The sequence below is a fragment of the Moschus berezovskii genome, chromosome 6 (genome assembly GCF_049115385.1).
Source record: "Moschus berezovskii isolate FMDL1 chromosome 6, NW_MosBer_1.0, whole genome shotgun sequence".
NCBI lineage: Eukaryota > Metazoa > Chordata > Mammalia > Artiodactyla > Moschidae > Moschus > Moschus berezovskii.
Genome location: NC_142465.1, coordinates 118374217 through 118497786, shown reverse-complemented (window position 1 = coordinate 118497786; position 123570 = coordinate 118374217). Strand labels below are relative to the sequence as shown.

Here is a 123570-nt window from a genome sequence, read left to right as displayed (position 1 = left end):
ACCCAATCCCAGTACCAGATGGACCCACAGATTTGATGTAGCCGAGCGTGAGGAGTCACTGATGCGACTTCAGATTCCAACTGGTGACCAACCTTTTAAACGCCGTCACGTGTTGAGTTTCGGTGAGTTATCACAGAATATTCAGCCAAGTCATCCGAAAAGACTATTAAAGTACCCACCTCTAAGGACTTCCCTGGTGGTCCAGAGGCTAAGAATCTGCTTTCCAGTGCAGGGGATGGGGGTTCAATCCCGGTAGGGGAACTAAGAATCCACATGCTTGAGGAGCAATTAAGCCCGTGCACCACAATGAAGATATTTTAAAAAATACTCTCCTCTTTTCCAAATACCTATCTATATGAGGTTAGAGTTCCTTATATACTTAAACCACTTCAAGTGCAAGAGATTGATGCAGGAGTAGATATGAGAATCCATGTGTTTTTGAAGATACCTAATAAAGAGATTTGCAAAACTGCAAAACAATGTCACTCTTTCCACTCTATTTTTTGGAAATAGTTTTTTTCCCCCATAAAATGTTATGCACATTAGCAAGCAATGGGTTTGTTATTTTTAAATGAATTATATTTTTCAAAATTTTGTTTTAACTTCTAGTTCAGTAAGTATTCATATCCATCTACATAAACAAAAGCTCTTTGGAGGGTCCTCCATAATTTTTGGCAGGGCTAAGGAGTCCAAAGTCCAAAAAATCTGAGAAACGCTGTTGTGCACAATCATCTGAAGAGATCAGTAAACAGATAAAAGAGGCAATATTTAGTTATTGTCCCTGAGATTAAATGTTGGTACTGTAAACAAGCTTTTAAAAATGGTCTAATAATTGGTTGTGTCATGGAGATCATCGACTATGTAAATATTTCATGAAGCGGTACTGATGGCTTGGGAGAGAATTTCTGGGTAAGCATCATCTGGTTCAGAAAATGCTGCGTCTAGCTGGGGACAGGGCTGGGGTTTGAGTCCAGCCTGAATCACAAAGTACCCACTGCTTTCTCCTTGTATCTAGCGTTCAAACACAGGCAAAGCGATCGACAGTGTTATGTGTCAGCTGTGAGTTAAACGGGGGCATAAAGCCTCAGAAAACCCACAGGCAGCATCCTTGGGACCCGGGAAACCAGCACCTGAAGGGACCAAACCCAACTTCTGTCCTTTGACAGAAGAGGGCCGCAGCCAGAGGGAAGGAGGGGGTGGCTCTGGTGAAGAGCCCAAAGGACCGGAAGCATCATACCGTGGGCCCATGGTTATCCACCTTCCGTGCCTCCTCCCCAGACACGCGCAGGTGCTCCTGCTTCTGACGGGCCCTCGGCAGGAACTGTATAGATGCTGCAACAGCCACACAGGGCCCGCGGGCACCCAGGGGTGCAGGTGCGTGCTGAAGGAGAACCACTCCCAGCTCCAGCCCTCTGCTGCCTATAGTCATGAAGACTTCTTGTCGTCAGACCCACTTCTTTAGAGAAGCTAGAAATGGAAATCTTGGGTACAGCCACCTGATTTTTAATTTATTTTTTGGCTGCGCCGGGTCTTCGTTGCGGCATGTGGGATCTTGAGTTGTGACATGTGAGCTCTTAATTGCACCACGTGGGATCTAGTTCCACAACCAGGGATCAAACCCAGGCCCCACCCCCCGAACTGGGAGCACTGCACCACCTTAGGAAGCCCCCAACCACCTGATTTCAAACATTTCGTTTTCTTTCAAACGCAGCTCTCTGCTTTCTGTTCTAGACTAAGGCATACGCTCCTCTCTGGTGATCTTTAACCTAATGCTGAAGCCGAAGCTCCAATCCTTTGGCCACCTGATGTGGAGAATGGACTCACTGGAAAAGACCCTGATGCTGGGAAAGATTGAAGGTGGGAGGAGAAGGGGATGACAGAGGATGAGATGGATGGCATCACCAACTCAATGGACATGAGTTTGAGTAAACTCTGGGAGTTGGTGATGGACACGGAGGCCTGGCGTGCTGCCGTCCATGGGGTCGCAAAGAGTAGGACAGGACTGAGCGACGGAACTGAACTAACCACACAGTGCATTTGAGCACACCTAACATTCAGAAAACAAAGATCATGGCATCTGGTCCCATCACTTCATGGGAAATAGATGGGGAAACAGTAGAAACAGTGTCAGACTTTATTTTTTGGGCTCCAAAATCACTGCGGATGCTGATTGCAGCCATGAAATTAAAAGACGCTTACTCCTTAGAAGGAAAGTTATGACCAACCTAGATAGTATATTAAAAAGCAGAGACATTACTTTGCCAACAAAGGTCCGTCTAGTCAAGGCTATGGTTTTTCCAGTGGTCATGTATGGATGTGAGAGTTGGACTGTGAAGAAAGCTGATCGCCGAAGAATTGATGCTTTTGAATTGTGGTGCTGGAGAAGACTCTTGAGAGTCCCTTGGACTGCAAGGAGATCCAACCAGTCCATTCTAAAGGAGATCAATCCTGGGTGTTTATTGGAAAGACTGATGCTAAAGCTGAAACTCCAATACTTTGGCCACCTCATGCAACAAGTTGACTCACTGGAAAAGATGCTGATGCTGGGAAAGGTTGGGGGCGGGAGGAGATGGGGACAACAGAGAATGAGATGGCTGGATGACATCACCGACTCGATGGACGTGAGTTTGAGTGAACTCCGGGAGTTGGTGATCGACAGGGAGGCCTGGCGTGCTGTGATTCATGGGGTCGCAAAGAGTTGGACACGACTGGGCTACTGAACTGAACTGAATTATCCTAAAGGTAGGTTTATCTGGTCTTAAAGAAGCAAATTCACAAGGAATATAGAAAGATGGTAACGATAACCCTGTATGCGAGATAGCAAAAGAGACACAGATGTATAGAACAGTCTTTTGGACTCTGTGGGAGAGGGCAAAGGTGGAATAACTTGGGAGAATGGCATTGAAACATGTATATTATCATATGTGAAACAAATTGCCAGTCCAGGTTCAATGCATGACACAGGATGCTCGGGGCTGGTGCACTGGGATGACCCTGAGGGATGGGATGGGAAGGGTGGTGGGAGGGGGATTCAGGATGGGGAACACATGTACACCCGGGGCGGATTCATGTCAATGTATGGCAAAACCAATACACTATTGTAAAGTAATTAGCCTCCAATGAAAATAAATAAATTTATACTAAAAAAAAAGAAGCAAATTCACAAACTAAAGAGAATTCTTAGCTTCAGGAGCTGTGGGGGTATGAGGAAGATGTCAAAAGTGCAGGGTCTATGCCAGAATCAAGGGGAAGAATTAAGGGGAATTAAGAATTAAGGGGAAGTGTGGCCTGATCTTTGTCAGCAGGGCCTGCTTGACTGTCCTTTGCTTCAGTGACCGAGACCCTTGGTAGCACAGCCTCTTTCCTCCTTGGATAGTAAAAGCCTTGCAGACAACAGACAGGGGGTCAGGGGTCGGGGGAGGGGGGACACGGGTGGCGGTGGCTCAGCTCTGGGAGCATGTGGCTGATGAAATTTGTAAAAGGTCAGAGTGCAAGGGCAGAGACCACCACAAGGTCATGGTAACGGGCGACACGATGCATCAGGGACGGTTTTCTTCTGTAGGCATTGAGACAACTATCTTTGAAGCTAGCCTCGGTCACATGCACAAGGTGACTGGCCCATCATGTTTGCAGGAAGGGAGATGTCAGCGTTCCCCTTCAGAATGAAGACACGAAGGCTTCGTGTCTTGGCCCATTCTTTTGCAGTGACATGAAGCCTGATTGAACAAATATTGAACTCTAGTCTAATCCCAAATGCTCAGGTATTTAGAGAAAAATGAAGTCAAATTAAGATGCAAAGGGAATTCCCTGGTGGTCCAGTGGGTAGAACTCGGTGCCTTCACTGCCGAGCAGCGGGCACAGGTTCGATCCCTGGTCTGGGAACTAAGATCTCACAAGGCGGGAGGCGCAGCCAGAGACTTGTGGAGGTAGGGTGGTGCTCTTCACACTCCTTTTTATGACATCTTTCGCTCTAAACAGCAGCTATGAAGCTCAATCCACAGTGAACTGGCCTGGGCTCTGGTCTTCCATGGACAGCACTTTGTGAAGGGCTCCTGACTTCCTGCTCCGATCTGCCCACTGAACCCCACCGAGAAGGGACAGAATTCTGATCTTACCCCGTGTCTCCACTTCCACTCCACCCTGTGAAGAAGCAGCCGGAGAATTGTGTTTGCCACTGAAACCCAGCTCCTGACCTGGCAGGTGGCCAACCTGCTGCGCTTTCATTAAGGAGCTGGGCTGGCGACCCGAGGTGACCCGGCCCTGCGTGATTAAAGATGCACTGTTTCAAAAGTGATTTCTTTTTGGATTCTCCACCAGAGTAGGAGATGAATTCACAGAAGTCATGGAGTCTGAGAGTCTGGGTTACCTGGATTTTTACTGTTCCTAATTTGTAGCCCGAACACAACAGAGCTGTGCTGTGGGTTTCTCATTTTGCCAAATGTATCAATGTGAAACTGGAAACAATAAAGCAACTCAGGGGAAAAAGTATATTCTCCCAGGTTCCCAGCTATTAAGAGAGGTAAAATTTTCTCCTTATGTATCCTCTGCAAAATCTCCATCGTTCACCTGAGGCGGGGATATGCCTCGGAGGCCTGAGTGCAGGTGGGTCCCTGGACTTGGGCGCCCTTGGTGGGGATATAAACCAGGCAACGGGAGGACGAAGCTGAAGGGTACTGAACCCCAGCCGAGGGGTGGGGGTGGGGAGGGATATCCAATAGGAAAGCTCTCTGGCTAAGGCCCTTTGGGGCATCCCCTGCACCCCTGGACATTTTTACAGGGCACCGTTTTTAGAAGAATTCAGAGGAGGTTTAAATTGTTAAAACCTTCTTCTCATGTGGCTAATTAAGTCTACCCTAAAATATTACTTTGAGAGACAGATGTGTTAGGCACCTAGGTGTGTTAGGCAGGATAGAGGTTCCCCAAAAATGCCCATGTTGTAACTCCTGGAACCTGTGGGTATCTGACTCAGTGTGGCTGGGGCATTATTAGATTGTGGTAGAACTAAGGCTGCTGACCACCTGATGGTAACATCAGACCAGACTGGAGTGTCCGGGTGGGCCCAGGGGTCACAGGGGCCCAGAGACAAGGCAAAGAGTCAGAGGGAGACGGAAGATCGAGCTGCGGGCTTTGAAGACACAGGAAGGGGCCATCAGCCAGGGATTGCGGGCGCCTTGGGAAGCTGGGAAAGGTCAGGAAACCGACCCTCCCCTGGAACCTCCAGCAGGCACAAGGCCCTGCGGATGCCCTGGTTCCAGGCCAGCAAGACCCATTTTGGACTCCTGGCGTATGGACTGCAAGGGGACAGCTCTGTGTCACGCTGAGCCTCTAGGTCTGCGGTGCTTTGTTAGGGCAGGACGGAAGTCGATTCACACGTCTTTATTAACGAGGTGGCTGCGCCCCCCTCCCTCCTTGCCTCCCTGACGTCAGGCTGCTTCATCCTTGCCGGGCGCTCATACTGGCTGAGATGACCCCGCGCCTGCAGCCCCGCACAGGCCCTTCTCAGCCAGCATCGAGTCAGAGCACGCACGCCCCCCAGCGGCAGGCTCTGCAGATCGCTTCATGGAGAATGCCCATCGCGGTCACGAGAATTTGAGGCGGGGGCTCACAGCAGCTTTGAGAAACAGCCCAGATGGACTATTTCAGACAATCCACCAAGAAATATAATAGTAATGATAATAATGAGAGTTGTTAGTCACCAAGTCCTGTCTGACTCTGAGACCCTATGGACTGTAGCCCACCAGGCTCCTCCGTCCATGGAATTCTCCAGGCAAGAATACTGGAGTGGGTTGCATTTCCTCCTCCAGGGGATCTTCCTGACCCAGGGGTCGAACCGGCATCTCCTGCACTGGAGGCAGATTCTTTACCATGGAGCCAGCCACCAGGGAAGCCCAGTGATGAGGATAATAATAACGCTTTCTAATGCTATTTTACAGTTTGCAAGTAGGCATCCCATTGCTGATTTCACCTAATCTGTGGGACCCGAGCACTGAGATCCGAAGAGTCTGGGATGAAAGGGGAATCGGGAGACGTCTGACACGCCCTCCCACCCGGGCGGCACGCATGAAGGAACGCACACAAGGTCACCTGACCTGGCCTTCAGGAAAAGCAGCATATGCAGCTTCGGAAAGGAAATCCCATCCGTGATGCAGCCGAGTATTTGTATTTGAAAATTTATTGACATGGTTTCCCACAAGGACTGCAGTCGAAGGATCCATGAAACATGTTTGTCTGGAGAGAGAGAGTGTGGCCCCGAGAACCTCAGTGCTGCCCGCGCCCTGGAGCCGCTGCTGGGGGGGCCGGAGGACGCTCCGCATCCGCTACAGGAACCTGATCCCAGCTCCGAACTGGACTCCGTCACAGATCCTAGAAAACAAAGCACTTTCTCTTAAGGCAGGAAGTCAGCGCTCGGGTCTGCCCTGCTCGCCCCGCCACTGTCGGCTCCAAGACGCGCATGTCTCAGACACAAGGCCCGGTGCCCCTGCCTCTCAGGAGGCCCGGGCCCTCCTGCCCACCCGGCCTCGCCCGCTGGCCCTGGCCACTCCCTCCTCAGCTCGTTTTTAAGGACCAGCCTTTGGAGGAAGGATGAGGGAACGAAACTGGAGACACAAACCCCCCCTCCCTGTTTCCTCCTCTACTCCTGTGTCCCCAGTCCTGACCTGAGTGGAGCCAACAGGAGGATCTAGAAGAGAAATAGTCACCAACAATAAAACTGGTGGCAGCAGTGGAGGTGGGTCGGGGGGGAAGCTTTATTTCTAAGGCTACCAGGATGACCCAGGGAGGTCAGGGAGGGAGCCGGGAGGAGGGCAGAACCCAGAAGAGTTCCAGGGGCCTGTGGCAACAGCAGAACCCACAGCCCCGCAGGGTTTGCCCTGACCACCGCTTTGCAGCCTGCTCCTCTAGCAGCAAAGGAAGGACACAGGAGGTCACGTGGGTTGCAGCATCAGCCACCCGCTGAAACTTTCACAGGTTCCCTTCTGTGCGCTGTTGATCACCAGCTGACAGGCCGCTGGGCCCAAGTTCAGATGGGCAAGGGGGCCGAGCAGCAAGGAGGCGGCTGCGGTCACGGCAGGGTCCTGGGAGCCAAGCTCCACACCCAGACGCACACGTGACCAAGGGCCCGGCCGTGCCCATGATGGCCTGGCCCCTGCCCCGGCCGCACGCAGCACACAGGCTGAGAATCACCAGCTGAGGTGTGTTCCCAGGACCCTCCCAGCAATGGCGGTGCCCACCAGGCCAAGAACCGCCCCCCCGCACGGAGGGTGGTCTCCCGCACTGCCCACCTGCTGGCCGGGCTCAGGGGCAGGACCAAGGCTGTAGGAGGACAGAGGGTCTGAACACCTGGGGGCCACAACCGCAGGAAGCAGAAGCTTCCAGCGGAAGCAGAGTTCCAAATCCTAACCGGCAGCTGACGAGGATGTGTTTGTGCAACAGAGCGTGTTTTTGCAAGTTCTGAAATTTCCAGAAAAAACAGACAAGAACACCCCCCTCATTCAGAGGAGAGCTGACATTTCACTGTCACAACACCTGTGTCCTCCCTCCTCCCTGCCCTTAGAACTTGAGACGCAGGAAAGATGACAGAAAGTGGTTTTCAGCCTGACTGTGAGCAGGGGACAAAACAACCTGATCAGTTAAGAGACGCGAGACAGAGATTCACTGCTGTTGCCACTGACTGCCTGCAGGGTCAGGGGTGCTCACCGACCGACGGTGCCAGCAGAGGTCACCTGACCAGAAGGGACGGCCACAGTCCAGCCGCCACGCGACCCTGAGTGCACCTCACTGCTGTCCTTAAAGGCAAAGTCCACAATCAGGACTGTGACTGTGTTTGCACAGCCTGATCCCACCGAGATCCAAACAACGTGTCTTTACCTTTTATACTTTCGGGTCCATAAAAGGGGGTCCAGTGCCTACATTCGCTATTTAGGAAAATGTCTGAAAATAGGTTACAGGATAAAAATAAGTCACGTCCTAGGTTTATACGGTTCAGAAACAGGCAAGCATTCCAATAAAGGCTCGTTTACTTGCACTATAAACAGATTAAACAACTTTACAAGCCCACGTTTATGTTCAGAGACCGTATAAACGTGTCACAGGAAAGATACCCGCTACACATACCCAGAACGGTGTCGCCGATGCCAGGAGCGTGCAGATGGCCTCACCAAACGCCCGCCATCCTGTTCTGTGTCCCCTGTAACTTGTAAGCTTGTAACTCAGGAGGCACCTCAGAAAAGTCCCCCGTGTCTTCAGTCGCCCCCTCCCGCTGGCACGGTCTCCGGCCCTGCAGGGCCCCCCAGCATCAGGCTCCCATCCTCCCCCTGCAGGGCCCGCGCCTGAATCTGGCACAGGCAACTCAGAGGGAGGCAGGCTGATGAGGGCCAGAACTCAGAGACCCTGGTGTGTGCCCAAGGGGGAGAGGCCAGAGGAGACGGGAGGGGATGAGAGTGCCTGGAACTCAGGCCCCGCCCGGCATCAAGGGCCGCCCCATGCCTCGCTTCTGCCCCTGCTGAAGGGGTGCAAACTGGCGCCCACAGGCATCTCCTGTATCCACCCCTTGGCTCCAGCTGTCTTTCCAGAAGTTCCGGGTCAGGCATCGCGTCCTCCAGGAGGCCCTCTCACACTCTCAGCAGCCGTCGTAACCCTTTTCCTGTCCTCCTCCGTCACTGACCACACACTGCCCGCCCCAGGCAGAGCCGCCCTAGTTCTGAGCAGGTCTCCAGGGACCACCGTCGGCAGGACACAGAGCGGTTGCATCAGAGCTCAGAGACGGTGCCCTACGCCCCCTCTGGTACAAAATGCACCAAACATTTCACAACGGTTTCCATTTCTATAAAGATCTGAGATCCTAATTACAGAGTGACTGCATTAACTCGGGGGTGTGGGGGGCAGTTTCTATGGATGATCTGCACACACACAATTCCCCATCCTGCAAGCTGCTGATTTTAGAAATGAAGATCAAACAACTTCCAGTTCTGATGATAAGACTTCAGACGGAGCCACACGCTCACTGGAGACAGCCCCCTGCACAGGGATGCCGTGCACGACAGCAGGCGCTGCAACCACCGCGGCCCCAAAACGGGCCCACCACGGCCCAGGGGCGGCGCGTTCTGGCGTCCTGGTCTTTAGACATCCCATGCATGGCCTGCTCCCTCCTTCCGGAATGCACATCTGATATTAATATCTGAACTACATTTTTCAAATTTAACCTGAAGAGAGTGAGCAGAGGGGAGAGGGGAACACACTTGCTCCTTGCAGAGTCTGCGAGGAGAGTGGACCCAGCCGGGCTCCCCCAGAGCCTCGGATTCTGGGAGCACAGCGACACCCAGTGGCCTCTGAGGACAATGCACCCACACTTCCAGTCTGAAGGTCCCGAGGCCTCCCCAGAGCCAGCAGGGCGGGCCCAGGTCACACAGCCAGGAGACAGGCAGGGGCTGGCCCTGTAACCCATCCCCAGCGCAGCAAGCCCAGGGGCCGCGGCCACTCCTCTGCGGCTGAGAGTCACGGTGAAACAGACCGTACAGCTACAGCGAAAACCCTACCCACGTGTCCAGGCTGCCCTGTAATAATAAACATTTATAACCTATTTACTAGTATGATCGGGACTAATATTAAACATGGTTAATCTCCACCAAACAATCATCATGGAAACAGCCTGGGTGCTCTCTGAGACAGAGAAGTTGGTAGCGAATTAAAGTGTGAACGAGGAGATGAGCAAGAGACAGAGAAGGTTCTCATCTTCGCACGCCTTTTGCCCGCGGTGTGGGGGGCGGCACAGCCTCGCCGCAGGCGTCTTTGAGCAGGTGGTGGGGTGCTGGGCTCCTCTGCTGGTGTCGGGGACAGAGGGAACGGCGCGCACTCTGGTCTCAGAGGGCTGGGGCTCCCTGGCACCCGACGGACACACACACACCATCGTCCCGCCCACCCAGGTACATTACGGCTTGGGAAGTGCCAGCTCAGATGGTTCTCTGTGACTCCATCCAGGGCGGGTGCAGGGTCAGCACCGCACCTCGGCCGCCCCCTGCAAGGATTCAGTGAGCACCTGGGTATTCCGCCAGGGAGCCCCGGGTCCACACACCTGTGCCAGGCGGGCAGCTAAGATGCCACCGAGCGCACAAGCCCGGCTTTGGGCACAGTGCCCGATCCCCCACGCTGCACTCTCCCTGAAATCAGGACACGTCACCCATCTCTATGACCTGTCTCCATCACAGTGAGCAGCCCCGGGCACACTGCAGACGGGGAGGGAGCGGGGGGACCCGGCGTGCTTCCCAAGGGAGCAGCTGGCCGGGGCGAGCGCACCAGTCACAGCAGCAACATGAGGAGCAACCAGCCCTGCTGACAACACACCGGGCACGGCTCTCCAGGCGCGGGGTGCTCCCTCACCCAGTCCCCAAACCGGCAGAGCGGTCACTGCCACCAGCGCCCATCCTCTGGATGTGATAACAGAGACCCGGAAAGGTTACGCCACTCACCCCGGGCCACACAGCAACCGAGCTGCGCTCCGAGCCTGGGCTGCTGGGCTCCAGAGCACACCCAGCCTGAGCATCCAGACCCTCCTCGGCTCTGCTCCGTGCCAGGAACAGGCAAGGCGTGGAAGGGCATTGACCATGGTCAGAGCCGCAGACCCAAGAGGGCGTGGGGAGGAAGGGCTCCAACATCATGGGCAGCCTGGCCCGAGTCAGCCTTCCAGCGAGACAAGCAGGGCAGACTGCGCTGGGCCAACGGCCACAGGGGACTCGGGTGATGGATGTCGACCCGCAGCTGAGAGCACAGCCCTGTGAAACGGTCCCTGACACGGCTCAGCGTGCTGAGCGAAAAGACAAAAGGGAGCAGAGGCGGCACAGGACCCCCTCCACCATCGCAGACCACAGCTCGGCGCTGGACGCCTGGGCAACGATGATTCAGCATCACAGCGGATCGCAGACAGAACGCCGAGGAGAAAAAATGCACAGCCATCCAGACTCCTGAAGTGTGTGCGTGTGAAGATACTCAGAGGTTAACAGAAACACGTGGCCTCCCCACCCGCACAAGCTGAAGCCTGAACCCTAAGCCCACATGACGGGATCTGGGGAGGTGACCCAGTCACCACAGACGAGGGAGCTTAGCCAAGACGGGGTCCTGGGTGGGCTTAGGGTCCTTGTGAGAAGAGACACCAGAGAGCTCGCTCTGTCCCCAGGTAAGGATGCAGTGAGAAGGTGCCATCTGCCAACCAGGAAAGGGGCCCTGCGCCACAAACCGAGCCTGCCAGCACCTTGATCCCAGCCTTCCCAGCCCCCAGACAGCGAGGAATCCAGGTCTGCTCTCAGCCCCGAGTCTGCGGTATCACAAACTAGCATGACAATACCTCTGGGATCTTGAACTTTCTAAAATGCACACCAAACACTTTGAGAAACGGAATCAATTTCTTCTTCAGCACAAATCAATGACAGCTGGAGAAAGGTCATATAGATGGTTCCCCTGATGCCCAGAGAAGGCTCTGGACTACGCGTCTTCTGCAGCCGGAGCAGAGCTGTGTCCACCCCAGCCTTTCGGGCTCCCAACCTGCAAAGGCCCCACGGCAACAGTTCATCCCTCTCAGCACAGACCAGCAGTGCCGGCCACCACCTCCAGCCAGGCCTCCAGGGGGGATCCCGCTACTCGGCAAAAAGTGAAAATAGCGTGAGGTGGGGGGACGAGGACACCCCACGGCCTGTCCTCCAAACCAGATGGAGACAAAAACCCTGCGGAGAAAAATCCCTGTATTTTCACTCCTTTGCCAACTACTCAACTTCTCCTGAAGTCCTGAATCTTAAAGGCTGCTGGTGAAGTGACTGCTGCTGCTGAGCTGCTAAGTCACGTCTGACTCTGTGGCCCCGTGGACTGTACATGCCAGGCCTCCCTGTCCTTCACCATCTTCTGGAGTTTGCTCAAACTCCTGTCCATGCAATCACTGATGCCAGTGATGAAGCAGGTTCAAAACAAAGGGCGGTGACGGGAGAGCACCACGTCCTCTCGAGAGGACCCCCCGCACCTACCTGTCCCCGCGCTGCACGCCCATGGGGACGCAGTAGTTGAGCTCCAGCCGCGCAATGTTGCCCAGCCTGAGGACGATGCCTGCCCCATAGGACCAGCGGATGCACTCGGCCAGCTTCCGGATGTGGGCTCTGGGGCCCTCCCCTGAAAAGAGAGGGGAGGGGGCGTGACCAGCCGCACGTGGCCCCCACGCTCTGTCTGCGGACAGCCCCAGCTCTCTCTCTCTCCCCGTGTGGGTCTGGTCATCGTGAGAGCCAGGTCCGACTCTTCGAGGAGAATATACGGGAGTGACACGGGGCCCAAACTCCAGGCAGGGCTGGGGACCGCACCGCCTCGCCGCCCAGGAGGACGCAGGCCTCTCAAGTCTCCGGGCCTGGCGCGTTTGCTCCCTTTGCCCAGGAGAGCATTTCCCCCAACCCGAGCACCCAGGGAGCGTCACTCCAAGTCATGGTTTCCAGATGCCTCCCACGCCCCTGCTGCTGGATACGTCTGTTTCCCCTCGCCCAGCCCTGAGCTCTGAGAGGAAGAGACTGGCTCGGTAGCCTTAACAACGGCACAGGGTTACTGCTCGAGAAATGTTTGCTAAATAAATACTTGGTTTTTTTTTTTGGCAAGAGAGCACCAGATGACTTTTCACGCGTGTTTCAGTCATTTGACCAATCGCTTTGCTCTGGGCGTCGTATCAGATGATGTAGGCATCCAAGGCGAGCACGCGCTGCATGCTCAGTTGTGTCCAGCTCTTCGTGACCCTATGGACTGTAGCCCATGAGGCTCCTCAGTCTACGGAATTTTCCCAGCAAGAATATTGGAATGGGTTACCATTTTCTCCTCCAGGGCATAGTTGGTACATTTAAAGATGACATAATCTAAACCAGGGGCTTCCCACGTGGCTTAGGGGTAAAGAACCCACCTGCCAATACAGGAGACACAAGGGACAAGGGTTCGATCCCTGGGTCGGGAAGATCCCCTGGAGAGGGAAGTGGCAACCCATGCCAGTATTCATGCCTGGACAGAGGAGCCTGGCAGGCTACAGTCCAAAGAGTCAGACACGACTGAGCGACTGAGCACAGCAGTCTAAAGGAGACAGATACCGACTCGTGTCCTGTGCGTTTAAACATAAGGTCAGGTGTGCCGACGGGCCGCTAGAGTCCAAGTCTTACCGTAGTTGAGGTTGCAGAGGTTCCCTGCGTTGAGGAAGAAGTGTGTCCTGAAGAGCTCGCCAAAGCCGCCCTGGCCAGGCCGGAAGGGTAACGGGGTGTACAGGTGCAGCCCGCCGGCCCAGTAGGCTTCCCCGCCCAGGTAGTCACCTAGGCAAGGAAGGAGCACAGATCAAAAAGAGGTCACAGGTTCAAGACCACCCCGATGGCCCACCACAAACAAGAGCGAGGGGTTTGCTGTGATCAGGACACACTCTGCCCGGGCCCAGGAGCAGCTGCTCTCCTAACTGCTGAGGCTGTCAGCCTCCTTTTAAACGATGTTTCTTTTTCTCTTGGTTTCTTTTATAATTTGCTTTAACTGAAAAAAAAAGCTAATACATCATTTAAGAAAGAATGAAACCAGTAATTGATCGTATCTGTGAAATGCTTAGAATAAAACAAGCGAACTAATAGAAATCGGTTTCTCCACAACTGCAGATGACTAGATCATTGTTGATTGGCAAATGAAATGCATTATTCTGCAGAAATTTCAAGACTGCACTACAGACAGACAAAACGGAGAAAAGGTCTCCGCAGTTTCTAGAAATGGTCAGACTCGCTATTAACCCAAAGGAACAGAGGGCCTGCTCCCCGCTGCACAAGGAGGCTGTCCCAGCTCAATGTCTTCACAGAAGAGGCTTGTTCTCAAAAGTTCATGACCACTTGGGGTTTTTCTTTGTTTGTTTACATAATGCATAATATTACAAATAACTTCTACAAACGTCCCTACTATTTCAACTACAAATAGCCACAACAGTAAAATAACAAGAAAACCCTCTGAATTGTTTATACTTTGTTACTGAATACTATTTGTAAAGTGCCTCAGGCTCCTTTAATACAAAAGGACCCGACCATGACAAAGAAAACTACAGGTTGTCTCCAAGATTAACCTCAAGGGATGAACTGCTTATTCACCCCTGTCAGCACTGAAGTTCTAGAGGAAACAACAGACTGAGAGCAGGAGGTCAACCGGGTCCGCTTTTCATTTCCCAGCAAGTGTTCCTCTCCTTCCTTAAATAACCTCTTTTATTCTCATCATGGGAGTACAAAAAAGGAAATTCTCCTTTAATTTCTACCATTAAGAGAAAACCAGCTAACATCCTGGTGTCCTTCCTTTCAGTGAATTACAATGAAACATTAAATAAAAGAATAAAATGTAAGTATATATATATATACATATCTTTCAGTCCCGATTTTGTTTTCATTTACTGTACTATAAGCACTTCCCTCTAATACTTCTCATTCTTTGAAAATGTGGTTCTGATGCCTGAATAACCACATATATGGACCATAATGCAATGACCTGTGGTTCAGTCGCTAAGTCATGTCTGAGTCTTTGACCCCATGGTCTGTAGCCCACCAGGCTCCTTTGTCCATGAGATTTCCCAAGCAAGAATACTAGAGTGGATTGCCATTTCCTGATCCAGGGTATCTTGTGGGCCACAGATAGAACCTGCCTGGTCTCCTGCAGGTGGTCTCCTGCGTTGGAGGCTGATTCTTTACCAAATGAGAAACCAGGGAAGCCCGATGTAACGATCTACCCCTTGCCTACTGTTCTGTTGGTGCTGAACTTCCTGAGAGTGGATGCTAACCTGTGATGGGCTTTTCTGCACACACATGCTTTTAAACCGTCTTGAAGTATAATATACACACAAAAAGCACACACATCCTCAGTGTACAATGCAGTGAATTTCCAGGCCCAGAACACACGATACAGTGACATCCAGACCAAGAGACAGACACACGCAGCGCCCTGGGGAGGCCCTGTGCTCCCTCCTAATTACCACCCACGCCAAGGGCAGCCATCGCCTGTGGCCTGACAGCACAGGTCTCTTGGCCCGGCCACCACACTGCGCACAGATAGAATCACAGAGCGTGCGCCTGCAGGGGCTGACTTTTTTTTGGGGGGAGGCGTATGTTTCTTAAGTTTGTTCAGGCCACCCCACCAGTGGCTCTAACTTGCTCATCCTCGTTGCTATATGATAAACCACAGTGTAAAGACACACTATTTCGTTGCCTACCCTATGGCTGATGGGTCTCCAGTTTTCAGTGCTATTATCCATGTGTGTTAGTCCCTCAGTCATGTCCGATTCTTTGCGACCCCTACAGACTGTAGCCGGCCTGGATCCTCTGTCCATGGGATTTTCCAGGCAAGAATACTGGAGTGGTTTGCCATTCCTTTCTAGTTCTTGTATGTTTTAGGCTCTTGATAAATATTGTCAAACTGCTTTCATGAAAAGTTATGATGATTTACACCCTTGCTCACAGAATCTTACTAATGGCCTTTTAATAGGTAATTGAATAAAACATCACTGTGTTTTAATATTCAGGCAAATGGAAGACTCCAAAATTTTTATCTAGTCACTAAATAATACTTACTACAGTGAAAAAAGAAACTGTTACTTTTCCAAAAGAAAAGGACAGACTAATAAAAGCATCCTAAAAGCAGATGAAAACAAATAAATTATATTTTGTACAAAAATTTATGCCATGGATGATCATTATTTTTAATAATATAAAATAGGAAAAACGAAGATGTTTAAAAAAAGTTAAGAAAATCTGGATAGACTATTTTATAATGTAACAACGTGTCCTATCTAAATGATGTTTTTCATAACACGTGGCAATTCTCTAATTAAATGTCAAGGACTGGAGAGAGTCCCAGAAGCAGGAATGCTCACACTCTGCTAGACACACTATGATTGAGACAAGCTTTCTTGAGCACAATATAAACCCTTGAGGAAACTCAAAATCCATTGATCTAGCAATTCCAACCTAGAACTTTATATGATAGAGTAAAGCTTACAGATAAGCACAAAGATTTGAGTTAGGTTATTCACTGACACATAGTTATTTAAAAGAAAACAGTCTAAATGTCTAACACTTGGGATTTGGATTAGAAATGTCACAGTATGGCAAGAACGTGAAATATGCAGCCATTAAAAATGATAAGGCTTTTATCTTTCTGCGTCATTGCTGGTGGGAATGCAAAATGGTATCACTATTTTGGTGGACAGTCTGGCATTTTCTTTCAAAGCTAAACATAATTTTACCATACAATCCAGCAATTACACTCCTTGGTCTTTACCCAAATGAGCTGAAAAATCTTACGTCCAGATTAAAAAAAATTGCACACAGATATGTCTATCAGCTTTACTTGTAATTGTGAAAAATTGGATGTCCTGCAAGTAAGATGTCCTTCAACAGGTGAATGAATAAAACGCCCTGTGGAACAGCCATACGGTGGGGGGAGTATCATCTGGTGATAAAAAGATTTGCGCAATCAAGCTATGAAAACACACAGGGGACTGAACCACTATATTGGACACCTGAAACTAATAATACTATAAATCAACTATACTCCAAGATACACACACACACGTAAGCAAAAATTTAATAAATACAATGACCAAAAGAAGAAACAAAAGACAAAGAGGAACCTGTAACGCGTACTGCTTCATCACAAAAGCCAGTCTGCAAAGCACACGTACTATACGACTCCAACTGCATGACATTCGGGAAAAGGCAAAACCATGGAGGTAGTGAAGGCCAATGGCCTTCGGGAACGGAGGAGGAGGCAGGGAGGGAGTAACGGTGAGTGGCCATCGGGAACTGACGGGGAGGCAGGGAGGGAGGAACGGACAGGGGGAGCGAGGTGAACCTTCGGGGGGAACCAGGCTGCAAGGCACCCCAACAGCAGATACACGCTGCCATCCGTCAAAACCCGGACCCATCACAGCACAGACAGGGGATGCCCACGGAACCATGGAGCTTAGTTGGTAGTGACATGTCAGTACCTGGAGGAGGAAGTGGCAACCCGCTCCGGTATTCCTGCCTGGAGAGTCCCACGGACAGAGGAGCTGGTGGGCTACAGTCCATGGGGTCGCACAGAGAGGGACAAAACCGAGCGATTCAGCAGCCGCAGCAGCATATCACGGCTGGCTCATCAGCTGTGACAACCGTCCAAACTAACACAGGATGCCAGTGATAGAGGGTCCTACGGGCACGTACGGTGAGCTCTGCACCTGGTGCCCAATTTTTCTGTTAAACCTAAACTACTCTCAGAAATAAAGTCCATTACACCCGGTATAGAGGCGACATTTTATGAATCACTACGCTACACAACTGAAATTTATGTAATATTGGAAACTGTATCTCAGCAGACAAATAAGCTTAACGTAAACGTGTGAAAAATTTGGAAAGTGCAGAAACACACTTTAAAAAACTTACTAAAATATCATTCATCAGTCCCATCACCCAGATAAAACCATAACTAATGTTTAGCTGTATTTTTTCTAAGTCTTTTTATAAAAATGCATGTTTATTGTTTACTTTTACTATGTGCATTTTTTTAAAAAAAATTTTTAATAAAATACACTGCTTTAAAAAATTGTAATTTGTCAATGAGATAAAATAAGCAGCCATAAAAAAATGATACTTATTCCTATAAACATCTTTTCATATACTGTTATTGAGGGCGTGGTGGGAGAAATAGGTGAGAACACAAGTATGTAAACAAAAGAAAACGTGTGTGTGGACATGTGTGTTTAAACCACATGACGCTCACAGCCTGAGGCAACGGGATCACAGGTCACGCTTGTGTCTCTTCTGCTTAGCTAGACTTTCTCATTTTTTATCATTTCCTCAACAAATAAACACCTTTCCAAACCTGCTGGGTGATGGATGCTAGGCGTCAGTTCCGCTGGTGAAACACCAGTATCTATCGTTTTGGTAATTTAAACAAATACATGGTTCAGAAATCAGATGTAAATGTAGCTTCAATTTTTTTCAACGTGGTATACTTTGGGGAAGGACAGACCTTCGCTCTGTGGCCCGACGCTGTGCATGCTGAAGCCCCGCACGCTTGTGGGTCCGCCGAGGTAGAACCTGGAAGAAGGGCGAGCTGTCAGAGGAAGTCACCGGCACACACCGCAAGGGCAGAGGGCGCACACCCGCTTCTGGCTGGCCCACGCCCCGCGCGTCTCAGGACGAGGGAGATGCACGCGAGGATGCAGAACGCCATCAAAGTCCAAGCTTTGGGGGCGGGGAGACACTTCATTGTATTACAAACTGTTGGAGTATGAAAGAAAGCAGTTCATACGGGTTATCATTTAGTCACTCAGTCCTGTCCGACTTTTTGCAACCCCGATGGACTGTAGCCTGCCAGGCTCCTCTGTCTATGGGATTTCCCAGGCAAGAGTACTGGAGCAGGCTGCCATTTCTTTCTCAAGTGGGTCATCCCGATCCAGGGATCGAACCTGCATCTCCTGCATTGGCAGGCAGATTCTTTACCACAGAGCTACCAGGGAAGCCCCGTGTATGTTATAGAAACACAGACAAACATTTAAGAATGTCATAAACCAATCCTGTCATTGACAAGCAGGGTTAACATTTGGGATTACAGTGAATCCTTGAACAACCCATGGGCTTCCCTAGTGGCTCTGACAGTAAAGAATCTGCCTGCAATGCAGGAGACCCAGGTTCAGTCCCTGGGTCAGTAAGATCCCCCTGGAGAAGGAAATTTCAACCCACTCCAGTATTCTTGCCTGTGAAATCCCATGGACAGGGGAGGCTGGTAGGCTACAGTCCATGGGGTTGCAAAGAGTCAGACACCACTAAGCGACTTTCACCTGAACAACTCAGAGGTTAATCCAAATATAACCTGTAGTCAGTCCTTGGCGCCTGAGCTTCCGCCACAGCCACAGACTGAACCAGCTCTTGGCCGTGGAGTGCCGCAGTGTTTGCTGCTGAAGAATACCCACCTGTAGGTGGACCCCGTGATCAAACTCAACGTTAGTTCAGGGTCAAAGGTACTTCCTGTTAGTCTATTTTTTGTGAATGTGTATTTGTGTGGGAGTACATACATACAAATTTATGTACACATCTGTATTGAATTGGTGACACACTATATTTTGCATACATTTTTGCATCCTTCTTGTTTTTTAAAAATTAGCATAAAGCTATACAGGGTATTTTGAAATTAGCTTAAACATAAAAACTAAATTAAAATGTGAAATAACTGCTCTCCTAAATAAACTTCTTTGGTAAGAAACCAACCAGAAAGATCCAAAGGAAGCCACTTGCAAACCACCCATTCATTTATTATTATTTCAGTTCAGTTGCTCAGTCGTGTCTGACTCTTTACTCACCTATCAGCAATGCTTGATGGTTTATCACCCATGGGTACCAACATTCCACCCCAGAGAGATGCTGAAAAAACCTATTGAAATAGAAACAAACAACCGTTTTCTTCCAGCATTTCTTTCCTTCCAATGAGTATCAGCAGACAGAAAATGCACTGAGGTCTGGTCGCGGCCTGCATGTCCAGTACAGAGCTCTGGGTTAGGGCATGAAGTCTGTAGGAGGGGAACACCTGGTTCGGGCAAAGGAAGAACCACAGCTTGAAGCGTTCTGAGGATATCTGTGTAACTCGCAACTTCAAATTTCAAGACATGCGAGATATAAGCAAAAAAAAGAAGCCCAAACCCTCAGCAGGGCCTGGCTCCAACACCGGGCATTCCCCTGCCTTTCGAGAAGCCAAGCCCAGTGGGCCAAGCCACAGCTGGATGGGGGAGGGGGACCAGGCCCCAACCAGGCCTCTGTGCCTTGGCCTCATGTCCTGAGGGCACCCGGCATCTCAGGACAGGGAGGGAGCAGGTATGGTGCTGCTACAAGTAAGAAATGCAGGGCTTTGCTGGTGGCTCCCTGGTAACAAGTCTGCTTGCCGATGCTAGAGACACAGGTTTGATCCCCGATCTGGGAAGACCCCAGGTGCCGCAGAGCAACTAAGCCTGTGCACCCCAACTACTGAGTCTGTGCTCTAGGGCCCAGGAGCCGCAGTGATGGGAGCCCTAGAGCCTGTGTTCAGCAAAGAGAAGCCGCTGCAATGAGAAACTCTTGCACCCCGACCAGAGAAAAGCCTGCAGAGCAACGAAGACACAGCATGGCCAAAAATAATCAGATAAACAAACGAACGAAAAAAAGAAATGCAGAGACACACACGTCCAACCCAGCCCTCGGGGACGGCGCCTTCGTCTGACAGGTCAGGGTCCGGGCGGTGAATGGTCCCGCGGGGATCCTACCTTCACACCATGTCATCCCCGCCCAGAACTGGCCCGGCGATGCCTGAGACCACAGTGGGCCCTCTGGGCTCCTGACCCCGGCCGTCATCACGCGCCCCCACATCTCCCGAGCGCCCCACACAGGCTTCTGCCCTACTTGTCCTCTTGGATGTGCAAAGTCCACGTCCTTCAAAGCTGCCCAGAGGGCTCTTTTTTAGAAGCTTCTGTAGGAAGAATCACAGATGAAAACTGGGGCAGAGTGGGCAGAGAGGGCCAAGCGCACGTTCTATTCTGAGAAATCCGTCTTTGCCCAACAACGGGACAGATTGCTGCAGAACAGGGCGAGGGGCTGGAGCCTGGCGCGCAGTGAGGCGGCCGCCCCTCGGACAAGGCGCTCCCGGCAGACTGTCCTCCCCGCCCCCGCCCCCCGACGGTCACGACCTAAGTGGGTGGGGGGGCGACAAGGAGCACTGACTCCCTCCCCCGACACAGGCCCACTGTGCTGCGTGTCCCACTGAGCTCAGTGACCACAGGAGCCCCGGGTGCCCCCACACCTAGGCCTCTCCACCCACTCCCGCCAGCACCAGGCACCTCAATTCTTCAACGCCAGCAGGACGACAAGCCCACCCCCTGGTTCCCTCCTGTCCTCACTCCCTGCTCACCCCACTGAAATCCCATGGCCCGTAAAAAAAAACAAGCTGCTTTATGCACCTCACATGGCTGTCCCTGGACGGGCTGGGGGGGGGGAAGACACCACTGAGGATGGAGGGGCTCATCAAAGACGACCCCCTCTGACCAACGACGGCAAGGTGGCACCCCCGTGGCCACCTCCTACCCCTTTAGTCTGCTGTCCTGTTCTTCACATCTCTTATCACCACCTGCCGGATTACACACACACCTTGCTGCTGTGGGACTCCCCCTTCACTAGCGTGTAAGAGCACGAACTGCTTTTTTACTGGGGTGTTCCTGGTGCCAGACAGTGCCTGGCAGCCAGCCAGTCTGAGAAGGGAGGGATGTATGAACGGATGGATGGACAGGTGGGAGGATAGATGGGCAAGCAGATGGATGGATGGGTGGAGAGGCGAGGGCTGGACGAAGGGAAAGGAGGCTGAGGAAGAAAGGGGACGTGGAAGGAGAAGGCCTGACGGAGCCAAGGAGGGCTGATGGTGTGCCATGGAGTGGGCACAGGAGGGGACTGGAGAGAGCTCGCTGAACTGATCAAGAAACCAGCCCTGGCAGCCTCCGGAGAAGCAGAGACAAAGGAAAGGCAGGGGCCGAATTCCAAGGGCACGGAGTCCAGCAGCGATCGGAAGCAGTGATAAACGGTGTCACAGTCAGACGCGTGTACTGTTTCATCAGAACCCGCGCCTCGCCCCCGGGGTCTAAGGCAGCAGTGGGGTATGAAGAGCTGTCCCCAGCCACCCGGGCACTAGGAAGAGTGGACGGCGGGCACACTGTGTCCCGGCCTGGGGCGCCACTGCCTCGGGCAGAGTCTGGTCACTTGCTCCTCAGCAGGAACCAAACCAAAGCGGGTTAAAAGCATTTACCCGCATTTAAAAGCAGGGATTCCTGGAGAAGCCCAGAGCCCCAGAGACCCAGCAAAGTGAGGTGGAGACGCAGAATTCCGAGGGACGCAACGTCAGGAGGCAGAGACAGCGGCACACTTGTCCTCCGGACACGCTTCTTGACAGCCCTAAGATGATGATGAATGGGGAAGGGGCTCTTCCGCGTGAAATGACTGACAGGTGAGTTTTAAAGGAGCTAATCATCGCTCCTCCCCAGAGCAGCCTCAATTCTGGCCACATTTAAGAGATGACGCGCTTGAGCTTCAAGCACGACTGTTCTCATTTCTTTTTCCGTGCTTTAGATATTCAGTAACTGGGATCTAGTCAGATTCCGAAACGCAGGTGACAAGCTGCTGGCGAGATACTCACCGTGTCAAGGACGAGCTGCTTATTCAACTGAAGCTCAAAATCCTCTTTTAAGAAGCTGACGTCCCCTCCGGTGTAGCCGGCCAGCTCCTGTTGGGGAGGACCCTCAGGTGGGATGCAGCCCGCAGTCTGACTGCAGGGTCACTGCACTCGTACTGCAGGCTGCCGGTCTGTACTTTTAGAAAGGCCACAGACCACTTCTGTGTCCCAGAGGCTGCTTCCTCGTCGTCCGGGACGGTGTCCGGGGCCTGACAGAGGCACCATCAGCACACACAGTACCCGAGAGAAGGTCACTCCTTATGTGTGCCGCGAAAACACTGGCAACATCGACGTTCACTACAGAGCTTGCTAAGGACGGTACGGTGGCTCAGCTGTAGAGAACCCGCCTGCCGATGCAGGAGATGCAGGTTCAATCCCTGGGTTGGGAAAACCCCTTGGAGTAGGAAATGGTAACCTATTCCAGTATTCTTGCCTAGGAAATTCCATGGACAGAGGAGTCTGGAGGGCTGCAGTCCATGGGGTCGCAAAGAGTCAGGCACGACTTAGCGACTGAACAGTAATGGAGGATGACATGACTTGTTTGGCCCAATCAGAAAAAGAGTATTAGCCCGCTTTTCACAATTTCGCACATTTTCATATGAAAATGAGAGAAGGAAATGGCAACCCACTCCAGTACTCTTGCCTAGAGAATCCCGTGGACAGAGGAGCCTGGTGGGCTGCTGTCCATAGGGTCACACAGAGTCGGACACGACTGAAGCGACTTAGCATGCATACATTCATTGGAGAAAGAAATGGTGACCCACTCCAGTGTTCTTGCCTGGAGAATCCCAGGGACAGAGGAGCCTGGTAGGCTGCATCTACGGGGTCACACAGAGTCGGACACGACTGACGTGACTTAGCAGCAGCAGATGAAGGCTGGATTCCCAGCTGCTCCTCTGACACTGAGGGCGGGCAGACAAGAGGGTTGGAGCCCCCTCCCCAGCTGGCTTCTCCCCGAGGTCACCAGCTGGGCCCTGCCACTGTCAGGGTTACAACCCCGGGCTCAGGTGCTCAGCAAGGACCACCAAGGAGACCAGTCCCACCAAGTCACGACTTGGCTCCTGGCCTGTGAAGTGACACATCAGAGGCCGGCACCTCATCCTGACTCGAACTCCGTGAACGCAGAGTCTGCGCTGCAGGGAGCAAATCCAGGGCTAGGAACCCTGAGACGGATGGATGCCCTCGCAAGCCATTCCAGAGTGACCTTTACAGCTAAAGGAAGCTGCAAGTATTAACAACATGACTGCCCCCAAGGGACACCCCAGTCCCCCAGGAGCCTGCAGAGGCCACACTTACCTCTGAGGGAACACTTACCTGGTTCACCTTCAGCAAAGCACCTTTTCTCGGCAAGATGGAGGAGTTCCGAGAGTCGATGACCATCGAGTGCTGGAAGGGGTAAGGACGGGGGTGTCTGGACTTCAATATGGACTGACACCAGACAGTCCCTGAGCACTGGCTGCTCACCAGGCACTGTGCCGAGCACCCCCTTAGGTGGCTTCACCTTCATGAGAACCTCCCTTCCGTGAGGACCCAACAGAGGCAGGGAGACAGGTCACGTCTGCTGGCTGGATGACTTCGACCCCGTCCCCAGCCCTGTTTTCTCTGGGAGCTTGATGCCCTGACGGATGTCAGATCAGCCCGCTTCCAGCTAAGACACCACGGTGGGCCCTTATTCCCTCCATTTCCATCACCTCCAATGTTACTTAGGAACAAAGGATGTGAGGCTGTGTCCAGATATTCACAGTGACCAGTCCTAGCCACCGTTCTAGCTGCCCCAACTGTCATGCCTCCCGGTCCCTCCTGATGTAGGTAAATGCCGTTCTCCCAAAGCATACAGCCTGGCTGCATCAGGGCAGGTACACGCCAATGGCAGAAGTGAAGCCCTTACCGAAAGAGACGACTTCAGCGAGTGCCCGCTCTCCTTCCGGACAGCGAAGGATGCGACCCTGGAGAGGCAGCCCAGTTCCCGCCAGACGCCCTCCCACTTGACTGTGTGGCTCGTCTTCCAGGTGGGAAACTGTGAGCGAACACGGAAACCGTCAGTCGTCGAGCTGTGCGGATGCAGAGTCCCGAGTCGTGGGAGGAGGCATCATTAGATCATTAACCAATTAGAAACTAAGACTCTCTGTGAAACAGTGGGATGGGAAGAGAAGAAGACACGGCAAGCTGGGGAAGGAGGGAATGGAGGCAGGTTGGGGAGGGGTGGGGGAGAAAGCCAGGGTTGTCATCAGAGGGAAAAACTGCTTGAGCAGCAGGGCTGTGCTCTGAGCCAGAAGACGGGGGTCGCTGATCTGACGCTGCAGGGAACTTTATAACCACCTGGTTTTTTTTCCATCCGAAAGATCACAGGACACACACCCCACCTGGTTTTCTGAAGCCAGGAAGGGTGACCCACGTAAGCCGCCTCAGCCCCCAGAGAAGAGCAGGGAGACGGGGTCACAAGTGTGTGATGAGTTTGAGGTACTGGGTTGGGGGGGCATGCCACAATAGCTTCCTGGGTCCCTCCCTGGAGACGCTCACCCAGCAGGGCACGCAGGGCCATGAAAGTGCAGGAGAAGCACAAGCGGCTGAAGACCGCATGCGGGGAACTGCTTTTACACAGCACATGCCTCAAGTCTTTCCTCATTAAACTAAAGCCTACACCCGGAGGGAGGAAGGGGACAAGCTAGAAAGGAAGGTGAAGAAGAGCAGGGTCCATCGGAAAACTGAAAAACAGTCAAACGACAGTAATCCCGTGCAATGCATCCCGCCGGAAGTGAACACGCTATAAACCAATGATGAAAGCGTCCAGTATCCTGATGTGACCTTAACTGGCTGTCAGGAGCGATCAATCTGAGCATGCACGAGGAAGGACAAACAGACGGTGTCCCAGGACGTCAGGGGCAGGAAAGAGATGTGACCGGGTCAGAGTATCTGCTACCGTGGAGGTTGGCCACCCTCTCTGGCCCTGGCAATGGGCACTTGGCGAGTGCGGAGGGGCCCACCCACCCAGGAGGCAGCTGGCAGGACAGGGAGCAGAGGGTGACCCCAGCGACGGGGCCCCCAGCTCCAAGCTTCAGCCCGCGTGTGGCTGCGCGCCAGGACCTGCCCCCTCGGCCAAGTCTGGGAATCAGTTGACAGGCGCTCAGGTTCCACTTAGGCACACAAAGGGAAGGACGTGAAAGCCACTCACGCTATACTCCGCTGACACGCCTCGGTCTGTCTCCCGGAGCGAGCTCCAAGGGAACTGTCCCGTGACTTTGTATAAGTTTACGGAGAAACTAGGAGACAAGCAGACAGAGCTTTAAATGCTGGGACGGCGATTATACCTGGTACACCACCTAAATCAACAGTCACAATTACGCTTCGGGGCTCATCTGCACAAGGAAATCTACGCATGTGGTGACGCGACAGAAGTGTCGGCTGATTCTGCAAAGTTTCTTTTCAGAAACTTCCACTACAGCTATCTTAACCCCTAAACCAGGCCACTGAACACAACGATCCGCTGGGCTTCCTACTTTCTTTCGAAGTTCCCGGGCTGTGGTTTGAAGAAGGACAGGCCATACGAAGTCTCTTTTGTTCCATAGGAAAACTGGAACGTCACCTTTTCTGCCCGGCCTAGAAGATTAGGGAGTTTGAGGCCAAGGACCTGGGGGGAAAAGAAAAACAGCAGAGGTTTTGTAAGTAAGTTCATCTGTGTCATTTCTTTTTAGAGTCCACTTACAAGAGGCATCGTATGATATTTCCCCTTCCCTGACTTATTTCACTCGGCATGACAATCTCTAGGTCCATCCATGTTGCTGCAAAAGGCATTATTTCACTCTTTTTAATGGCTGAGTAACATTCTATTATATATATGTATCTCTCACGGACTTAGAGAACGAACTTATGATTACTAGTAGGGAAGGAAGGGAGGAAGCATAGTGAGCGAGTTTGGGATGGACACGTACATACAGCTGTATTTAAAATGGATAACCAATAAGGACCTGCACAGGGAACTCTGCTCAATGTCTTGCGGTAGCCTGGATGGGAGGAGAGTTTGGGGGAGAGTGGATACATGTATACGTATGGCTGAGTCCCTTTGCTGTCCACCTGAAACTATCACAGCATTGTTTATCAGCTATACCCCAACGCAAACTAAAAAGTTTGAGGAAAAAAATGGAATCATACAAAAAAAAAAAAATAGCAGGGGTTTAGATGGGAGGAATGATAACGCTTAGGGAAGACTATATGAGCTGAGGGACGCTCACAGAAACAGAATAAAGATGTACACTGCTGCTGCTGCTAAGTCACTTCAGTCGTGTCCGACTCTGTGTGACCCCACAGATGGCAGCCCACCAGGCTCCCCGTCCCTGGGATTCTCCAGGCAAGAACACTGGACTGGGTTGCCATTGCCTTCTCCAATGCATGAAAGCAAAAAGTGAAAGTGAAGTCAGTCAGTCATGTCCGACTCTTAGCGACCCCATGGACTGCAGCCTACCAGGCTCCTCCATCCATGGGACACTAGGGTCCGCCTTTCAGCTGTAGTTGCTTTTCTTCTTTAAAACCTGCCTCTACTGAGGGCACATGCCTGATAAATTTTAGGGATAGGCTAAACCCGCTGACTGTGAAGCTCAGAGAAACTAACTCTGTGGGCTTGGAGTTCAGGAGAATTTGAACAAGAAACTATTAATGTGAACATGGGTTATCGACACCTCGTTCTCAAACAATCCATCTTCATAACAAAGTGTGTTATAATCAACTCTAGGAAGATTAATGAGAACCACAGGACAACTTACAAATAAAGACTAAAGGTCTTGGAAAAGTTTTGGAATTACCATCAGTTTTTAGAGCATAGTTCACAACTGGGGACTTCCCTGGTGACTGAGACTCCACACTTGCCATGCAGGGGGCCTGGTGAGGCAAGCAGATCCCACATGCTGCAACTAAAGATCCCTCACGCCACAGCCATGACCCAGAACAGGCAAATAAATAAATATTTTAAAAGAAATTAAAAGTTCACTATGGCAAGTCCCACCCTCAGGAAGGGAAAGCCGTGTCTTACCATACTGCCTTCATTGTTCCCGACCATGGTGTTGTAACTGCCCGTTAACCTCCTTAACTCAGTTACTTCAAAGGTAACGTCCAACCCATTGGGAAGTGCATCATCACCTAGGAAGTGAGAAAGATGAAACAATTAAGGCAGCTCGAGTGTGCAGCTTTATTTTCTGTCCCGCTGTGAGAAATGACAGAACGCAAACTGAAGCCTCCGCTGATTTTACAACCTCCTTTGGAACACACAGGCTCTGGTTTAAAGCCCAAGAACGTGCGTGAAGACCCCATCACATCCCGACACACGGGTCTGGTTTCTGCGGTGGAAGACAGCGAGGTCAGGCTTTGCTGAAAGGAGTGACAAGCAGCAGCAGCAGCAGCATCGCGTAAACACATGTCATCCGCGTTACTTGCTTACGCTACTTGTTCCCCCACAAGTGAGCTCCTTGGAAATGCCGGGGCGGCCTCAGTTCAATGGACGTTAAAACGTGGAATTCGAGTGAGAGGGACTGGAGTAACCCTGACGGAGAAGCAACAGCTCGACCCGGATGTAGGACGCGGATGGTGCTATCCTTCCCAAGCTGGCAGCATGGGACCTGAGTTTAGTGCAGCTGCCACTCACCCACTGAGGGTCCTGGGGGGCAGGACCCTGAGTGCCAGAAAGGCCAAGGTTGATCCTGCGACCCTGGCTGGACACCCACGGCCTCTGGGAGCTGTCAGACCCACGGACACCCAGGCAGGGACTCCCAAACTCTCAGATTCAGCTGGTCCAGGGTAAAGCCTTGGCACCACTTTTTTAATTAGCAGAATTTATTGTTCAGAGAAGCAGTTCTAGGTTTATAGAAAAACTGAGTAGAAAGTACAGGTATTTCCCATAAGCCCCCTCTACCCACACCCCCTCCCCCATCCACACGCTGCACTGTGGGCTGTGTTTGTTACAACTGATGAGCCAACAGAGAGATGCCCCTGTTAACTCAGCTGTGGCCTGTGCCAAGGTTCACTTTTGCACTGCACATTCTAGACCTCTGACAAATGGATGATGTCCACACTCTTTCTTAAAAGCTCCTGGGTAATTCTAAAGGCAGCCAGGTGGAGAACCACAGACAGAAGTGAACCAGCTGACCACATACACATCACATTCACAAAAGCCAGGAGAACGCTAAATCTAAATATCACCCACAGGATTCGCCACCAGCAAGCACTCCGGAGCATTGGCAAGGGCCACTGTCACACACCTGTCCCACTGGCGGCGAGAGACCAGGGAGCCTCTGTTAGTCACAGATCAACCTGTATCCCAGGTAATAGAAACATCTTTCGTTTACACAGCATTTTATACTTTTGCAAGCACGTTCATATACTGGTTCATTTTCATCTTCTCAAAATTATCTTTCACTCAATCCCCAAGAGTTCACTTCTTCTCTGATTCATTCCAAATGTGTATTTTTCGGGGGACATCGGAATGGAGTGAACCACCACACATGGAGTCCGTCACGATCTGTCTCCTGACCCTTCTCCTGCCTCGTCTTGCATCACTCATTCCCACGACTGCCTTCTGGCTCTGGAGACCTGGTGTCCAACCAGTGACCCTTTCTCTCTGGCCACTGGGCCTATTCTCTCTCCCCAGAACATTCCTCATCAGCCCTGCTCCCCAAACACACTCACACACATCTTTTAGGTCACAGCATCTGCGTCACCTCTTCCAGGAAGTCTTCTCGGATGCACTTTGCTTCTGCTGACCAACAGACTAAGTCTGCTCCTCCAGCGCCCCGCCCCCATACAGCACCACCTATCAGCTGAACTGTCCTCACTTCTCTGTCCCCAACCCTGTTCCACTTGACCAGAAGCTTCTTCGGAAAGACACCATGTCTCGTCTGCCACGGTCTCCTCCCACGGTAGGGACTCATTAACTAAAGAATAAACACCAAGGTAAGACAGCTGCCCAGTATCATACCAATCGAGAAAGTGAACAGATACTCAAAAGTGAAATCTGACTCCCGCTTGCCTCCTCTTCTTAACACACATTTAGGTGGAATCTACCAAGAGTTCATTTGGACACCCGCTGGGGTGGGCTATCCCGAAAAAGCCTGGCTCTCTCCTTTTCAGAACCCTGGTCCCATCGGGGCTCAGCAAGCAGCATCTTCAAAATCACTTGACCTCCCTCGGCCTGACATGAAGACCCAGTGAATTCCTTGAGGATGCACGTGCTCTCTGCCTGGACACGTAAATAGTGTCTGTGATCCTAAGGGACAGATGGAAAGGTGAATCAGAGAGAAGTTGGAACCAGGATGCGTACCCTGACACGTATCGATCAAAACATCCACTTGTCGAAATATTCCTAGACGCAGCAACTTTTCACGTGCTTCGTGAGATTTCCTCATAACCTGTAAAAGATAAAAACAGAGACATAAATGGTGGCTGGGAGACCAGGCTGGCCGCTTAGCATTCGTGAGAAGTTGATGATTCCCTGAGAAGAATATTAATCTTAAAAAAAAAAATACTCTATTTTTAAAAGTGGGAATGGCTCAACACTACTTAGAGATCACATAAAATGGGGACTGGAGCCAGCCGGACGTGGTCACGAAGAAGCTGCTGGCGACTCTGCCAGGTACCTAAGTGTGGCTCCGAGAGCAGACAGACAGAAGGAAGCCACAGAGGGGAGGGCGGTGCAAGCTGGGCAAGATGCAGGTGCGGAAACGAGAAAGGGCCTGAGGCGTCGGCGGGCGCGGGCGGCAGGGGAGAGCCCCCGCCACGGCCAAGGAGGGCCCTGAAGGGCAAGTGCGCCGAGCACCAGGGGTGTGCCGGCAGGGCCAACAGCCCCCACCAGCAGCTCCGCAGCAAAGCCGGACGGCTGCAAGGGACACGGGGGGCGGCGGCCCTGGGCAAGACGGTGGAACCCCGTCTGGGGTCAGGGTGGAAGCGAGAGCATGTCAGTTTGTGGGGGGCTTCTGGGAACGGAAGGGGTTCAGCCCCCTTCCTGGTTGGAGGCGAGCTCATCAGTGGGGGCGGGGTACCCGCTATGCGAGCAGAGCTCCACGGGGTCTTTGGAAGGGGATGGGAAGAAGGCCACGCAGAGGGGGATACTTGCCTCAATAAGGTTTTTAGCCTTAAAAACATCTCTAATTTCACACATGATGATGTCGTCCTTAGTCCTTCCAAGTCCATCAAAATGAACGTGTTGAACCACCACCTGAACATGATGAGGGGACACAAGATTGTTGAGAACAAAATGGGGCACAAGATCAGGCACCACGGCTAAGGACAGACACCTAAAATGAGTTTCAAAGACTGTTTTTTTTTTAATTTAATGATCCACGTTTCTTAATTCCATGCCTTTTCAAAACAACTGGTCCCTTGAACTGACTAGGTCTGTACTTCCTGTGAACGAGACTTACAAGGTCTCTACAGCCAGATGACCAAGGGCCAGGTCAGTCCTAAAGCCAGGCAGGGTGCAGAGATCCTCTGGACCTCCTTCCCCACATGGCCCCTGAGCACAGGCCTCCGGATGATGCCAACTGTGACCTGGTTTAATAACTGAGTATTCTGCCGGAGGTCTTTCAATATAGCATGATAAACGCCAGTTCAGAGCGTTGCCCTTGTCTATAAGTGCTTACTTCACTCACTCATTCAATAAAAATGCACAGATCACCCATGAACCAAGTATCATACTGAATACTGAGAATATATCAGCAAGCAAAACTTAAAAATTTCTGACTCTACGGAGGTTATATTCTAAAGGGGCGAGGAACAGGCAATGTACATAGTAGAGTAGATGGTAGTGAGTAACAGAGAAATCAAGCAGGCGTATCACGGAGTGTCAGGGCCTGCGTGACTTACAGGTGACCAGAACACTATACTACAATTGAAATCAAAGAACTAGTGAAAGGGAGGAAGGTGGGAGGGAGGCTCGAGAGGGAAGCGACATGTGTGCTCCTGTGGCTGATTCAGGCTGATGTATGGCAGGAACCAACACAGCAGGGTACGGCAATTATCCTCCAATTAAAACTAAGTAAATTTAAAACAGAAAAAAGAACTAATGAAAATGTGTTTACATTTCTATTTAATTTCAAAGGCAACAAAGTTTGGAAAAAGTTTCATTCAAAACCCAAAGACTTTTTTTCTGAGAGGAGAGAACAAAGTTTAAACTTTACCACCACTTGAGTTTCTCTTTGAAATACTTAAGGGCTTTTTTGTAACATAAATACAAAAATGTGTTTGTTTACCCTTCCCACTTAAAGAATCACCAAGGAAAAACTATTCCTCTAAAACCAGAAGCTATTTCTCTCAGTGTCCAGTCTTTCTAAAATGTAGCTGGCTGCAAACTCTTCTTTGATAAAGGTGTCAACGAGGTTTAATCCCTGTCTGTTTTTCCAGCGGCCTGTGGAAGCGAGTGCTTCTAACAACAATGGTATGGAGCCCTCGCCCTCCACGGGATACGCACATCCTTGTTCTCAAGAATTTCCTGCTTAGCTTCAGGTTCAACTTCAACAAATTCAGCTTCTTCTCCTAATGCTCCGAAATCAGGTCCACTGGCTGGAAGAGGCTCCAAACTCTGAAAGGGAGTGGGGGGAACCACAGATAAATGAACTCCCATTAAAAAGCCAGAAGCTTTTCGTTTTTGTCTTTAGATGGCGCTCCAGAAAACTCAGGCCCACAGCTCCTTCCGGTGCTGGTGGCGGCGGGGTGGGGAGCAGAGAGTGGAAGCAGCTGGCAACTTACGAGCCTCCGGCTGACAGTGACCCTGCGGTCCAGAGTATTGTTATCACAGAAAACAGAGGTGAAAATTAATCAACAAAAGGTCAGGCACAAACTACAATGACTGTTCCATGAACTTACTTCTGTACTCCTGAGATTCATGTGAAGACAAAAAAAAATAAAAATTGCTTTCCTGTTACAGAAAGCGTCCTAATTTTTTTTAACCAAACTATATACAATCTAGGATAGTTACATTAACAAACCAAATCACTAAAAGATACTTCTCCAGACTGTGATAGATTTGTTTCGGTTCAGAAAGCCTCACTCACACGCCAAGGGGAGCGCATATGCCAGAGAGCGGTCCTTCAGTCTCAAGTGACACTGCCTCAAAAGCGTTCAAGCATCTGCTGAGGAGGCATTCCACGGTAGTAATTATGGAAATATGATAACAGTATGCGAAACAAAAAACATATAATATTGTATATTTCTTACATACATAATCTGGAGAAGGAAATGGCAACCCAGTCCAGTACTCTACCTGGAAAATCCCATGGACAGAGGAGCCTGGTGGGCTAGAGTCCATGGGGTCGCAGAGAGTCCGACATGACTATGCGACTTTACTCACTTCACAAACATAATTGCTTCAGTCCACGGGGTCACATGGTAAAGCAGGAGCCAATACAATGCGGGAGACCCAGGTTCAATCCCTGGGTAGGGAAGATCTGGAGAAGGCAATGGCAACCCACTCCAGTATTCTTGCCTGGAAAATCCTATGGATGGATGAGCCGGTTGGGCTTCAGTCCACCGGGTGGCAGAGTTGCATACGACTGAGCAACTTCACTTCACTTCAAGGAGTCACAAAGAATCAGACACGACTGAGCAACTGAACAACAACGTGACTGCTTAACCACGGGGATTCCCAGACACTCGAGTGGCACCAGGTGACTGTCTGGGGAGAACTATGGTCCCAATAATCGGCTGCTTCCTTCCCCCACCAGCTCTCCATAGAGAAGCACTTCTGAAGTGCGCAGTCTGCCGCCTGCGGAGTGTGCAGCAAGTGGGACTCTGGACCGGTCTCACCTTTTCCCTGGAATGTCCAATGGCCTGTCAGCACACCCTTCATCATGGCCCTGGTCCTCTGGAAAGGTACTGACCTGACAGTACCATGGCCGCTTGCCCATCCTGGCCAGAAAGGACTGGTCCTTAAAAGCGCCCCCAGGGACAGAGTGCAGCTGGGCTCCTCAGCAGGGCGCGGAGGAGCTCCACTATGCAGCCCCCTTCTGCTACTCCAGACTCGACCCGACCACACGCAACGCTCGCACTCCTGTCTGGGCGCACCTGGTCCTCTCCGCCCAGGATGACTAGCCTCCTCCCCAGAGATGAGCTGATAGATCCACCCTCGGGGTCATCTCCTCTGCAAGCCGTCCCTGCTTCTGCAGCGAGAACCCGCCCCTTCTTCACAGGGATGCCCCTCGGCAGAAGTTTACCGTGGCAGGTACTCCTTTTTATCTTTACCTGCCTGGCTAGATCAGAAATACTCATTTATGGAATGGGTGAGTGAATGATTTTTTCTTTTGTTCTCACATTTAATAAATATCTGAGTCTACTGTCTGCTTAAGGGCAGGGAAGGCAGCCGTGAATAAGACAGACTCGGTCCTTTCCTCAGGGATTGACGTGGATTATTTACATGAGTGAAAAGGGAAGATGGCGTTGGGCAAAGAAATAGAATTTATTTCACATAATTATCCTTTCATTTTTGCTGTGTAAATATTTAAAACAGGGGATCATTACTGTATTTCTCAAGCATGCGAACAAATCAAAATAGTAACTTTTTAAACTTTTTTTAATGAGGACCATTTTTAAAGGCTTTATTGAGTCTGTTACAACATTGCTTCTGGTTTATGTTTGTTGGTTTTTTGGCTACAAGGCATGTGGGATCTTAGCTTTCTGACCAGGGATCAGACAAACATCCTACATTGGAAGGTGAAGTCTTAACCACTGGACTGTCAGGGAAGTTCCTAAAATAGTAACTTTTTAATGCAACCTTTCATGAACATGCTTCTGTATTTACGTTTACATAGTGCTAAAAAGTGTATTACAGATGAGCAAATCCTATATGCAGAGTATATACTATAGTTAGGAACATAAATGGGAGAAGGCAATGGCGAGCCACTCCAGTACTCTTGCCTAGAAAATCCCATGGATGGAGGAGCCTTGTTGGCTGCAGTCCGTGGGGTCGCTAGGGGTCGGACACGACTGAGCGACTTCACTTTCTCTTTTCACTTTCACACATTGGAGAAGGAAATGGCAACCCACTCCAGTGTTCTTGCCTGGAGAATCCCGGGGACGGGGGACCCTGGTGGGCTTCTGTCTATGGGGTCACACAGAGTCGGACACGACTGAAGTGACGCAGCAGCAGCAGCAGCAGCAGCAGGAACATAAATACATATTCATTGTTCTTAATCCGAATGCTTGACAAACAGATTTTGTCTGGACATAAAGTTCATGTGCCATTATGCTAAAAAAAATCCCCTTATGGTTCCTAAACTCTCGAAGCCTAGAACAGACTTCACCAAAGACTTGCCACATCCATTTGCAGTCTTAAATCCGAAATTTAGACTTTTAAGTTCACCAGATGGTGTCTTTACAGTCTCACCAACTGCACCAAAGCTTGATGTCCTAAATTAACTGCTTCACCAATAGAGATTCATTCATTCACCAAATATCCATTCACTATGTGACAAGCACTTGCAAGAGTCTCACCTTCACAGAATTTACACTGCAGTGTCTGGCTAAGCATTCAGTGAAATGAATTAAAATAAATATTTGGATCTAGCCTCTAACCCTTAAGCAGATGTCTACTGTGAGTCAACAAACTTTACCAAGTACCACATGCCAAGCACTGGGCAAGGCAGTGCTAACGGAAGAAATAGAACATGAAATAAATTTAATGAGTTATGAACACCGTCTTTAAAGTGATATACACTAGAATGAGACAGAAAATACCAGAAAAAATAATAGATATCAATGGTAAATACTGTTTCAGAAAACTTTGTTATTCCTTTTTTTTTAAATTTTTTGGTCTTGCCACAAAATGTGTGGGATCTTAGCTCCCCAACCAGGGATTGCACCTTTCCTGCACCGCCCCCCACCCCGCACCCCGCCCCACAGTGGAAACAGCATCCCAACCACTGGATGGCCAGGGGAAGTCCTGATTCAGAAAACTTTTGTTTCACATGTGCATGAGGATACTAGATAGCAAATATGGCAAGTTTTCTTACTGTGAGTTCTGACCAAAAAATTCAAACACTGGCTAGTGAAATTAAAGAACTGAAATTATTTTTTGTCAATATATTCAACAAAGGAGTGGCAGTTTCAGTGTCAAAGGAGCTCGATAAAAGCCAAGTCTTTTTGTTTCTCTACTCCGAGCACCTGGAACAGTGCCAGGCAGCACACAGCTGACCATCAGTAAACACGAGCTGAATAAACGAACAAATGCTTACTTTGCCAAGATGCTACAAGGGATCCAAGGCAATAAGATGTGGTTCCTATTGTCATCTAACTAAGAATCTAAAAAGTTAAGTGAAAAATGCAGAGCTAAAACAGGGCACAGAATAGAAATATCAATCGAGGAGGTCGGGAGCACATCCACAATGAGGAATGGAGGGGAGACAAGGTTTATGCAGAAAATGATTTGAACTGAGTTCCAAAAAACCATGGGCCTCCCTTGTGGCTCAGCTGGTAAAGGACCCACCTGCAATGTGGGAGACCTGGGTTCGATCCCTGGGTTGGGAAGATCCCCTGGAGAAGGGAAAGGCTACCCACTCCAGTATTGTGGCCTAGAGAATTCCATGGACTATACAGTCCATGGGGTCACAAAGAGTCAGAAACGAATGAGGAAGCTTCACTTCACTTCCAAAAGACTGGCCCGTTTTGTCAGCTATTGCAAGTGATGAAAGAGGAGAACTACGCCCAAGAGCAGGGTCCAAATAGCGTTTTGTCTGAAGGAACTATCTGGCAAAGAGAAGTAAAGTTCAATTCCAGACACCATGCTGGGACATTTGTGCTGAATTCTTTCAGGAAAACTCCTGAAAACTTCTGAGCAGTGCAACGGAAACAACCTACACAGGAGAAAAAGTTGTGCTGTGGGCTGGGACTCAGGAAATGCAGATGGTTCAGAATATTCAGTTTCAGAACATTCTGAGGCTTAAACAGTAAGGTCTTGGACAGATATTCCTTCTCTGGGCCTCAGTTAAGATTGCGATGAAGGAGAGCAGTTGGGCAGTCTAACTAGCGCACCGCGCACAAACAAGTGCATTTACATGCATTGTGTGTTTCAATTCTCCCAACAGCCCAACTGCCTCCACTCAGCTGGGTTCCCTCTTTGCATGTCCCTGGAGACAGGAGGACTCCTGAGCCTGGGTTGGAAGACTTCAGAAGATGCTTCCTACTCTAGGAAAGCCTAGCAAGACCCCAGCAGTGGCTAAGCCAGAGAGAGACTGGAAAAAGCAAAAAAGCAGAGACATTACTTTGCCAACAAAGGTCCATCTAGTCAAAGCTCTGGTTTTTCCAGTGGTCATGGATGGATGTTAGAGTTGGACTATAAAGAAAGCTGAGCCACGAAGAATTGATGTTTTTGAAGTGTGGTGTTGGAGAAGACTCTTGAGAGTCCCTTGGACTGCAAGGAGATCCAACCAGTCCATCCTAAAGGAAATCGGTCCTGAATATTCATTGGAAGGACAGATGCTGAAGCTGAAGCTCCAATACTTTGGCCACCTGATGCGAAGAGCCGACTCACTGGAAAAGACCCTGATGCTGGGAAAGAGTCAAGGCAGGAGGAGAAGCGGACGACAGAGGATGAGATGGTTGTATGGCATCACCGACTGGATCACATGGATTTGAACAAACTCCCGGAGTTGGTGATGGACAGGGAGGCCTGGCGTGCTGCAGTCCACGGGGTCGCAAGAGTCGGGGACACGACTAAGCCACAGAACTGAAGGAACTCAGACGCCACTGAGGGCAGAAAGAATTTATTCCTCCGCTGCAGGACATCGCGGAAAGCCCGGGACCCTTTCCCGGCCCCACTGCTAAGTGACCTTGGGCAAGTCAGGTCTCTCCTCTGGGTATCGACTTTCCTGCTCGGAAGCCGCCGCAGCGGGTGGAGGCATCTGTGCGGCCTCCTCCACCCGGCCAGCGGCGGCGCAGCGCTGGGGCTCCCCACCCCGCACCCGGCACCGTTCCCCGCTGGCCTTCGGGCCCCGCCGACCTCTTTCTACCCGGGCAGCCCTGGGCGCAGCCGCGAGCGCGTCTCCCCGCGGCGCCCGCCCCGAGGTCACGCAGCCGCGCGGGTCGCTGGGCCTCTTACCCGGGCGTGCACCGTCCCCATGGCTCCCTCTCTGGCCGCCGCCTCCCAGAGCTGCCCGGACCGGACGAAGGCTCGGCGGGTGAGGGCAGAGGGCGGGGCTCCGGTGACCGAGCTCTGGGTTGGGGCAACACCCACAAGGCCCTAGCCGCGGCGGACTGGGGGCGGCCATGATGTCCCGCCCTCGCCCCGCCCCTTGGCTCACGGAGCTTCCGCTCATTGGCTCCTAGGCGCCCATGACCCGGATGGACACGCGGACGCCCGGAAGCTCTGCCACCTGGAGACGGCCCCAGCGTCGCGCGTTCGTTAGCGCCTGAAGGACCTGGCGGCGCGTGGATGGCGGGTCTCCGTGGAGGTCTAGGGGAGTGGGCGCCCCGGAGTTGCCCTTGGGGGACAGTATACCAGCTGGTGAGCGCGCCGGGACGCACGTCTTTTCCTTAACCCTCGTGTTCAATTGTTCAGCTCAGCCGCTCAGGCGTGTCAGAGTCTTTGCGACCCCATGGACTGCAGCAGGCCAGGCTTCCCCGTCCATCGCCACCTCCTCGGAGTTTGCTCAAACTCGAGTCCGTGTCCTTGGCTTCGCGGTGCCGCGCTTGTCCCCGCACTCTGGCTGCGGCTGCGGCCTCCCCGCCCCTGCCTCTGGAGCCTCACAGATCCAGCTTGGCGCCCTGCTCCTCTCCCTCTGGCCACAGGGACCCTTCAGGTCACTGAAGCTCCCAGGTCTCAGGCTCCTCGTAGCCAGAATGAAGGTGACTTCTTTTCTGCTTAGCAGGGATGGGTTATGAGTCTCTTGCACGAGGGTATAAAAGCGCGGGCACAGGGCAGGGCGCTGAGTGAGCAGCGAGTCAGTGGCCCCTATTCTTTCAACCAGGGGTTGACGTGGGCACTATTCACATTGGAAATTGCCTGGTGTTACTGAGTCTAAGCTCGCTCCGATCCAGGCAGGATAGGCAGTGAATCTGGGAGAGGAGTAAATGAGGCCAGGAGTCTGACTTTAAGCTGGCTGACTGAGAAGAGGGCAGACGGATGTCTCAAAGTAACCCGTCTTGTAGGGGTCTGGATGCCAGGTTCTTTCATGGATCCGAGATGGGGGAGGGGTGAGGAGACAACGTAAAATAAAGGCCATTAATCTTGGAAATATCTTCTAGAATGACAAGTCTCAGGGAAATGCGTTAATTTCTTTCTTTCTGCCATCTCCAGGTGGACAGGGTTATGTACAAAGGCACTTTAGCTTAACAGGCAGAGTGGAAGAATTCTCTGAGGCAGGCCCCTATGTATGACTGTAATAACAAAAGCAACAGAAAGCAAGTGGAACAGTTTCAAGGTGGAGTCAGAACTGACTTCTCTCTGCCACATGGGGCTTCATTTTGGTGGTGAAAACAGCTTCCTGTCTCAAATGGCAGCATATAATAAGTAATAGCACATGGTGATAAATGCAGTGAGAGAAACGAGAGAGAACAAGAGAAGGATTTTCAGTATCATGTGGTCTCATGTTTCCACCCCTTCCCGGAGACCCTGACACCCTTCTGCATTTAAGTAGCAGTACCTTAATTCTCTTGCCTTCCCGGGGTAAATCTTAAGTCCATAGTCCCCTTCTTGCCTGGGAAGAGACAAGACATTAGCTCCTCCCAGGCACCCTTTCCCACACTGCGTTCCTTGCCAGTTGACCTAGTCATCGTTTCCTGACCTGGACTGGTGCCTGGAGTCGGGGCCCAGTCCTTCGCTCCATGAGCCCAAAGGCTGCACTGTGCCTGGCGTGGTGCAGGGACTCAGTTAATGTTTCCCAAATTACTGCTGTCCCTCCGTAGGCTACAGCAGACAGAAAGACACTGCTTATATTAAAAATGCACATTCCTGGGCCTCAGCCCTGATCTACTGAACCAACCTCCGGAAAGTGGAACCTGGAGATGTGATTTTTTTTAAAGTGGGCTACATAATTCTATTACCCATTATGTTTAAGAACCCCACAGTAAAAAATCTGCCTGCATTGTGGGTTCTGTCCCTGGATGGGGAAGATCCTTTGGAGAAGGAAATGACAACCCACTGCAGTATTCTTGCCTGGGAAATCCCATGGACAGAGGACACTGGTGGCCTACAGTCCATGGGCTTGTAAAAGAGTCGGACACGACTTAGTAATTAAACAACAACATTCTAAAAAGCTTTATGTCTGTTTCTGACTTTTTCACTCATTTCTAAAGTCTCTGAAGACTTGGGCTATTCACCTGCTTATAAGGAACTTGGCCAGAATTGAGTGGAAGAGGTGCTCAGCAAGGCGGAGGAGGAAGCAGAGGCAGTGGCAGTGACAGAACACCTGCAAGAGGTGCGGGGCCGTGACACAGGCAGGCACGGCAGCCTTCCATGGAAAGGGGAAGGGTGTGCAGGGCCAGGTCTGGCACGGAGACTTCTGGGTCTGGGTGTACATTTGAAAGACAGTGAGCTGATGGAAGCACAGGGCTATAAGTTAGCAGTTGACCCCTGGCAAGTCACACCCTCTTTAAGGGTTACTTTTCTCCACTCTAAAATAGAGGTGAGCTTGCTAAGGACCAAAAACAGAAGATTTTTGTTTTAATTGTTTTATATTTCACACTGGGAAGTCATGGGTCCTGGGCTTTTGTACTCTTAGGCCATTTTGGCAGAGAAGGCAATGGCAAGCCACTCCAGTACTCTTGCCTAGAAAATCCCATGGATGGAGAAGCCTGGTAGGCTGCAGTTCATGGGGTCACTCAGTCGCACACGACTGAGCGACCTCACTTTCGCTTTTCACTTTAATGCATTGGAGAAGGAAATGGCAACCCACTCCAGTGTTCTTGCCTGGAGAATCCCAGGGACGGGGGAGCCTGGTGGGCTTCCGTCTATGGGGTCGCACAGAGTCGGACACGACTGAAGCGACTTAGCAGCAGCAGCAGCATCAGGCCATTTTGGATCACCCCTTGGCAGATCACAACCTGATTACCTCCCCTTTAATGGTTACGAGAGCTGGCTTTATTAAGGACAGACCCGCTGGTTGGGTTTCAGCCATGATTCTGTCACTGCTAAGCTGTGTGGACTTAGGCAGGGCCTGTACCTCTCTGGGTCAGTTTCCCCTTTGGTGAAATGAGGGTGGTGATGGTATCCACCTCATAAGGTTAGTAAATAATGTAAAGGTTTGCCTGGCCTAGAGAGAAAGAGAGCAGGTGCACGCACACGCATATACAGACACACAGCCTGCAACCAGGCCTAGAGAGAGAGAGAGTATGTGTGCACACCCACACACACAGCCTGCAACCAGGCCTAGAGAGAGCATGTGTGTGCGCATGAGCTTACACACACACACAGCCTGCAGCCAAGCCTAGAGAGAGAGAGAGCATGTGTGCACACCCACACACACAGCCTGCAACCAGGCCTAGAGAGAGCATGTGTGTGCGCATGAGCTTACACACACACACAGCCTGCAGCCAAGCCTAGAGAGAGTATGTATGTGCGCGTGTGCATACACACACACACAGCCTGCAACCAGGCCTAGAAAGAGCAAGTGCACACGCGCGCGCACACACACAGTTAACCATCACAGTTAGGGGAGCTCATATAAAGGATGAAACAGACCCAGAAAGAGTAAGCAGTTTACCCTATAGCCAAGCTGGACCTGGAGTGACATGGCCCCGCCACTGGCTCTTAGCGATCTCTGAATGATGCCCACATGTCCCAGGGTCTGGAGACAGGGCAGTGAAGTAGATGATGACTCAGAAGCCTCCCAACCCTTAAAAGGGAGCGGGGAACATATATAACAGGCTGTGCTGGATTGTTTCCAAGCAAGACCCCCAAAGGCCCTTGGCTCAGTGCCCACAGGCCTGGCCCCTGGGGCCCTGGACACCTGCTCTGGCCACCAAAGTAAGGCTTTGAGGGTCTTACCAATCCCCAGCTCAGACACAAAAGATTGTGATGTGTGAAAACTTGGACACAGATTTCCAAAGATAATCTAGGAGAAGGAGCAACTTTTAAGCACCAGTCACACAAGTTGGACACTTATTTTAAAATTCATCCTCCTGTTGCCTGAACCTCAGTTTTCTCAAGTACAAAATGAAGATAGCAGTTCCTAAAGCATAATAGTGTAGTGAGGATTTAAGGAGAGAGAGCATGGGGCCTGGCTTACTGTGAACGCTGAATAAACTAGGCTTTCTTCCTGCATTTCCTTGTTACTCTCTTACAGAAGCCTCCCCTCAAAGATAAGCCATGACTGACCTGCAGATTGCAGCACAAGTCCTGAGCCAAAGATCTGAGAGCCTATTGTGTACAAGGGCCAGGGTGGCTGAGGACGTCGAACACAGAGTCACAGCTCTGCCCTCTCTGATGGTCACGCCCTGTGGAATGCAGGATCTTAGGTCCTGTCCCGGGATCGAGTCCTTGCCCCCTGCTATGCCCCCTGAAGCAGAAGCATAGAGTCCTAACCACTGGACTGCCAGGGAATTCCCCGTACATTAACATTTCAAAGGCTCTGAGACATCCTGTAGTGCATACACCTGTTTGGGTTTCTTTAACCCAGTATTTCCTGGGTTATTTATTCTGCCATAAGGACTTTGGGGTTTTTTGAGGTTTTCAGTGGCCCTGTTCACCAGAATTTCTGCTCTTCCTCTTTGGGGCAAAAGGTAGACTTGTGTTTTCATGCCCCCATGCATGTGACTTGCTTGGTCAACAAGTGGTGGGTGGAAGGGAGAGCTGACACCCTGGATGGAAACCTTTAAGCACCATGTTCCTCCCCCACCACCCATCCCGACCCTGGGTCCAGAGGCAGGGAAAGGCTCAGGCTGGGCCACCCGAGTCCGAAGGGCACGCACCCTGAAGAGTGAAACTTTCGGGAGCATAACCCCGTTTATCCTAACTGATAAAAGTCCCTAGTGCCATCTGCAAGGACATCAGCATTCTGGAAAATTTGGTTTACGAAGGGCTGACGTAAATGCAGGTTAGTGACCGCACTGGTTCCCTTGACAAAGTCAAACTCCGAGTCTCAGAGGCCATGAGGAAGGCACGCTGGGTCTTCACAGATCCCCGCAGAAGTGACCCCACTCTTAGTTTGGGGTGCCCTCGCCTCCATCCCGTCTCCCCGGCTCCTGCCACCAGGGGAGTGACAGTGCACGGCTGAGAGGAAAGGCCACAGGTGCCACGGGAAGCAGAGTGCCAGGCGGGATGCCCGGGGCAGGGGCGGGGTGGGGAAGGCAGCTTCTTCGGGTCGGGGTGGGAGGTGACTGGACCGATTCTGGGCCCCAGAATGGCCTGAGGCAGAGTTCAGGCCACCAGCCCCTGCCTGGAAGTTGTTGCCACAGCCCAGGGCAGGGGCGGGCTGCCAAGAGGGACTGGCTTCCAGGGGCCGGAGGTGGAAGTGGACGGGCAGGACAGGGATTAGCTGGGGGAGAGGCGGGGCGACTTGAGGCGTCGCCGGGTCCCGGCTCTGATGACGGAACTGAGGAGCTCTGCCCTGGGGGAGGCTGTGAGGGAGGCAACCAGGGCAGGTGGGGCGGTGTTAGGTGGGCCCTCCCCTGAACCAGAGACTGCGGAGTCCTTGGAGTGAGCGAGGCCTCCCCAGGGGTGGCTGGATGCTTTTTGCAGAGCAGCACATCCAGGCCCTGGGGAAGAAATTGGGGAGTCTGGGGTCCCAGAGGAAGGAGGGTCTGGGCCTCAGTGTCCAGGACAGAGCATGTGGAGGCCACCTGGCCTGGCCAGGCCCATCTGGGGCAGCGGGCCCGTGAACCCGCTTCGGGATGCGGGTGGGGGTGGCAGAGGAGTTTAAAGGAGCTCGGCCATGAGGCAAGGAAAGCAGCACAGCACAAAGGGTGCAGAGACAAGGGGAAGCAGTTGAACAATCAAGTTTATTATGAATTATTTCCTGATGAATGCAGAAATTTAATATAAAGTGTAATGACAGGGAACAGCATCATGGTAACCACCGTCAGTAACTGGGCAAACAGCCTTTCAGTCTCCACTCTACACAGACGTGTGCGCACACACACACACACACAGACGCGTGCACACACAGACGCACGCACACACAGACGCGCGCGCACACACACACTATTTCCTTAGCAAGACAGGGCTCATGCTTCTCAGCAGGTTCTGCTTGAAACAGACTGCACACCGCTGACTCCTGGTACTGGAGCATCCCAGCGTATCAAGGGATCATCGACATTTGACAAGGTGGGAGAAACTTGAGAACGTTTTACACGCTGATGAAAACCCGCAGTGCTGGAGAGGTGAGGGCCTGGGCGGTGGGGGGCGGGGGCGACCTGGGGTCAGCCAGTGAGGAGGAGAGGGGTCACATTAAGGCACCAGGGAGGCAGAACCCTGGATATTCCTAAGAAAAAGTAATACACTTCCTCGTCTTCGTGCACGTTTGAAAAAAATTAATAAAACACATGCTCATCGTAAGGAGGTGGAATAATCACACGAGGTAAGAAAATAAGTCCCATGTAACCCTGAAACCCACTCCAGTGTTCATGCCTGGAGAGTCCCAGGGACGGGGGAGCCTGGTGGGCTGCCGTCTGTGGGGTCGCACAGAGTCGGACACGGCTGACGCGACTTAGCAGCAGCAGCGCTGTCTCAACTCATCCGTGTCCTTACATTGACCGCAGAGCCAGTGCAGAGAATGCTACCCGAATGCAAGTATCTTGGTTATTGTAACACACTGCTAAGGTGTGGTTGGACGGGTTTCGACCCGTGCCATGGTTCTGTCTGAGAAGGCCGCTGGGACCCTGAGCACGGGCTGGGGGAAGGTGTGAGAGGGCGTCACCAGGAGTCCAGGTCAGCTCAGCAAGGGGACAGTGCTTTGTCCTGGGGCCCAGGTGGCCAGAGAGCCTACCACTCAGCCCTACCTCACTCAGGAAGTGCGGGCTGCCAGCACAGGAGCCCCCTCGGGGCACTTGCCTGCAGTGCGTGCCGACCCTGTGTTTTCACGGCAGCCCCTGCCTGCTGCGCTCGCGGTGCTGTGCTGTCTGGCCCTGCTAGTTCTTCGACTCCAGGACACCTACAAGAAGTGGGTGAGAGCTGTGACTCTTCATGCCCACAAGTAGGATTTGCGCTTATTGTCGCTTTCCTTTTTGGTATCTTCAAATGCTTCTATCCCCAGTCCCATCCACTACTGGGCGTTGTTTTTGCTTTGGTTCCGTCCCTTCACTCTTTCTCAAGTTATTTCTCCACTGATCTCCAGTAGCATACTGGGCACCTACCGACCTAGGGGGTTCATCTTTCAGTGTCCTATCTTTTTGCCTTTTTATACTGTTCATGGGGTTCTCAAGACAAGAATAGTGAAATAGTGAAATGGTTTGCCATTCCCTTCTGCAGTGGACCACATTCTGTCAGACCTCTCCACCATGACCCGTCCGTCTTGGGTGGCCCCACACGGCACGGCTTAGTTTCATTGAGTTAGACAAGGCTGTGGTCCGTGTGATCAGATTGGTTAGTTGTCTGTGATTGTGGTTTCAGTCTGTCTGCCCTCTGATGCCCTCTCTCAGTGCCTACCGAGTGTTATGTTTAATATAACTCCACCAAATATTTAGGATAGGTCAGAAAGATATACCAGAGCACAAGTAAGTTACCACCTCGTAATGCCCCCCCAAACCAGGGGTGTCCTTGGGAGGATGGCACCACCCCTCGCCCCATACTGACTGCTTCCTGTACAGTCCTTCCCCCCAACCCCCAAGACTGCACAAAGGGCAGCCCAGCCCCCTGCCGCAAGGTCCCCGATCCAAACACCGGCCATCCTAGGAACCTTCCCTGGGACAGCTGAGTGGGTGACGTCAGCCACAGACACCCCCACACCGGTCTCCCTTGTGCAGTTTCCCAGCCGAGCCAACGATACTTAGAGATTCATATCCTGGATATCCTTGAGCTCTGCACCCACCACACACACCAAGAGTAGCTTCCTAGCTTTTTGTAAGACAGATTGCCTTTGGTTTCAGGACACTACAAACTCAGCACAGAGGTCATTTTGCACACATCACAGGCATCAGATCTGGCCTCTGCGGGACAACCACAGAGCGGGAGTCTGGGTCCGTGGAGGAGCAGAGAGCCCGGTGGCGCCCACGGTGTTCTGGTTTGTGGAGGAAGGCCGTTGGCTGCTTGCTGGGATTTGGGATCTGAAACAAAGAATTCTGACTCAGCCCCGACCTGCCGCTCTGGTCTGCAGTGTCAGTGGGGATGCGGGAGGGGGCACCCTGTCACACAGTCTGGGGTCTGCAGGGTGGCCCAGCCCAAGTCTACTGCCTCCTCGGGTCCCCCATCTCTGTGCTGGGCATCACCATCCCAGGCCTCAAACCTGTGGCCCTCCCAGCCACCTGGACACCTCCCACTGGATATGCACAGGCCCGGAGGAGCCCATCGGTCACCCACACACACCAGCTCACCCGCCAGGGTAGCCCTCTGCAGCCACACCACCATCCCCCCCACTCCCTGCTCCTGCCTGCCGACCAGCCTGGAGCTCGGGCAGTGCCTCACAACTGCTATCTTCCTTCTGACCTGGAGCCTACGAACAGCGCTCAGTCCTCCAGTTTCGCTGGCTAGCAAGCCCTACCCCTCGCTGGGCCAGTTCTGCTGCCCTCTCTGGGGATCTGGCTTCCACAAGGCCACTACTGTCATTTTCCCAGCACAAGCCAGACCCCTCCATCCCTACTTTAAACCTTCCACGTCTGTTAACAGAAAAACAGCGGAGGGCTCATCCCCTGGGCACCTGCCACGTGTCAGGACTGAGCTGGGGGCTCTCCAAAGCCTTGCAGACACCTAATGAGGCGTGGAGGATCATCCCATGGAGAAGAGGGGAGGAAGCCGAGGTCTACGATTTTCAGGACAAAATCTCAGAATCGTTACTGGAACCAGGCCCTTCTTGCTCTTCGTTAGTTTTCAGAATTCAGGAAGTAGTAGCAGCAGTACCCGGGCCATGTTAGCAATGCAGATGGCTGGGCTCCAGCCAGAGACCGGGATTCAGGGAGTCTGAGGTCAGACGGGAATTTGCATTAACAGATGCACACACATTCACACACAGACACACACACACAGGCACGCACACACACACAGGCACGCACACACACACACAGGCACGCACACACGCACACACACAGGCACGCACACACGCACACACACAGGGACGCACACACGCACACACACAGGCACGCACACACACAGGCACACACACACACAGGCATGCACACACAGGCAGGCACACACACAGAGGCAGGCACACACGCACACACACAGGCACGCACACATACACAGAGGCAGGCACACACACACAGGCACGCACACACACACACAGGCACGCACACACACACGCACACACACACAGGCGCACACACACACACAGGCACACACACACACACAGGCACACACACACACAGGCACGCACACACACAGGCGCGCACACACACAGGCACACACACACACACAGGCACGCACACACACACACGCACACACACAGGCACACACGCACACACACAGGCACACACGCACACACACAGGCACGCACGCACACACACAGGCACACACACACACACACAGGCACACACATACACACACACACACAGGCACACAGGCACACACACAGGCACGCACACACACACACAGGCACACACATACACACACACACAGGCACACACGCACACACACAGGCACACACACAGAGGGGCCGTGCCCCTCATCCCTGCCTCGCCCCACCCCCTGTCAGCAGTGCCCAGAGCCACTCCCTTCAGGCAAACCAATGCTACCTGTCCATTGGCCCTGCCCCTGCTCCATCAGCCAGCTCTCTCCTCTTCTGCCATCAAATTGGGCTGAGTAGGGGACTTCCCTGGCTGGCCAGTGGCTAAGACTCCGTGATCCCAGTGCAGAGGGCCGGAGTTCGATCCCTGGTCAGGGAACTAGACCCCACATGCCACAACTCAAGATCCCACCTGCTGAAACTAGGACCTGGCCCAGCTAAATAAATAACTTAAAAAATATATTATGCTCCATGGACGCACCTCCCCAGGCTTCAGCACACCCTCTGCAGCCGAGTCTTGGTTACTAGCTTCCAGCAGGTGCACTGGGACCTCTGATGGGCTCAGCTGCCTCCCGGAAGGCAGGGCCTCTGGCACCAGGGGACACGGTCCATGACACCTCTCTGGGGCCTGATGACATTCCTAGGATGGCGCGTGAGGCCTGAGCAGATGAGAAGGTGCCTGGTGGACCCCCAGACCCACAACCAAATCACTTACCTGGAAGTGGGGAGCAGACGCACCATGGCTTGAGAACACACGTGGGAGGTGGCCCACCAGAGCCACTGGATGTCGTTGGGCATGTCTGGAAGCCACGTCACCAGTCTGCAGGAAGGAAACGCAGAGACGCACACCTTGTACATGGGTGAAGACAAGCCACAGCAAAAAGGACAAGTGGAAACCCCACCCGAAGGCAGACATCTGACGACAGTACCATCGTCCAGGTACTGCCATGGTCACTTCTAACCCCAAGTTGATAAATTCTGCAAGGCAAGCCCACCTAAAAGCCCTAAAGCAAAATGAGGCCACTTGGGTTCAGGAAAGCTCAAGGAACTTACATGGAAATAAAAGGCCTGGGTCTTCTAAGACCCTGCTCCTCTGGGGCAACATGGACCCTGACACACAGCATCTTCTGGTTGAAACACCACCCCCTGCACCCACATCGAAGGTGCTCGGCCACATGTGTGCCCGCAGAGGGAGCTGCCAAGGAGGCCTGACCTCTGCCTTCCAGGCTTCCAACACCCCAGACACAAAAAGGACCCCACGTCTCGGGCTTCGAGAAATGTCAGCCGAGGACTTCCCTGGTGGCTCAGTGGTAGAGCCTGCCTGCCAATGCAGGAGGCACGAGTTCGAGCCCTGCTCCAGGAAGATCCCACATGCCGAGGAGCAGCTAAGCCCGTGCACCGCAACTGCTGAGCCTGAGCTCCAGAGCCTGGGAGCGGCAACTCCTGAGGCCCACGTGCCCTAGAGCCTGTCGCTCTGCAACAAGGGAAGCCACTGCAATGAGAAGCCACGCACTGCAACCAGAGAGCAGCCCTCACTCACCGCGACTAGAGAAAAGCCCGTGCAGCAATGAAGACCCAGCACAGCCAGAGAGAAAGAAATATTTTTTAAAAGTGAAACTGTTAGTTGCTCAGTCATGTCCGACTCTTTGCAACCCCATGGACTGGAGCCTCTGTCCCTGGGATTCTCCAAGCAAGAATACTGGAGTGGGTTGCCATTCCCTTCTCCAGGGGATCTTCCCAACCCAGGAATCAAATCTGGGTCTCCTTCATTACAAAAAGAAAGAAAGAAAGAAAAACCTACTGTGTAGCACATGGAACTCTACTCAATGTTACGTGCCGGCCTGCTGGGGAGGGGGTATGGGGGAGAAGGGATACGTGTATATGTATGGCTAAGTTCCTTCACTGTTCACCCAAAACTATCACAACATTGTTAATCGACTCTACCCCCATAAAAATGTTTTTGGTGTTAAAAATATTAAAATTAAAAAAAAAAAAGAAATGTCAAGGGACTTCCCTGGTGGTCCAGTGGTAAAGAATCTGCCCTCCATTGCAGGGGACGAGGGTTCAATCCCTGGTCAGGGAACTAAGATCACACACGCCACAGGGCAACTAAGCCCGCTCGCCACAACTAGACAAGCCCGTGCGCTTCCTGGTCTGAAAACCAAGCACAACCACAGTAAATAAATAAAAGAAGCTATCAAACTATTTCTTTTTAAACGAAATGGAAGGAAAAAATATGCCAGAGCAGCCAGCCCTCCTCCCAGGGCGAGGCAGGTGACTGACTGGAGGGCTGGGGAGTGATCTGGGAGGTCCAGCAGAGCCAGAGAGCTGAGCCGGATTTTGAAGGACAACTGGGACTTCTAAGGGCTCCTCTAACAGCTCAGCTGGTAAAGAATCTGTCTGCAGTGCAGGAGACCCTGGTTCCATTCCTGGGTCGGGACGATCCTCTGGAGAAGGGATAGGCTACCCACTCCAGGATTCTTGGGCTTCCCCTGTGGCTCAGCTGGTAAAGAATCTGTCTGCAACGCAAGAGACCCTGGTTCTATTCCTGGGTCGGGACGATCCTCTGGAGAAGGGATAGGCTACCCACTCCAGGATTCTTGGGCTTCCCCTGTGGCTCAGCTGGTAAAGAATCCGCCTGCAACGCAGGAAACCCCGGCTCGACCCCTGGGTTGGGAAGATCCCCTGGAGAAGGGAAAGGCTCCTCACTCCAGTATTCTTGGCCTGGAGAATTCCATGGCCTGTATAGTCCATGGGGTCGCAAAGAGTCGGACACGACTGAGCGACCTTCACTTTCACTTTGGGACTTTTAAAAAGACTGAAAGACATGCTAAGTTGCTAAAAAGAAAGTAAGCACTAAAGAAAATCTGAAGAAAACGGAGGGAAAACAAATGCCCAGGAATCTAGCAGCCACACAGCGTAGGCCTCGGGATCCTTCCAACACACCAGGAATAAATCCCCCTCCCCACCAAAAACGTAGACCTACAAGAAGAGGCAAACCTGCAGGAGCAATGAGAGAGCAGCTGGGGTGGCCAGGGGCTCGCCAACCAGGCACCTTTCCAGGGTGTTCCACGCAGACTGTGAGCTCCACCCAGATGTGTAAGGAGCCAGGCTCTGGGCTGAGCACCCAGCGTGACTCCTCTCACTGAATCCTCACCCTACCCCCCAGCCCCAAGAGGAAGCCACAAAACCATGGAAAGCGCTCACCTCTGGACCATGGCGATGGCGGACTCCACGGGCAGCGTCCAGGGCAGCATCGCATAGGACATGATCTTAATTGGTAAGAAGTTGCAAATCTTGTTTATGTACCCATCTTGGTTTCTGAGTGCCTTCCGCAGCGCTGAAAAACACAAGTTGGAGGTCTGCTTCCCACCAGCGTAAAAACCAAGCCACCATCCCCAGCTGGTGCCTGGAATTTCTATAAGTCCTACCAATCCTACCAATTAGGGCAGCTAAGCAATCAGAAAGTGAAAAAGTGAAAGTGAAAGGTTTTCAGTCGTGTCCCACTCTTTGTGACCCCATGGACTGTAGCCTGCCGGGCTCCTCTGTCCATGGAATTCTCCAGGCCAGAATACTGGAGTGGGTAGCTGTTCCCTTCTCCAGGGAATCTTCCCAACCCAGGGATCGAACCCAGGTCTCCCACATTGCAGGTGGGTCCTTTACCATCTGAGTCACCAGGGAAGGAATCAGAAGCTATCACAAATGAGGTCAGATGTGGGATGTGCCTACACAGCCCTTGGATCGCCAACAGGACACAGGATCCCTTTTAAAGAGTCTCCTTTCAACTGACTCCCTGGAGAAGGGAATGGCAACCCCCTCCAGTATTCTCGCCTGGAGAATTTCATAGATAAAGGCATCTGCTGGGCTACAATCCATGGGGCAAAGAGTTGGACACAACTGAGCCGCTTTCACTACTACATCACTACTTCATTATTATTTTATTTATTAAATTTATTTGGCTGTGCTGAGTCTTAGCTGTGGTACGTGGTACCCAGTTCCTGGACCAGGCATTGAACCTGGACCCCCCGCTTTGAGAGCTGCATTGAGTCTTCCAGAATGGAAATCCCACTTCACTACTACTTTAAATTACTTGTGGAGGTGGACACAAACGTCTCAAATCTCCCCAGCCCAGGCTTCGTGAGCTTTTCTTTGCATCTGCAGTTGGGTTCCACTCTTCCACCTGGAACCCCCTCGCCTTCCACGTCCCCTTTGTGATGACCTCACAGTGCCTCAGATCACAACAGCCTGAGCAGCTGCTGGTTAGTGCAACTCCTAGGGCGTTGGTGCCTGAGGCAAGAAACAGCATCCCTTTCATCTGTGTTTTGTTCAGCTGCTCAGTTGTGTCTGAATCTTTGTGACCCCGTGGACTGCAGCACGCCAAGCTTCCCTATTATTCACCGTCTCCCAGAGCTTGCTCAAACTCATGTCCATCGAGTCAGTGACGCCATCCAGCCATCTCACCCTCTGTCGCCCCCTTTTCCTCCTGCCCTCTGTCTTTCCCAGCATCAGGGTCTTTTCCAGCAAGTCAGCTTTGAACTTTCCCCAAATGCCCGACTGGAAACTGGATGGTGCACGCATCTGTGTGTCAGATAGTTTGTGATGGCACGATAAAATACATCACCTTCAGTGACGGTTCAAGACTGTGGCTTGGGGAGGAGGAACAAGTTAGAAGGGGCTCCTCAGGAGAGAGAAGGCTTTGAGATGGGAGGACAGGCAGCAAGCAGCATCGTCAAAGAACAGGCCACCCCTCGGAGTCCCCCTCGAAATCCAACGTGTTTGGACTTTTAAGCAGAGAGCACAGCGGGTTAACTCAAAACTCAGCTGGAGGACTTCCCTGTTGGTCCAGTGGATAAGGATCCTCCTGCCAGTGCAGGGGACATGGGTTCTTTCCCTGGTCCAGGAGAATTCCATACGCTGTGGAGCAGCTAAACCTGTGCGCCACAGCTTCTGAGTCCTCACGATGCAACGAGAGAGCCCATGCACCTAGAGCCCGTGCTCCGCAGTAAGAGACGCCGCCGTGACGAGGAAGCCAGCGCCACAGCCAGGAGGAGCCCCTGCACACTCGGGGCAGCAACGAAGACCCCGTGCAGTCACTCAGTCGCGCCCGACTCTGCGACCCCATGAATCACAGCACGCCAGGCCTCCCTGTCCATCACCAACTCCCAGAGTTCACTCAAACTCATGTCCATCGAGTCAGTGATGCCATCCAGCCATCTCATTCTCGGTCGTCCCCTTCTCCTCCCACCCCCAATCCCTCCCAGCATCAGAGTCTTTTCCAGTCAGTCAACTCGTCGCATGAGGTGGCAAAAGTATTGGAGTTTCAGCTTCAGCATCAGTCCTTCCAATGAACACCCAGGATTGATCTCCTTTAGAATGGACTGTTTGGATCTCCTTGCAGTCCAAAGGACTCTCAAGAGTCTTCTCCAGCACCACAGTTCAAAAGCATCAATTCTTCTGCGCTTGACTTTCTTAATAGTCCAACTCTCACATCCATACATGACCACTGGAAAAACTATAGCTTTGACCAGATGGAACGAAGACCCAGGGCAACCAAAAATGAATTAAAAAAAAAATCCAGCTGCAATGTTATGTGCCAGCCTGGATGGTAGGAGGGTTTGAGGGAGAATGGATTATGGCTGAGTTCCTTCACTGTTGACTTAAAACTATCATAACATTGTTAATCAGTTCTACTCCAATATAAAATGTTTTTGGTGCTAAAAATAAATAAATAAAAACTCAGCTGGAGTTTGGCTTCCTCTGGCCATGACCGCATGGGAAGGGAGACAGAGCAAGGACTCAGGGGGATGGGAGGTCCATGCAGGGAGGTGGGGGTCCCAACCAACCTGCGCTGGTCCCTCTGCCCTGTTTCTTCCCTAGCAGCAGCTTGACCTTCTGCCAAAGCTCACAGGGAAGCTGCCCTTCCTCCTCTGAAAGGGTCACAGACCACCACCTCCTCTGCGCTCCCCCTCCCCACCCCCAGAGCCAGTACCCATGGTGAGCTTGGGCGACAGGGTTTCCAGGACACTCTCGTCCCAGGAGAGCACGCTGAGGCGCATGTGGTCCAGCAGCTCAACTCGCTCAGGCCCCACCTCCCAGGTGGCCACACCCGGAAAAGGCTCCAGGCTCCTGGGCTCCGACTCTGCCGGGGACGCGTTCAGGCACAGGTGGGGCCCGTCACGGATGCCTGCAAAGGGCGCGGAAACAAAACCCATCAGGTGATTTCAGGCAGCAGGGTCACTACTCACCCAGCCACCCTGCCCACCCAGTTAGAGGGAAGCTAACAGGCCTGTTATTAGTACACAGCGGGGATCCACCTGGGAATAATCCGCCTGGGATCCTCCCTGCTCCACCTTGAACAGGGACGGGCACTGCTAACGGGGAGAGCGCAGTGTGGGCCTTTGAAGCTGCATGGATGAGGCGGCAGCTGGCTCTGATACACACCAGCCATGTGGGCTCTAGAGCCACGTGTGGATTCATGAGGTTCAGAGGATGATTTATAACAACTGAACCACGGTGAAGTCCAGTGTTCCAGGCCCTGCAGCAGCCACGCAGCTGCTCCCAGATGAATGCTGAGGACACAGAAGCCCAGAGAGGTGAAGTGATTTGCCTAAAGTCACACAGCCGACACGCGGCAGAGCGAGATTCAAACCCAGTCTGACGTCAAAGATGGCACCCTTCCATCACACGACCTCAAAAAGAAGCAACAGGCTGGGGAGTCTGTGCTGGCCCTGCCCTGGGTGCCAGGGCTCAGGGGTCGATCCCAGTGGGTGATTCCTGCTCTCACGCTGGGTGGGGATGGTGGGATGGGTAGACTTGGATGCCCACACCTCCCCCGGCTGGCCTCTTGCTTCCAACCTCAGGTTAAAAGCCCAGGGGCTGTCCCTGCATGCCCCCCGCCTCACTCCCAAGCTACACCTCTCACTTCTACTCCCTTGCATCTTTCCGGCCTCTGACAGACACACAGCTCAGCCTCTGGGGACTTTTTCTCTCTTAGGAATGTGTCAGAGAATCTGTTTCCAGGCAACACTTTTCCCGCCCCCATGCATCCTCTGCTGAACCCCAAGGAAGCCAGGTTGACGGAGGCAGAACCTGGCTTAGATCCTTAAACCCAAACCCAGCACCCATGCTGCAAGCGCCCAGCCCCACACCAGGATTTAGGATTACTAAGAATTAGTCGGTATCATTTACTCCAAACTCCTTTTGCTAGAGGTGTGGAAACAGAGGCCCAGAGAGAGGAGTGGCTTGCCCAAAGTCACCTAGCAACTTGTATAGGGTCCCTCATTGTCCTTTATTCCCAGATGGCTCCCAAATTTCAATCCCAGTCCAGACCTGCTGTCTAGAACCTCGAACTCTGACACCACTATGCCTCCTGAGTACATGCATGCTAAGTCGCTTCAGTCATGTCCAACTCTGGGACCCCGTGGACTGTAGCCCACCAGGCTCCTCTGTCCATGGAGATTCTCCAGGCAAGAATACTGGAGTGGGTTGCCAGGCCCTCCTCCAAGGGGCCTTTCCGACCCAGGGAACAAACGTGCGTCTCCCGCAACTCTCGCGTTGGCAAGTGGGTTCTTTACCACGAGCGCCACCTGGGAAGGCCCAATGCCTCCTGCCCAACCACCCAAATCTGTCTCAGGGAACCACACATGGGGTTCTCGAGCTTTCCTGCAGGACCCGTGCCCTCCCAAGGGCCCAACCGTGAGCACCGCCCTCTGCTCCGGTCCCGGCCACAGAAGCCAAGGGCAGGACTTCATCCCCAAGTCCTCCTCCTCGGGAATCTCTGGTGGGTCATCTCCAAGTCCTGTCCCCTCGGGCCCCTTCCACCTCCCTTGCTGCTGTGACCCCGGCCGAGCCCATGGTGGCCGCCTTGACAGGGGATGTTGGCCTCACCCGCTCTGTACTGCAGCCAGGGGCCCTGGCAAAGCTCCCTCTGCCTGCCCTCACTCCCACGTCAGCAGCCCTCCATGGCTCCCTATGGCTATGCGATGCAAGCCCCTCTCCACCTCCACGAGGCCCAGCCTTGCCCCTCCATCCATCCACCTCCATTCCTGCCTCCATCCGTGCCTCTGTCCCCAAGCCCCACCACTCCAATGACACACACCTTCTTTCCACCTCAAACAGACTACCTGTCTGCAAAGGCCTCATGCTCACACCCACCCCCCCATGCCTAGAACATTCCTGTTCACCCGCAAAGCATCACTGGATTCACATCCTCCCAGGAGCACTGCTTTGCCCTGCCTTGCAGAACCCCACCCCCGTCCCCTAAACTGAACCCCAGCTGAATCTACAGCATCCTGTACCTTCCTGCCAGGGCACTGAGCACTCTGTCGCCCTTCTATTTATGTACCTGGCCCCCTCCCCAATCTCAAGACTACGCTCCAGGAAGGCAGAGGCCACATCTGTCTATCCACTGTGGAGTCCCAAGCACACAGCCAATTGCTTAGCACCCAGAAGGTATGCAGTAAGCACTTTCTGAGCAGATAAATACATGTGTGTCCCATGAACCACACCAGCTCCTCGGTCTGGGACAGAGACTAATTCAGAGGATCAGTGACTGTACCAACCGTTAGTATCGGGGAAAAATAGCTCGAAACATAACTAATACTTGGTTCCACACTAACATTTGAAGAACCCAAGTTCCCCAGCCCAGACCAGCCAGGACCTTTCCCCAGAACACAGCAGGGCCAGTAAGCGCGGCCCACACCTGGCTGGAGGCAGCTCTCCTGATGGCTTCACCTGGGACCCAGAAACCGTTTCTCTTCCTTCCTTATCAAACTAAAGGTCCACAATTGTTCAAGCAGTAATGAAAAAGAAAGACGCTGCCTTCAACCGGCAGACAGGGACACGGCAGAGGGAGAGGAACCCTGGGGCTGTGACCTCTGCAGGGTCAGCAGGGCTGATCCCAGCTCTGCTCCCTGGAGTGCGGGCCATGGCTGCCTCCATTTCCCCATCTGTAAAATGGGGGCAATGATTTTCCATCTCTCAGGGCCGAGCTAGATGGCGGGTGAATGTGCTGAGCGTTGAGTGATGGCGCCAGCACGGCTCCCCTGGTGACAAGACTGTGAACAGAAAGCTGGCTCAAAGGGCATGGCTGTCGCCCTCACCATACGCACCATTCTTCTCCAAGAACCTGAGCGCGTCTAAATATCCTTGAAGGCACAGCTCTCCAAGCACCTGTGAACAAACCACGTGAAGTTAACCGCAGGCGGAATCACTAAGTGCCATTCCTTTCAGCAGCACCTGAAGATGGCAGGCACAGAGCCAGGAATCCTCCGAGCTCCGAGTCGACCCCACGTGCGGACAGGGCTCTGCGCTCCCCAGAGAAGGCAGCCCTGCTTCCCGGCAGGACTCTGCTCGAACAACACCCGCTCCACGCGCAGCCCAGGCTGGCGCCCCAGCATGACGGGAACTGGTTCCTCTGGTCTCCTTTGGTCCCTGGATGACCTCCATCCTCACAAATACCGGGGCCTGATCTGCTTGTTGGGGGACACTGGGCTGCCTCCTCTGCACTCAAACCACACGGGCACCCGATGCTGTGGTCCAGCCTTCTCTCTACCCATGAGCACACGCTGTCACATATGCCGTATGGCATGGCCTTCTTTCTCCCCAAAGAGCTGTCACTGTGCAGATTCTACCAACTTTCTTACTGTATTAGGGTGTAAGGTCCACCACACTATGCTGCTGCTGCTGCTGCTAAGTCGCTTCAATCGTATCCGACTCTGTGCGACCCCATAAACGGCAGCCCACCAGGCTCCCCCATCCCTGGGATTCTCCAGGCAAGAACACTGGAGTGCCACCACACTATAGCAACAATCAAAAAAAAAAAAGATTAAATGGGGAATTTCCCGGTGGTCCAGCAGTTAAGACTCCACGCTTTCACTGCCAAGGACCCAAGTTCAATCCCTTAAGATCCTACAAGTCTCAAGGCACAGCTGGGGAAAAAAAAAATAGATTAAGCCACCAAATGCAGTGGCTTAATTCTTGACCATGGCTGCCAATAATCACTGGGGGACTTAACTGGTGGTCCGGTGGCTCAGGCTCTGCACTCCCAAGGCAGGGGGTTTCAACCTCTGGTCAGGGAACTAGATCTTGTGTGTCACAGTCAAGACCCAGTGTAGCCAAATTAATTAATTAATTTAAAAGGAGAATCATTGGGATAATTTAAAAAAAAACATAAACACCCTACTGCCCAGGCTGTGATATGGTATGATCAGTCATGTCCAGTTCTTTGCCAACCCCATGGACTGTAGCCTGCCAGGCTCCTCTGTCCATGGGATTTCCCAGGCAAGAATACTGGAGTGGGTTGCCATTTACTTCTACAGGGGATCTTACCAACCCAGGGACCAAACCCGAGTCTCTTGCATCTCCTGCATGGGCAGATGGATTCAGGCTGTGGATACTTAAGCCATAGCCTCTGGAAGTGGCAGCTCAGTGGTGACCCCCACCTGTTTCAATGGCCCCAGGGGATTCTGGTGACCAGCGGGAGGCAGCACTGAGCTGGGTTCCTTTTCAAGGATGGGGTTTGTTGCTATTGGTCGGTTAGTGTGGAGAATAGCTGCTGCTCTGCTCACTCAGTCGTGTCTGATTATTTGTGACCTTTTGGACTGTAGCCCGCCAGGCTCCTCTGTCCGTGGGATTTTTCAGGGAAGAATACTGGAGTGGCTTGCCATTTCCTTCCCCCAACTCAGGGGATCTTCCCAACTCAGGGATTGAACCCACATCTCCCGCGTCTCCTGCATTGCAGGCAGATGCTTTACCCAGTGAACCATCAGGGAAACCTGAACAGCTGCTGGGTCCCCTGGCAAAGAGGGATGCAAAGGGGAGAACAGCACCCCCAGAACTCAGAGCCCCCCTCACCTTGACATCCGGAGGGAACAGCGACTGGAACATCAGGTAGAGATTCTCTGTGCAGAAGTGCAGGTTGAGCTTGGTGAAGCCTTCGTGAAGAATGAACGTGGACTTGACTTTGGGGCTGATGTCACTCTCCCCATAGAAGGGGGACACAGTGATGGTCGTTTTGGTATCAACAAAGGGTATGTTATCAGTTATTCCTCCATCCACATATCGCTTTTAAGGGAGAAGAAAAAAACAAAGGACACACTGTCAGAAGCTCTGGGCTGGAGTTTTCTGTGTTTCAGATTAGGGACAGAGACTTCTCAGGGCCGCAGGCAGACCTAGTGAGAGAACGGGGAGTTTGGAACAACTCTTGCAGCAAATCCCTAGTGAGCATTTCTGTGCCAGGCTGGGCTGCAGGCTGGCACTCAGGACTGCCACATGCTGTTGTGTAGTGTGTGCACTGCACCGAACAGTGCCAGGGCAAGAGGCACACGGAGGCCGGCGTCTGGCCCCCGTTGCTGGGCCCAGTCATGAGCACCCCCAGGCGAGTCCATGTGATTTGCATCCACTAGGGGCGCTGTGTGCACTCAGGACAGAGTGTGACGTAGATCGGCCCGAAGGGAGACAGATGGTCATGGGTTCGATTCCAGATGCCCCCTGCTGCTTGAGCAATCTTGGATGAGACACACACCTGGGCAATGAGAACCAGCACTGGGGACTTAAATGACACGGTGAACTCGGGACTTAAGCTCTTAGAAAATGGCATCTTATCCCACAGGTAAGGTGCATTTGGGGTAAGTACTGTGACAATCATTTTCCTATATTCCATGGTAAGCACTCACTCACTCTATTGTGTCCAACTCTTTACGACCCTACGGACGATAGCCTGCCTGGCTCCTCTGCCCATGGGATTATCCAGGCAAGAATATCTGGAATGGGGGGTGCCATTTCCTACTCCAGGGGATCTTCCCGACCCAGGAATCAAACCCAAACTCTTGTGTCTCCTGCATTGGCAGGTGGGTTCTTTGTCACTGAGCCACCTGGGAAGTCCTCCTATTAATATATTCATAGCCTCAATAAAGAATTACAGAGAGAAAAATATATATATATATATTCATAGCCTCGAACAGCCCGAGTGCCCACAGCCAGGCTGAGGCAGGCAGGTTTTGCTACAGTTGGGATCGAGTCTGGACCTATGAAACCAGCATCTTGAACGATTCCCAAAGCTAAAACCATCACAGCCCAGCTGTCGGGGTCCATGGGGGTGGGGGGGCTTCAAATATCACAACTGGGAGGCTTTCCCCAGCCAATCCTTCCAAAGGGAGAAATGTCAGGGCACACTTTAGCCTAAAACGAGTCCTAGAGAGAATCAGGCATATTCAAGCATGCCTTAGGTATCAGGAGAGTCCTCCCTGGAGGCCAAACGTGATTAGGCGCGCACACACAGCCCTGGTTTCTATATTGTTCTGTTTGCCAGCATCAAAACCCTCACTGGCAGAGAGGGACTCGGAACCCAACGTCAGGAAACGAGTTAACATTGAGAAGGGAGGAAGCAAGTGACTGTTGTTTCAATTATTTTTTATTTTTTTTAATTCATGTTTATTGGAGTCTAGGTGCTTCACAACGTCGTCTTAGTTTCTGCTGTACAACAAAGTTAGTCTGTTATACACACACATCCCCGCTTTTGCCCCTCAAGGCCTATTCTAAAGTCCAATGACTCCCCTCTCGTGTGGAATTTTTCCTCCAGCCTGAACTTTCCTAGAGGAATGTTCCGAGTTTGCTCAGTGGAGTCTCAAGAACTCTCTGTCCTGATTTTCAGCAGGTTTCGTCTGACTGTGCTGAGGGTGTGACTGTGCGTGCACCGCAGCGGGAGCAGCCAAGGGGAAGTGCAAAGATGACAGTAACATCAACGACAAAACAACCCACACTCACCCAACACTTAGGAGTGCCAGGCTCTGTGCTGGGCACTTCGCTGCATTATTGCTGGTGATTGCCACGACAGCGCTACACCTGCTTGCTGTTATTGACTCCTAGTTTGCAATTCAATCTAAGAGTTAAGAAATGTGTCCAGGGACTTCCCTGGAGTCTCGGTGGCTAAGATCCCACACTCCCAATACAGCAGGGCTGGGATCAATAGCTGGTCAGGGAACTAGACACGGGACATCACAGCTAAGAGTTTGCATGATACAACCGCAGAGCCACAGTACCGCAGCTAAGACCCGGCACAGCCAAGTCAGTTAATAAATGTTGGAAAGAAAGAAAGGAACGTGTCAATGTGGCCCAGCTAACATGGGCTAAAGCAGACACTCGATTCTAGGTTTGTCTGCCAGGCAGGGGCTGTGAGAACCGCAGGTGACCACTTCATGGCTCCAGGCCTCAGTTTTCTCATCTGTAAATAGGGCCAGCTGTGTGTCTGTCCTGCAGAAGCTCCAGGGCATGAGCGAGGCTATTCATAACCTGCCTTTGCAAGTTGCTTTGCAATGTGAGGCCCATACTGCTGTTAAAGTGTGAACCGAAAGGGCTTCTGAAATGCCTTCCTGCTGAGACATGGGGATGTCTCGTCTCCTCTCCCACAGCTGTGACAACCTAAACGGTCTCCAGACGCCACCAGGTGTCCCCGGACAGGGGGACATAATTACCTGACAACCACTGCCCCAGAAGGAGGTGGCCAGGTGGTCCAGCATCCAGCCCAGAGTCTGCAGGACCAACACCTCAACTCCTGCTCCTCCTTCTGAGCCAGTGCTCAGGAATAGCCATGTGTGCCTACCCAGGTGTTCAATCGCAGCCCTATTGGCAGCCTCTGCCCAAAGCCATGGACTGAAAAGGACAGAGTCAGAGGCAGAGAGGATTGAAACTCTCAGCTCCTCAGAATAAAACCTTCAGTGAGTAAACTGACTCTTGAGCATCTTATACTCTAAGTAGGTCACTGGGCACCTATTTCAGTGCTCAAGTAGAGATTACATGAACAGCTTATGTTACAGGTAAGCAGCTAATTATCCCACATGAAGTCGGTTTTGCTTCAAGAGAGCTTGGAAGGGGTTCAGCTATGGAATCTCTGTCTGAAGCCTGAGAGGCAAAAGGCTTTCTTCACTGAGGGACAGGTCTCAGGGGCCCAGGGTGCCTGAGGCCAGTGCCTTGTCTTCCTTTTTTTTTTAAAGATGCTTATGGCATCTTAGTTCCTGAACCAGGGATGGACCCAGGCCCTTGGCAGTGAAAGTGCAAGTCCTAACCACTGGACCACCAGGGAATTCCCAGAAACACAGTTTAAAAGTGGACTTACCACGCCTCTGAAGGAAGGAGGGATCAAGCCAAAGACGAGAGGAATGTAGGAGGAACAATACAAGGCCTGCGGAGACAGAAGAGAGTGAAACCAGAGCAAAGGCCAGAGCAGGCGGCCTTTCGCCCCCTGGGCCTTTACAAGCCTTCTGCAAGCAAGGAGAGCAGCAAGCCTCAAAGCGCTGTTGGCTGAGTAGGTGCTTTACCAAATGGTTGAGTGAAAACGAGCCTGCCCACACATTATTTCGGCGAGCTTGTGTGCTAGGTCACGTCCGACTCTTTGTGACCCCCATGGACCACCGCCCACCAGGCTCCTCTGTCCATGGGGTTTTCCAGGCAAGAATAATGGACCACGGTGCCATTTCCTCCTCCAGGGAATCTTCCCGACCCAGGGATCGAACCTGCATCTCCTGCATCTATCTGCACCAGCAGCCAGGTTGTTTACCACTGCACCACCTGGGAAGCCCAAGGTCCAACTATAACTTCAGACTTAAACTTCCCGTCTCTGCTTCCCACGAGGGTCCCACTGGGCCATCACAGTCAGGACCAACTAGTTTCTGACTAGCTGATTGCCTGGGAAGGAGATTAGATCAGTGCTTTGCAATTACTGACACTCATCAGAATCACCTGGAAAGCTTGACCAACCACAGACTCGGGGCCCCACCCCTAAGATTCTAATGTGGCAGGTTGGAGGCGGGGCCTGAGAGCCTGCAGTTCTAAAACGCCCCCAGGAGATACTGCCATCGCCGGTCCCTAGGGGACCACGCCCTGTGTCTCACCGTGCTAGCGAGCATTAAGCATGATGTAACAGTGGTCCAATGAGAGAAAAGGGCTCCTGTGGGAACGCACAGGTGCTGGGTGCCTAGAAAATGCTCCCGGAAACAAGGTTAAGTGGAAGACGACCCTGGCTGCTGAGAAGCTTCTGGTTACATATGCCAGGCAGCTTGCTCATACGGACCCGTGTTAAGTGAAACAACGCCCAAAGCATTCTCACAAAAGACATCAGCCAAACCAAATGGTATTCTGATATCGCCAATGATCTTCTCTGTGCCAGAGGACAGAGGTAACCAAGACACACTCCTTGTGGGGCTTCACTGGGCGGGTCATCACTAAGGAACAGGCATCGTTGGGAGGACAGCCACACACATAAGGTCCCTGGAGCAGCAGGTTATGAACCAAGTCGTGAAGGAGGGGGAGACACTGTCTGAACCTGACACAAACCGGATACCCCAGGTTTGCACATGCTCTGGACCAGACCTCTGGAGGCACACAGTTTACATACTCTGATACAGGAAGCCAACCAGCATCACGAGCAACCAGGTTCTCTTGCATCTTAAGTAAAAATGGGGCAGATTGGCTTACAACAGCCCCTCCCTGTGTTGCTTCCAAAATGAAGTGGCCCTTCCGACTCAACAGTACCCAGATAAGCAAACCGCTTACGTCAATGACTTCATCTTTGGAATGAAAATCTGACACCAGCACGTTTTCTCCGTCAGACACTCTGGTAAGCGAGATGACCATCTTGCCCGAGAGAAGCTGGTGGATGTTGTCAGGGAGGTGTCTCTGGAGACCTTCTCGGATGCACTTGCTCAAACTGAAGGCCGGGTGGAGGATCCCGATGTTCCGGCTCCTGGCGCTCCGGGTGAGGTCCATGAGGATCTGCAATATCTGGTCTGGGTTGGGGGTGAAGTCGGGGATGGGCAGGGTGGGGAAGAAGGGAGGGGTGGGGGCGGAGAGAGAAATACACAAAGGAATGTACCACCCTGGAGCTGGCAATTGCTTTGTGCTGGGACCAGAAACCTGATGGCAAGAAAGCTGCCAACCCTCCCCTTTGTCTCGGCCTGGGCTGCCTGATCCGGCCAGTGGTTCCTAAGCCTGAGATGTGGTTCGCCCGCCCTGATGGGTAAAAGACACATGGGATCGCAAGGACTGAGAATGACAATAACAACAACAAAAATGTGGACTGTCTCACGGATAATGTTTTGTATCGATTAGATGTGAAAATGGTAATATTTTGGCTATACTGGGATAAATAAAACAAATTTCACTGATGTCTTTTATTTCTTCCACGTGATTCAATGGACATGAATTTGAGCAAATTCCAGGAAATACTGAAGGACAGGGAAGCCTGGTGTGCTGCAGTCCACGGGGTGGCAAAGAATCAGACACGACTTAGTGACTGAACCACAGCAACTAGGAAATAAAGACATACATAATCCTGTTGGTCAGAGCCATTTCTGACCCTCCCGGGCCAGAGGAATGAGCCTCCAGAAGCCCAGGGAGCCCCCTCTTCGTCTTCATCCCTCCATCAAGGCCAGAACCCACAGCATCAGAGCTTGAGCATGGATGGGCCTAACCCTGCAGGGAGCAGAGAGCAGGCGCAGGCTGGGCCCTGAGTTTGAACCCTGTCTCTACCGCTTACTAGCTGAGCAACTTAAACACGTTACCCACTGCTTCTGAGCCTCAGACAGTATGTTTTCAATGAGAGACAACACTCACCTACATTTTGGAGACGGAGAAGGTCAGGTACACTAAAATCTGTACACGGCCAACTCAGAGGAAGCACCACGAAAATAACTGGACTTAACTTTCAAAAGCACATTTTCTCATTTGTTTGGCCGCACCAGGTATTAGCTGCGGCACCCGGGGCCTCTGATCATCACTGTGGAATGCTAGATCTTCCATTGCAGCAGGCAAATTCCCAGTTGCAGCATAAGAACTCTGAGTTGGGACATGTGGGATCTAGTTCCCCAACCAGGGATGGAGCTCAGGTCCCCTGCATTGGGAGCATGGAGTCTTAGCTACTGGACCACCAAGGAAGTCCCCAGACTTAACTTTCAACCTCTGGAAAGGGAAAGAGTCACTCAGCCCCATGGACCGTAGCTTGCCAGGCTCCTCTGTCCATGGAGACTCTCCAGGCAAGAATACTGGAGTGGGCTGCCATGCCCTCCTCCAGGGGATCTTCCCCACCCAGGGATCGAACCTGGGTCTCCTGCAGTGCAGGTAGATTCTTTACTGTCTGGACCACCAAGGACACTTTTAACCTCTAATGCTACAACTGCCAGACCGTCTAGTGGACACAGGGCCCATTCATGCTCCATCTGACCTCACTCACTGGCCTGGTCCCGTCTGGTGGCCTGCAGTGCCCTGGTAGGTAGTGCCAGCCCGAGCCCTGGTCATCCACAGATGCGGGGACGCAGAGGGCCCAGACACACCAGCAGGCCCTGACCCACTTCTGACTCCACTGGGCTCTCCCTGCACGTGTCCCTTTTGAGCCCAGACAGAAGGCGCATGATTGCACAGAGCTGCTTGGTTCTGCCAGGCTCTCCTTCCAGGTCAGCCTGGGTTGAGAGGTGCATTCAGGAACCCTGCCCAAGCCACAGCCCCTGGGAATGCTCCCCAGAGTTCCCCAAAGTCACACAAGCAGTTAAAGCAGGAAACCAGGGCTCCCAGACTCTGGGGAGCAGTTCTTGCCAAAACCTTCAGACCCTTTCGGGGGACTTGGTGGTCCCGAGGCTCCCCCTGCAAGCCCGGCCCCGCGCTGCACCTGTCCTCTACCTGTGAACCCCCTCCAGGCTGGGGTTGACCGACTTCCGGTGCAGGGGGTCTGTGCATTTGAATCAATGAAACATTTGATCGTGTGGATGTCTCCAGGTCACAAGCCGGAGACACAAGGGTTGGCTTTTATCACAGCTCAAGTCCAAGCTGTGCAGACTGGCTGTGTGTCCAGTCTAGTCACCCCCGAGGTCACATTTCCTGCTCTTTGTCCCTCTCCCTCTCGATGGAGACGGTTGCCAGTGTGGCCTCTCCCAATCCCCACCTCGCAATCAGCCCAGGGTCTGCTCACTGATCCTGTCCAATGGCAGGGCTGTGAGTATTGGCAAGGGATTCCTGGCCTCCAGGAACAGTCACTTCCTGCTGGCAGTGCCCAACACAGCCGTCCCGGGAAGAGCAAAAAGTAAACTGTTGAAAAAGCCCAGGAAAATAGGGGCCGGTGAAAAGATGCTCTATCGCCCAGTCTGGGCGCCAACAACCTCAGTCGCTCCAGGCTCTGCTCCCTGGCCAGAACCACAGGCCAAGGGTGCCAGGCCCTAGTAATTCAGGCCCGCTGGCCACCAGCCTCGGTCCTCCCCTCCCTCTGGTCTCCACGTGGACGGAGACCTTCACTAGGACAAGATTCAAACACCCAGGACCTGTTTCCAGGGCACTGTGCAGGGACATGGTGGGGAAGATGGGATGGGAATGTCCAGTCCCCCAAAGGGTCTCAAACACCAGGAAAGGAGAAGGAGACAACTTTCCTAATTCCTCTCCTCTCCCCAAAACATCTCTCCTCAAACTCCTTTCACCCCAAACCAGCAAGCTGCCTTCTACCTGGGAGGCACCCAGGCGCCCCCCTCCCCAGGGTTGGGCAGAGTTCAAAGGCCCCCGGAGGGCGGCGGGGGTTGGGGGCGAAAGGCGGTGTACCCAGTAGGAAGAAGGTACCCACCCACGCCTGGGACACAGCCCCAGACCTCCCTCCTGGCCGCACGCAGGGCAAATAGGAACTCCTCTCCCCAGACCCCGTCATGCTCCCTCCTCCCGGTCGCTCTGAGACCACCTGGCTCTCAGTCCCGGAGTGGGGTGGGGGGCTTCCTCCAAACCCGGGCGCCAAAAGGGAGTTGAGGCGAGGATGCGCTCCGGGTTTCCACGCCCCGCTCCCAGGGCTCCCCGGCGGCGCGGAGCCCGGGACCTACCCAGCGGGATCCCGGAGAGAAAGAGGGCGCAGTGCAGCGCGCCCGCCGAGGCGCCGAAGAACTTGCGCGCGTGGCGGAGCAGGTGCGGGGCGCGCTCGCTCAGGCAGAGGGTCACCCCGACGTGGTAGAAGCCCAGGAAGCCGCAGCCGGCGAAGGACAGGCTCCAGCCGCGCTCGGGGTCGTACATAGCGACGGCAGGTTGGGGCGCGGGGCCGGCTCCGAGCGCGCCCCCGCTGCGGCCGGCGCCCACCCTGGCTCTGCGCCGGGCCCGGGCGCCGCAGCCCGGGTTATTCCCGGCGCGACGTCACCGGCCCCGGCCCCGCCCCGCTCGGACCACGCGAGCGAGCCTCCGGGCGGCCCAGTGCGGGCCGCGCCGCCACCCCGCCCTCCCGGCAGGCGGAGGGCTGGGAGGGGTCCGGACCCGGCGGAGGAGAGGAGAGCGGAGACCTGTGCGCGGTGAGGGTGGAGGGGGAGGTTCCCGCAGCTCCGATGGCAGTGCGGGGCGAGAGCTCCCTTGCCCGCTCCCTTTCATCCCTTAAACCAGTCAGAACGTCACAACTGCCTACTTAACGTTCTTTGTTTACATTTTAATTAATTGATTTATTTTTTAAATTTTCGGTGTCTTTGCTGCCCCAGGGGACCTCCTCTTCACTGCAGTGCATAGGTTTCTCCTTGCAGTGCCTTCTCTTGTTGCCGAGCGCTGGCCCTAGGCACACCGGCTTCAGCAATTGCAACACTCAGGCTCAGGAGTTGCAGCGCGTGGGCTTTGAGGACGCGTGGGCTTCAGTAGTTGGGGTCCAGGGGCTTAGTTGCTCCGCAGCGGGTGGAATCTTCCTGGACCACGGATAGAACTCCCGTGGCCTGTGTTAGTGGGCAGATTCTTATCCACTGAGCCACCGTGGGAGTCCGCCACTTAGGTTCTTAATATCCTCTGACAGTGTATTCATTTACCTTTTTACAGGAGGAAGCAAGCTTGCAGTCGGCACCAGCATCTAAATGGAATTTCATGCCTTTGACTTTCTGCAAGTTTTTGCATGATGTCTTCGGTTCATGGCAAATGGTGGAGATTTTTCATTGAATAAAAAATTCACTTCTAAGTCAAAATTGTACATAACAGGTTTTTGGGGGGTGGGGTGGGCCGTGCAGGGTCGCGGGGATCCGGAGGCTCAGGCCTGGGTTATTCCTTGTGCCCTTAGGAAGCGCCTGGGACCCCCTTGGGCTCTGTGCGGCACTGCACGGAGGATTCCCAGAGCAGCCCACAGCGGGAGATGAGGCTTTTGCCCAGAGCTGTGCAGCCGGGAGCCAGGCTACTGTGCCACCTCACCCCCTGCTTTGTGGACAGAAACACCCCTCCCCCTCCACCAAGCCCATGAGGGGTGCAGAGTGTGGGCCTTGGGATCGGACCTCCCTCTCTCTGTAATCCTCATCCCTAAAACCACTGGTGGAGACACTGCCAGGATTCCGAATGTCACCTGTGGCCTGGCCACATCGGTTATGCATGACCCCCCACCCACAGAGTTTCCCAAGCCTGAGACATCCCCTGCTCCAGCTGAGCCTGTGCCTGGAGGTATGGGGGAGGGACGTGCCAGGATCTGGGCAGAGGCTGAGGTTGGGCTGCTTCAGGGACTGCAGACCCCCACGGTGAGCCATTCTGTCTCACCTCCATGGACCAGACCCTGGGATATGGGAGCTGCAGACCTGAGTGACCGCCTGGACCAACAGTGACCTCACACAGACCTACTTCATTGATGGAGGTCCAGTGCAAGGACAGGGCTGGTCCCTCTGTTTGTCCTGGGCCATGTTGGCTTGGCTAGGGTGAGGGTGGGGCAAAACTCACAGGCCTGCCCCGACTAACCGCCCTCCACACCCACCCTACACTCAGGGCTGGGACAGAAATGAAATTTCTGGGTGGGAAAACTGAGGCTGTTGGCAGGATCCGCTGGGTCCACAATCTCTCAACGACTCCTGCCCCTTACCGGGGACTCCTGCCCCTGCCAGCCTTCCTGTGTTGCACCGCTGCTCTTAGGACTAAAATTAGAGGCTGTGAATGCAGTTTCCAGATGAGTCGTCCTGCCAACAGCCACTGGCCTTTGCATTCTCTTCCAATCCACAGATACACATTCATGGCAGCTGCCAGGGACATCTGTGCTCCCTGGTGTGACCCGGATGAAGGTGGGAAAGGAGCAGGGCTGAGAGTGACCTCTTCATTACATGAACAGCAAGTGGACACTCTATGCCCAAACAAAGAGACGAAAGGTCTGAGCAGGGGTCCCAGGTCCCAGGTCCCAGGTCCCAGCTCACTCAGCCCCTTGCCCAGTGCTCCCACAGGGCAGGCTCTGAGCTTTGATATGGGATCAGTGTTGTGTTAGTTGCTTCAGTCATGTACAACTCTGTGGCCCCCAGAGACTCTAGCCCGCTAGGCTCCTCCGTCCGTGGAACTCTCCAGGCAAGAATACTGAAGTGGGTTGCCATTTCCACCACCCCTCCCCGCAGGGGATCTTCCCGACCCAGGGATCGAACCCAGGTCTCCCGCATTGCATGCAGACGCTTTACCGTTTGAGCCACCGGGGATGACTGAGGCCAAATGCAGGCTTCGCCACTCCTTAGCAGAGTTAAATTTTTGCAGGCGTCTTTTACCTCGTAACTGTGTGAGGGGAGGCAGTTTTTGTTTTGGGTTTTTTTTTTTTTTTTGGCCACACTGCAAGGCTTGCAGAATATTAGTTCCTCAACCAGGGATTGAACCCTTGCACCCTGCAGTGGAGGCGCGGAGTGTTAACCTATGTTAACACTTTGTGGGAAGTCCTGAGGTTATGCTGTTTTTGTGGGTTTCCCTGGTGGCTCAGACAGTAAGGAATCTGCCTGCCAAGATAGGAAACCTGAGTTTGATCCCTGGATCAGTAAGATCCCCTGGAGAAGGGAATGCCTACCCACTCCAGTGTTCTTGCTTGGAGAATGCTATGGTCAGAGGAGCCTGGTGGGTTACATTCCACGGGGTTACAAAGAGTCAGACACAACTGAGTAAATAACACTTTCAAGCTGCTTTTCCCCACCAAGCTTCTGACATCAATTATGTTGACAACTTTTCCAACACCACTTCAACAACTCTCAGAAGCACCAGCTAGGTGTCCAACATTCCGTTCTCTGGGTAACGCTTGTTACCCAGAGTTAACACAGTCCCCGTGGGTGAAGGGCTCAGTCCACAAGACTGGCCCCACTACAGATGCTAGTAGGCATATCGGGTCCCTGGGTCCCACCACTCCCCCTTAGGACTTGCTAGATCAGCTCACATAACAAGAATTTGACTGCCACCCAAAGCATTTAGGAATGACCAGGTCAAAGCTCTGTCTGGTAGTCTGGGGCAAATTAAGGTACATGGCGCACAGTGGCATTACCCAGAAATAGCAAGTGTCCATTCCCTGCTGAACTTCATGTTCTAAACATCATGGTATTGTGATAAAATATGGGGTGTTTTGGCAGTAGCTGTATCCAAAGGCTTAGGAACACTTTGTGGTATTAAGAAACTCCTGTTGCTATTAAGCTGGTTAGTTCACTGGCCTGACTGTGAGGCATGAAACCTATTACTCTTTACTTTGGCAGCTAGATGAGAGTGGGAGAGTTGAAAATAGTTTTATCTTGATAAAAGTATTGAATAAGGATTCAACTTTCAGCCATATTAAATAATTTAGATTTTAAAACTTTAGATCTTTTTCACATATATATATATATATATATATAAAGTGTCCAACTCAGCTCGGTTTGCCAGGGACTTCCCTCGTTTGGGCACTTGAAAGTCCTACATCCTGGGAAAACTTTTGGTCCCAGACAAACTGGGTCAAACATGGTCAAACCCATGCCACTTGCAAATGTCAGGGGTAGGTCTGCCTGGCCTGTAAATCTTCAGTAGGAACAGTCCCAGGATTCATCTTATTGGACAGGAAACAGCCAAACTCCTGGCTGGGAGACAAGTGAGAAAGTCACAGAGAATGAGAGGCCAGCTCAGAAAGGAAAGAAACACTCAGCCATCCTCACTGATCATGGTTCTATTCTCACAAACTTGCCTGGAACTCACTAGGGCATATTTATAAATCCAGATGAATGCTAACAGCTCTTTTTTCGGCCATTCATGGATATCTGCTGCTGCTGCTGCTGCTGCTAAGTCGCTTCAGTCGTGGCCGACTCTGTGCGACCCCATAGACGGCAGCCGACCAGGCTCCGCCGTCCCTGGGATTCTCCAAGCAAGAACACTGGAGTGGGCTGCCATTTCCTTCTCCAATGGATATCTGCAGAGCAGCCAAAACGTCCAAGTTGCCCCATACCTGCCATTCCCGGCTGTGGTTGAGCAGCTGTGCCTCTTGTCTCAGTCCCTGCTATAAACAAGGGTCCTTTCTGTCATCGGTTCACTTATTTGTTTCACATTTTGGTGGCTTTTGGTGGCGATTTTGCAGTTTAAAATGGTCCCCAAGCGTAGAGCTGAGGGCCATCTGGTGCAGCCAAGCTCAAGAAGGCTGTGCCGGCCTTACGGAGACAATGGACGTGTCAGGTGAGCTTAGGAACGGCACCGGTGACGGTTCCACATTAATTAATCATGTGTGCACCACACAGGTGTCTGTCAACAGAAGCACCCATCACACAAGGTTGCGTTTTTTTTCTAAATATTATTCATTTTGCAGCACCTGGTCTTCGATGCAACATCAAAGGGCTCTTTAGCTGCAGTGTGTGAATGCTGAGTTGAGGCATGTGGCATCTAGTTCCCCAACCAGGGATCGGACCCAGGTCCCCGGCATTGGGAGCCTGGAGTGCCAGCCACTGGACCACCAGGGAAATCCCAAGGTTGATGAGCATGTTGTGACCGGAGGCTCGCAGAGACCCCACCTTGCATTTCCTCTGGGAGCTGCTAGGTCACTTCAGTCGTGTCCGACTCTGTGCGACCCCATAGACGGAAGCCCACCAGGCTCCCCCGTCCCTGGGATTCTCCAGGCAAGAACACTGGAGTGGGTTGCCATTTCCTTCTCCAATGTGTGAAAGTGAAAAGTGAAAGTGAAAGTGAAGTCGTGTTCGACTCTTAGCGACCCCGTGGACTGCAGCCCACCAGGCTCCTCCATCCATGGGATTTTCTAGGCAAGAGTACTGGAGTGGCTTGCCATTCCTCTGGGAGCAGCGATTCGGAATTCACTAACTGCAAACTTCCTGAAGGTAACTGACGCGACTTGGGAGGGGACTGGGAAGGTGTGGCAAAGCCTGGGGTTTGTTTCGAGACTGGATGCACAGAGAGCCCTGCCCACCCCCACCCACTCTGGCTGCGTTGGCTCCACTCAGCCCTCCCTGCAGTGCTGGGCAGGCTGAAGGCAGGCCTCCCTCTGCCCATCACCAGATCCCAGAGCCTGAACGTGAGCCTGTGGAAGTCAGCCTGCCGGAGGCAGTGGTCCCATCACTATCCTGCCCTCGGTGGCCCTTCCATCCCCCAACCTGGCTTGAGGTTTCTTAACCACCCTGACCACCCAGTGCCCCCCAACCCCATCCTTCCCCCAGCTTCCTGAGCCTGGCTGTAAGTCACTCTATTTTTTTTTTTTCAACTTATTGCTGCACTGTGTCTTCTCTCCAGCACCTGGGATGTTCAGTCTTTGTCGCGGCATGAGGGATCCTGAGCTTCGGCACTTGAACTCTCAGTTGTATTAATAGCCTGTGGGATCTAGTTCCCTGATGAGGGATTGAACCTCAGTGCCGTGTATGGGGAGGGCAGAGTCTTAGCCACTGGACCATCAGGGAAGTCCTTCTTTTTTTTTTTTTCCATCATGGTAAAATACGCAGAATGTAAAATTTCCTATTTTAACCAACTTTAAGATGCAATCAGTCAATCCTAAAGGAAATCAGTTCCGAATATTCATTGGATGGACTGATGTTGAACCTGAAACTCCAATAATTTGGCCACCTGAGGCAAAGAACTGACTCATTGGAAAACACCCTGATGCTGGGAAAGACTGAAGACAGGAGGAGAAGGGGACAACAGAGGATGAGACGGTTGGATGGCATCACCGACTCAATGGACATGAGCTTGAGTAAACTCCGGGGGTTGGTGATCGACTGGGAGGCCTGGCGTGCTGCAGTCCATGGGGTCGCAAAGAGTTGGACATGACTGAGTGACTAAACTGAACAGAAGTGTATTTGACTTTCTCTGGTACTAAGTTGGAAGCAAGACAAAAATTAGGGGAGCTGTCAGTCATTAGGGCTTCCCTGGTGGCTCAGACGGCAAAGAATCTGCCTGCAGTCAGATCCTGCTCTTGTGAGGATGATTGTCACCGAGTTATTGTTTGGCTTCCTGGACCGGTTACTAGACAGGGTGATCTGACCGCCTACAAGTCTGACTCACCTTGGGGCGGGTGTCCCGGGCCAGTTACTGGAGATGGTGGGTTGGTTTCCTCAGCTGGTTGCTACACATTGTGTGTCAGAATTCTTTTTTCATACACGGTCTGGCTATTGTATGTTCCTGCGTTTAGTCTCTGGTGGGGGAAGGCACACAGAAACTTTGCTTATGCAAGACATGGAGCCACCTGAATGTCCATCACCAGCTGAATGGATGCAGATGTGGTGCGCAGATATATGCAATGGAATAGTACTCAGCCATTAAAAAGAATGAAGCAATGCCATTTGCAGCAACATGGGTGGACCTAGCGATTAGCATACCAAGTGAAGTAAGACAAAGAAAGACAAATCCCATATGACGTCACTTATACGTGGAATCTAAACTATGACACAGATGAACTTATGTACAGAACAGAGACAGACCCAGAGACACAGAAGACGAGCTTACGGCCGCCAAAGAGGGGAGGGCTGTGAGAGGGGCAGCTCAAGAGTTTGCGGTTCTTGTTCTTGTTCAGTCACTAAGTTGTGTCTGACTCTTTGTGACCCCATAAATTACAGCCATAAATTATAAAGAAGAGCAAGGAGAGATAAGAAAGGCTTCCTCAGCGATCAATGCAAAGAAATAGAGGAAAACAACAGAATGGGAAAGACTAGAGGTCTCTTCAAGAAAATTAGAGATACCAAGGGAACATTTCATGCAAAGATGGGCTCGATAAAGGACAGAAATGGTATGGACCTAAGAAGCAGAAGATATTAAGAAGAGGTGGCAAGAATACACAGAAGAACTGTACAAAAAAGACTTTCACAACCAAGATAATCACAATGGCGTGATCACTCTCCTGAAGCCAGACATCTTGGAATGTGAGGTCAAGTGGGCCTTAGGAAGCATCACTACGAACAAAGCTAGTGGAAGTGATGGAATTCCAGTTGAGCTATTTCAAATCCTAAAAGATGATGCTGTGAAAGTGCTGCACTCAACATGTCAGCAAATTTGGACAACTCAGCAGTGGCCACAGGACTGGAAAAGGTCGATTTTCATTCCAATCCCTAAGAAAGGCAATGCCAAAGAATGCTCAAACTACTGCCCAATTGCACTCATCTGACATGCTAGTAAAGTCATGCTCAAATTCTCCAGCCAAGCTTCAGCAATACGTGAACTGTGAACTTCTAGATGTTCAAGCTGGTTTTAGAAAAGGCAGAGGAACGAGAGATCGAATTGCCAACATCCGTTGGATCATGGAAAAAGCAAGAGAGTTCCAGAGAAACATCTATTTCTGCTTTATTGACTATGCCAAAGCCTTTGACTGTGTGGATCACAACAAACTGTGAGAAATTCTGAAAGAGATGGGAATACCAGACCATCTGACCTGCCTGTTGAGAAACCTGTATGCAGGTCAGGAAGCAATGGTTAGAACTGGACATGGAACAACAGACTGGTTCCAAATAGGAAAAGGAGTGTGTCAAGGCTGTATATTGTCACCCTGCTTATTTAACTTATATGCAGAGTACATCATGAGAAACGCTGGGCTGGAGGAAGCACAAGCTGGAATCAAGATTGCTGGGAGAAATATCAATAACCTCAGATAAGTAGATGACACCACCCTTATGGAAGAAAGTGAAGAAGAACTAAAGAGCCTCTTGATGAAAGTGAAAGAGGAGAATGAAAAAGTTGGCTTAAAACTCAACATTCATAAAACTAAGATCATGGCATCTGGACCCATCACTTCATGGCAAATAGATGGGCAAACAGTGGAAACAGTGGCTGACTTTATTTTGGGGGGCTCCAAAATCACTGCAGATGGTGACTGCAGCCATGAAATTAAAAGACAGTTGCTCCTTGGAGGGAAAGTTATGACCAACCTAGACAGCATATGGGAAAGCAGAGACATTACTTTGCCAACAAATGTCTGTCTAGTCAAGACTATGGTTTTTCCAGTGGTCATGTATGGGTGTGAGAGTTGGACTATAAAGAAAGCTGAGCACAGAAGAATTGGTGCTTTTGAACTGTGGTGCTGGAGAAGACTTTTGAGAGCCCCTTGAACTGCAAGGAGATCCAACCAGTCCATCCTAAAGGAGATCAGTCCTGGGTGTTCATTGGAAGGACTAATGCTGAAGCTAAACTCCAATCCTTTGGCCATCTGATGCGAAGAGCTGACTCATTTGAAAAGACCCTGATGCGGGAAAGATTGAGGGCAGGAGGAGAAGGGGATGACAGAGGATGAGATGGCTGGATGGCATCACCGACTTGATGGACACGCTGCTGCTGCTGCTAAGTCGCTTCAGTCGTGTCCGACTCTGTGCGACCCCATAGACGGCAGCCCACCAGGCTCCCCCGTCCCTGGGATTCTCCAGGCAAAAACACTGGAGTGGGTTGCCATTTCCTTCTCCAAGGCGTGAGAGTGAAAAGTGAAAGTCAAGTCGCTCAGTCGTGTTGGACTCAGCGACCCCATGGACTGCAGCCTACCAGGCTCCTCTGTCCATGGGGTTTTCCAAGCAGGAGTACCAGAGTGGGGTGCCATTGCTGAGTCTGAGTAAACTCCGGGAGTTGGTGATGGACAGGGAGGACTGGAGTTCATGGGGTCCCAAAGAGTCAGACACCACTGAGTGACTGAACTGAACTGAAATTATAGCCTGCCAGGCTCCTCTGTCCATAGGGCTTCCCAGACAAGAATACTGAAATGGGTTGCCATTTCCTTCTCCAACTATATAAACTGTAAATTAACTATCATAAAACAGATAAGCCACAAGGTTCTACTGTATAGCATGGGGAACTATGGTCAATATCCTGTGACAAACCGCAGTTGGAAGAGAATATGAAAGAGAATGTATGCTTATGTATTTAACTGAATCACTTGCTGTACAGCGGAAATGAACACGACATGGTAAATCAACTATACTGCAATCAAATAAGTAAACAGAAAAAAAGCTGTCCTTACAACAAATAAACTACACGGTATCAGGGGAAGTCGTTGTGGGGTGACCAGGGGAAACTTCTTGGAACATCAGTGCTTTAACAACATGTCTGATAAGAAGGATGAGCCTTGAGAGAATGGGAAGGAAGGAGCCAGAAGGAGACGCAGTCCAGCTGCACTGGAAAGTCTGGCAAGTTCAAGTCCGCACAAATCTCCCCAGGCTGGAAGATAGAGCCGAGGGGGGTTGGGGGGTGGGCGGGGGGTGGGGGCGGGGAGGGAGTTGCCTGCCAGGAGCTCAAGCAGAGAGGTGGGGATGTTGCAGAAGCTGCCCCGGGGAGGAGGCTGGAGCCAGGGCTTACAGAAGAGGACTGGGTAGGAGGTGGAAAGTCCCAAGGGAGCGATTGCCTTTGAAATGGGCAATTGCCAGGAATCACTCAACCTCTGTGATGGGGTCGGGCGGGCGCCGTGGGGACTGGCGTGAGTGTTGTCAGCATGGGAAGGGACTGCACTCTTTCTGGCAAGAGCCAGGTCACCGGTGAGTGTGAGGAGGAGGGGGTGGGTTATAGGGATTGAGAGCAGAGGCGGGAGACAGGGTGCAGGTTCTGTCTGGCCATGCTGAGCCACGGAGACCCGTGCCTCCTCGTTGAAAGGGAGCCGGCAGGTTCACTTAGATTAGATTTAGCAGCTGCATCGAAACCCAGACCTAAGCCAGAAAGACCTCTAGGTGAAGAGACAGCAATCAGAGGATAGCCAACCCCACAGCGCCCAGGGGCTTCCCACATAAGGCTCACCCAGGACACAGCCCACCCAGGACTCTCCTGTTGGGAGGCTTTGCCACCCTGTCTCCTGTGGGTGGTGTGCTCCTAACCCCTTCCCATTTGGCACTGCCCAAGTTGAATTGATTTTTGCTCAAAAAACAACATTTTTGATATGCTTCAGTTTATCTTTTTAATGAGCACATGCTTAGTCGTTCAGTCGTGTCTGACTCTTTGTGACCCTGCGACCCTTTGGACTGCACACAGTTCAGTTCACTTCAGTTTCTCAGTCATGTCCGACTCTTTGCGACCCTGTGGACTGCAGCACACCAGGCCTCCCTGTCCATCTACCAACTCCCAGAGTTTTCCCAAACTCATGTGCATTGAGTCGGTGATTCCATCCAACCATCTCATCCTCTGTCGTCCCCTTCTCCTCCTGCCCTCAATCTTTCCCAGCATCAGGGTCTTTTCCAGTGAATCAGTTCTTCGCATTAGGTGGCCAAAGCACTGGAGTTTCAGCTTCAGCATCAGTCCTTCCAATGAACACCAAGGACTGATCTCCTTTAGGATGGACTGGTTGGATCTCCTTGCAGTCCAAGGGACTCTCAAGAGTCTTCTCCAGCACCACAGTTCAAAAACATCAATTCTTCGGTGCTCAGCTTTCTTTAGAGTCCAACTCTCACATCCATACATGACTTCCAGAAAAACCAAAGCTTTGACTAGATGGACATTTGTTGGCAAAATAACGTCTCTGCTTTTTAATATGCCGTCTAGGCTGGTCATAGCTTTTCTTCCAAGGAGCAAGTGTCTTTTAATTTCATGGCTGCCGTCACCGTCTGCAGTGATTCTGGAGCCCAAGAAAATAAGAAGTGTCTCACTGTTTCCACTGTTTCTTCACCTATTTGCCATGAAGTGAGGGGACCGGATGCCATGATCTCAGTTTTTTTAATTCTGAGTTTTAAGCCAGGTTTTCCACTCTCCTCTTTCACCTTCATCAAGAGGCTCTTCAGTTCCTCTTCACTTCCTGCCGTCAGGGTGGTGTCTCCTGCACATATGGGGACCTTGTCCCTAGATCCCAGATTAAGGATGCATGTCCATGCTGACTCTTTGCGACCCCATGGACTGTAGCATGCCAGGGCCCTCTGTCCATGGGCTTTTCTAGACAAAATACTGGAATGGGTTGCCAGCTCCTCCTCCAGAAGATCTTCCCAACCCAGGGATCGAACTCACATCTTTTGTGTCTCCTGCGTTGCAAGCGGATTCTCTACCACTGAGCCTTCGGGGCACCACAGGGAGGTGGAAAGTGAGGGCCTGAAAGGAGCTGTGGGTCCTGGCGAGGCTGTAGGGTCAGAGTCTGGGTGGGGGTCATGGGGCTGGGGCCTCGCTGGAGTAGGGGAGCAGCTGGAGTGGGAAGGGGATGATACCCCTCCTGTGAGAGGGGCAAGGCTTGGCTGCAGTTTTCTAGATGTCAGAACACAAAGCAGGGGGAGACCCTGACTCAGAGATTGGTTTTGGAGGGAGCAGCCCAGGTCACCAGCTCAGGGGCAGGGGCTGAGGCAGGTGGGTCAGAGTTTGTCAATATCAGGTGTGACTTCCAGAGACCTCATTCTCCTTCTTTGAACAGAGGCTGTGATTCAGAGGCTGGGAGCCCTGGGACCTATCAGAGGGTGACTGACCTTCCCCCAGTTCTCTGCACGCCTTGGCGACCTCTGCACAGTGTTGGCTAACACTGCTTTTTAAACGTATTTTATTATTGGAGTATAATTTCTGCTGTTTAACAAAGTGAATCAGTTATATGTATTCATGTATCCCCTCTCTCTCAAGCCTCTCTCCCACCCCTCTAGGTCAGCACAGAGCACCAAGCTGAACTCCCTGTGCTGTGCAGCAGCTTCCTGCTAGTTATCTATTTTACACATAGTACGGTATATATACCGCATTCTCCACAGCTGAATTGGGTTTCCCTCATAGCTCAGTTGGTAAAGAATCCACCTGCAGTGCAGGAGACCCCGGTTCGATTCCTGGGTTGGGAAGATCCCCTGGAAAGGTTTCCCCACTCCAGCATTCTGGCCTGGAGAATTCCATGGACTGTATAGTCCATGGGGTTGCAAAGAGTAGGACACAACTGAGTGACTTTAACGTTCACAGGGTATATGTGATTCTGAAGCTCCAGTACTTTGGCCACCTGATGCAAAGAACTGACTCGTTGGAAAAGACTCTGATGCTGGGAAAGATTGAAGGCAGGAGGAGAAGGGGACGGCAGAGGATGAGATGGTTGGATGGCATCGCTGACTCGATGGACGTGAGTTTGAGCAAGTTCTGGGAGATGGTAGATGGACAGAGGAGCCTAGCACACTGCCCTCCATGGGGTCACAAAGGGTTGAACATGACTTAGCAACGGAATAACAAGCGTATATATGTCAGTGCTATTTACCCAATTGAGCCAAGCCTCCCCCTTCTTTCCCTGTGACCACAAGTCCATTCTCTACGTCTGCAATTCCATTCCTGCCCTGCAAGCAGTCTGCTTTTTAAAGTGCATCTGAGACTATGGGGCACCCCCAGCTCTTCTGGTGGGGTGACATGAAACCGACCCTGGGAGAGGGTCCGTGCCAGGCACTGCTGACTGTCCACCACGGGGCCACTTGACCTTAGAAGATCCAGTCAGGCAGAAGCTGGTACGATTCTGAGACAAGGGCTTCTCCCTAAACATGTGTGTTAGGTGCTCAGCCAATGGCAACAGTGTGACAGCTGTCCTCGGAGAGCAGCCCACAGGCCGGGCCCGGTAAGCACTAGCTGGTGGCGTGACCATCTGCTTCTCAAGGGGGAGGAAAGGCCTTCTGTCCCGACTGCTGTTTCGTAAGTCAGGGGCTTTAGGGAGGATGTGACTTTTGCCATGGGAAGAGGTGTGGGTTTGGGAGCGAGGAGGGCAGGGGCGTGTGAAGAGCCAGCCTCCCATCCCTCCTCCACCACCCATCGTCTTCTCTGGTATTTACAAGGCAGTGCCTGAGCCACGGGTGCTTCCCTGGTGGCTCAAGAATCTGCTTTCAGTGAAGGAAGACATAGGTTCAATTCCTGGGTGGGGAAGATCCTCTGGAGAAGGAAATGGCAACCCACTCCAGTATTCTTGCCTGGAGAAGTCCATGGACAGAGAGGCCTGGCAGGCTACAGCCCATGGGGTCGCAAAGAGTCAGACACAATTTACCATCTATGCCTGAGTCATCGAATCATATCTTCCTTGGCAGCCAAGTGCAGATCTAGCATTGCAGAAGCTCAGACTCTTTCCACACATCCAGACTGGTGTCACCGTGATCCTGGCTCTCACTGGATTCTGTCCTGCCAGCAGGCCTTCCTCCAAACAGCCTCTGAGGCCTTGTCCTGACAGAGAGCCTTCCAGGGTGAATGAGGGGAGATGACAGAGCCCAGAGATCCAGCCCAGGTCGGCCTGGCCTCGAAATGCAGAAAGGCTGCCTAGGTCCAGCCTGTACATGGTGGAGAGCTTCAGACACGGCCCGGGGACTTCCCTGGGGGTCCAGTGGTTAGGAATCCACCTTGCGATGCAGGGGACGCTGGTTTGATTCCCGGTCTGGAAAGGTCCCACGTGCTGTGGAACAACTAAGCCTATGCACTATAGCCACTGAGCCGCAGCTCTTGAGCCCGTTGGCCACCACTGCTGAAGCCACGAGTCTGGAGCCCACGCTCTGCAACAAGAGAAGCCACCACAATGAGAAGCCCATGCACCGCAGTGAAGAGTAGCTCCCGTTGCCACAACTGGAGAAAAACCGGTGCAGCAACAAAGACCCTCCACCAACAATAAACAAAACAAAAGCCCACCGCCTGGGGCTGTGGGCCAGTCACACTGTACCTTCACCCCTACCTGTGCTTTTAGGCCGAGGTCACCCTTGGTCCTCTCTCCGGGGTCCTTTCCCCGCCCTCTTCCACTCCCCTCGCCAAGCCAGGGAGAGCCAGGCACATCCCAGCTGGACTTTGGGTTCCACCACTTGCTCTGACCTTGGCAGGTCTCACACCCTTGCTGAGCCTCAGTTTCTGCATCTGTAAAATGGGTGTGTGCTCAGCACCTGGAGGCTCAGTGTTCAACTCAGCGCAAAGCTCAGAGACAGAAGACACACCGAATCTGGAATTTGGTGGGAAGATGATGGAGTCTGAACAGTCTGTGGCTCATTGGGTACTTCAGCTTTGTGTTGAATGAGACACACCAGCTCGTTGTGCCCCCCAGTCCCCTGAGAAGTGAACCCCTGCTTGTTCGTCTCAGGAATTAGTGCAGGACATTCAGCTGGGAAAGGGGAGCACCCTCAATTCCACCCCTCTGGATGTTTCCCTCTTCAGAAGCGCACTCCGTCCACGTACCTCGTGCAGGGACACAGCTGTCTGGAAACCAGGAGGTCTTCGCTGGTCTTCACACACCTGCCGGGGAGGCACTGGTAATTTTGCTCCCACCCGTGGGAGCGCGTTTCTCGGGTGAGAGCCTGCTGAGCGGCCACAGACAGGTTCTAAGCTGACTCTGGAGGTGGCCTCCGGGTCCTTGACACTGTGGCCCCCGCGGGTGAGTCTGTGCACTGTGCTCGGGGCTTTCTTTATACTCTTATCGAGTGTCTGAGGCCCCAAGAGGATGAAGACTCCACTGTCCCATCTGTGCCTGGAGGCTGACATGAAGCGAAGGTCTGCTGAGGGCAGAGCAGAGAGAGGCCGGCCCACGTGGGCCCTGCCCCACCCCAGCGCCTTCTCCAAGGGCTTCCCAAAGCCCCTCCGAGGGCCCCTTCAGACAGGATCAGAGGCTGTTCGGGTTTTTGCTGTGTGACTGCGGCCAGCCCCTTGCCACTTCGGGCCACAGCCCCACCGCGTCAGGACATTCAAGGCTGGGCCTGGTGGCACCTCACCGCCTCCCACGTGCAAGTGGCCGTTCCCAGGTTCGGGCGTGGAGGGGGCCCCCACGGACCCCAAATGTCACCCAGGAGGTGAGGTTCCAGAGCTGGGACCTGTGAAGAAGGAAGAGAGGGGGTTCAGCAGGACAGACCCGCTACACCACCCTGTGCCCTCTGGGTCAGCAAGGGCCCTGACACCCAGATGGGGCGGCACCCAGAGGGGCAGGGTCCCGTCATCTCTTGGGGGTACACGGGGGGCTGATCAGGACCCAGGCCTCCTCACAGGCCCCCTTCCCCCGGACCTGCTGTGGTTTGTGGATGGCACAGGGGTCGGAAGTACCTGGCTCAGGGCTGAGAAACAGACCCTCCCTGGGAGGGTCACTGAGATGAATGCAAGTCCACCTGGAGCACCCGCCTCAGTGTCCAGGAGGGAGTACATGCTCAAGAAATGGTAACTGGTGTGACGGTCATCGTTTCTGCTGCTGGGTTTTCTTTTCTTTTCTCAGCATTGTAGAGAACCATTTTATTTTTTAATTTATTTTCATTATCTTTAATTTTTTTTTCTATTAGTTTTTACTGGACTATAGATGCTTTCGCAGGTGGCTCAGTGGTAAAGACTCTGCCTGCCAATGCAGGAGATGCAGGAGACTCGGGTTCTATCCCTGAGTCAAAAAGATCCCCTGGAGGAGGAAATGGCAGCTTACTCCAGTATCTTTGCTGGGAAAATCCCACGGACAGAGGAGCCGGGCGGGTTATCGTCTGTGTGGCCGCAAAGTGTCGGACGCGGCAGAGTGAACGAGCACACACAGAGTTGCTTTCCGCTGTTGCGCTAGTTTCTGCTCTACGGCAAAGGGAATCAGCTCTGCGCATACACGTGTCCTCTCTTCTTTGGATTTCCTTCCCATCTAGGTCACCACAGAGCTCTGAGCAGAGCTCCCTGTGCTGTACGGGAGGTTCTCATCGGTTAGCTATTTCATCCTCAGCAGTGTATATCTGTCAACCTCATTGTTGCTACTACCAACTTTATTGTTTGCCAGGAAATTTTCTGGGAATGCAGAAATGAAAGATTCATGGTCCCTGCTCTCTGGAAGCTTAGACATCAAGACATACACATGAGTAATCAAAGACAGGAAGTGCTACAGCAGAGAGAGACACAGGCCAACAGTGACTTTAGTAACAGCGACGATAATCGTAGCTAGTGCTATTGAGAACATGCTGTATGATGGCCCCTATGGCTATGCTTTTCCCGTGGTCATGTATGGATGTGAGACTTGGACTATTAAGAAAGCCAAGCACAGAAGAATCGATGCTTTTGAACTGTGGCGCTGGAGAAGACTCTTGAGAGTCCCTTGGACTGCAAGGAGATCCAACCAGTCCATTCTAGAGGAGATCAGTCCTGGGTGTTCATTGGAAGGACTGATGCTAAAGCTGAAACTCCAATACTTTGGCCACCTCATACGACAAGCTGACTCACTGGAAAAGAGTCTGATGCTGGGAGGGATTGGGGGCAGGAGGAGAAGGGGACGACAGAGAATGAGATGGCTGGATGGCATCACCAACTCTGTGGACATGAGTTTGTGTGAACTCCGGGAGTTGGTGATGGACAGGGAGGCCTGGCGTGCTGTGATTCATGGGGTCGCAAAGAGTCGGACACGACTGAGCGACTGAACTGAACTGAACTGAATGCTAGGAGTTGTACCTGGATTTGGTTGCATGCTTGCAGTAACCCTGTGGGGTAAGTAATAGTGTCACCTTCTCTTACAGATGAGGAAATCGAGGCTCAGGGTTGGAGTAACTGGTCCAGGGCCCACAGCCAGCAGGAGGTGGAGCCAGGGCTTGAACCTAGGCAGTCCAATTCCTTCTTCACTGAGACAAAGGGCACTTCCATTGGGGAGGAAGGAAGAGAGTCAGAGAGGGCTTCAGAGAGGAGGTGACCTTGATTTCTTTACACATGCACATTTCCGGAACCCCACTTCCCCCGCAGAGGCAGGGACACAGGCGAGCTGACCCCCATCTTGTCCCCAGCACCCAGTGCAGGCCCTGGGGCAGCTCAAGGGGACTTGGTGACTGTGATGAAGGAATGTGTGAGGGAATTCACTCTGGTCCCAGTCCTGGCTTCACCAAGGGCCTCGTTGCCAGACTTTCTTGCCCACTGGGACAGCCCGCTACCAGCCTTGCTCTAGAACACCGGGTGCCAGCCCTATGGCAGGGCCAGCTCCTCCGGGACCAGGCAGAGGGTAGAGCAGCAATGTGAAGACAGGACCGTGCTGGGGGTGGCCACTTCCGTCAGGCTGATGTTCACAACAGGAGGGTCTGGGCTGTGAAGCGAGGACCCCACATCCAGCTGCCACCCCAGCTGGCTCCAGTCCCCACAGCCTTCAACCAAGCCCACCTCCCACAGACCCTCAGATCAGCCCTACCCCCCACCCCTACCACCATTATCACTGGCCCTTTCCTTTCCCCATGAAACTCCATGAATCTCTGTGAATCTCTACAAAAGCTGGCCCTTAACCTTCTTCCTCTGCATGACTACAGAGCTCACCCTGGTGCCAGCCATCAGCCCACAGGTGACAGGGGCAGGGCCTAGATTGAGGAGGGCACAGATATTTCAGAAACTGTGTGTTGAGGGGTGGGAGGAACACTGGGGCCATGTGGCTTGGAGAAAGAACCCCAAGTGCTTCTGATGCACCTCACTCAGCTGGAAATCCAATTTTTAAAAAATTATGACTGTCTACTGTTGCTATTGTTCAGTCGCTTAGTCCAGTTCTTTGCAACCTCATGAAGTGCAGCGCGCCAGGCCTCCCTGCTCTTCCCCAGCTCCCAGGGCCTGCTCACACTCATGTCCACTGAGTCGGTGATGCCACCCAACCACCTCATCCTCTGTCAACCCCTCTCCTCCCACCTTCAGTCTTTCCCAGCATCAGGGTCTTTTCCGATGAGTCAGCTCTTCACATCAGGTGGCCAAAGTATTGGAGCTTCACTTCAGCATCAGTCCTTCCATTGAATATTCAGGACTGATTTCCTTTGGGATTCACTGGTTTGATCTCTTTGCAGTCCAAGAGACTCTCAAGAGTCTTCTCCAGCACCACGGAGATGCTCAGAGGATGCAAACAAAACCTTGTGCAGACCAGGGCCCAGGGAAAGGAGCAGTGATCTCTGCAGGAGACTGAGCCAGACCTGCCTTTGAGTGTTTGAGTGTCTCCTGTGGACGCATGGGGCAGCAGTGGCCTGCTGAGGCAGCAGGGTTCTGGCTGCAGCAGACCTGGTAGGTGCAGCATGTGGCTTGAGTCCTCTCAGAGGAGGTCTCCATTGGCCTCACCATGGAGCCACTGAGCAGATGACCCACAAACCGGAGAACAATTATACCAAAGAAGTTCTTGCACTGCTGCAAAAGTTCTAGGGTCCACAACAGATTCCCCAACCTGGAGATCTGGCAAAGGGACTGAGAACCCCCAGGGAATTTGACTTTGAAGGCCAGTGGGATTTGATTACAGAACTTCCACAAGACTGGGGCAACGGACTCTTGGAGGGCACAAACAAAACCTGGTGTGTGCCAGGACCCAGAAGATAGGAGCAGTGACCCCACACGAGACTGAGCCAGACTTGCCTGTGAGTGTGCTGGATTTCCAGTGGAGGCTTGGGCGGCCTGCCGTGGGGTCAGGGGCACTGGCTACAACAGCCCTGGGAGCTGTGGTGTGCTGGTGTAAGTCCTTTTGAAGGAGGTCGCCATTACCCCCATTACCCCTCATGGCGGGAGAGGGAACACAGCCCTGCCCATCAGCAGAAAATCGGATTGAACATTTACTGAGCATGGCCCCACCCATCAGAACAAGACCCAGTTTTCCCCACAGCCAGTCCCTCCCATCAGGAAGCTTCCATATGCCTCTTATCCTCATCCATCAGAGGGCAGACAGAATGAAAACCACAGTCTGTACATGACTACTAGGCAAACCATACCTTTGACTATACAGATCATTGTTGGCAAAGTGATGTCTCTGCTTGTCAGTATGCCATCCAGGTTTGCCATGGCTTTCGTTCCAAGGACAGTCTATGGTGAACTGGAACGTGTGTTTCTAAATGGAGGTTGGCTCACAGATACACTTGATTTTACTTTTTAAAAGCCCTCGTATCTATTTAAAGTGATCTGAGAACATTTTCATCCTGGCAACAGCTTCCCTTTGAAGAAACTTCGAGGAGAGCTGCAGAGGGAGGAGGGGCACAAGGTCAACCTTGAGAACGCACGCCTGCTTCTAGAACATCCACCAAGGAAGCGCGCCGGCTGCAGACGCGGAGTAACTCTGAATGCTGGTCACGATGGCCGTGGACTTTGGAGGGAGGAGGGCCTTCCCAGACGGGCCTTTGGAATAGCTGGCCCACTTTCTGGAAGAAGAAGAAGCAGCTGAGTGGAACCAGAAGCACCTGGACTATCCTAGTTGACAAGGCACGGAGGTGGAGGATGCAGTCATCTGAGACACCTGGACGCAGGTAGCTGCCCCCACATGAAGAGCCTTGGGTAACACAAGACCTGCTGAGATGGAATTTCTGGCAGGACTCTGTCGCTAGAAACAGCCCTGAGACAGGGCGGGCCTGCCCGGTTACCCAGAGATGCCAGGGGTGGGGAACAGGAGCTAACAGCCCGGCCTCCAACTTTGTGCCTGAGATTTTAAACTTGCAGGAGGAGGGAGCAGGGCTGGGGCTTACTGGGTCCCTCAGGAAAGGTGGGACCAGCCTGGGATTGGCGCTAATATCTGAGTGGCCTCAGGGCCCAGTGGTCATCGCCAGATGAGTTTACCTCTTCAAAGCAGGAGTCAAACTTGGGGCCATAAGGAGCACATGGAGCCAACTCAAAAGACTCTTGACCTCTGCCAAGAAGTTGGAAGAACACAGAAGCTAAAGGTCATTCCCCAAGTAATTCACCAGGGTGATGGGTGAGGACGGGGCAGACGCACTGTGGGGCTCTGACAGCAGCAGACTCTGGAGAGAGGGTAGCTGGGCTGGGGAGTGAAGAGGCGCGATCCAGGTGGAGAAGGGAAGGCTGGGAAGTGTGGCGACCGGCCTCCACCGTTCGGTGAATGTGTTTCTGTGCAAGACCGGCCTGAGGTGACTGCCTCCAGGGGACCCTGGGCAGCCACACCCGCAGTTTGCAGGATCCAGTTCCTGAAGCCCAGATACACAGACACTCAAGCTGCTGTCCAGGCCTGCGGCTGCCCTGTCCCCTCTCCTGCTCACACGGGCTTCACTGGAGTCTCACCCTCCCTTCTCCTCCCTGCCCCAGGGCCTTTGCTCCTATTCTTGCTTCTGTGCCCACTTCCTTTCCCTGCCAAGGGAATCCTCACTTGGCCTCTAAGCCCCGGGACGGCTGGCCTGTGACCCCCACTCTTCTGAACCCACACTGGCTGCCCTAGCTGCCCCCCCAACCCACCTCGACCCTCCTCCAGCCCATCACTCCTGCGTGTGTGTTTTCCTCCATGGATGGTGGGCTCCCTGCTTATACCTGTCAGAGACAGCAGGGGTCTGGGAGGCAGTGCGTACTGGGAGATGTCAATTTCTACTTTGGGTTCTAGACCTGCGTTCCCTTATGTGATTGCCACCAGCCACTTGTGCTTCTGAGCCCTTAAAATACAGCTAGTGCAAAGCAGTGGAAACTATTTCCTCATTAAGCACCACTTTATTGCTTTGGTAGGATTGTATTTTGCTGAAAATTTAATATCCTAATTGAGTTGTTTTTTAAATAGAAAAAGGTTTAAAAAGCTTAGGGAAAGAAAGAGTAAAATCTCTTAAGAATACTTGTTTATACTGATTGCAAGTTGAAGTGATCATATTTTAGATATATTGTGTTAAATAAAATACATTATTAAAATAACCTTTCCTCTTTCTTTTTGCTTTTTCAATGTGGCCAGAAAATTAGAAGTAACATAGCAGGCTTGTATTATATTTTTGTTGGACCATAATGTTCTTGACTTTGTGTGTGTTAGTGTCCAACTCTTTGCAACCCTATGGATTGTAGCCCACCAGGCTCCTCTGTCCATGGAATTCTCCAGGCAAGAATACAGGAGTAGGCAGCCATTCCCTTCTCCAGGGGATCTTTCTGAGCCAGGGATTGAATCTGGCTCTCCTGCATTGCAGGCAGTTTCTTTACCATCTGACCCGCCAGAGAAGGAGTTCTAGACTTTAAGAGGTGGGGGGGGGAGTGGAAAGCTGCCCAAGTGGAAGATGAAAGAGGCATGGTACAGAGCAGCCTTCCTGACAAGGATCTGGCATTTAAATAAGTGGAAACTGCCTGTGAAATATCAACATGATAAGGTTTGCCAAAAGGCTAATGAGACCCTGGGCCACATTAACAGAATCAGAGTGTCCGTAATGAAGGAGGTGAAAGTCAGCCCTGTGGCTCTCCCAGGAGCAGGAGTTTCTGTGCTGGGTCCTGCATCTTGGAGCGGCACTGACCACCTGGCACAGGTTCAGGAGACCCACCCAGACAGGGACTGAGATGCCAAGTACCCAGGTACCTGGCTATGCAAGCTTGTCCCCAGGAAGAAGGAGTGACTCTATTCAGGGGAGGTGGGTGCTAATAGATCTTTCTCCTGGGAAAGAAGTTTCCTTTACCAACCAGGAAGATCCCCATCAGCAGAGATGTTCAAGCAAGCCTGGATGACCACTGGGATAATGTTAAGGGGACTTGAGCATGGGCTGGGTCCCTAAATCTCAGAGTCCTTAAGGGTTTTTGGAAAGAGCTTCTCCAGGGCCCAGCACAGCTATGCCTCTGTGTGTGTGTGTGTGTGTGTGTGTGTGTGTGTGTGTGTGTGGTTGTGGGTGGTCCTGGGCTTTGATGTGGTCAGATTCCTCCCCAGGGGCCAGAATCAGCTGGGACCTCTGACTGACCCCCAGCAGGGGCCCATTCTAGAGACAGAAAGCGTTATTTGCCACCAGGCCAGGTAAGTTAGTTCAGGACAGACAGTGTGAACACTCAGCCCACAGTCTGTAAATCAAGGATGATGCTAATGCAGGCTTCCCAAAACAGCTCAGTTCCCAAGCCAGATAGAAGGACAAAGAGACCAAGAAATTCAGAGTCCAACCCCAGAGAGCAGGGCCTACAGAGGGCGTCACTCGGTTAAACAATAGAATATCTGTTCTTGCACAAGACATGTCTGGATGGAACCCTTCTTATGGACATTTTCAAATACAGACCCGAGGGAAGTCTATGGCCATACCAGCCTGAATGCGCTTGATTGTGTCTGATCTTGGAAGCTAAGTAGGGTCAGGCCTGGTTAGTACTTAGATGGGAGACGGAAGTGGAGAGGTTGGAACCACAGCCCTCACATGCTGTCACTTAGATGCATCTGTGAACCAGCCATGTGCCCTGATGGAGCTGTGTCTGGGGCAGTTTAGGGGAGCTGGGTTCCATTTATAGAAACCAGGCTCTCTTCTGGTCATGAGACATTTTAAACAATAGTGAGGAAGTGAGGCATGGAATCCCTGTCACGGCCAGTGCCTTGCTGTGTGGGGACTGGGGCGTGTCACTCTCTGGGTCTCACCTACCTCATCTGGAATAGGGGGGCCTGACCTAGATGTTTTCCAGACCCCACAGACATCCCGGAGCTGAATTCACCACCTGCCCCCAAGCCTGCTCTGTCTCCCAGGTCCCTAGCTCAGCCCATGGTACTGCTGTTCCCCCAGGCACCCAGAGCAGAAACCTGGGTGTTCCAGACTGCTCCCTCTCTTTCACCTCCAGTCTCTCCAGCCATGGGCCCTGCCCCTTCTCCCTCCTGAGTGTCTTCTGCTGTGGCCATCTTAATCCCAGCCACACCATCCTCATCGTCCCTGCTGCCTACTGCACCAGCCCCAGCCATTGACAAAACAAAAAGACAACCTACTGAATGGGAGAAAATATTTGCAAATGATGTAACTGATAAGGGACTAATATCCAACATATATAAACAGCTCATCCAACTCAATATCAAAAAAATTCTCAAATGGGCAGGAGACCTGAATAGACATTTTTCCAAAGAAGATACGTAGAGGGCCAACAGGCACATGTGAAGATGCTCAACAGTGTTAATCATCAGAGAAATGCTAATCAAAACCACAGTGAGATACCACTCTGCACATGTCAGAATGACCATCATCGAAACACAACAGCAACAACGACACATAAATAACCAGTGCTGGGGAGGATGTGGACAAAAGGGAGCCCTTGAACACTGCTGCTGAGAGTGTATCAGCGCAGCCTCTACGGAAAGCAGGATGGAGGCTCCACATGCACACACCAAAAACAGAGCTACCACGGGACCCAATGATCCCGTTCTTTGAGATGTATCCCCCGGCCCAAAAACTTGAGCTGGAAAAGATACACGTGCCCCAGTGTTCACAGCAGCATTATTTATAACTGCCGAGATCTGGAAGCGATTGCAGTGTCTGTCAGCACATGAATGGGTACAGGAGATGCGGTGCATATGTTTCTCAGCCACAAAAAGGAAGGAAAGTTCGCCATTTGTAGTCACGTGGATGGACTTGGACGGCGTTATGCTAAGTGAAGTAGACAGACAGGGAAAGTCAAATGCTGTATGATATCACTCATATGCGGAGTCTAAAAACTACAGTAAACTAGAGATTATAACAAAGAATAAGCAGACACAGATGTAGGGAACAAACGGGTTACCAACGGGGAGAAGGGAAGGAGGAGGGGCAGGGTAGGGGTGGGGGTAAGAGGCACAAACTGCTACATATAAAATAAGTGAGCTAGAAGGACACATTGTGTAGCACAGGGAGTGCAGTCAATATTTCATAACAACTGTAAGTGGAGTATCATGCTTGTGCTCACTCGCTAACCTTGAACACTTGTGAATCACCCCACCCCACGCCTATCATTTATGTGGTATTGACTATATCTCAATGAAAGCACAGAAGAATTAAAAGCAGCTTTTGAGAGCTGGGAGGGCATGTGAAAGGCACATGGTAAGGACAGGAGAGGGGTTGGGAGCCTCCCGCCACTCGGGGCCAGCTCACAGGTCAGTGGTGGTCACGTCTTTTCCAAGGCTTCCTCCAACATCTGTCTGGTCAGTGGCTCCTTCGGGGGCACCTCTGCAGTGTCTCCACCACTCTCACACCCCTGTGGGACCACGTCAGCTGACGAGAGCGTGAGCAGGCTCCCCCTGCCCCCTGGCCCCCAGGGCCAAGCTGCCTTCTGCAGAGGATGCATTCCTTTAATCCCCCTGCCCCATCCTTTGCAGGACTGCCTGCTACCACTCAGGCCTGGCTGCCAGGTCCTCTCAGAGCACTTGCTGCAGAGGTTTTTTTCAGGGCCCTCCTTTTCTTACCTTCCATGTGGCTTCTGTTAGGGGGCCCCCGTCTGTCTGTCTATATGGGCCAAACACACATGCCGGGCCCTCTGTCCATCAGGGGTGGGAGGGCCGGGGTTGGGCAGGGCAGGCAAGGGCGGTGTCTTGCTGCCAGCCTGCCCTCTTCCCACGTTCCCACGGGACTCCTCCAGAACTGGGGGTGAGCCAGCCACATTTCTGTGGGCTGACACCTGGCCTGGGACAGTGCCAGTGAGCCCCTGCCATTGCCGGAACTACTCCCTGGGGGAGGCAGTCGAGGGGTTCGGCTCCAGATGTGGTGCCCGGCGTGGGATCGGCAAAGTGGGGACCACCTAGCTCTGCCGAGGTGGGGAGGAGGGGTTGAGGCCCAGCTGGCATCCAGACTGGTACCTGCTATGCCCAGCACCTGCAGGGCAGCTTCACTGCCCCAGGAATCCAAACCTTCCTCCTCTTTCTGTGAACATGACCCATGCAGGCGGCTGGTCAGGCATCCCGTCCACCTTCTCTGAGCCCCACTTCCTCCAGGCACCAGTGGCGGCGTAGCCCCTCCCTCAAGGGGCTCATGGTCCCTGACAGCATGCGGCACGTGTCACGTGATTAAAATAATAACATGACGGCAACGTGGATTACATGCTGACCACATGTGAGGAGTGACACCTCCCCTGCTCCAGCTCATTCAATCCCCACTGCGGTTCTACAGCATTGGCAGGGGTTTAGGTGACTCATTGGAAAAGCCCCTGATGCTGGAAAAGATTCAGGGCAGGAGGAGAAGGGGGCGACACGGGAGGAGATGGTTGGATGGCATCACCTACTCGATGGACGTGAGTCTGAGCAAACTTGGGGAGGTGGTGAAGGACAGGGAGGCCCAGCGTGCTGTAGTCCATGGGGTCACAGTCGGACACGACTGACCAAGCGAACAGCAGCAGAGAGTGAGGAGATATGGATCAGCTCAGTTACCCAAGGTCACCAGCCCAGAGGCGCTCGGGGCAGAACCGGAATCCAGGCAGCGTGAACCATCGTAAAGCCAGCCAGGGTGGACTGGCTGAAGGTTCATAAAGCACTTTGGGGTGTGTTTGTCGGTCTCTCCATTCTCTCCACAGATCTGTATGAGTCTCAGGTAACCCACACTTCCAGGGAAAGGGGGCCATTCTCCTATGTTCTAATTCTTTAAAGATGATTGACGCACACACAGGATGAAAGGGGATGTGTGTCTCCCCTGATGAATCCCTCCGTCTCTGCTCCCCAGGGGCATCAGCGTCATAGTTCCTGTGGATCTCCCCAGAGATATTTTACCCTTATATTCTCATGTGTTTATATTCTGTATCAGGTGAAAGTGAAGTCGCTCGGTCGTGTCCGACTCTGCGACCCCATGGACTGTAGCCTACCAGGCTCCTCCATCTATGGGATTTTCCAGGCAAGAGTACTGGAGTGGGGTGCCATTTCCTTCTCTATATTCTGTATAACTCTCCTTAAAAAAAATTACCCGAATTTCCCTGGCGGTCCAATAGTTAAGGGGAAATGGTTTTGATCCCTGGTCGGGGAAGATTCCATACGCCAGAGCAACTGAGCTTGTATGGCACGATTACTGCAGCCCGCATGCTCTAGAGCCCGAAGGCCATGACTCAGGAGCCGAAGAGGTCAGCAACGAGAGAAGCCTCCGCTCACTGCAACTAGAGAAAGCCTGCAGGCAACAGCCGACCCAGCGTGAAAAAGGAAGAAAGAAAAGAAAACAGGATGCAGGCGGCGGGACCGATGCCCACGGAAGCACCCTGCTGGCACTTCCTCTCGGGTGTGCCTCTGTTGCTGCACGTGCCTGCGCCCCTCTGTCAAGCCAGAGACTCTCCGACGCTGGTGCTTGCCTCTGGACGAGTTCAGTTCCCTTTTGGTTTGTGGTGTGTCTTTCGAAATCTTTCCCTCTATGGTGTGAGTTGTTCTCTGCTGTGTGTACGTGCGTGTTCCTTCTGATCATTCGGAAGGCCCGTTGTCGGCCGGCAGTGAGGCAGATAGGCGCTGGCAGCCCCGATCTGGGGAGGAACCAGGCTCAGAGAGGGGCAGTGACCTACCTGCAGTGACCCAGCCTGGGAGGTGTGAGCCAGGACCCAGCTCAGATGTGCGGCCCCAGGCTCCAGCCAGCGCCTTCTCCATAAGACTCTTTATAAAGAGAGCAACAAGACCTGCCTGCCAGGGGTGGGGTTCAACCATCGTGGCAGGATTCGGAGGCACATGGGGGTGTTCTGTCTTGGAAGGGTTGGGCTGACACCTGCGTGAATAGGTCAGTGAGGGGTCCGGGGGAGGTTTGTGAGCCACCTTGGAGAATGTGGGAGGCGGTGGGAGGCAGCTGCAGGTGGCGGGGTGAGAGGCGATGAAGCGTGGCCCTCCTGGGCACGGGGGAGGAGGGGAGAGATGAGACGCTTAGGGAACCCAGCGGGGCAGCGGGGGCGGGTGTGGGGGGCAGCCCCGCGATGCTCCGTGCTCGATTTCCAGCCCTGGGAGAGGATGACACAGAGTGGAGAGGTAGGGGGAGATTGTTCTAGGGGACGGAAGATTCGAGGCCGGGAGAGCATCTCCAAAACAGGTGGGGTGGGGATGTTCCTGTGGTCAAGGGGTTAAGACAATGTGCTTCCACTGCAGGGGGCGCAGATTCTAATCCTGGCCGGGACGAAGATCCCACGAGCCATGTGGCGCAGCCAAAAATAAGGAGAGAGGTGGCGGTGGGCTGAGCGAGGGCCCCGCCCCAGGGAGCCAGGCGGGGAGAGGACCTGGGTGAGGGCCTGTGGCCAGGAGAAGAGCACGCCTCTCGGGAGGCAGGAAACACACCCGAGTCCCCAGCCGCCCCACCGGCAGCCTGTTCATCGGGAGCTGCCTGGGCACCTGGCTGCCCGGGACCGGGCACCTGGCAGGGCACGGGGACAGGGGTTTTCGGTCGCCCACTCCTGGTGGGGGTGGGGGGGCTTTCCCAGTGGGCTGCGCTGATCCCAATGGGCTCTGCCCGCCGTGCCCCTTGCCACATCGCCCCAGCCCACAAAGGTGGCCTGGCCACAGCCACCCTTCTCCTCACCAGCAGGCCGCCCTTGGCCTTGATGGCCAGTGAGTCCGCAGAGCTCTGTCCTGGCCCTTCTTCTCCCCGCACCCTGAAGGCCTCCTAAGCCCGGCTCCCCGACCACAGTGGGGGACGGCGGTGGCGGAGACCCGAGCCCAGTCACCATCTTTCATACACGTGCGTCTTTTGCAAAACATCTGCCAGTCGGAGGCAGCACGGCTCTTCCCTTTTCATGGGGCAGAGATAAGCTCACAGAAGGCAGGGGACGTGCTTTAGCCCTGCTGGGCCCAGCGTCCCGCCCCCCAATTCCCCCATGCCTACAAGGGAGGCTGGAGCCATGGGAAGGCCCAGGAGGCTGGGCCCAGCTGCCCAGACACCGCCCTGCTTCCCTTCCTGGAGGTTTGGGCCCTCAGATCCCAGAGGGGCACGCCTGTTGGGGGGAGGGAGGCCCGACTCTCATCTCTTCCCACACAGCCTGGGCCCAGCTGCTAACAGGGTACTTCCTGCCCGGACCCCTGCCCAGCCTTGCCCGCCCACTAGAGCCCCACGTGCCTCACGAGCTTCATCTGGAGTCTCTTCCTTCCGGTCCATCCTAAGAGCCCCTCATCGAGTCCCAGGCACACCCCACGCTCTCCCGCCCCTGTGGTTTCGCTCTAGAATGCCCTACTTGAATCTCTCTGCCTCCCTCCCTCCCCTATCCTCCCTTCCAGGCTCTGCCCAAACCCCTCCTCCAAGCAGCCTTCCTTGATTGGGAAGAGCACAGAGAGGGAAGAGCAGCTTGTAGGGAAAAGGGCACTGGCTGTGGGCCAGCCTGGGCTTCCCTAAAAGACCCCCAAGAGACTGGAGCAGCTCAGTGTTCCACCTCTGTTTCTGCTTTTGCCTCTGTGTGGCTTTGCCGGATCTTAGTTCCCGGACCGGGAATTGAACCTGGGCCCTCAGCAGTGAGAGTGCAGGGTCCTAAACGCTGGACCTCCAGGGAAGTCCTCCGTAAGTCCTTTGTGGATGCAGGTGGACTAAAGAGATGAGAAAAGGAGGGAAGAATGGTCTTGGTGTTTCGATCTGCAAGATGCATGGCTCCTGTCCCCTCAGAGCTCCAGCTGCCATCCTGGGGGCTGTCCCGGGCTGAGGGGCCCCTTTGTCCCATCTGGGGTGGGGGCAGGGGCAGGTAGAGGCCCCTGGCCTCTCCCAAGGGCTGGGGCTGGAGCATGGAAGTCAGGTCAGCGCCCTGCACCTGGCGCCCTAGGAGTGGGCTGGGAGCGAAGGCTGAAGCTCTGAGTCACCACACTCAGAAGTCCTCCCCATCCCAGGGTCGTCCACTAACCCGGACAGTCCCAGGCCCCAGCGGGCACCTTGCTACATTGAGGCTGTCCTGTTAGCAGGTCACCCCCAGGGCTGCATACTCCCCTTTCCGGGGCCGGGCCTTGGTGACACTGTGAAGATTTGGCCCGTCTTCCCTGGCAGAATTGAGGCAGCATTTCGGGAGCAGGTGGGTCTGGAGGCCCAGTAACCTGGTCCTGGCAGGACCCTAACCCGCTGTGTGACTCAGGCAAGTCCCTTGGTGTCTCTGGGCTCCAGTCCCTTCATCTGTGAAAAAGGGATAATTAACCCCGCTTCATGAAATCAGAGGAGGGCTGCCGAGGAAGGGCTCTGCGACTGGCCCTGGAAAGGGGGGACCTCCATCCTTAGTCTCCTGTTGGACGCTGTGTCTTGAGGGAGGCCTGGGGCACCATCCCAGCCCCTCCCCATCCTCTATGGACCTCTACTGGGTCTCTGTCCATCTCTCTGCCCTGAACACACTGAGAGCGGGGCCCGGGACAGGTCCTCTCAAGTCCTGTCCGTCCAGAATAGCCCCAGCTCCCAACATCTCACGGGCAAAGCCTCAGCGCTGATGGCCTGAAGTCCTTTGATGAATACTCCATGGAAATCATTCTCCTGGATTTCTTCAAGTGGGACTTGGATGGACTCTCTGATCCCAACACCCACCTCCCGTGGAGCTAGACTCAGTCGTGTTGCCTCTGGACTTGGTCAGGACCTACTGCGTCCAGCCTCCGTGTTGGGAAGCAGGGAGCTGGCAGAGGCCCCGGGCCTGGGTCCACGCCGTGTGAGCCTGGTCTGGAGGTGAATGGATGACTTTGCATACACAGGGACGAGCGTTTTCCAGGACTTGCCGCGACTGATACTCGGCTCCCCTTTCCCCACGTGTTGTTGAATTCAGGGTGGCTCCCGGTGGTTCGGGACTTTCCCCAGCAGCGGATACTAAAAGGTCAATTGACAGGTGACTCTCCAGGTGTGCCTGTGTGTGAAGTGACACTCTCATTCTGAAAAAGTTTGGAGGCTGTGATGTAACGAATTCCCCAGTTCACAGGTGGGGCAGAGAGAGGCAGTTACTTGTCTCAAGCCCCAGCAACAGAGTCCACTCCAGAACCCACGTAGGTGGGTGGCTGCTTCTTACATCTGGGTCTTGGGTCCAGGGTGAAATGCTCTTGGAAGATCCCGGCGCAACCCCAGGGACCAAATGCAACGGTCAGAATGGAGGCAGGCCTGAGGGTGGGTGGGGAACCGGTTCTGCCCGTGGCCCAGCAACCTTCCTTGCCTCCTTCTCCCCTTTTGCGAGTGGCCTGGACCATGTGACTTACTGGCTCTGTGCGTTCCCAGCCTTTCACAGCCTTCACCACTCTGCTCTCCCCGCCCGGACGCGGTCCTTCATGCTGCCAGTCAAGCAGCCCACCTTCTCCTATTTTAAGAATGTGGGCAGTGAAGGAGGCGGATTTGATGCCTCTGACTCCTGTGTCGGTTTATGTCAGAAAGCCTGGCCTTCCCATCCAGCACTGCCCAGTCGCCCTCCACGGGCGGTTTCAACATCCTCCTCCTCCCTTGGTTTGCCCCCCACAAAACTGCATCCCCAGTTTTCAAAGCTTGTAGAATGAAGTCTGCTCTGTGAAACAACAGCCACCCAAGCACAGTGCTCTCTGGACGGGGTCCAGTGGTCTGTTCTGGGATCAGCCCATCTTCCCCGTTGGGTGCAGACCTGGCAAGGACTCCTGGCGCCCTGCAGCCTGGCAGCCCCTTTGCACTGCCAACAGCTGTGCCAACCGCCTCCATCTGCTAAGTCCATCTGGAGGCTTGTGGTCCACCCAGCAGTCAGACCGTTCTGTAGCTCAGGTGGTGACCCTCACCCACTTTTAAAGGATGAGATCACTCACAGCTGGGAGAAGAATACAGTAGCTTATTAAAGTTTACTTGTTCCCCTTTTAATGTTAAAAAGAGAAATGAGAGTGCAGGTCTGAGCCTCAGGAAGGCCTGACCGATCAATATCAACCCTTATAAAAAGAGGCAGCAAGGGACTTCCTGGTGGTCCAGTGGCCAAGACTCAGAGCTCCCAATACAGGGGTCCTAGGACCCATCCCTGGTCAGGAACTAGACCCCACGCACTGCAACAAAAGGTCAAAGATTCGAATACCGCAACTAAGATGCTACACGGGCAAATAAACACATGTATTTTTATCATTATTTTTAAAAGAGACCCAAGGGGTGGAGGAGTCAGGGCAAGTCCCGAGGGTGTGGGGGCAGGGAAGAGGAATGCTGATGAATCCCAGGGTGGGGGAGGCATGGGCAATGATCTTAGGTCCCTGTCCCGGACAGCAGGTAACATTACCTGAGGCTCAGGGAGTAGCCACCCTGTGCCCTTTCCAGACCAGAGTCCCATTCCCTCGAGTAGAGGGCAAGTTACTGAGTCCCTGCTCACTCTGCTAGCAAACAGGCCCATGAATCGGGTGACAAGGTGTTAAGGCAAGGAAGAACCAGCAGATAGAGAAGATGGAAGCCTAGCCTCTCAAAATAACCGTCTTACCGGGGTCTTATCGGTCCAGTGTCTTTTATAGAACACGGAGGAGGAAGAGGAGAGAGAGTGAAGTAAAAAGGACATTGATCCTGTAATTAATCCTCCTGTGAAATGGCAACCCACTCCAGTGTTCTTGCCTGGAGAATCCCAGGGATGGGGGAGCCTGGTGGGCTGCCGTCTATGGGGTCGCACAGAGTCGGACACGACTGAAGTGACTTAGCAGCAGCAGCAGCAATGGCCAGTCTCAGAGAGGGGATGAGCTAATTGCTTCTTGCGTGCAATCATTCATGGGTGGACAGGGTCAGGATGACTTCCGGAACAAATGCACTTTGGTTCAACATTCAGGCAGAGGGGCAGGGTTCCCTCCCCGAGGCAGGCCGTTATGTATAGACAGCATCCTTTTAGTGAACAAAAGCCACAGGAAGAAAAGGTTAAAGAAACACAGATGCAACAAGGAGTCAGATTTTGTCCTTCCCTGTGACAGACACGCTGCTTAAAGCCGTCTTCAAGGCTCAGAAGCCTCTTCCCCACCGCTGTCTTCTCCCCTTCTTTCCCGGGGTGCCCCTGTCCTCACCCCCCAGCTCGCCCCTCCTCCCGCATGCAACATTGCCCTTCCCTCTGCTCCCTCCTTTTCCCCCTCCTTTTTCCTTCTCCTTATCGTTTCCTTCTTGCTCAGTTAGGGAGCCACTGGAAAGGTTTCCTTATTCCTCTTTTGGCCTCCTGCTTGGGACATTCACTGCTTCAGCAACCAGATCTTTGCAGAATCTCTGAAAAAGGCACCACTCTACCCTCAGTTAGCCCGTGATCTCTGGCGAGTCTAAAACCCCCATCCAAACACTGACGCTGAAGAGAACTCACCACTCACAGCTGATGATAGATCCCCCATCTCAAGTCCCTTGAGCCAGACCAGAAAGGGATAACTGTCTCCTGTCCTTTTCCTTTTGATATGATATCATGTTTTCTCGCAGAGAAGTTTCGAGAATTGGGCCCCCCAAAATTCTCATGTCCCCATAACTCAGGTTTTGGGATCAGTAACATTTGGCATGTTTGCCTTCTCTCTCTAGATAATAGACATAGATAAATAGATGTGGTTACGCGCTATAGAAACTGAATTTTTTTTTTTTGGTAACTGCTGGAAATTAGGTTGCAGATACCACACCTCTTTGCTCCTAACTATCTCTATGTATCCCCCAAGAACACACTTTCTTTATGCACCACAGCACAGTTTTCAGACTCGCCAGTGTAATGTCAGTGTGGCTCTGTGATTTCATTCATGGCCTACATGTATACTTTGCCAGTCGTCCCCACAATGTCATTTAGGGCTGTTTTCCTTCCAGGCCAGGATCAAATCCAGAGCTGTGTGTTGCTCAGATGCCACGTCCGTCTCTGGTGTCCTTTAATCTGTCTGACTCTTTGAGTCCCCATGGAGTCCATGGGATTCTCCAGGCTAGAATACTAGAGTGGGTAGCCTTTCCCTTCTCCAGGGGATCTTCCCAACCCAGGGATCGAACCTAGGTCTCCTGCATTGTCGGCGGATTCTTTACCAGCTGAGCCACAAGGGAAGCCCAACAATACAGGAGTGGGCAGCCTATCCCTTCTCTAGCAGATCTTCCCAACCCAGGGATCAAACACAGAAGGCTACAGGGGTGACATGTGTTAGTATCTCATTGCTGCCATAACATGTTACCACAAGCTTAGTGGCTTACAAAAGCACAATTTTATTATTGTGTTGGCAAAAAAGTCCATTCGGGTTTTTCCATAAGATGGTATGGAATACTTTAGTTTGCAAGTCTGGAAGTCCAAAAGGGTTAAAATCAAAGTGTTAGCAGACTCTGTTCCTTCTGGAGTTTCTAGAGGACAATTGGTTTCTTTGCCTTTTAGAGCCACGCAGTCTGTGGCTCATGACCCCTTCCTCCATCTTTCAAGCCAGCATCACATGATCTTCAAATCTCTCTCTGACTCTTCTGCCACCCTCTTCTGTCTTTTAAGGACCCTTATGATTACAGTGAATCTACCCAGATAACCCAGAATAATCTCCCTGCTTTAAGATCCTTCCTTTAATCACATCTGCAAAGACCCTTTTGACATATAAGACAACATATTCACAGGTTCTGAGTATTGGGATGTGGACAAGCCACCATCCTGTCATTTCTTGAACACTTGCTTGCTTTCTGGCATAAGAAGATGTCCCAGGCTCAGGCTTCCAGGATTCCCTGAGAAGCTCTGCTCTACCAGGATTCCTATAGAGAAGCTTCTGCTCCCTAAATTCTGAAGCCCCGTGCCCTCCAGCCATCCCCTCTGGAGTCCTCCAACCTGAAAGATACACTTCCCCATCTGCTTCCTGCCCAACCCTGGTTCCTGGTTTATACTTCAGCTCCTGCATTTGTAAAATGGGACTGATAATGTCTCACTGGGCAGTTGTGAAGATAAAATAGATGACCTAGGAAAAGGGCTTGACTGGTGCCAGGCAGAAGGTAAACATCTGCAACGGCATTCCATCAATGCTCTCCTGACTGGGTCCCATCGCTTCTTTTTAGGTCCTCAGATGCACATCCACCGTTTTATTTGTTGCCTCCTCCTCCCCATTTCCGTTTCTCTTGCTGTCTACTCCCCACAGTCACACCTGCTGATATACGTAACATCCGACCTCCCAACCATCTTCCAGGCAGTTAATATATTATGTTTTTTAACTTTTAACAAATGTATTTAAAATACAAAACGCTTTTCAGGAGTCCACAAGTTTTACATCTTTAAAAAAACGACGTAATTTTTAGGGCTCAAAAATTCTGTTCTTCAAAAGAAATGACTCAGTGTTTTCTTCTGCGGTTTCAATCTTTCTACACTCAACTATTTGACTGCTCTATGCCACCCCAGACAGACCTGACATGACTGAACTGCTTTATATGTTACTGACTTTCCCAAAAGAAAGTTAAAAAAGGAGTTTGCAGTAAATGGAAATCTCTAATACAATGTTTAATGCAATGTCTAACACAAAAGAAGGTTTAAAAAGATAATTTCTTTCCTCATCTGATTTTCCAGGAGTTAATTTTCTGTAAAAGCAAAAAGAAAAAAAAAAATTTCCAAATTGTAACACTGAGGGTTCCTTTTTCACTCAGGAGGTTTACTACTCAAAATGACAACAATTACATCTTTAAGAATATAATAAAAGGGGTGGAAACAGCAATACAATTGACAAAGTGCAGATGTTAAATAAACTAAAGATTTTTTAAGGGTGCTTTTTAAAGAGTAAGAGGATTAGAAGCTTGGGGAAATCCAGAATTTGGAAAAAAAAGGAAAGAGAAAAAGATGTCCTCAGCTGCGACCCCTCTGTTTATCAACAGCGTCTTGGGCTGCAGGACGGAGCACTTGGTCATGATCTGTATCGACTAGAGTAAGGAGAAGGGGGCTTCTGAACCGGTGGCCACAGTCTTCGTGTCTTGCGCACGATCATACCCTCTATCAGAGTAAGAAACTCGGTTCTGCCGCCTCCTCCGCCCCCACCACCACCGCTACCACTGCCAGGTGGTCTGCCAGTGCGTACAGATACCTGGTGCAGGTGTGTGGGCCCTCTGGGTTATAAAACAATCCACACAAACTCTCCTGCCATCCAGTTCCGGTCCACTTGCCCTTTCCGTAGCCTCCTTTGAGTCATCTACTCTTTGGAAATAAACAAAAGCATATCCTCGGGATGGTCCAGTTCGCAGGTCATAAACCGCACTGACACCACTCAGTGGTCATACCCCTGAGCGTACGTGCTGAGGGGTTCGCCCTGCTGCTTGCACGTCTCCTCTGGTTAGACACTGGAGAGTGATGTCGGCTCCTTTGACGCCAGTATCCTGGTGCCCCGACCTACTTCAAGATTGCCTCTTCGGCCCCAAAGTTGTTCTCCCCTACATCATTCAGGCTGGCCAGGCGCTCCCCAGAACTAAATAAGAGACAAGTCTTGGCTTGAGGACCGATGGCCTAATCAACCCGCTAACTGGAAGGTGAGGAAGAGGAAAAGGCCAGCAACAACGGCCCTTCCACTCATGCTCTGGCAAAAAGGCGCCACCAATGCATTATCTGAAAAATACATAGCAGAAAAGTATTTTGTTGTTGCTTTTCAGTCACTAAGTTGGGTCTGACTCTTTGTGACCCCCATGGACTCAGAGCACCAGGCTCCTCTGTCCTCCACTATCTCCCAAATTTGCTCAAAATCATGTCCATCGAGTTGGTGATGCCATCCAACCCTCTCATTTTTTATCGTCCCCTTCTCCTCCTGCCTTCAATCTTCCCCAGCATCACAGTCTTTTCTAATGAGTCAGCTCTTTGCATCAGGTGACCAAAGTATTGGAGCTTCAAGTTCAGTATCAGTCTGTCCAATGAATATTAAGGATTGATTTCTTTTAGGATTGACTAGTTTGATCTTCTTGCAGTCCAAGTGACACTCAAAAGCCTTCTCCAGCACCACAATTCAAAAACATCAACTTTTCAACACTCAGCCTTTTTAATGGTCCAACTCTTACATTTGTACATGACTATTGGAAAAGCCATAGCTTTGACTATATATATGGATGTTTGTTTGCAAAGTGATGTCTCTCCTATTCAGTGCGTAGTCTAGGTTTGTCATAGCTTTCCTTCCAAGGAACAAGTGTCTTTTAATTTCACGGCTGCAGTCACCTTCTACAGTGATTTTGGAGCACCCCCAAAATGAAATCTGTCACTGTTTCCACTTTTCTCCCTTCTCTTTCCCATGAAGTGATGAGACTGGATGCCATGATCTTAGTTTTTTGAATGTTGAGTTTTAAGCCAGCTTTTTCACTCTCCTCTTTCACTTTCATCAAGAGGCTCTTTAGTTCTTTGATTTGTGCCATAAGGGTGGTGACATCTGCACATCTGAGGCTGTTGATGTTTCTCTTGGCAATCTTGTTTCCACCCTTTGATTCATCCAGTCTAGAATTTTGTATGATGTACTCTGCATACAAGTTAAATAAGCAAGGTGTTGAGATACAGACTCGGTGTACTCCTTTCCCAATTTTGAACTAGTCTGTTGTTCCATGTCTGGTTCTAACTGTTGCTTCTTGACCTGCATACAGATTTCTCAGGAGGCAGGTAAGATGGTCGGATACTCCCATCTCTTTAAGAATTTTCCACAGTTTGCTGTGATCCACACAGTCAAAGGCTTTAGCGTATTCAGTGAAGCCAGAGTAGATGTTTTTCTGGAACTCTGTTTCTCCCATGCACCCCAGTGTTCATAGCAGCACTATTTACAACAGCCAAGAAATGGAAGCAACCTAAACATCCATTAACAGATCCGTATTCGGGGGAGCAGCAATCAGAGCAGAAAGAGCTCTGTAGGTCCTCATCCAAGCCCTCACATTGTACTGGAAAACTGCAACCCAGACAGAGTGAGGGACTTGAACAAAGCCCCAGGCACAGGTTGGGGTAGGGGCGGGGGTGGCAGAGTTTAGAACCCAGCCCCCCCCCGCCAGGGCTCTCCCAGGTCCCTGATTCAGCACAGCTGCCGAATTAAGACTGACTTGACCCCGGAGACCCAGTGGATATAGTGTCCCCATTTCCTGGCTCCCAGGTTCCCTCGCACTCTGTTTCCTCATCTGCGAAATGGGGGCAGGAGCAGCCTTCCCGTCGGGACTGCCAGAGACCTGGCAAAAGAGCTGGTGCCGCTCTCCCGGGGCCCCATCACCCAGAAATCTGGGACTGCGCTCCGGACCGAGGGCGTGCGTGTGGGGGCGCGTTAAGGTGCCCACATCCGGCTGAGGCTCCCAGGGCACACCTGGTGCACACCCGGGGATGGGGATGGCGGGGCGGGTCTCGGCTCGAGGGACCTCATTGGCTGGTGGGTGATGCAGCCCGGGGGCGGGGCTTGGGCTCCGGCCCCAGCTTCACCTCTTGGCCACACGTCCAACTCGGCACTCAACCGGTGAAACTTCCCGCTGGAGCACCCGCTCTCTGCCCCGTCCGCCAGCGATCCCCGCCTCCCCGCCCTGTTCCAGCCGCACCGCTGGGTCTGGCCCCATTGCCATGAGCTGCTTCGAGAAGGAGGGCAGCTGGAGCCTGTCCTTGGCGGGCGCGGGTTTCCTGAGTCTCTACCACGTCGGGGTGATCCACTGCCTGAGGCAGCGCGCCCCGCGCCTCCTCCGCGGCGCCAGCCGCTTCTACGGCTCTTCGAGCGGGGCGCTCATCGCCGTCAGCATAGTCAGCGACATGTCTGTCGGTGAGTCCGGGGACTGACTGCCTGGACCAGGAGCTCAGGGAGAATCGGCTTGCCGGCCCGAGTGGAGGCTGATTCCAACCTGAGAGGGTGGGAGCGGAGAGGGGTGTCTCAGGGAGCCTGGAGCGGTGCCCTGCGCTCCCTACGGCCAGCCCATTCCCACTTAATCCTTATGAGAATCCCCAGGATGTGGGACCACGGGCATCCCCATTTTCCAGAGGACAGATCTGAGGCTTAGAGCCTGGAAGACTGTTCCCAAGGTCAAGAGGCTGCACAGAGTATTTATTTATTTTAATATTTATTTATTTGGCTGCGCCTGGCCTGAGTTATGGCATACAGGATCTTTTAGTTGCAGCATGTGGGATCTTAAGGATCCCTGACCAGGGATGGAACCCAGGCCCCCTGCTTTGGGAGCCCAGAGTCTTAGCCACTGGACCACCAGGGAAGCCCCCTGCACAGAGCGTTTGAAGGCAGCGCTGGACACAGAAATTCTGAGTTGGAGTTGGAGTGGGTAGACCATTCATTCCCATGGCACCCGGGAGGAAGGTCAGGGGTTGAGGACCCCCTCCCTCCCCCACCCTGCAGACTTGTGCTGCTCCCGCATCCTGGCCATGGTCAAGCAAGTGGAGCAGCTGAGCCTGGGCGTCTTCCACCCTGCCTTCATGCCCATTGAGACCATCAGGCAAGACCTGCACGACTGGCTGCCCGCCAACATTCACATCCTGGCCTCCCAGCGGCTGGGCATCTCGCTGACCCACTGGCCCAACGGCGAGAACTTCATTGTCACCGACTTCGCCACTCGCGATGAGGTCATCGAGGTAAGCAGGGGGCGGGACGCAGGGCCTGGCAGCAGGTGGCTGAGCGCCATCTCCTACCCAAGTGACCTGCAGGCGCTTTCCAGAGCAGACACTTCTCTGGGACCCTGGGGAGGGGGGCGGATCAAGCAGGAGATGGACCTCATTTTGTTGACTAACGAGGGAACTGAGTTGCACAGAAGGGCGGCCACGTGAGTATGGCTCCCAAGCCTGCTGTTCAGAGGCCCCTCGGCTCTACACGGAGGGATATGGCTGGGCGTGGGGGGCAAAGTCAGGCTTCTTCAGTCAGGGCCCCTGCCAGGTCTGCTCTTCCCGGAGGAGGGGTGCCTGTCCACCCCGCCCTGGTCCTCCAGGTGCTTTTTGATGCAGCAGAGAAACATCAATTCTGTTATGTGCCAGTCACCACCGCAGGTGGGGACAGCAGAATGACACAGACAAAAATCCTTATCTTCCGGGGGCTCCTATTCAAACCTGTGAGGGTTCAGATGATGGCCACAAGCTCATGTAAGGAAATAAGAAGCAATCCAGGATCAGAAGGGGATATGACAGGGAGCCCCATAGTCAGGGAGGGGCCGGGTCCACGGGGAGCTCAGAGAGGTGTCGGGCACAGCTCTGCTCAGACTTGCCAGCCGGGTCCCTGCAGGAGAATCCTTTTCCCCGTGGTGCCCCACTGCCCAGCACAGGGACCATCTCTGGGTGCTGACCGGTGTATGGGGTGCTGTGCTAAGTCGCTCCAGTCATGTCCAATTCTTTGAGACCCTATGGACTGTAGCTCACCAGGCTCCTCTGTCCATGGATTCTCCAGGCGGGAACACTGGAGTGGGTTGTCATGCCCTCCTCGACAGGATCTTCCCGACCCAGGGATCAAACCTGTGTCTCTGTCTCCCACATTGTCAGGCAGGAAGCCCAGTGTGTATAAGAGAAGGGCCAGTCCTTTGCTGTGCGTTCATGTCCATGGGCTTCTGGGACTCCAGTGAGAGTCCCAGTATCCTGGCCCAGATGGCACATAGTACCTGGCACTACTGAGGCCTGGCACTCAGTAGGTGCTTAGTAAACATTAGCTGCTGTTGTTCTGATGACGAATCCATGGGAACAAAGCTCTCAGCTGCACCTCTATCCTGTTAGAAGTGGGATGGGCTCTGCATCTCTCATAAAGGGCTGGAGGGATGTTTCCAGGAGTTGAGTCCCAAGAGACAGTGTTCTATGCTTGATGAGTTTGGTGAGCTCTAGGTCAGCAGTTTTCAACTAAGGGTGATTTCCCCCCTGGAGACATTTAGCAGCACTGGAGACATTTCTGGTTGTGACAGCTCTGTGTGAGTTTGTGTGAGTTTGTGTGTGTGTGTGTGTGCACACAAAGGGCTGGCAGCTACAGGGTACAAACTGGGGATGTTGTGAAACACCCTGCAATGCACAGGACAGCAGCCCTCCCCAAACAGAGACTTCTCCAGCCCCCAATGTCACTCGTGTCAGGCTCTCTGTTAAGCATCTTTTCCCTGCAGGACTTGTCAGAGCCTCTACTGGGAGGAATAGACAGTGCTTTCCGAATAAGGAGAGAATCAGGGTTTCTTGTCAGAGGTTCCCCTGGTAGGGTGACCCCTGGTCCAGAGAACACACTTTAGGAGACATACCTAGATTCTCGGTGGAGAATTCCTGGCAGTTGGATAAAGGAGAAATGGTACTTGGTGTCTACCCTTGAGGGAAGAGTCCCAGCAGCAGTCCTGAGTCAGCATGGGGCCCAGCGGGAGGAGGAGGGCAGGTGTCAGGGCGGACTCCTGCTCAAATCCCCTCTTCTGTTTCTGCCTCTTGGCTGCATCCACAGCCTGCAGCATTTTAGTTCCCTGACCAGGGATTGAACCCTTGCCTCTGCGGCGGAAATGCTGAGCCCTAAGCACCGAACCGCAGTTCTCAAATCCCTCCTTAACTTTGAGAACTAGGCTGGGACGAGGCGATACCTCCCCTCCCTGGACACAGCTCTCCTGACACCATGGTGGGCTGTTCTGGGTTGGACTCCACGCCCAGAGCAGGTTCTGAACACCAGGAGCATAAACAATTGTGTTGTCACTGGCTTGTCTTCCCAGGCCTTGGTCTGCACCTTGTACTTCCCTTTCTACTGTGGGACGATTCCTCCCACGTTCAGAGGGAAGGTAAGTGCACTTCGGGGGCTCAGTGGCCCAGTCCGCCCCATCCCTACCGAGAGGTGTGTGGGTGGAGGAACCAGGTTTCCTGGAGCACTTACTGGGCATGTCAGCCCCCCACCCTGGTCCCAGGGGTGCTCAGAGCATCCTGGGCTAGGGGTCGACCTAGTGGTTCGGGGCAGTTGGAGGTGACCTGCTGCAGCCAGTTTCCGGGGGTGGCTTTGTGGCCATGTGGGCGGAGAGCACCCCAAGGGCAGAAAGGCCCCCTGAATTGCAGCGCTACATTGACGGTGCTCTAAGCAACAACCTGCCCTTCGCGGACTCGCCCTCCACCATCACCGTGTCGCCCTTCCACGGGACGGTGGACATCTGTCCCCAGAGCAGCTCGGCTAGCATACACGAGCTGAACGCCTTCAACGCCAGCTTCCAGATATCCACCAAGAACTTCTTCCTGGGCATCAGCTCCCTCATCCCCTCCAGCCCTGAGGTAGGTCTGGCCCCCTCCCCATGACCAGCCTTGCAGGTGTTAGAGGCTTGGCCATGATTTAGTGCCCCATGAGTCAGACTCTGTGCCTGAGAGCCCTCTCCACAAGCTCGGGGCATTTAGGACGTGTGTCCCAAGTATCACGGTCAAGCCCTTGAACTCAGCCTGGGCTCCCGATGTGTCTTGACTCATGCTTCATGTCAGGGCAGCACCCCAAGGCCACATCTGCTGACCTGGGGTTTAAGCCAGGCCTCTGCGGTGCTATTTGGGGTCAGGCTCAGTGACAAGGTACTATGATCATCTCCGCTCCTCAGGGAAGGACACCGAGGCTCAGAGAGGGTAAGCAAACTTCTTCAAAGTCACCCAGCCTGGAAACAGCAAAGCCAGACTTCAGATCCTCAGCTAGCCCAAACCCATGCTCAGTGTTAACGGCTGCCCTAGACTGTGACCAGATTGACCCTCTGTATGGCAGCAAGGGACAAGCACAGCAAAAGGTGGACAATAGACCCTTGTTTCCTGCTTTTTGCTCTTTGGGATTTCTGGGACGTGGGTGATTTGACAACTGTTTGCCATCCTAACAAGCTCCTTCTCACCAGTCACACCCCGGCCCTCCCCTAGTCCTCCACTTCTCTTGTGATTGTGCAGTATTTTGTAATTCATGAAACAAAGTCCTGTTCATTTAAGCTGATCCTCCCTACACCCATGGAGTGGCCAGAAAATCTCAGCCCGATTTTACAGCCCAGGAAGGCGAGGCCCTTAGGAAGGGGGTGCAGCCATTGAGAGGTCACTCGCAGGCCTTCCTGGGCCTGCAGGTGACTCCCTGCTCCTGGTAGGGCTCTGACTGAGAGCCTTGGCCATCTCAGGGTGGTCTTGGCCACGAACATCCAAGGGCAAAGGGCACTGCCGCGTATTGATCTGTAGGGGCCCAGACATCTCTGGCCAGGCCTTGTGATCCCATTTTCCAGAGGAGGAGACAAGCCAGAGAAAGGAGAGTCTGGAGCAAAAGCCCCCAGCCAGGGTGTCTCAGAGTGGGAAGGTGAATGAAGCTGTAGGGAGGGAGCTGCTGGAGAAGACGTGGCCCCCCGAGGTCCTGGGACTCCCCCTGTCCAGTGCTGGCCAGGGGCCCTCGGGGTGCTCGAGCCCTGCTGAGAGGGGATCTCAGGAAGCAGTGCCCTGGGATCCAGCTGAAGATGAGTCTCTGGCCCGTGGCTGCTGGCTTGAGGGGCGGGGCAGGCCTGCCGTGCCTCAGCCTGACCCGTGTGTTGGCAGGTAGTGGCCGACAGCTGCAGACAAGGCTACTTGGATGCCCTGAGGTTCCTGGAGAGACGCGGTAGGTAGCGGCTCCCCCGCGCTGGGCATCGCGCCCCCACGTGAGTGCCGCGTGGATCCCGCCTCCCAGCTGTTCGGGTTCTCAAGGGCCTTGGCTCATTCATCCTCTTTCTCAGCGTCTGCTCTGGGCCGGATGCTGGGGACCCAGGGAGAAATCGCACAAGTGTCCTGGGCTCCAGCTGCCCGCTGCCTGGTGCGAGGGAGACAGAGCATGAGAGAGACATCTCCCAGGGAGGACGGAGGGATGCTCAGGGTCACGGGAGTGCAACGGGGGCACCTGACCCAGTCTGGTGGGTCGGGTGGGCAATGAGGGCTTCCTGGAGGTGGTGACTGATAAGCTGGGTTTTAACATGAAGGCTACAGAAATATTGACAAAGGGAAGGAAGAGGGTACTCTAGGTAGGGAGAAGAGCAAGAGAAAGGAACAGAACTTGGCTCCAGGGTGCACGCCTCGGTGGGGCCATAGGATAGTCTGTGTGTGTGAGAGAGACAGTGCACTGGGAGGGCCAGAGAGGTCGTCTTAGCTGGAGAGCTTGGCTGTCGTCCCACAGGGCCATGCTCTTCAACATGGTAGAGCTGAGACTTGAACCCAGGCCGTCTGGCTCCAGGGTCCATGACCCCCGACCCCACCCTATGGCCCCAAACCCTCAGCAGCAGGAAGCACTCACGGAGCACATGTGCTCAGACACAGAAAGCTCAGACCTGGCTCGAGTTTTGTGTATTCATTGTGTCTGACTCATTGCATCCAAACAACCATACCCAGCAGACCTTGAGTTTCCCCCCCGTTTTCTAGGGAGGGGAACCACGTATGGAGCTGTTAGATCACAGAGCTGATGGGTGGTGACCCCAGGATCTGAGCCTTGGGCTGGGTCTTCTGGGCCTGGGGGTCTGTCAATCACTAGGAAGTGCACAGGAATCAGATGGTGGACAGAGCAGGGCCAGGGAGCTCAGGACGAAGTCATTCAGGACCAGCCAAGGGTCCACTCATCCTTCAGCCAATGGATCCCCAGAGCTGGGTTTGGGTGGTGAGGGCAGCGTGGAGCGCTGGGGAGGTCACTGTCGCTGGGAGGCTCCAGCTGTGCTGACCCGTTGCATCCCTCCTCTTCCCTGACCCAGGACTCACCAAGGAGCCAGTGCTATGGAGCTTGGTGTCTAAGGAGCCCCTAGCCCCAGCTGATGGGACCCCAGATGCTGCCCACGACAGAGGCCTGTCGCTCAACTGGGCAGTGCCCAACGTGCTGATCAAGGATGTGCCTGACTTTGAGCAGCTCTCCCCAGAGCTGGAGGCTGGTACTGCCCCTGTCGTCCCATCCATTCTCACCTTCCAGGTGCCCTGCACGTGGGGGGCCTGGGGCCAGGGACCCCACCTTGAGGGTGCTCGTGATCTGCAAGAGGACAGGACTCAGGCGTGCCGGGCGTGGTGTCCACGCCTCTTACATGGTGCCCCCTTCACTCCTCACCACAACCCGAGCGGGCCTGAATGTTTTCGTTGCCTATTTTGCTGATGAGGAAACTGAAGCTCAGAGAAGGGAGGGGGCTCACCAAGGTCTCAGGACCTACAACTGGCTGATTCGAACCGCAGTCTGTGCCTGAGAAAGCTAGGTCTTTGCCCACTGCCCAGGGAAGGGCAGAAGGTGCCGAGGGACAAAGCAGAGGCACACAGAGGCTTTCCAGGGGGAGACGGACTCACTTTATCCCCCGCCCCACCGCCCTCCCCAAACACTCTGAGGATGGTACTGAATGGTCCCCATCAGACAATAGAGGAAGCCAGAGCACAGAGGTTAAGTGACCTGCCCAAGGTCACCCAGCTGGCAAAGCAATTAGTCAGCCCTCCTGCTCGGTGATCTAAATGTCACAAAGGCCCCAACAGGAAAGGACAGGCACATGTCGTGGTCATGGGAGTGGGAGTCTGAGCAGCATCTAAGTGAGGTGTGAATGGAGGAGTTGGCCAAGCAAAAGAGGGGCCAGATGAGCTTCCAGGCAGAGGGCGTGGCCCGTGCAAATGTCCTGGGGCTGGTGGGGAGGGGCCCCTGTGGCTGAGGGAGAGGTGGGTTAGCAGAGATCAGCTTGGGGAGGATTGGACGGTGGGGCAGACGGCCTCCAAAGCTGCAGGAGGAAAGAGACCGGGAGCCACTGGGGCGACCCCTCACTTTGAGAGTTCACGACTGCTCGGAACTCTGGGCCCCAGTGTTGGCTGCGCCTAGCTGGGAGGGGACAGGCTGGAGAGGAGGGAACCTGGGAGGAGAGGCGATGGTGGTTGAGCCCAGAGCAGGGGCAAGAGGGTGGGTGAGGAAATGAGCGAGCCCCTCTTTCTGCCTGGGAGACCACATAGGGCGCAAAGACATAAGTCCGCAACTGCGCTGAGCTCCTGAGGTCCAAGCTTAGGGCTCTGGAACCCCAGCGGTGTCCCTGCAGCCACAAGGGGGCACCAGAGAGCTTCTCCAAAGGCCTTTATAGCATCTCCTAATGCAAGCCACTCCAGTACTCTTGCCTAGAAAATCCCATGGACGGAGGAGCCTGGTAGGCTGCAGTCCATGGGGTCGCTACGAGTCAAACATGACCGAGTTATTTCACTTTCACTTTTCACTTTCACACATTGGAGAAGGAAATGGCAACCCACTCCAGTGTTCTTGCCTGGAGAATCCCAGGGACAGGGGAGCCTGGTGGGCTGCCGTCTATGTGGTCACACAGAGTTGGACACGACTGAAGTGACTTAGCAGCAGCAGCAGCAGCAGCAGCAATCCTAATCCTGGCCTCCCCTACCAGTGGAGATCCTACCTGTATCCCATTTTTCAGAGGCAGTGACCTGGTTCAGGGGCAGGAAGGGACCCACACTAGGCCACATGGCAGGTTACAGGGAGCCAGGTCTTGGGATGGTGTTTTCCAGGAACCTGGAGTTGAGGCTGGTGGTGTGTGCATGGCCAAGCCATAGTTCAGAGGTCAGGATTTGGGTTCTGGCTGAGTCCCAGCCAGGATGCTGGGCCTTTGCATTCTGATCAGTTAAGGGGTTGGGGGCTTAGGAAGTGGTCGTGTGGTCACAGCTGCTGTCATCAATAGTGCTGATGTTATGGGAAGGAGGTATGGTGGGCACTTGTACTCCCAGGGTCCACAGCAGACTTTCCAGAGGGGCAGGAGAGGTGGAAGGAGTTCAGGGAGCCCGACAGGCTCCATCCTGACCCCACCACTTCCTGGCAATGGGCTTGGGCGAGTCACTGCTCCACCCTGAGCCTCAGTCTACTCATCTGTGAAAGGGGCACACTCTGCCATTTCGGGACTAACGAGGGAGCCTGGGTGGGGCTCCATCAATGCAGCTGCTTCCCCTGCAGACTGGCTGGGAGTGGGGGTGTCCTCTGTGGGCCGTGGGAGGTAGAGAGGGGGCTCGGGCTGTCTTCCCTAAGGGTGACTTTGAGGGGCGGCTGGAGGGTGAGGGGCAACCATGGCCTCTCTCGTAGCACTGAAGAAAGCCTGCATGCGGGACCCCAGTGCCTGGGCCTCTTTTTGCCGCTCGGGGCCTGGGCGGGCACTGACGTACCTGCTGCTGCCTTGCATGCTGCCCTTTGAGTACATCTACTTCCGGAGCAGAAGGTGAGGCATGGCCAGGGGTCCTGGGAAGGGTCTGACCCGTTGAGACCAGTGCCTGGGGCAGGAAGGGCGGCCGGCACACTGGGGCGGGGGGCAGAGCAGGGCGGGTGTCCCCTCACTGCCTGACACTGGCTGCAGGCCCTGAGGAGTCCTAGTCTCCTTTGGAAGACAGGACTGATGGGGGCGTTGGGTAACAGCTGTGACTTCAGTCCACCAGAAACGGGGCCTCGTGGTCAGCCTGGACCCTCCTGTCTCTGGGATCTTTGGTCCATTGTTGTGCCTATCAGAGCCTCAGAGGAAGTGAGTTCTTTCTGAGGGTAGGAGTTGGTCTGCCTCAGATTAACTGTGTGGCCCAGGCCAGGTATCTTGACCTCTCTGGGCCCCAGATTCCTTTTCTGTAAAATGAGGCCTTTCCAGAGCAGACTGGCTGTGGTTAGGCCCTCACTAAACGTCTAACTTTGCTGATTAATGGATCACTCCCTGTTTGTTAATTCATTCCACCAACAGTTATTGAGGGCCCGTCAAGGGTCAAGCCTTGGCTGGGGACCGGGAGGCAGGACTGAACGAGATCCAGCCCTGCCCTTCTGGGGATCACAGCCCACTGATCGTCACATATTTATCTGTGCCATCTGGCTGTGCCTATGGATACCGAGAGATTGACAGTGGCTATGGATTCCTAGGAGAGGTGTACAGTGGCTGTGAACTGGGGCAGCTCACAAGAGGGGCTATGTCATCAGGAAAGGCTGCTTAGAGGAGATAAGCTATAATCTGAAGGATGACTAGGAGTCCGCTAGGCCAAGAGGGATGGAGCAGCATGTGCAAAGGTCCTGGGGCAGAAGGCAGAGGGAGTAAAGCTCGTCTGAAGAGCAGAAAGGGAGGCTAGTGTGGCTGAAGTCAAAATCTGGAGCGTGTACAAGATGGAGCTGGGTAAGCTGGCAGGGGCGAGTCACACGGGTCTGTGGCCAGGTGAGGGGTGTGCTCTTTATCCTGATGGTTACAGGAAGGCCGTGGAGGATTTTGGCAGGAAAGTGTCATGCAGAGATCTGTATTTCTTTAAAACTCCCCATCCCCTGGAAGAAGGTCTGTGACAACGAGCCACTGGTCTCTGGCTTGCTCCATGCAGAGTCCATGACAGGGTCAGCCCTGCTGTCTGAACTGCTGGTGACCCAAAGCTGGGAGACAGCTTTATGCTGATGCAGACTTTCTTATGCAGAGCTTTTAGACTGCAACCACAAGTTGAAATAAAAAAAGACAAATGCAAATTCTAGCCATTTCAGTTACAAAAAGAAGATCAATGTATGAGTATTGATGGAGTCTCCTGCCCAGACCGCAGGGGTCTTTTCTATAAACTACATGCTCAACCACAGCATTGGTGATTCAGTGGTAGAATTCTTGCCTGCCACGTGGGAGGCCCGGGTTCAATTACTGGCCAAAGCAGGGTGATGTTTTGAGTCTTCTCTGGTGACTCAACTGTAAAGAATCCACCTGCCAATGCAGGGAGAAGTGAGTTTGATCCCTGGGTCAGGAAGATCGAGAATGAAATGGCAACCCACTCTAGTATTCTTGCCTGAAAAATCCCATGGACAAAGGAGCCTGGTAGGACATAGTCCATGGGGTTGCAAAAGAGGTGGACACAACTCAGCAACTAAACAACAACAACACCCTCAAAAAACACCACGGAACAGAACATAACTTTAAGTTTTGGGGCTTCCCTGCTGGCTCAGATGATAAAGAATTTACCTGCAATGCAGGAGATGCAGGTTTGATCCCTGGGTCAGGAAGATCTACTGGAGCAGGAAATGGCAACCTGCTCCAGTATTCTTGCCTGGAAAACCTCATGGACAGAGGAGCCTGGTGAGCTACTGTCCACGGGGTCGCAAAGAGTTAAACGAAGCTGAGTGACTGAGCATGCACATACTCAACATATCGGTTACAATAATAGGGGCAGAAGATCCAGAAACAAGGGAGGGGACAGTTCAATTCGTGTTTGGCTTGTTGCGGTACACCCGGTGGGCTGTCTGAGTCTCAGAAAGTGCCTGGCCAGGCGTCCTCTAGGCTGTAGTTGGGTGATGCTGCCCTCTGCTGATCCTGTGTGGTCTAAGTGGGGAGTCCCAGGAGGGCGCTGGGCATGGGAAGGCCAGGGTCAGATGCATTTAGGAAGCAGCTGGCAGCCTAAAGGAGCATGGATGAAGGGACACGGAGGGTGGAGGGCAGGGGCTGTTCTGGGGAGGAGGAGGGGGGACAGAAACATGGAGGCAGTAAGGTGACGGTTCTTACTTGGTCGGTGAGAAACTGGGGCCCAGAAAGTTTCCCTCCCTGACCTGTCTAGACCACACAGCGGGTGGGCAGGGCAGCGGGGCTGCAGTGCAAGCCAGCCTGACCCCAAAGCGCTGGCCTTTCCACCCAGGGCTTCCCACTTGTGCCCTTTGGAGTCGATGACCCTGAGGGCCTGGTGGTCTCCGTCAAGTTCATGGTCCCCGCCCCCTGATGCCTCTGCAGGTGCTGACCTGCTCCGCAGCGCAGTCAATGCGACTGGAGCTCTGTACTCCGCTTCCTCTTTCCCTTAGCCCTGGTGCTTGGGTGCAGGGGCCCCCAACTCTGCTCCGGCCCCGTAGGGAGGGTGGGCCCTGCCAGGCTCCACGCTCGGCTGGGCACAGACCAGGGGCTCTGTCTCTGCTCTCCCTCCAGATTGGTGGCGTGGTTGCCGGACATCCCAGCTGACTTGTGGTGGATGCAAGGCTTGCTCAGGAGCTTGGCCCTCGAGGTCTATTCCAGGACAAAGAACCAGTTCCTCAGGTTGGTCGGGTGAGACGGGCAGGGGGAGGTGCCGCTGGTTCCCCAGACCCTGGACGGGCAGTTGCATCATCCGTGTTCCCATCCACCCATTCGTACAGCCCGGGAACACATGCTGGATCCCTGCTGTGGGCCAGACCCATGATGGCCTTGAGGCAGGAGCTGGCCGGTCACATTCTCAGTTTTTTTGGGGGTCACCCTGCCCCCTTCATCCACAGGGATGGCCTGAGGTCACGGGGGATGAATGGATCTCTCTGCTCTGCTAGATCCCCTGCCATACTTCCAGATGTCTCCTGGACCTAGTGTGGGATCTCCCCAACCTGCCCTCCCTCCTGGCTGGAGACCCCAGCATTCCACCCCCTTGCCCCTTATACCCACTCGGCACCATTTGCTAAACAATGAAGTTGGCACAGTGTTCCCAGGGAGTGGCTACCCTGGAACCTTCCTGCTACCCCCGTTTGGCCAGGATAAGGGTTTATTGCAGAATTTAGGAGAAGAGCAACCCAGGGCTTCACCCAATCCCAGGCTCTGAAAATTCACGTTTGTTGGCTTCTGCTTTCTCTGCAGCCTGCTTGTCACCAGCCCCCTCCAGCCTAAGGCCGATCTTCCCAAGGACCTGGCCAAGGAGCCCAGACCTGCCCATCAGGCCTGAGGGGACCATGGCAGCCCAGCCCAGCAACTGGCCTCCCCTGACCCCCGTCGTGGCCCTTGTCCCATGCCCACGTCTGCGCCCAGTCCTGAGTCCTGATCCACCTCCCGGGGCTCAGAGCCTGACCCCTCGCCCAGGGTGGGCCCTGGAGGGTGGAGAGGGCAGAGACTCTTGCCCCAGGCCACTTGGGCAGGTGGCCCCCAGGGGTGAGAAGAGCCCCCTCCCGAGTCTCTCCATCGCCTTCACTCCTGGGGCTTCAGGTTCTTTTCCAGGTGAGACTCAACCTCCTGCCGCACCCCCAGGTCACTGTGTGCTCAGGTCATTCTCCCGTCTCATCAGAGGGAGGAAGGAAGCCAGGGGCTGAGACACATGTCTGGTTCTGGAATTTCCATTTGGGGGACTTGGGGCAACACCTCAGGGAATAAGGGTTTGGGTGTGTCATAAAGCAGCGTGCAGGGAACTTCTAGGATGGTGGAGAAAACACTACTGGCATACCAGATCCCTGGTTTTCCTGGTGGCTCAAACGGTAAAGAATCTGCCTGCAATGCAAGAGACCTGGGTTTGATTCCTGGGTCAGGAAGGTCCCCTGGAGAAGGAAATGGCAACCCACTCCAGGATCTTTGCCAGGAGAATTCCACGGACAGAGGAGCCTGGCAGGCTACATGGGTAACACAGAGTCAGATACAACAGAGCAACTGACACTTTCACTTGCACAGATCAGAGAACAAATGGAAATGTCGGGGCAAGGAGTGCCGCCTCTCTGACCCTTTCTGACTTTCTCTGTCCTGCGCTAACCCTCGGGGGGTAATCCCCGTGCTCTGCATCACTCTAGAAACCTTGATCTCTGACTTCCTCTGGGTCTATCACCCAGGGAACTCCCGGCAGGAGATGGGAGGGTGGGAGGAGAGAGAGGGATTAAAATCTCAGAAACTCAGCTATGTGTGCTTCTGTTGGGGTTCCCAAAGGCCCCTGGCTGCCACCACCACAAGTCTCCCCGATGTGTTCCTCAAAAAGATTTTTGATGAGCAGTGCCTCCAGCCTGGCCCCTCCCTCTCTTGGGCACAGAAGGTGCTGGGACACCAGACCTCCTCCAGCCTCTCTCAGGAGTTGCTCCTCTTCCCATCCTGAGAGCAGAGCCCACACCGTGCCCCTGGCCAGGCCCTTAAGAGACACTCAGCCCGAGGAGGGCTGGGAAGGGTGGAGACACGGAGGCAGGTGTGAGAGAAAAAGAAGTAAAGGAATAAATGTGTGAACAAGAGACATATTCATTCATTCATCTGACTTAACGAGTTATAGGCTCTGGGGACACAGCTGTGAACAAAACTTATATTCTGGTTGGGGTACGAGAACAGATGCTAAACAGGAAAGAGGAAAAGGTGAAAATAAGATAACCTCCAGGAGTGGCAGTTCTGTGAGGAGACAGGAGGGTGAGGCTGATGGGGGTGGGGTAGTTTATAGGGGGTGGAGAGCAGCCTGGGACCAGGTGGTCCTGGAGGGCCTCTTTGAGGAGGCGGTCCTGGAGGTGAGGTCTGAGATGAGGCGTGAGAGCCGGCGAAGGGTTCTGCAAGCGGGGGAACAGCGCACGCAAAGAGGGACCAGCGCTTGCAAAGGCCTTGAGTTGAGGATGAAGAGGGGCTGATGGGGTGCACTGTGGGCAGCAAGGCAGTTGTGGGGTAGGCGGGCGCTGGGGCCTGGAGGGCGCTGTCTGGATTGCGCAGTCACTGGGGGCAATGAGAGCAGAGAAGCAAAAGGTGACTGAGGGTGAGGAGAATCCAGGAGGGTCTGGGGATGAGGGTGGGACAGAAAAGGGAGTGGCTCTCCAGCTCCCAGTCCTGGCTTTCTGAGCGCCAACTGTCTGCTGAGTGTGAACTGAGCCCGAGGCAGATCCCTGCCTCAGGGAGCTCGAGTTCCTCTATTGCTATTTCTGTGAAGGTAATAGAGAGTCTGACCCTCACAAGTGCCCACCACTTGTAGTTGTCAAAGCCAGCTATCTCATTTAATTCTCACAGCAACTCTGGGAGGTGAGCACTATTCTGCCCCATTTTATGGGCAAGGAAACCAAAGTGCAGAGCGGTTCTGTGCGTTGGGGTAACTGGTAAAGCTGTAAATGCCCAAGTGTGTGCTCCAGGCAGCAGAAGGACCTCTGGAAAAATCACAGCTTCACTGTGAACCTGCTGTGCCATGCTGAGCAAGTTCTTTCCTCGATCAATTCCTCATTTCCTTGCCTTTAAAATGACTAGCTGGTTTCTAAAGGGCCTCCAGCTCCCACAACAGAGACAATTAATACCACCGTGCTCAGAGGGAGGAGAGATGATTCCAGCAGGGGATTAGCCACAGAGGGCTAGGTTTTTGAACTGGGTCTTTATGGAAGCCTAGATTCTAGGTTGGAAGAAAGTCATTTCAGGAGTGTGGCTGCAGATGTAAAGACAGGTTTGGGGTGCCCCCTTGTAACTTAAAGAGACAAAGAGTCTGGCTCGGATATGGGAAGCACCTGATCCCACAGCAAATAATTGACTGAGTTACCATTCAAGACTAGGTCAGGAGACTTCCCTGGTAGCCCAGGGCTAAGACTCCAGGTTCCAATGCAGGGGGCCTGGGTTCAGTCCCTGTTCAGGGAACTGGGACCCACATGCTGCAGCTAAGACCCAGGGGAGCCAAATAAATAAATAAAAATATTAGCAGTAAATAATCTAAAGTACATCATGAGGAACTCTGGGCTGGAAGAAGCACAAGCTGCAATCAAGATTCCTGGGAGAAATATCAATAACCTCAGATATGCAGATGACACCACCCTTATGGCAGAAAGTGAAGAGGAACTTAAAAGCCTCTTGATGAAAGTGAAAGAGGAGAGTGAAAAGGTTGGTTTGAAGCTCAACATTCAGAAAACTAAGATCATGGCATCTGGTCCCATCACTTCATGGGAAATAGATGGGGAAACAGTGGAAACAGTGTCAGACTTTATATTTTTGGGCTCCAAAATCACTGCGGATGCTGATTGCAGCCATGAAATTAAAAGACGCTTACTCCTTGGAAGGAAAGTTATGGCCAACCTGGATAGTGTAATAAAAAGCAGAGACATTACTTTGCCAACAAAGGTCCGTCTAGTCAAGGCTATGGTTTTTCCAGTGGTCATGTATGGATGTGAGAGTTGGACTGTGAGGAAAGCTGATCGCCGAAGAATTGATGCTTTTGAACTGTGGTGCTGGAGAAGACTCTTGCGAGTCCCTTGGACTGCAAGGAGATTCAACCAGTCCATTCTAAAGGAGATCAATCCTGAGTGTTCATTGGAAGGACAGATGCTGAAGCTGAAACTCCAATACTTTGGCCACCTCATGCGATGAGTTGACTCACTGGAAAAGACTCTGATGCTGGGAGGGATTGGGGGCAGGAGGAGAAGGGGACGACAGAATGAGATGGCTGGATGGCATCACCGACTCGATGGACATGAGTTTGAGTGAACTCCGGGAGTTGGTGATGGACAGGGAGGCCTGGTGTGCTGTGATTCATGGGGTCGCAAAGAGTCGGACATGACTGAGCGACTGAACTGAATTGAATCTAAAATAAATAGGATAATTAAAAAAAAGACTAGCTCAGGCTGTGGTTCCATCCTGTCTGCCCACTAGAATGCTCGGTATGAATATAGAAGCTCAGGACTTTCTTCAGAAATTCTGGTATTGAATTAGACCTGTCTAGGCAGGAATGTGATTGAAGCCTGTAGTTCCTCAGGGGCCACTCTGTGGGTGTGACCACCTGCCTGAGCTAGCACCCTGGGCTCAGACTTTCTTAAGGTCATCTGTGGCAACAGGCTGGTATGTGCCCATCTGTGTCTGGGGTCATGAGATCCTATTGGTTGACCTCTGCCCCAGCACTAAATCTTGGCTTCATCAGATATCCTCAGATATTTCAACCCCTCTGAACTTAGCATTCCACCCACAAGTCTGAAACTGTACACTAACTGGATATTTGGTGATGTTAAGGAATAATCATTACTTTTTAGTTGTGTTAATGTATTGGGAATATGGTTTCAAAGAGTTCTTATCTCTTAGAGATCTATGCTAAAGTAATGGCATAACACATGAGTTGCTTCAAAATAATCTGAGAGAGGAGGAGTGGGTGAGAGTTGATGAAACCTGAATTGGTAGCAGTTGACAGTGGGTGATGGGTACATAGAAATTCATTCTACTATTCTTTTTATTTTTGCGTATGTTTGACATATTTTGCATATGTTTGCATATTTCCCTAATAAAAGACAGCATAATCGTAAAGATTTGATAGTCCGTACAAATAGGAAAATATGCATCAAGACAGAACATAAAACAAAGCAAAACCAGAGCCACTGGGTGTCGTGTCTGTACCCAGAGTCCCGCTGTGGGCGATCATGAGGACGTGGTGAGCCGTGCGCTTTCAGCACCGCGGACAGCGACCGGCGGTCGCTCCGCAGTCTCTATGGAGCCTTGGGTATCTCACAGGGCAGAGAACTTCGGATCCAGGTTACTTAGGAAGAGTCTCTTCAGGACAAAAGACTATCCAGCCTCTTACCAATCCCCAGAGAAGAGGCGCTCACTACCCATGGGGAAGACCAGGACTTGGTGGATAGTTTCGACTCATAAGAATCTCCTGTTTCCTGCTCTTTAGAGATACCCTTGTCAAAAATGAATCAATCATATATGTGTGCCTGTTTCTAGACTCTCTGTCCTGTTCCATTTATCTATATGTCTATGCTTATGCCAATCCCATACTTTTGATTTCTAGCTTTAAGATAAATAGATTTGTAGTAAATCTTGAAATCAAGTAGTGTGAGCATTCCAGCTCTGCTATTCTTTTTCAAAATAGTTTGACTAGTCTAGTTACCTTGCTTTTTTATATAGGTTTTAGAACCAACTTGTTAATTTCTACAAAAGAGCCCATTGGGACTTTGCTTGGGATTGAATAGACCCTACAGATGAACTTTGAAATATTTGAAATAATTGTATCTTAACAATGTTGAGTCTTCTAATTGATGACCAGGATATGTGTCACCATTTCTTTCAATTTTACAAATTTATCTCATCAATGTTTTGTAGCTTTTGTTATATGAACCTTGCATATGTTTTCTTAGATTTATTCACAAGCATTTAATGTTTTTTGATGATATTGCAAGAGGTATTTTTAAAATTTCAGCTTTCAGTTGTTTATTGCTGGTATTTGATTTCTGTTTGCTGGTCCTGTGTCTTATGAGCTTGCTAAACTCATTTATTCAGCCTAGGACCTTTTTTGGTAGGGTCCTTAGGCTCTTCTATATTAACAGAGATTTTTCTTTAGATTTCTATTCTAAAAATTCAGTCAAAAGAAAAGTTTCAAGAAGTAATACAACTGTGGTAGGCAAGAATAACACCTCCCCACCCCCTCAAAAGATGTCCATGTCTTCCCAGAACCTGTGACTATGTTATATGTCAAAGGTAATTAAGGTTGCAGATGGAATTAAGCTTGCTAATCAGCTGACCTTAAAATAGATTACCCTGGGTTATTTATTGGGAATACCTAATATAATTATAAGGGATCTTAAAAGTGGAAGAGGGAGATAGAAGAGTCAATATCAGAGTAATATGATGTGAGAAACAGTAAATCCAGCATTATTGACTTTGAAGAGGGAGGAAGGGACCATGAGCCAAGGAGTGCGGGTGGCCTCTAGTGGCTGGAAAAGGCAGAAAACTGGCTTCATCCTTAACCTCCAGAAAGGAATGGAGTTTTGCCCACACCTTGATTTTAGCAGAGTGACACGCACATTGGATGTATGACCTACAGAGCCGTAAGATAATAAGTATGTGTTGTTTCAAAGTCACTGAGTTTGTGGGAATTCAGTACAGCAGTGATAGTAAAAGAAGACAACAATGAATATTCTCTATCACCTACACTCACCGATTGTAGCATTTGCCACATTTTCTTCTCTTTCAATGTGTGTATACTCATTAGTGTTATAATTGTGTTGTTTCGAAGAACTATTTGAAAATAAGGTGCAGAAAGAGTTCTACACTCCCAAATACTTCAGCATCTCCCCGCTAAGGAAAAGAACATTCTCTTACATATCCACAGTACAGTTTTAAAGTTCATGAAATTTAAAGTCAATGCAATGTTGCTGTTGTTTAGTCGCCAGCTCATGTTTGACTCTTTTGTGACACCATGGACTGTAACCTGCCAGGCTTCTCTGTGCATGGGATTTCCTAGGCAAGAACACTGGAGCGGGTTGCCATGTCCATCCCCAGTGCATCTTCCCAACCCAGGGATCAAATTCACGTCTCCTGTACTGCAGGTGAGGGCTTCCCCAGCGGCTCAGTGGTCTTGATGCAGGAGATGCCAGTTTGATCCCTGGGTCAGGAAGATCACCTGGAGGAGGGCATGGCAACCAACTCCAGTATTCTTACCTGGAGAATCCCATGGACAGAGGAGCCTGGTGGGTTACAGTGCATGGGGTGGCAAAGGGTTGGACACAACCAATGTGACTGAGTGTGCACACACTCATTGTTGGGGATCCTTTACTGCTGAGCCACCAGGAAATTCTGTAAATGTTATATTATGATAGTACAATATTACCAGCTTATAAAGAGCCCATATTCATATGTTGCAAATTGCCCCAAGAATGTCCTTTTCAATTATCTTTGGTCCTTTTATCTAGAACAAGTTCTTTCAACTTTTTTTTGTCTTTCATGGCATTGACATTTTTGAAGAGTACAGGTCAGTTGTTACACAGACTGTTCCTTTCCTTCGGTTTTGTATTCTGTCTTCATTTATTAGATCCAGGATATGAATTTTTGGTGGGAAAACCATGTAAGTGATTTGGGATCTTTAATGCGGTATGGAGTCTGGGTCTAAATTTATATCCACATCTGTATTCATCTGTATTTATGCTTATATCATCATGTGACCATCACTAAAAGCAAGACTTTAACAGAATGTTTCCAATACTCTAGAGGGTAGTTCTGTGTCTTTGCCCAGTCAACCCCCTCTGCTACCTCAAATTAAACACTTTTCTGACCTCTGATCATAGATTAGTTTTGTTCATCCTTGAATTGTATATGGATAGAGTCATCCAACATAACACCTTTGTGTTTAGCTTCTTTTGTTCATCATTTTGACTGTGAAATTCACCTATATTGTTGCATACACCAATCATTCTTTTTTAAATCACTGTGTAGTAAGAATTCCATTGTATGAATATATCACAATTTATCCAGTCTAAAGGAGATCAATCCTGGATGTTCGTTGGAGGGACTGATGCTAAAGCTGAAACTGCAATACTTTGGCCACCTCATGCGACGAGTTGACTCACTGGAAAAGACTCTGATGCTGGGAAAGGTTGGGGGCAGGAGGAGAAGGGGACGATGGAGAATGAGATGGCTGGATGGCATCACCGACTCTGTGGACATGAGTTTGAGTGTACTCCGGGAGTTGGTGATGGACAGGGAGGCCTGGCGTGCTGTGATTCATGGGGTCGCGGAGAGTCGGACACGACTGAGTGACTGAATTGAACTGAACTGAATGTTGATGGACATTTGAGTTGTTTCTAATTCTTGTCTAACAGGTTCAGTTCAGTTCAGTTCAGTTCAGTCGCTCAGTCGTGTCCGACTCTCCGCGACCCCATGAATCACAGCACGCCAGGCCTCCCTGTCCATCACCAACTCCCGGAGTACACTCAAACTCATGTCCACAGAGTCGGTGATGTCATCCAGCCATCTCATTCTCCGTCGTCCCCTTCTCCTCCCGCCCCCAACCTTTCCCAGCATCAGAGTCTTTTCCAGTGAGTCAACTCGTCGCATGAGGTGGCCAAAGTATTGCAGTTTCAGCTTTAGCATCAGTCCCTCCAATGAACATCCAGGATTGATCTCCTTTAGAATGGACTGGTTGGATCTCCTTGCAGTATAAGGGACTCTCAAGAGTCTTCTCCAACACCACAGTTCAAAAGCATCGATTCTTCGGCGATCAGCTTTCTTCACAGTCCAACTCTCACATCCATACATGACCACGGGAAAAACCATTGCCTTGACTAGACGGACCTTGGTCAGCAAAGTAATGTCTCTGCTTTTTAATATACTATCAAGGTTGGTCATAACTTTCCTTCCAAGGAGCAAGCGTCTTTTAATTTCATGGCTGCAATCAGCATCTGCAGTGATTTTGGAGCCCAAAAAAACAAAGTCTGACACTGTTTCCACTGTTTTTCCATCTATTTCCCATGAAGTGATGGGACCAGATGCCATGATCTTTGTTTTCTGAATGTTGAGCTTCAAGCCAACCTTTTCACTCTCCTCTTTCACTTTCATCAAGAGGCTTTTGAGTTCCTCTTCACTTTCTGCCATAAGGGTAGTGTCATCTGCATATCTGAGGTTATTGATATTTCTCCCAGCAATCTTGATTCCAGCTTGTGCTTCTTCCAGCCCAGCGTTCCTCATGATGTACTCTGCATATAAGTTAAATAAGCAAGGTGACAATATACAACCTTGACGCACTCCTTTTCCTATTTGGAACCAGTCTGTTGTTCCATGACCGGTTCTAACTGTTGCTTCCTGACCTGCATACAGGTTTCTCAAGAGGCAGGTCAGGTGGTCTGGGATTCCCATCTCTTTCAGAATGTTCCACAGTTTATTGTGATCCACACAGTCAAAGGCTTTGGCATAGTCAATGAAGAAGAAATAGATGTTTTTCTGAAACTCTCTTGCTTTCTCCATGATCCAGCGGATGTTGGCAATTTGATCTCTGGTGCCTCTGCCTTTTCTAAAACCTGCTTGAACATCTGGGAGTTCACGGTTTACATACTGCTGAAGCCTGGCTTGGAGAATTTTGAGCATGACTTTACTAGCGTGTGAGATGAGTG

At 52.5% G+C, this 123570-nt stretch overlaps 3 protein-coding genes and 1 pseudogene across 6 annotated transcripts; 1 reads left to right on the top strand and 3 right to left on the bottom strand.

Moving 5' to 3' along the window:
* Nucleotides 1–6156: 6156 nt before the first annotated feature.
* SAMM50 (SAMM50 sorting and assembly machinery component) lies at nucleotides 6157–37466 on the bottom strand. The gene is made up of 15 exons (XM_055394512.2): nucleotides 37298–37466; nucleotides 31679–31789; nucleotides 30326–30427; nucleotides 29534–29621; nucleotides 27254–27360; nucleotides 25728–25858; nucleotides 25403–25490; nucleotides 24119–24247; nucleotides 23545–23616; nucleotides 22195–22281; nucleotides 19349–19419; nucleotides 18019–18086; nucleotides 13164–13310; nucleotides 12006–12147; nucleotides 6157–6363 (listed from the first exon to the last, which is right to left on the bottom strand). The coding sequence occupies exons 1-15, from the start codon at nucleotides 37316–37318 to the stop codon at nucleotides 6318–6320; spliced, it is 1410 nt and encodes a 469-aa protein (XP_055250487.1). The 5' UTR covers nucleotides 37319–37466; the 3' UTR covers nucleotides 6157–6317.
* Nucleotides 37467–43194: 5728 nt separating this feature from the next.
* Nucleotides 43195–65918, bottom strand: PNPLA3 (patatin like domain 3, 1-acylglycerol-3-phosphate O-acyltransferase). Its single transcript, XM_055394513.2, is given in 10 exon segments — nucleotides 43195–45362; nucleotides 45365–45396; nucleotides 47503–47607; nucleotides 49995–50127; nucleotides 52777–52971; nucleotides 55898–55958; nucleotides 57642–57851; nucleotides 60901–60966; nucleotides 62337–62569; nucleotides 65630–65918. Coding segments are annotated over 10 exon segments (1341 nt in total). The 5' UTR covers nucleotides 65817–65918; the 3' UTR covers nucleotides 43195–45243.
* Nucleotides 65919–100098: 34180 nt separating this feature from the next.
* LOC129536155 (uncharacterized) lies at nucleotides 100099–102745 on the bottom strand (annotated as a pseudogene).
* On the top strand, nucleotides 101911–115983 carry PNPLA5 (patatin like domain 5, triacylglycerol lipase). Of its 4 annotated transcripts, XM_055396288.2 has the most exons (9): nucleotides 101911–102942; nucleotides 103525–103757; nucleotides 105833–105898; nucleotides 106167–106380; nucleotides 107647–107703; nucleotides 108818–108991; nucleotides 111154–111286; nucleotides 113972–114079; nucleotides 114644–114874. In XM_055396288.2, the coding sequence occupies exons 1-9, from the start codon at nucleotides 102750–102752 to the stop codon at nucleotides 114726–114728; spliced, it is 1263 nt and encodes a 420-aa protein (XP_055252263.2). In that variant the 5' UTR covers nucleotides 101911–102749; the 3' UTR covers nucleotides 114729–114874. The 4 variants fall into 4 exon arrangements, with proteins under 4 accessions (XP_055252263.2, XP_088693675.1, XP_088693676.1 ...); XM_088837549.1 differs by lacking the exon at nucleotides 111154–111286 and having other exon boundaries at nucleotides 101913–102942; nucleotides 114644–115983; XM_088837550.1 differs by lacking the exons at nucleotides 105833–105898; nucleotides 111154–111286 and having other exon boundaries at nucleotides 101913–102942; nucleotides 114644–115983.
* Nucleotides 115984–123570: the final 7587 nt, after the last annotated feature.

What these genes read in the sequence shown, in the direction of transcription:
- SAMM50 (XM_055394512.2), bottom strand. Translation starts at nt 37,318, where the DNA reads ATGGGGACGGTGCACGCCCGG. An exon ending in GGAACAATGAAGGCAGTATG is followed by an intron (nt 25,859 to 27,253) that starts GTAAGACACGGC and finishes TTTTCCCCCCAG; the next exon opens with GTCCTTGGCCTCAAACTCCC. An exon ending in CGCTGAAGTCGTCTCTTTCG is followed by an intron (nt 23,617 to 24,118) that starts GTAAGGGCTTCA and finishes TACCCCTTCCAG; the next exon opens with CACTCGATGGTCATCGACTC.
- PNPLA5 (XM_088837549.1), top strand. Translation starts at nt 102,750, where the DNA reads ATGAGCTGCTTCGAGAAGGAGGGCAGCTGGAGCCTGTCCTTGGCGGGC. An exon ending in CCCCTCCAGCCCTGAGGTAG is followed by an intron (nt 106,381 to 107,646) that starts GTCTGGCCCCCT and finishes GTTGGCAGGTAG; the next exon opens with TGGCCGACAGCTGCAGACAA. An exon ending in ACAAAGAACCAGTTCCTCAG is followed by an intron (nt 114,080 to 114,643) that starts GTTGGTCGGGTG and finishes CTTTCTCTGCAG; the next exon opens with CCTGCTTGTCACCAGCCCCC.